Consider the following 126,175-nt stretch of genomic DNA (forward strand, 5'->3'; position numbering starts at 1 on the left):
AATTCAAGCATCTATTTAACACAGTTTTGCTTTTGTTAAATGTGGTCCCCGTTTATTTTTATTCATGACGAATGTTTCTCCGTTCACTGCAGAGGGCTGCAGGAAAGCCAAAGTTTTTCTTGAGAATTAAAGGTGACATGGTGTTTTGATCATTATATCGACTCTGTACCACCTTTTACTACAGTTTCAATGTCTTTATCCGTCACAGAGATCAGAAAATACAAATATCTCTGTTTAAATCAAACTTTTCTGTTTGTTTCAAAATAAAAGCCCTCTGACAACGTTTCTGTTGACAGAATCCCATCAGTTATTGACACAAGTCATTTCATCGTGAAATATTTTTACCACCATTGACCTTGACAATGCAGGAGCTTGCACAGCCTCATAAATGAGCGCAACGTGTGTTTAAAATTCTGGAAATACAGTAGACTCAACAGCAAGCGCCCCTGCAGAAGCATCGCAACAACAACTTCAGTGTGAACGCTGCAAGCGTGCAAGACGCAGCAGTTCAGCGAGGTTGCCGTCACGCTCTGCTCACACATGCAATGTGCTCCAGGTTTGAATGTCGCGTACGGCTCCTTTAAGAGAGTCCTTTAAAACATATGCCAAAAGTCCACAGTCCTCGTTCTGTGGAAAAATATATTCCAAAGTTTGCCTGAAGCTTATATGAAGCTGAAGTTAATTAGATCAACTGTTTTCCAAAGTTACGTTGTTTTTTTGTACCAAATTCCCTCTTTACGCTACGATTCCTGCAGTTTAGCATGAATTACTGTCTGTAGAAACATTAAGGGGTAGTTTTGTTTTAGATAGAGAGCAAATTTGGAAGATGAACCACTTGATTTGATTGCCTCAAATTGACTGCTGAAGCCTCATCAGCTTCAAATAAACTGGAAATGCAGTCGGGGGGACGACTCAACAGCCAGCAAAACCTGCGTCTATGTTCATACTGTGAGTTTTGTTTAATGACACATTTGAAAAAAGCTAATCATTTGTGATGATTTGCTGATAAAGAATGTGGCTGAGGGCTCTGAATGAACTTCTGTACTCGTGTCATTAATTTTTAGCGGGTGAAATAACGAGGGCGTGTTATAGCTGGAGAGCGTTACCTCGTCAGACTGTCGGATGGTGTCCAGGGGAATCAGCGCCGTGCCGATCATTGTGTCCCAGATCAAACCTTTGTTCCACAGCTCCACCACCAGCCCTGACTCCAGATGATTGATCTCACTGTGCAAAAAGACAAACACACACTACATTACACACACAGTTCAAAGTGCAAACATGCCATCAAAACTCAGTGTATGAATGGGATGTACATATACACTTTAAAAACAATGAAAATGATATAAGGAGAGAGCGATCTGGCTGTAAAATAACATCACCGTACTTCAGGGCAGAAAAAAAATGTTGTAGATAATAAATAAAATTGAAATGTATTCACTTCATGATGAATTGCAACCAATGAGTGTGTCTTTTTATACTGAATGGAGGCCACTGAAGTGAGTGATAAATTGTTCAGTGATGTGTGAGAACAAATCTACAGATATAACTGTACGCTGTTTTGAGGGCTAGAATTTTGATAAACATCAATAACAGAATAAAAAAAGGTAATATAAGTTGTAAAGCAAGTTTCTTTCAGACACTGAGTGTAAAACAACTTTTAGATCACTATAATGCTTTTTTTCCTAATTAAAGTTAGCAGAGACTGTAATCAGTGTGAGGTGTGACGGAAAGTTCAGGGTCAGGGCATAAATAAAAGTACTGGATACTATAATGAGGACGGTAACAACCATTTTTGAATGGGTAATAATGACAATGAGCTTCTTTTGTGCGAGTTTGTGCTGTTGTACCAAACTGTAGTGATGACACAAGAATACTTTTAATGACTTCAGAGTAGAAACAGAGCAGAAAGCTGTCTGTCTCACTTTGAATTTCTGAAGCTGTCAAATAAATAAAAGAGTTTCAAAGGCTTTTTTATTTTTTATGATGTGGTCTTTTTTGATATTTCATTTCAGCGTAAATATGTGTTCCAAGACATTTGAAGGAAGTGGTAACTGGATTTTGTGTGTTGGGGCAAAGTTTGCATCTGAATTCGGTATTGATAAAGTTGACCCGACATCAAAATGTCATGAGATTAATCGCTGTGCGTATCGTGCATAATAACCTGCCTTACATTAGGAAATTTTGCATCCCATTACCTCATTTTTTTGTTTTGTGTTTATGTTTGCTCTGCTCTTTATCTGGTTTTGTTTTCCTGCTTATTGATCCTATAATGTAAAAAAGTAAAAAGTTAAAGTATACTTTTACATAAACCTACAGTTTCCCAAATTTAGAGGACATAAAATAACATGGGCTTGTCTCGATGGTAACCCCAGATTTGCAAAAACTCCATGAATTTCAGGTTCCTGGTTTCAAGTGAAATGCCAAAACGTCACCAGACCTTAAACACGATGTTGTCACACCATAAAACAGTGAGACGAATATATTTGAAGAAGCCTGGAAGAGTTTCACAAATCTAGTTTAACATCTAGCCATAACGAGACAGATGGCTAGATGTTAAACAGATATTTGTTTTTTATTTTACCTTTTTTTAAGATATAATGTTTGCATTAAAGTGGCTATAATTTGATTTTAAAGATTTGTGAATTTATTAACTTGTGTTTTTGCTTCATCCAAACATTTTATTTGCCAACTTGTCAATAAAAAAACACCACAAAAACATTTGTTTATTGTCACTCACTGCTTATAAATGCTATTATCAGTCAACTTATTATGCTGCAGCTGATGCTGACAGTACTCAACAACAAAAAAACTACATTTGGTCCATATTTTACTTGTGTTTTAATAAACGTACTGCAGCGTTTCACCCCGACATTGTACCTCTCTCTTCCATCGGGTCAATAAGTGGGCCGGTCTTATCCTAAAGTAGTGAGGGATGACAGCCGTCATTTTCTGACAGATCCGTCTTAAAGAGAAGACAGCAGCCAAACTGTGTCCCCTCCTCATATGCATATTTATATTCACGCTGCCATTCATATTCATAGTGCTTCAGTTTGGCTGTCAGTCATCTCTGATGACACTTCACAGCTGGGATGATGGAGAGAGGAGGGTGGGCGGGAGAATCTGGGTGCTAACTGTGTGTGTGTGTGTGTGTGTGTGTGCATGTGCGTGTGTGTGTTCATGTAGCTACATGTCACACACTGAGGAAGTGCACCAGCTGAGCGACGAGTCGAGTCAAAACGATGATGTTCCTACATGTTATCACCATTAACTTTGCTTGTTTACATGTTTGTGTGACCGTGGAGACTTTGAGAGGATTTGGTCACACTGATTAACCAAAGTGAAAGAGATCATATTGTGCCGGTAAAGATGCTTGCATTTAGAAAAGTGTAAAGACAGCAGAGGCCAGAGACCAGTCCAGGTAGCCGAAGCATTCTGGTTAATAACAGCGAACTGTAACCAGTGTTTCACCTGGTAACACAACATGTGCAGCCGCCTGCATCTAAAATTCACTGTAAAATTCACAAAATATGTCTTTTCTTTTTTCTTTTTTCTTTTTTTTTTTACATACAGTGTCAGATCAAGTCTGTCTAGTTGGTGATCAGAGGTCCGTAAAAGGTTCCTTTGTTTTCTGAAATAAATCCAACTTATTTTTTAGGATATAATTGTGCTGTTCAAGTAAAGTTTCACTCATGAGTTCCTGAAACAAAAATAAACTTTTTTTTTAAAAAACGATGCTGTGCCACAGCATCGTGTTTTATCAGCTATCACATGGAGTGATGGCTCCCAAAAAAATGTATTCCAGCTCAAGATTTAGGTCATCAGGAGTTTCATCCACCTGAAAGTCCAACAGCAGCAACATGAACCCAAAGCTTCGGCATCAGATCGCACAGAGCCCCGAGCAAAAAGCTTCTGAAGTATCAGCCTGACTTTCTGAAATATAAATCCACACGCATATAGCCGAGGATCTATTTACATGATGAAAAGCAAAAACGCTAAGAAGAGAAACCGTGACATGTTCCGTCTGTCTGTCAATCTCCTCCGCTTCATTTCAGTAATACAGACAGTGGCGCACCTACACACGCACCCCCTAATTTAGCGATGCTCATTCCTCCGTTTCACAGCTCAAACACCCACTCGCCTGTCTGCGGGGCTTACAGTAATCATACGTCAGAAAATATTTAGACACCAAAAAGCATTAAACCACTTGCAGACAATGTGCATCTACAGAGATGACGAGGTTTTTCACATTTTTCTCTATAAGCTCTTTCAGGCTTCAAAATCCCATCTGTTTGTTTTAAATTCTTGTTTTATCGCATCAGATAGATGTGACAAATTTGTTCTCCTCTTAAAATTTTGGGAATTTTTTTCCTTTAAATTTTTGCATTTTTTTAAATTTATTTTTTCCTTTTTTTTAAAAAAAAAAATGTCAGTTTCTATTTTTAATCTTTTGTCAAAATGTCAAAATGTTTGGTAATTGTTTTCTTTGAAGCTGTGTGCAGATTTTTTTGATCTTTTAAAATTTTTGGTTATTTTGTTATTTGTCTTATTAAAAAAACTTCCTATGTGCTGCAAATTCACTGAACTTTAATATAAAGTGTGTTTTCACTAACATAACGTGGCTGCAGAATGGACCTGTGACCCACTTTTGGACCGCGACCCACCAGTTGTCTAAACCACTAGTTTAGACAACGTCTGTGCTTTGTGAGTGGACTTTCTTTGTGTCCCAATGAGCCATTTAAGACGCACAATTCCTAAAAACCCACAATGAAGTCAACCCATTGGAAGTAATGTATTGCATAACATGGCAGTCAGACCCGGATCAGCTGATGTGAAATAAATAAATGAATGAACAAACAAAAGGAGTGTTTTATAATCTACAAACTGATTTTAATACATGAGATTATTTCATTGAAACCATGAAACAATAACCCCCAAATAGGATTAGAAAAAGGTCTGATGTTGTCCATCCCTGCAGCCTGTCTCCAACCTGTCTCTGACTCATGGTGTGTGTGTGTGTGTGTGTGTGTGTGTGTGCGCGTGCGTGCGTGCGTGCGTGCGTGTGTGATCTCGAAGCTTTACATCCGACTCTGGCGTACGCCCTCCATCAAAGCCCATCCATTATTGAGGGGATGGTTTGTGTTGTTACTGGGAACAAAATGATGTATTTTTATCACTCAGAAACCACACACAGACAACAACATGTTAACACACACTCATGCACACCTACACACAGCCATTTTGTGTTTAAGAGCGGAGAAAGAAACTGCAAAAGAGAAAGGAGGGATAAGACGAGGGGGGAGAAAAGTGTGTGGTCATGCTGAGCTCGAGGCTTGATGGGAATTATGAACTGAGACGGAGGATTGGAGGCACTTTGGGGAACAACAGGTGAAGTCACTGGTGAAACGCGTCTTTTTACACGTTACTGAGGAACTGTTTACACGGGAACGCGGCTCTTCTGCTCCTGAATCAATGCATAAAATTAACACATTTTCACTAAGATGTTGTCATTAATAACATGTTTCTTTAATGTTTTCTACTTCTTTTTTCAGCATGTTGGACACTCAGTATTGTCACACAATGTATTTTTGTCTTACCACATTAATTATTGAATTGATACCATTAAAATTTTGTAATACAGTGCCATGAATCATGCTATGCTGGTGCATGTGATGTGTTTCTTTCCCCTATTTTTACTCAATTTATCCAGATTTTTGTAAAGGGAGCAAATTATTTTTTTTCTCTTGTCATTTATGTCCCTCCAAAATCAAACTCTCTGTTTCCTTCATATTTTTCCTTTGTTTTCTTCATATTAATTGTCAAATATATTTTTTGCATTTATTCTGTGTATGTTCTAATGTAAAGACACACTGTTATTTATCTACACACATACTTGTGTTATACAGAGACGAGTTGCTTTTTTGAAGATGCTTTTTCTTTTTACACACTATATATACCATCTATTCTCACTATGTTTGATGTGATTTGTAGATTTGTTTTTACTACCTCACCGAAGACTGAATGACCTCAGCTGTTTTTGACTCACTTGATTGTTGATGTATTTCAGATGGCGACTCACTAGAAAACATTTAAGTCTGAGGAAGAGCGTTTTGGCTCAAAACGCCAACGATCCAGCACCCACTACAGGATGTGCGTGTCTTATTTTTGAATCTCCTTCTGGGAGAAGACAAAACAACTTACAGTTAAGCATGTCATAAAATCAGTTTGGTGATAGAAAGTGAAAAAAAAAATGAGGTGATGTAAAATAAATGTTCTGCACTGCAGATGGTATTGTCAAAGATTTTATCTTTTTTTTTTCAGTGTTCGTCATATTTATAGTTGATGTTTTGCCCCAAACAACAAAGTGCACCCAACTGTTTGGTTTGTGTTCAGTTTAATTCATTTTTATTTATAAAGGTCATTATCACAAATCAACATTTGCCTCAGACGGCTTTACAGCACATTATATCCCTCTGTTCTTGCACATGTTCAGCGACTAAGGAAAAACGACCCAAAAAGCCTTTTAACAAGGAAAAAAAACTCAAGACAAGCGACTGAGGAGGGATCCCTCTTCCAGGATGGACAGACGTGCAATAAAGGTTGTAAAGAACATTAAATTACAGTAGAAATATCATATCAAAGTTATGGAGATATGTGTCTCGGTCTTCAGGTTAGTTTTTAAGCTACTTTTTAACGACGACTGAGGTCACTGAGATTTTTCTGAAAGCTTCTATGCGCCCAGCCGGAAGTACATTCCTGCAAACCACTAATATGTTACGTTTGTTTGTTATAATGTTGTAGATACACTGAAACTTTATGTTTCTGTACATTTCAGCATTAATTGTGGTCAATGTGGGGCTATGTTTTGGCAAAAAAAAAAAAAACATTTACGGTTAGAAAAAGAATTTTTTTTGGAGTAAAATACACACTTTTGGGGGTAAAATCCGATATGGAAATGCAGCAACGGCCCTGTAAAAAATAACAGCTTTTTATGGCACTATCCCGGCAGAAAATGCAGCATTGCCTGGATAAAACACATCCGCTTTCTGAGGCACTAACACTGCAAAACACCGCAGAGTGTTTGCTCTCTCGGTAGAAAATAAAGCCATGGCTTGGTTAAAAAGCGACCTGTTGCTGCTGTAAAAGCAGCAGTTACATTGTCAATGCACAGTATTTGAATCCACACATTAACAACTTTGTAATCATAAAATCCTCTTAATAATATGAAAGGTCATAGGTTGTTAAAATATGATTCCAGTCTTTACCATTCATATAAAATGAACGCAGCATTACCTTCTGCTCAGACTGTCAATGAAATGATCTCTGCTACGCTGCTAATGTGCGCTTGAGATTTGAAAAAAGTTATTCTTTCTTTAAAGCAGATGCAGCCAGAAAAGCCAGGAAACGATACTCTGTCTGATAATCAGCAGCACTGAGAGCGGTGCTAACAGCATAAATCAGAGCGAGGAGGGAAAAAGGCTGTGATCAGACAGCAGTAAATCATTCCTGTTATTATAACTTGATAAAGTCATTGGAAAAGAAAAAGGTCACCATTTTTTTTTAAACTGATACACGACTTAATTGACGGAGAACTGCAAGGAAAGAGCAGACTGTGACCTGAGTCACCGGAGAGGCGGTCAGACAGAAAGACAGAACCCAAACAGTGATAGAAGAGCAGTCTCAGGAGAAAGACTTCTACTGAATTCAGAAAAGGATCAAATAAATAGCTTGAAAAGAAACAGAAACATTAATTTATATTCTTGCAGTTATTTCCTAAGAGATTCGTAGTCATTCTCAAATTTTCCAGCGACAAGCTCGGCTTCAGAGAGGCAAGCCTTTTAAACCTCAGCAAACTGGCTCGATTTCTTTCAAAAGTGTATGAAGAAGGCAATAAGAAAATAAAAAAAGGAAGAAATGACCCCCAAATTGGCAAGAAACTAGTAAAAGTACAATAAAAAACCAACTAAAATTTAATATTTAAACAAAAAAAACTAAATACAAGAAAAAAGGACATGACCTGAAAAAGGTGTCTGAAAAGTTATAATTCTCTAAAAATATAATTGTTATTAGCTACAAATATAATTTTTCCCTAAGTTTTTCTCTTTTCCCAAGACAGTTTTTCCCCTTGCTTTTAAAAATAATTTTCTAAATCTACTAATTTCTTTCTGAATTTTTGCTTTGTGCCTTTCTCCCCGTCCTTTTAAAGAGATCACACCAATTTCAGGGTTCAAAGGTTCAAAGTGAAAGAAAAATATAACTTAAACTTAAAAATATAAAAATATATTTAAGTGTATAATTACTATTATACTACTAAATGTTTCTATGTACTTGAAATCCCCTTAAAATAAAAGAAATACAAGGAAACTATGAATTAAATATCAGTCTGAAGCATCAAGATAATAATTAGATTGGCATATAGGAGATCACTGCACACTGAGGAAATCACATCTGAAGATTATGAGTGACCTCTGACACGATACTGTAAATCAGGTCAAAAGATTAACACTTTCAGTAGCATGGGAGGACAGTAACTACTGCGACAGACAAACAGAGCCAGGGAGAGAAAGAGTGAGGAGTAGAGATTAAAAATACACAAGATCACTTATACTGTGAAAGAATATAAAGAGAGTCAACAAGACAGACAGTAAAAGAGAGACGTAATAAACGGACAGAAATTTAATCCAAAGATGCACGAGCAGAAACGGGCACGTGAGGCCTAGTGACCCTGAGTGTAGAAGGATCAACATTCAACTGCTTATCCCCTTATCCCACCAAACAACCAACCCAACAACCAGCCTTCACACACACACACACACACTCACACACACACACACACACACACACACACACACACACACACACACACACACACACAGAGCCAGCTGTCTCGTCAGTGCATGTATCAAATCATCAGATTTACGTAATATAGACTAGACAGGATGAACGGACAACATTTTTGGAGTGGCATGATTTCATTTATAAGAAGAGGTCTGTTTGAATTCAATGTTGAGCAACAGGAAACAACAGAATGGGACCCACGGTTCTTGTGTTATGGCTAAAAACATGTATCACCACGTCACCGTGACCTTTAAACCTTGTGCCAAATTTGAGGAAACCCCCTCAAAACCATCTTCAGATAATACATTCACAAAAATGAGACAGATGCAAGGTGATGTTGACCTTGACCTTTGAACACCAAATTCTAATCAGCTGATTGTTGAATCTAAATTAATGTCAAATTTAAAGAAATACTCTCAAGGTGTTCTTAAGATATGAGTTTGACAAGAATGCGACAAATTCAAGGTCACCAGGACCTTGACCTTTGACCACTAAAATCAAATCAACTCATACTTAGCCTACTCGAACGTTTGTGCAAAATTTGAAGAAACTCCCTCGAGGTGTTTTAGAGATATCCTGTTAACAAGAATGAGACTCACAACGTCACAGTGAACCTCACCTTTGACCTTCAACCACAAAAATCTAAGAAATACATCCTTGAGTCCAAGTGAACATTTGCCAAATGTAAAAAAGAATGTGCATGTCACAAGAATGTGCAAGCAGATCGGATGGATAACCACAGAAAAACCAAACATGGTAGCTCTATTTCTGCAGTTGTACATTAACAGTAGGCGATGACCGATGTTGGTTTTTTTAGGGCCGATACCAGTTATTAATAATAATGAGGCCAATGACCTATATTTGGAACTGCTATTCATTTACAATAAAAAATAAAATCTTTCTGGCATGTTCCCTGGTTTTTTTATTAAGTCACATAAATAATTTAAATAAAAACTGATTAAATAAAAATAGCTCCCCGAGGTTTTACAAAGTAAAAGTTACTCCCGTGTCGACACTTTCTTTGCACTTTTTAATTAATTTTATTCACGATCATTAAAATAAATACATGACTGAAAAAATGGATCAGAACTGGAAAATCCAGACACATGAAACTTGGAGAACACGTCTGGTCGACTGCAGGTGATCCAGCTTTAAGAAAACGAGCATTAGTTTGAGCCTCTGTCCATCCATTGTCATAGAAAATGTGGTAAAAGCTTATTTTTTGCCATTCTCTAAATTATATAAAATGCTATTAAACAAAAAGCATTTTCATTATAAAGAGGACATTTTTTCACCTTGGAGAGCTTCGAGAAAAGATTGGTAAAGTCTTCCTCACATGCAGCTCATGAGAAACAGCAGTAAACCAAAACTAAGAGTGTGTGTGCATGATTCTCGCTCACGTACTAAATGAGGATAATGAATTGGATTCTTGGAGTGTAATTTTTGGGCTGATTTCGGAGGCAGGTGCTCAGCAGGTGAGCCAAGGTTACAGGAAATCAAGAAAGGCAGATGTGTGTGTGCTCACACAATCCTCGAGTATTTTGGTGCTGAAAATTCAAAATTTGACCAAAAAAAAAAAGAATGCAAAAGAAAGTAAGAATTAAATTAAGAAGATTCAAAGGATCAGCTGAGTCTCAGTGTGTTAATGAATCTGTCACATCACGTGGGATACAACCTATTGATGGAAAAGACAGACACTAGTTCCAAATATTGTTCACCATCAGACATTGCATGGTGGTAATAATCAGCGTTACCAAATATCAGTGTAATTTACACACTCTTTAAGTCAGTATTGAGCTATGTTTGGCACCCAGGCTAGTAATTTAGGGCAAATGATTGCTTCTTCTTGCCACTTCGCAAATTAGCATTAAATTAGGGGTTTATTTTATAAACTTTAGTTGACATAGCATGTGAACTTCTTCCAGATAGTTGTTTTATCTGACATCAAGTTGGCTTTCACAAAATCTGAGATTCCCAAAAGACATTACCACTTGTTGATCTGAAATGTCTTTAAAAAGTGGAAACCAGGAAACAAAAGAAATTTCACATTCGGCATTTGGCTCATTCTCCTTTTCCACCAATATTAGCCCGTGTACGCTGCTGAAAGATAGGCTATAGACTGGTTTCCCATTGCCAGTACAGCAGAGCTGTGTACACAGCCCTGCAGCAGAGGAGCATGTGTGTGTGTTGGTGCATTGTTTTGGTGTGACCGTTTGAAAAGAACGAGTTAACAGTAGTGACCAGCACGAATGAAGGTCTGGAAAAACTCTGGTCAATTTCTCTTTCAAACTTGGTGCAGACTCAATGTTTTAACAGTGCTTTGGAGGAGATGAACAATATTTTAAGGCATTGCATCTCACTGCGTAAGGAGCTGAAATTATAGCGTTCACTCAGGTGTTTCCATCAATGCTGATTGTGATAAACAGCCATGACTACTGTAGTGTTGCTGTTAGCATGTTTTTGTGCAGTGGGAAAGAGGCTTCAGTGATGGTTTCAGCGTACTAACTGGGGTGCTCTGGTGGCCGAGATGTGCTGACCAAGAACCCAACAACAGTCCTTTTTATTGCATGTTGTTCCCACTTCACCTTTACACAATTTCACCAAAAAAGGGGATAGAACTACTAAAAATGTAGGATTGACATGCTTTTTTAATATTAACATCAGCATACAGATGATCCTCACAGGAATGTATGCATTAGTTTTATTTAGCCGTAACCTGTCATGAACCAAAGTGTCATAAAAATTGATTTTTTTGATCTGCAAGTTTCACTACAAGGTCATTAGGATTCATGACAAGTCAATTGCTTGAGATGGCAAGCAACCAGAACTCCTACTTTGCTAAATGTTTCCTTTTTTTTTTTTTTTTACCAATTTATACTTTGAAACAAATGCAAGCAGCTTGACAAGACAGTGAGCATCTATTCTGCACTGAGCTCTGCACATTTGCCATATTTCCTTGTCCCTGAGAGTTGAAAAATATTGAACTTTGTGTTTACTGCTGCAGAACAAACAGAGACTGGTGGATCCGTCGGCTCTTTCTACATGCTTAAGCCTTTCCTTCATCCAGGACAGGTACTCTACCTTGTGCCAATATTTTTACGTCTATGGGATTCTGTATCATAGCAACCACATGCAGCCAAAGCCTCTCAGTTAAGAATTAAAAAACATAAAAAAAACTGTACACCTTATTTTGCCTTACTGGCATTCTGTGTTTTACAATGAACACATTTAAAACTGTCATCTTTGTCCATTAAAAAGCAATAATATACATTATAATAGCCTAAGAATAAAGCCAGTTTACAAAGCACTAAAATCTGGATAAATGTAGCAGTTTGGAAAAATAAAAAATGGTAGAAATACTGTTTATCACACAGTTAAGCAACCCTTAATCAAAGATATTTTCATTCACAAGGACAGCCCTAAGTGTCCATACCAGGTTTCTTGGCATTGCATCCAATATTTGTCAAGACATTTAATTTCAGACTTCAGTGTTTGAATTACCAAAGTATATACCATCTCCTGAGCCACTCATGCCTTGAAGAGACACACTTTATAAAAATATGACTCGGAGTTTAGTGTTTCAAACCTAAAAATAGCTGGATAAATGTCAGTGGGGAGACTGAATGAGACGCTTTCCTCCGCCTTGACGAATACTGTCAGTTTGCTTTTAGGAAAGTCACATGAATTTTTCAGCGAGCTGGTCAGTGGCCAAGAAACTGTTGACGCACGAGTGGAGGTATGTGTAAATATCATCAGAGACAAGAAAACTTTCAGTAGCCGTGATCACTACAGTAGATGAACAAACATAAAATGCCTCATTAAGCATCACCTTCTCTTTAATTTCCCTAAAAATGTGTTCATGTGGAGAGGAGACATATCAAAGCTGTGTGTGTTAAGCCCTCCAGTATTAATAGATGGCTTGCAGCTTGAGCAATCAGGATTTTTGAAAGGTTACTGCCAGCTGCATACAGTCAGAGAGAAAGAAAGGAGTGCTATCAGCAGGGGAGAGATTAAGATTGAGAGGAGCTCTGGGTACAGCCGGGAATATTGTAACTACTATCCTCTGCTTTATTTACTTTTGGGCACGAGTTTGAGGGGCTGGCAAGATGGGTGAGCACAAGCCAGTCCAAACACATCTTTGAGTCAAACTGAAAATGAAAAGTCTCCATCCAGCTCTGTCTGTCTGCCGCTGCCTCACTAATCTGTAGTATATTGGCCCAGGCCAGAATGACAGCACGCCACCAGACTAATCCTACAACCAGGAAGCCTCTACCTGACTGACTGACACATATACAGAGTATGACGTATGCAAGCTGCAGGTGCCTTAACACACGCACACAGGACAGTAAATCTAGTGGCACTTAAGCTCAAAACACTGACACACTCCCCTGGTTCATGAACGCACCACTGGTCAGCGAGAAGAGGCGAGGTTTTTTGGTTTTTTTTCTAATTCTCTTTTTATCGGTTTATGTGAATGTAAAAAAACCAAAATACACAATCAAATGAACATGAAGAACTTTCTATTATGTAAAAAAGCAAAATAAATAGATCAATACATTTTAAAAGTGAAACAAAAATAATAAATAAATTAAAAATAAATAGAACAAATAGAATTTATAGGTGGGGAAAAAAGAAAAAAGAGCGGGTACTTATAAAAATTAATAAATAAAATCAATAAAATAACATAAGGATATAAAATAAGTAGAGACACAAACAAAACAAATACATTCTGCAGGTAAGAGTACATTATATATCCTGTGACGGAGGGTTTTCGGTGGCCTGATGTTTTAATTACAAAAATCCTTTGATGCAAATTATATGGACTTCCACCTTCTGGAAGTGGTGAACGCAGAAGGTCAATGAGCAGTGACCTCAGCGGCTGAACAGAGAGAAAAAAGAGCGCCCACCCAAAGAGACTCAAACTTCAGCAAGAAAAGACACGGCGAAATCACCACATACATGGCACCTAGCACTAAAGGATATCAAAAGGTACTTTATCTTGAAAAAATAAGCTTCTTAACCGTCTATAGCGTAACATTTACGTAATAACAGTTACCAGTATTAGATTTTTAGCTACAGTATGTCACTCTTTATAGAAGATCTTTGAACTGCACGAGTCAAGACACCTGAAGACTGTGAGCATGCTTCGTCTCAGCCTGTGCAATATGTAATACCTGTTCCAGCTAATGCACATGAAAAAAAAGCTATATATTTAATATTTAGAAAGTTAGTTTTAACACTCACCTTAACCTCCAGGTAAAGAGTATGATAGCTTTAGCTTCTCTTATAGCTAGGCGATTAATACTTTTTAAGTGGAAGGAGAAACTTCCCCCAACCTTTAAGATTTGGGTCAATGACCTTCACACCATTTGGTACTAGAGAAGATTCGTTACTCTACAAGAGGATGTATTCAAGGATTTCATGCTACACGGAGATCTTTTTTAAGTTATATAGAGAAATAAGATGTCATTAATATCAGTGTTCTATATGACTGATCCTGTATTATGTATATTTTGAAACCCATAAGGACTTTCAGTCACTTGCTGATTTTCTTTTATCTACTTGTTTACTACACTATTTTATTTTAATTAACCCCTTTACCCTTTTTTTATTATCTTTTTTTTTTTTTTTTTTTTTTTTTACTTTTTTATTATTATTTTTGTTATTATTCTAACTGTGTCACTTTTATTTATTTGTATAAAATATGCACAATTTGTACGTGATGCATATAATACAAGTGGCTGCATCCAAACTCAATCAATGCCAGGTTGTCGAATGGTACATGGCAGGGGGGGCTCTTGAATCCATGTACACTATTTTTCTATGTACAAATATAAATAAAAAGACTTGGAGCAAAAGAAAGTTAGTTTTAGGTGGACTTAAGTGAGAAGACAAGCTGAAACACTGTAAAATTACCTCAACTTTTCCTCTCAAATTCATTCAGATTTTAAGGGTCTGGACACTAACTTTTTTTTTTAAGTTTAAATATATTGTTTAATTTTACTGTAAAATATTAAATAAGTATTTCATCAATATAAAGAGGGTCTTCACATACCCTGGGTTGTCTCTGCAGTAGAGAGATGCGAATACTTGGTGAATACTTGAATTGGTGCGACATGACCAAAGAAAAAGGACTGTAGATTTCCCTTTTGCTAAAGAAGTAGAAAATCTAGACCAGACTGCACTGCACCGTACGAGACCAAAAAACGCTCCCACTGATGGATGACATAATGCCGAGTCATCCTCAAGTCAATGGCCGCCACCTGTTAACAACAATCTCATATTACAGTTAAACAGTAAACTTAATGGCATGATAATCCTGCCGTGAACTGACGGTGTAAATGCAGCTATGGATACAGCAAAGAAGTGAAAGTCACACGAGCGAGGGCCGCCGCTTTCAGAGGCGGATGGAGGTTAAATACTTTTTCTCTTAGTGATGAAATCGATGCATTTGTGTCATTTGTATACGATTTTGTTTTGTTTGTTGGTTTTGTTTAATAACCCATATAATGTGAGAAGCAGCGGGTCCGAGGAATTTTCACATTATCTAATTTGGTCCCCATTCAAAGAGGTGTGGGCACCTCTGATCTACACATACTACCCACATAGTTTTGATTCACAGCTGGCTGAAAACTCCCAAAGTATCCCTTCAATACTGCTAAAATAACGTTTTCATATATTTTTTGCCCACCGCGTCATATAACTTGACTTTTTCCACTTTCTCTTCTGTATGCTCTGATTCTATCATTTGTGAAACACACTAATAAACTTAAAAACTCACTTTAAAGCACAATCTGAGCAAACATGTCTGACTCACTGCTCTTACTGAGACCTTTCGTTCTGCAATTCAAATTTCTGCTCAAAACTTCCAACAGCGCTTCGACGCAGCACGCCGCTGCTGCCCCCCCATAGGGTCCGAGTGCTGCTAATGAGACTTTGCATCTAATAATCCATTTAGCATAAGAGGCCCCGGCGTTTCCTTTGTGGATAATCGTCAACATCGTTTCAATCACTATGTTTATGTTAAATGACATTTAATTTGAGCTGAACTCGCCTGAATCACATTCATACTGTAAAGGACCATACGTCTCTTTAGCAGTGCACAGATTGGACCGAACGCAGTGTGTTATTTATTCTTTGTAAGCAGCCGAGACATGATAAAAGCGGAAATAGAGTCTGAGTAGATCAGATAAAGGATAGCGTAATAGCAGAGATTATGAGCAGTATGGAGAGGAGAGGAGGGGAGAGGGGAGCAGAGTCTTATGTAATCGTGTGGATCCACAGGCAATCTATCCAATCCCTCTAATCAAGTCTCGGGGGATCAGTCTGCAGGGAAGATGTGTCTGTCCAATACATGACCCATGTGTGTCTGTGTGAGACAGACAGACAGTGAGGGAGAAAGAAAAGTCTAGAATATTTTATATGTGTTTTACAGGCTACTTAAATGCAATTTTGTTGTCGGCATAAGATTCCCAGTTATCATATCAGTCTAAGTGTTGTGGAGCTCCGGCAGGATGATAACCTTTCTGGAAACACCAAAAAAGAATGCACTGCAACTTAAACGTGATGAAAACTTAAGTCGACAAACATTTACTTACTAACCCACGGCACGCACTAATTTTGTTGGGAAAGTGGTATTAGTCAGACTGGTATTTTTTGACCTCATTGACCAATCACAATCACTGAGTTTGCAACACAAAGAAAGGTCAAACAAACTATGATGTGCATCCAGTCAGGGCTGCTTGACATTAGAATAAAGGCAGTTAAATGCTGCCGTATTTAAAGTTATCTGTTTAACCAAGATCAAATTCAACTCATATATAACACAGATGTCTGGACAACTGACGCACTGTTGTGTTAAAAATAACTCTAGACACCACTCTGAAAAATGTACCAGTCAATTTACCCGAGAAGAAAGCAAAGACTCATTTTTACAAACAATTTTGCTTTGATGGACAGAGAAAAAAAAAGCAGGAGCAATTCAAAAAAACATGTCATGATTTCTACAAGTGGCCCCATCTAAGCCAAGCCACATAACATCAGGCCGCTCTCTCACTCCGCTGGGCACGAATCTCTCCACCAATCACAGATCACACCATCCCTAAAAACATTTCCCCCCCAAAAAAAACCTTATGAATGTGGATACAAAGAGCAGCACTAGTTCCACCAGCATAAAAAGTGAAGTGGGATTTCTCCATCTGCACTTTTTCTCCCCCGTGGAATCAGACTGGACCGGACAATTCATTAGATTTATCACTGACTCATCCACTTATCTGAGCTCGGCATGTAATTTCACTTTCCATCCATCCTACCTGCTCCAACCACAAATTCCCATTTAGTAGCCAGTGTCAGCCGGCCAGACCGGAGTCCCACAGGCGGCTCACGCTCCCTTTCAATTTCAGTAAGGCCTATTAAAGCCAGCTAGCAAGTCAGCTAGCAGTGGATATCTGGCCTGTACTCATCTAAGGGCTGACACACACTCCGAAGCTTCAATTTCTCTCTGCATTTGTCTTAATATATCCCAAGAGGTCGGTGCCGAACAAGCTGTAGCTGCTAACATATAAGTGACACTGGGCCAAACAGTGAAAAGCCACTGGAAGAACCTGGAAACAACACAAACACAAACTTGGTGCCATGGAGCCGTACTGATAACAAATTTTTACATTGCCATCACGTAATAACTTTGCAACCTTTAAATCTGCAAAAAAACACAGCTGCAGAATATCCTGAGCACGCAAATGAACACAATCATTACGTCATTTAGCTACGAAAACACAGATGATTGGACAGATCTGATTTTTTTTGTCTACATGAGCATTATGTATGATGACGCAGCCTGTCAGTCATTTTAATCCTAACTTTATACTTTAAAAAAATACAAACCCAAAAAAAGAAAACAGAAAGGAAACTTGCTTTTGTGTTTTCTAAAAAAGCTGAAATTTAAACATAAATCACTTTAAATGATCTTTTTATCTTTGCACCTCTTCTCTGCACTTTTGCTATTTTTCAAAGTCATTTTTTTTTAATATTCAGTGACTGATTTTTCCATGTTTATCTTATCTCTTTTCTCTTTTATTGTAAATCTGTATTTTTTATGTCTTCATATTTTATTGCTCTGTAAAGCACTTTAAATTGTCCTGTTGTATGAAATGTTCTATAAAAATAAAGCTGCCTTGCCTTACGGTAGAAGATGTTATATTATCTTATTCCCTCTCTTGAATATTTAAACACTTCCGAATGTATGTTTATCATATCTTGCACATATTGTATATATTTAGTATTCTGATGTATATATAGTGTTGCACATTGTAGCATTACGCACATTATTACATTATTATTTATATATCTCTACCTTTACAAACTAGTTTTATACATTGTACTGCACATATTTTTATTTTTTTTACACAGATTACATACTCACATTACACACATTTTATGTATTTTAAATATTTTATTTGCTAGTGTTATTATTGTGGCATAATGCAGATACTGTATTTTTATATGTTTAATATACTTGTACTTCTTATACCTACCTCTGTAATTCTCTGGAATCAGAGCGACTGTAACAACCCTAACCGTAACAGCAGCAACAGAAAGTTTGCCGAATGTTTTGACGTTTGATGATGAAGGGTGAAACTCACAACATGAAGTCTTGCTCCCAACATGGCTGGTCCCCTCGGACTGTGATGGTGGTACTCTTCACATTTTGCACCTTTAAGGTGACATATGCATTGAACTTGTCTGGAAAAGATGAGAAAAATAAAACATATTTATAACTCTGTATTACAGATTTTCCATTTTGACTGAGTAGCTGTCTGGATTCATGCCTTATAAATAATAATGTGAGGAGGTCTTTTAGTTCATTTTACGTAAACAACACACTGCCATGCATATATTTACAACAAACAAACAAAGCTTTTCTTAAGGTCTGATCTGTTTGCATCCTCGTGACCTATCGTGCATACAGATTGAACTATAGGAAATATAAATTCCCTTTCTGCATAACAATACAGTTGACAGCCATTATTTTTGGAGCAGTGAAGCTCATAAAAAGATGACAGGGACATAAACAAAAGCTAAAAAAACTACCATGAGGGACTTATCAGACAGGAGAAATAATTAAAACTAAGCACATAGGACAAAAAATAACTGAAGAACACACACTACCTAAGAGACACACACCCAGCCAGACAGACAGAAGATTTCATGCAGAATTTAATATTATACTGGAGATAAAGACATTATCCTGGACACAGCTGCAGAGTATGAGCATAAAACACAGAGCTTATGCAAATTTGATCTGTGCAATACATTAAACTTTTCTCTTTAAATCCCAAAACTGTGTGAAGACTGTAAACCATTGTGGACAGCATATTTGTGAAGAACTGTCAGAGAGCACTGATGAAGTGCGATTCAGATTAAATGCAATCAATATCCCAGTCATAACTCATCAAACAGAGCCTAAAAAAAAGTAATGATGTCTTCACCAATATAAAACAGGGTCAATAAAAATGTAGATATATTTCTTCACAAGCATCACACTGTATTTGCCAACTTCAATGTCGTGTCAACACACTGCTAAACCCAAGAAAGTTAATTTAGCAATGTAAAATGTAAATACGTAACACAAATATGAAACGTATGAATCCTCCGTCTTCATCAGGCAGGACAAAAGTGGGAGGACAAAGACAGAAATGAACAGAAGTGAGCAATTGCACCTTAAATAACTGAGCCGCGTGCCTTTTAATGATGCGCATTTGCAAGACAATGTCACTATTAACTGTGGACGCGCTGAACGGAGAACATTTTGTACCAGCAAAGAGCCACTTCAGACTGAACCAGAGCCTCATCACATTTTCTCATCTCACACTGCTGGCTGTACTGAGCACTATATGACCCTTTCCCTTCTTTTCTGTGACACTGGTTCATTTTCAGCATTGATCCAGGCATAATACATTCATATTCATTCACGCTGAAGCTACATTTGGTTATTCTACAGAGGTCAGCTGGTGCAAAGATAATAACACTCATTTTCCTGGAAGTTCCTCCTTGTTCTCATTGAGGGTCTGAGATTATTATTTCATAATGTGGACGTTGTGGAGCACTCTGATGTTAATAGAGACGTCCTCTTAACGTTGTCCTCTTTTACTGTAACTACTGTATACTTGCAACCATTCTTTTATTTTTTATTCACAAATGCAAAAGATTTTTTAAATTGCGTCTCACATCTCAAGTCATTTTTAGTGATGCAAATACAAACGGTGTTCATTTGAAATCCATGGAAAAGAGCGACTGAAGTTTTGTCACAAAAATCAGATGGACGCAGCTGTACAGGTTTTTGTAAGTCAACTTGCAGAGCAAGACCAGCTAAGATCCTTCCTGACATTGTCATGCAGAAGATGACATACAAAAGTCCTGCAACAGTGCTTACAGGAACCAATGAGTGCAGCTTTAAGGCTTTCTGCAGAAGACGTTACATATATGGAGCTGCATACATAGGTTCGTTTGCAAAACTCTGTACAAACCTTAGATACAGACAATAAGAACAAGTTTACAACATATAGTTGTAAGTTTTGGTGACATTGGCCTCAGGAAGTACTGTGATGATGTTATAGCTCAAAAAATTATTGACTGGCATTTAAATTGACAGTCAACCTTGGTTAAACCACCATTGTTCACCAACCTTATATAAGTGTTTACCACCACACTGTTGTGCACTGTTGTGCACCACAACAGAGACCCCCTAACCTTAATTTAAGTAGATACTTTAACCCAAACCACAATCTTTTCCTCACAAATTCATTTTTGTGCCTAATCAATCCCATCCTTGTCTGCAAACTTTAAATTTGTAACAGTGATTTTCAATCATTTTGGAAGACACAGACAAATGATCAATCCTGCCAACAGGGACATCAGATCAGCAATCACTGACAGTATATGTGTCATTCTGGACGGCTTTTTTTTTTAACTGGAAACTGTGCTGAATTTTTTGCCTTTAAAGGAGGAACTAAACCAATGTCCTCCTAGAAGGAGAAAACAGGTTAGTGTGTGTGTGTGTGTGTGTGTGTGTGTGTGTGTGTGTGTCTGTCTGTCCTTCCACCTAACTCACACTGATCAGCATAATCAGCATAAACCGAGGAGATTTGAGCCCCCGACCACTTAATCCCTGCTTGATTATCTGCCTCGAGTAGCCCACTCTTCGCATGGACAGAGAGCCCGATGTACACGACATCAACATCGTGTATGCAATCTGCGTGTGCTTGTGTGTGTGTGTCTGAGTGAGTGTGAGTGTGTGTGTGTGTGTGTGTGTGTGTGTGTGTGTGTGTGTCTGAATGTGTGTCTGTCCTGGAACATCTTTGTGTCCTTAATCTTACAACCACTCTCTTTTGATGAGGGCCAGTGGAGCTGAGGGCTGCGTCAGTGGATGTGGGGTGAAGATGAGGTGAGAGACGTGATCATTCAATGAATACATGACGGCCAGGATTTGGTTCCAATACCAGTTTCCAATTTGATTATGGTTCCCAGTTGGTAAAAGACCTGGATTCATTAAGCTCTGAGATTTATTAATCTCGTACTAAATGTATTTCCTCTTCTTTGTCAGCGAAACACAGTCATGCGCTGTATTTGGTGAAACTTCATTCTAGCTCTTTAAATATTAACGGGACCTACGCCCATCTCCAAAATTGATACATGTTATTTCTGTGGTCTAGGACAGTCCAAAAGCATGAGGAAACTCGAACAACTGTCCCCCAGCTGAAATCTAGAGTGCTAAAGCTCAAGTCTGAACCCACTCCATATACAATGAATTAGGAAAGACTTTTTTACATGACACAGTGAGCACCCAGAGGGATTTTCTAACTAATTTAAAACTGAGAAATCTACAATAGGATGAAGCATTCAAAATAAACAGCTGGTCTTTGTCATTAAAAGCCAAACAGTCCAGTTAAACACAAGCAACATGAAAACAGGGACAAATAATGCAAGATGCACAACGTAAAATATCAATATAAAAAAACAACATAAGAGGCAACAAAAGCAATAAAACCACAAAACAGAAATAAAATAAAACATAAATAAAATAAATAAATAAAGAGAAATAAAACACCCATCCCTGTCAAACCACAACCAACAGAAGAAAATAAAATATTGCCAAACTCTACTAAATAACTGTAATCTCAGCGTTGGGAAAGTTTATTTGTCTCTCTCTCTTTCCATGTTGGCGTCATGTTGTCAGGTCGACAGGATGCACCCGTCCATACGAACTATTACCTCCTTATATGGTTGTCACTGGCTATTCATGAGCTGAAATTTACGCTAAGTGCTGACTTATCGGCATTCATGAATTTCAACACATGCCTACAGTTAAATCTGAGTTTTTTATGTGATTTATTCACAGATTTGCTCAGATTTTATCAACAAAACCCGATGCAGTAGTAGCAGTGGTAATAGTAGTAGTATCCCTTTTGTTAGCAGTAGTTTTCACTAGTAAAAAGGGATCCTTAGCATACATCAGATCTTGTGTTTTGGTAAACACATTGTTGTATACAAATGAGATCCAATTTCAGTCTCAAAATCCCCCTGGAGCTCATTGAGGATTACATCATCTTGCTTTAGCAAAGAGAGCAGGGCGGCAGGAAGCTAATGAAACATCACTGGGGAGAGGAAACACTCCAGCTGACAGGGCAGAGGATGACCCCTGCATTTCTTAATCCTTATTTATGCAGGGAGGGTTGACTAAGCACTTGACCTGCTTTATATTCATAAACACACACATCGGCACACCTGGGAGCTTCCTGGTGCAGTCCTGCGACTCAAACGGCTCGTCAGGATGGACCAACCAGCTGAAGAGTTATGTTGTTTATCTATTTGTTATTTGTTTAATTGAAGTTTCTGTCTCTACTGCGTCACTGTCACACACTCACACACACACACACACACACACACACACAGAAATGTAAACATAGATAATAATAATTAATTTAGCTGTTGATGTGTCAGTCAGGCTTATTTCTCTGTTCCTCTCTGACCTGAGGTGCTCATCAGGTAACTCATCCCCAACTTTAAACACACGGCGCCGTCAGTGCTCACGTGACACGTTACCCCGACGGTCACGGCCCAGTCAAATGATGAGAAGCAGCAGGGGCGCTGAGTTTATCATTATTTCTTTCATTATGATTTCATTTGGTGCTAACGAGTGCTGCAAATTATTTACTTTATATTTTCTTATTTTTTTAGCACGACCAGTGGCGCCCCTCCAGCATGCGGCACTCTGGGCGACCACTTATATGGCCTCACTAAGGCCCGTCCGTGGTTGCTTAGCAATGGATACCTCTGCAATACAAGACATAGGCATCTTGGACATAATGTCAAAGGCGTTACTTCTTCACATAGTTGTAAGGGTGAGTTCATTTTTTTAATGTTTTCCACTAAAAATATGTCCAGATCTTACATAATGCACCTTTAACCAATTAACAATTAATTGTAGATCTCTAATAAAAGCATTGTGGGTTTTAAAAGAGGGTTACACGCTGGTCTATTTTTTAATCGGGTGCATTAACATTTTACAGATCTGTCTTTTGTCGTCATCAGTCATGTTTTTAGATTGTTATCGAGAAATGTTAGGCAATTTATTTTTTCCTTTCTTTCTTTTTTTTCTTCTTTTCTTTTACTGCAAGTTCTGGTGGTGAACATACAGATTTAGCTTCACGTTCATTCACGGGTTAGGACTAGATTCACAAGGCAAATCCAAAATAGCTGCAGATTAATTTCCTAATACTGTACCCAGATTTCATCCGGATGTGAGACACATGAAATGTCGAGCGTGTGGCCTATCTGTCAGCCCCGCCAAGCAGAGCTCTGCAGTAATGACGGAGGCATTGAAAGGGGGGTGAAATGGTTAACAGGGAATAATCCATCATTCACTTAAGGGGGTTGCCAGGTCTGTGATTAAGGGGACGAGGGGACTGGCAGGGTGCAGACAGCCCCATTTACTGCCCGAGCTAACAGTGGTAAGGACAAATTGGGAAAATACTACAACTGGACAAGCAACGAAAGAAAGCAAAAGAGAGGAGGAAAATATATTTAAAAACTGAGCTGTCGCCTATATTTGGCATCTACAGTATTTCCTGTGACACCACCAGGGTTGTCATAAAAGATGACACTCAGCAGACCGCCATAAATGCGCGGTTGCATGCACACCACACACACATAAACAGACACACCTTCCTCCACTGAGCAGTAACTAAGTGTGGTGGGGAGGACGTATCCCAGCATGCAGCGGGACCCTCTTGGGGAGCAGCCGGCGTCATTTATAATTAAGTGGTGATGACTTATGAAAATAAATAAGTTATATTCAGTTACACATGGACGTGCGCTGCGCGGCCAGCCGGGATGACATTTACTAGGCTGTCTACAGTAATGAATACTCTATTAGAGGAGGGGATGGAGGAGGCTGAGAGTGAAGCAGAGTGAGCGAGCGGAGGGGAGCTTTTGGTGGATGAAGGAAGCTGCAGGAGATATTAAACTGAGCGTAAATGCTTTTGGTGTCACTAGAGCAAACAAACACACATGAAACCAGAAGTTAATGGTAAATTTTTCAGGTACTTGAAGATGTAGTCATCATTTCAAGAAGTATCCCACCGATATAAAGAAGGCACTCATAAAAATAGGCTGTCTGTGCAATTACTTTTAAAATTGGTGCTACATGAACAGGGAAAACAGAGAAAGAGGGTGCTAGAAAACCTACAACTACCAGAATGCAGCGTGTCTGATGTAATGTGGAACGATGCCTGTGAAGACAAGAAATGTACAGTTTCTGCCTGTTAAATGCACGCTCTCTTTTCAAAATAAACGTAAAAAGTAGTTAAAAAATGGCATTTTTAAAGCACATGGTTAGGTTGAGAAAAACCCCAAAAAACATCACAGTTTGGCTTAAAATAAGTTTGTTTTTTTAATGGCTGTACCCAATTTAGATTTGACTATCTGATACAAGCATTTGCCGATTCTTTTTCTTTTTCAATGTAACAGCAGCAATCATGTAAACAAGCACTAACAATGGATCAGAAATGTGCAACCATTTTTTGCAGACACTAAATGTCAAATAAAAGCCAGAGGCTATTTCATTAAGTTGCTTTGAGCTGTAAACTCACTTTTACTAAGCATAAGGCAGAAGGTAATGTTACAGACAATACCAAATGCATTTTTTCCTCAATCAAAGCTCACAGCAACATTTTGAATATACTTTGGTGGCACTGCAAAGCCTAATGATGAATCAATTACATTTCACATGTTCAATTAAACTCTTAACAACCCATTTATCAATAGTCGGTTAATTGTTATCCCTAGTCTGTACCGAAGAGTATTGTAAAAGTCGAGAGTGCTCACTCCACGGCAGTTCTGAGGACCAAAATGTCCCCAGAAGTACACTGCACAGTACACTGACTACCAAAAAAAAACCAAATAGCACTGCTTAACTTGAAGCAGTTTCAGTCAGCTGAGGGGTTTCTGACTGATGATTTAAATCTCAAACTTTCAAGGGTTAGCCATACGTTAGTTATTAATGTACTGTAATGTCACATGACATGCTTCACTGACATAGTACATTAGACTAGCCAGCACAGAATCTTATCATTAAAATAACTCCAATGACTTTTTGTTATTCACAGGATGTGGACAGCAGTCTCCTTGGTGGAAGTCCAGAGTTTGTTTGACCCATCCACCTCTCCACCCTACGCAGACTTTCTCGCTCTTTATACCACAGCATCTGCTTGGAGCCTCAAAAAATGCAGCCACAAATTGTGTCTCATACTGTTGCTAAAGGTTGCCTCCGTGTGTCAGGATATGATTCACGTCTGTATGTAACAAGATGGAAGTGCAACCGCATTTGAATATTCGACTTACAGTCATCACAAAACATGACTTTAATTAAATGTTAATGTCAATTTGAGACTACTTCTTAAGTAGGCAGCTATTTGAATGTTTCTGTGGGTCTGTCAGCTTATTTTGTGAAATATATGGCAGTTTTGTAGGCAGACAGTACAAGTGTACTTAGTTTATGAACAAACTGAGGTAACTGAGGAGGAATTGTTTCAGACTGCAGTGAGTAACTGACAGTATAGACAGCAGAGCAGGTCAGGCTGTGCAGACAGGACTACCTCATTACACCAACACCACTGCCTCATTATTGTCAGGGATTCCTCTGTATTCATGAGGCCAAAGTGGACCATCACAGCAAGATAGCCGCTGCTACTGATGAGCAATACTTCAGGTGTGAAAAAACGATGTGGTTTTGTGTAATTCTTTGCTCAAACACCCCTGTAGACAGGTGTGTTTTTCAAGATTAATGCTTTATTATAACAAGCACCCTCCAAAACAGGTATGACAATGATCCAAAATAAAAATAAATTCACACCAGTCTTCCACAGCAGCACCAATTGTCTACTGCTGAAAACTCTGAAAACTCAGCCGAAGCAATTTCAGTCCGCCTGCCTTGCTTAAGGACCCTTAATGTTTCTAATCCACATTTCCTGTCAGGACTGTCCAAAGCAGCCTGAGATTCAAACTGGCTTCCCTCTGATTAAAATCCCACTTCACAAACCTCTCAATCCACAGATCTGCAAGTAAGAGGTGTCATGACCCATAAGACGTTATCAGCTGATATCACTGAGTTGCATCCTTTAAACCAGAGAAACAGGAAGTTTTCAATTAAATGAGCTGCCAGCATTACTGCAGAATGGATCACCCTCCACATGCACATCCTAAGAGGCCTCTGACTTTATGACTGAGGGTGAATTACATTATGTGTGCTGCACAGATCTCCTCCCTTTGAGGTACAGTGGACTGTATATAACACAAACAATCATGTCTATTATTCAGATTGCTACAACTGAAATATGAGCAACAATTAGTCCCAAAAATAGGCTGGAAAAACTGTTATAAAAATCCAAACATGCTGTAATGCTGATTAACAATTTTAGGGTCATTTTGCGATCTTACTTGATGTCTGCTTACAGTGTTGGTTGACCAAAAGTACCAAAATACAAACACAAAATACGCATTGTGTCACTTAAGTCTAGTGATATAATGCCATGTATGGATACAAAGTTTTTAATTGGTGTTGTTGTCAATAAAATTCAGTTCATCTAAACTTTTTTAGGCAGAAATCTTGTGGCTGAGAATTTGACAGTAATTATAAATTCAGATATAATGAAAAATGCCCTTTTGAGGGAGGGCCACTATGAACTACAGAACCCCAAAGAGAGCAGCAGGGAAAGTTCGAGAAAATCTAGATTTTCATTTCAAAAACTGCCCATTCACATTAATCGATAAAAATGATTTATCGCCCAGGCCTACATTTCAGCAATCAAATCAAGTTCCTCCAAACAGTATGTGCCTACTGCCTATCCATTTTCACTCGGAAATTCATCACAACACTGAAACTAGATACTAAAAGTGCTCTTTCATCTGCTCTTAAAGGAGTTTGACCTGCTAAGTGAAAAATTTGGGACTCAACAAAGTCATTAGATACATTCTCTGAGGACGACGAATGTCGGTACCGAATGTCATGGCAATCCATCCAATACTGTGGGCTGGCTGACAGCTTTAGATGAACAGACCAGCAGACTATCTGACATCAATGTCTCCAGAGCCACAGTTATAGCATGCTAAAAACAGGATAATGTGCCTTAAATCTTTCAAACTAATAAAGTGACACATATACGAGCCCGCATCTCTCAGGGGTCGTCCCCCAGTGGGGCTTGAAGGGGGCTTTGGGACAGCAGCCAGCTCCCTGCAGGCAAAGAATCTATTGCTTTTAACTATTAAGATAAATCAGATCATGTTTCCCAAACTGGGGCATTAGAGTGGGACAAACTAGATGTGTCTGACCTGAGATTTATAATCATGTCACATGACAGAACTGTATTTCGGGTATCGTCTCCATCACCTACATGCTCAAAAATGGAGGTACGAGACAAGAAGAGTTCTGCACCTTCAGGTAAACTTTACAAGGATGATCCCTCTGAAGTACAATAATCCCTTTAAGAGGCCAGAAATGCACCTTTAAGTGACTTAAGACAAAAGAAAAAACACTTTTGTGCCAGTTTAGGGTACCTGCAGCATTGAAAAAGGAGTAGATAATCAGAATACTGTACTGTAGATAATAATAATAATAATAATAATAATAACAGTAATAATAATATCGCTATGTCATTTTACATTTTAATCTTTTAATGTAGTTATTATTTTCTCTGCACATTTTACTTTTTTTTAAGATTTTTGTGTGTGTGTGTGTGTGTGTGTGGTCGGAAAGCTCTTAGTGTGAAAGGGGGAGAGAGGGAGGGGGCAACGTGCAGCAAAGGGCCATACCACTGTAAATCCTGAAACTCAAGTGCTTTTATTAAACAGTTGCTACTAAAACTTCACAAAAAAAAAACACATATCTATATAAAATGCAACTGTTTACATAACATATCCTTCCGCCATACACTATAGTTCCAGAGAGAAAGAGCAATGTATTAAAGATGCAGCAGGATTTTAGAGGCAAATTTTAATTTCAGTTTCTTTAAACTACTATTTAAAATAATGACAAATAAATCGACCTTGTACCTTGTATTAATACCAAAGGCATTAAAGGAAAACAGTACCACTTCCCTCAAATATAGTCCCAAGTATGACATGAGACGTGGAGGAGGTACTTTTATCTCTTTTACTTAAACTGGTGCAGTTTCATATGGTACAAAACAGACTGGCTCTAACTGGTACATTTTTGTATCCCCCCAGCCACAAGCATTTATATCCTTTTAGGGTACACACGGGTAGTCTGAGTGTGTACTTGGCTGAGTGTTACAGTCGAGGGGAAGAGTAGGTGTGTTATTTAACCCTGCTGTTATGTTGCGGGTCAATTTGACCCATTTTGAATAATGAAAATCTCTTGAAAATATTTTAAAGTGGTTGTTTTTAGGTTCTGATTGGGTCATAAATGACACAGCAGTGAAACTGGGGTCAGACATGTCAAGTTCCTATCCTGAAGAAAGAAAAAGTGTCAATAAAAAAATTACAAAAAAATGTTATGTGAAACTGTATGTTATATCTAGGTAATTCAAAATTTCATTAAAAAAAAGTTTGAACATGAAGGCCTATGTTTTTATTTAAACTGCCATTATCTGTGAGAGGTGAGTAACACCATTGCTCTTAATATTGATTGAATTGTTTGTAATTGTGTTAGAAATGAGGTACAAACAAATATTTTGCAACTTTTGGATGATTAAACATGAACCCGGTCACTCAGGAATATATTCTTGTAATGACAAATGAATATAAGAGGAAGGTTACGGTCAAATTTACGGACAGAGACTCTATCACTTTTAATTACTAAACTTACTCAAAGCAAGAATTGCCAGTTGTAGTAATTCAGGAGAACTAAAGATTAAACTAATTAAAGGGCATTTCTACAGTAGCTCTGACTGCGCGGTAGCAACACCATCACTCATGTCCTCTTTTATACACCCTGGGGAGGCCAATCAAATCTGCTCTTCCGCTCTGAAAATCTGCTCTGCGATCAGAGGCCAGCGGCAGCCAATGACAAATCCTCTCCTGTATCTGGACTCTGTCTCTGTCTCCTAAAAGACAGTAAGGGATTTGTCTCCATCTTCTCCTTTATGCCAGGATGACACGTTGTCATTTCAGGCTAGCAGGTGGCCCTTTGTCTATGATGATCTATTGATTTTCTTCTCTCTCCTCCTCTGGCTCGACTTTTCACTCTCCCACTCGTCGCTGTTGTTCTCTCCTCATCATCGCCTGGAGAGAAGATGGGACCAACAGCTGCAGCCAGCAAAGAGGTTTAAAAAAAAAGAGCGGAAAGAAAGGTGGCGGGAAGACGGTGTTCCACTTTTGACATCCATACCTTTCTCAAAGCAAGGGCTGATATTTCCTCTCACAGCTGGAGGGACAATGAACATTAAAGAACATCTCAAGAGCAGCTCTTGAGGGGGAAATCAAAGGTGGCAACAGAAGTGCTTTCATTATTATTGCACTATTATTAGATGCTTGTGACGTGTACTCTGTCGAGCACAAGAACATTAAGGTGTTTTAGAGAAAATTTTTTCCAAGTGCCCAAAGGAATCAAGAAACATGAGTGTCATCACTGTCGCTTGTGCTGCCTTCACGTGCTCCTCGGAATATCGTATTTACAGCATTTTGCGAGTTACGAGCACATGAACAGCCCTCCATAGTCGTAATTACAAGTGAGAAATTGGAAAATTGCGATGATACCCAATTTGCTGAGTTGCTACGTTTGCGTGACATTTAAGGGCAGCAAATTTGGTCGAAAGCATAGAAACAGTGTCAACAATCGACGGTTAAAAATAATCAAATATTTCATTATATGTTCTCAGTAATTATCATTTACTTTTAGTAGTTGCACATTTTAGAGTATGCATCTATTAGCTGTAGCAAGCAAGCAAACTTTTAACTAAAGCATGCCAGGGGAGTATACTAAGATTGAAAAAAAAAAAAAAATTTTATAACAGGAGTTGCCGACTTGATGTCATAAAGTCAACATTTGGTCAATGGCAAGAAATTCACATATCAAATATAATTTTTTTTATCACGTTAAGTGTAATATGGTATTAATCTTAACTGCTGTCTTTGTAGGACCTGGATTAAATAAAAATATAATATATAAAATATTTAAAAAATAAATAATATATAAAAATATATAATAAACTGGAAACAGCTATCAACCTTTTGTTTAAACACTCTTAGCATTCAAATGCAACCCATCGTCTTTCTAACCTCCATGTTGTTCCCACTTTATGTCCTCAAAGCACGCACACGAACACAACTAAATCTGAACAACAACTTCCCAACTCGGAAACTACGACCCTCCGACGTCACATGAATGCAGCAATAGACCCCTTCGATCTTATCAGCCACTGTTTAAAGAAGGCCTACAGTTGGTAAGGTAACTGTGACTGCCGCTGATGTGCGGTGACACTGTGGACAATTTTTACAATACAGCGTGTTATTTTCATATCTCCTCACTATAAAATAGAGCTGGCAACTTAAGCAATTTGTATGTTTTAGCATTGATTCAATGAACTTGCTTAAAAATACAGGTAAAGTTTACAGATGTAAAAGCTAAATGTGTATGCGTAAAATTCTACAATTCTACAATTTCATTTAGCAGACACGCTTTTATCCAAAGCGACGTACAACACAAGCAAGAATTTATTTAGACCCTTTGTAAGTGCAAAAAGTGCTTCAGGTGTGGTTGGTCACAGGTATTGCCGTCTAGTGGCAGAAGAAGTCCCCCCCCCCCCTTTTTTTTTTTTGGAGACCAAAGTAATAACCAGTAGCGATCTCAGCATCTGAGATTCAACAATCTCAGTATTCACAACAAGACTAAGAAAGGTACGCATTTCTGTGTTTATATCTGGTGCATTTATTTAGTTTGGGAAACACCACAATCTCTAGAAAGCATAAGCACAAGTTAGCCAGCGGACTCAACAGGGACTCAGAAATGTGTCTGTTGTTAGGTCGTTACTAGGGCTCAACCTACTTTCTGGTGTAGTAAACTAGGTTTCAATACATGTATGATTATACTGATGTGACTGATTGTCTTCCAGTTATTAGTCAGGTACTCTGTATTTCTGAGAAAAACTTAGATAATAGTAACCAAAACCCTTTTTGTTAGCTAATTGCCTCAAAACATGAATACTTTTTTACTATAGTTACATTATCACAATATTATATTTTAATGTGTGTGCTTTAACGTCATTTGAAGACTTCAGTGATGCTCCTAAACGCATCTCCGTTGTGCTAAAATGATATTAAAAGCACATCCTCCTTCACATCATTTTGCTTAAATGTGACCAGTGAAGATATTCGTCTTTTTCGGGGAACTCGTTTTTAACGATTCAGAATCGATTCACACATCCTAAACATCGACTATGGACTATATTTACTAAATATCTACTATTGATAACCCTCCAAAATTTGTATCATTGAGAAAAATCGTAATAATTTTGATACCGTTCGTCGCTTTTTCCGCCGGTCAAAGCTGCCGTCTGCGCCGCTCAGAGGAAACTCCGGTGCGCCGTCGCTCTTTCAGAAGCCTCGGTATCCAGCCTGGGGGTTCGGGTGTTTTTACGAGATCTTGTTCAATAAAATACATTAAGATAGATCCGATATTAGGTGTCTCCGTCCATATTTTATCCATATTTCGGTGCTAAACTGCACATTAGCATCGATGCTAAACGCCATATTGGTTTCCCATAGTTCCTTTGGAGAGGTCAGAGGTTTGTTTCGGTCTTGTCGTCCAATCGGAAAGACGAGCTGACGCTTTGTATCCGCCTACGTAAGCTAGACGTCATCTGGAGCAAACTGCACTGTGATTGGCTGAATCCTGCTGTATCTATCGATCTGTGTTATTGGCAGCGCCTCCTGCATTAGAATAAACTCTGGCAGCTATTATATATATATACATATATATATACATATAATATACATATAAAATATACTATATATAAATATATATATATATATATATATATATATATATATATATATATATATATATACTATATATAATATATATATATAAGATATATATAAAATATATATATGTTCTCCCTATAATGATAATAATGATAATAATAATAATAATAATAATAATAATAATAATAATAATAATAATATATGAGACATGGGTAAACCAGGAGACTAACAAGCAGCAGGGCCTCATATGGGTAAAAACTCTGTTTGACTGCAGGCAGAGCAGGCAGGAGAATCAGGCCCCTCTCTGAAGTGTCAGTAGTGTGTGTGGCCCTCTGCAGATCACAGAGAGGAGCTGCTTTGCAGAAATGGCACAGATAATGGGATACACAAACAACTGCAAAAAAAAAAAAAAAATGATGGGACTTTTTTGGAAAAGTGTGTCCATTTTTTGAACAATTACAATGTTTATTTTTCCACTTTCTGATTCCCAACACTTGAGAGAAAGGTTTTCTACAGCAAAAAAGCTTGTACATAATAAAACCTCCATACACACTTTGCTTTCATAACATAATATGCCACTGGCAAAACAGACTGGAGTAGATCCTGAAATCGCATCTCCTATATTTTGAATCGGGAACTCGATTTTGAATTGAGAAAAGATTCTGAATCGAATCGTGACCCCAAGAATCGAAATTGAATCGAATGACCCTGAAACCTGGCACCTTTTAGCCTTTACACTAGTGCATTAATGTGCAAAGTTATAGTGGCCTAGATCGGACCCTTTGGCCGGCCAGCTCTGGACACTCATGGTTTAGGTATCGGACAAACAAAACAAGGTATATTTTGCTATTTTTCTTTAAAACAGATTTTGATTTAGCCATCTCTAAAAACAAACAAACCACACAATATATCCTGAATAAAGAAAATGTAAAATTTCTCCAGAAACTTCCGCAAATTAAAAAGTCAAGCAATCATGAGCAAGTCCACTAACCCTCTGGATTTAGAGTACATCCTCACTCCAGCCACAAACAAGTCAGATAGAGACAACAAATAAGAGAAAAATACACAGCTGTCCCTCTTATTACGATGTCCAAAACTGTTCAGAACATTAACAGATATTCAGTATGATGCATGAGCTCTTACCTGGAGGCCCGTGTAGTTTGGCTTTCTTCACTGGAAGAAAAAATGAGAAAACATAAATTAGTCACAATATTTGTTGTATTTCTCTTGCTTCTCTCTCTGCATTTTGTTGTTGCTCTGCTCCTTGATCAAATGAAAAGGAGCAAACAAATGTCATTTGTATTGTGTTTTTGTTCATTTTTGGGTGGGATGGTTTACGTGGTTAAAAGCAAAATAATAGAACAGCCAGCTGGTTGCAGCGTGTAAAACCAGTAAAAGACGACATTATAATATCTAAACTCTATTGCCCAGCCCCATGAAACTTTCTACTATCTGGTGATTGTGCATATTGTCAAACAATATAAAACAAATGAAAGTATACAATTAATTGACTTGAAATTAAACCATGGCTGGTTTAATGTTGCTTAATGAATGAAAATGTCAAAAGTTGCAATTTTAATAGACAAGTAAACAATCATCCGTAATGAAGCACTAGAAATTTGTAATTGTATGTAAACACAGTCCACAGCACACTTAGTTTGGAGAGAAATAAGATATTATCTAAGACACTGAGGTTTTTATATTTAATATGCATTATTATTTTTAGGCTGGTAGCACCATTTGGTAAGCGCAACAATAAAACCCAAAACCTTGTGCCTGCATTCGCAGTGGAAAGTAAAAATGTATTCTGTGTGAATCAACAAGCAACAAGGTAACGAGCTGTGAAAAGACAATGGATAGACTGCTAAAAACACATAAATATTAACTATAACTGTTAATATTTTATCCTGTGGGTGGACAGATGCATCGCTCATGATACACATAAATAAAGGGCTATTAAGTGTTTTGAAATAGGTCAGAAGTTAAAAAAAACATGGAGGCAATAAACACAGATTAACTGTATCAGGTAACACTACTGTTTTTATCATTTCAATCAATCAATGTGGGGGCGAAGGTTTCTGTCAGAGAAAAAACATTATAATAGCTAATATGAAAATACAGTCTCCTTAAAATTTGGCTGAAAATATTCCTTTAGCACCAACCACCAGCCTTCAAGACAAAAGTGAAAAGCAAAGGCCTTTTTCAAATCCAGGATTTTCAACTTTTAACATAAAACATCAAACGATCAGTTTTTAAAGTCTTTCTCCAAACTGCAATCAATTTAAAAAGTCTTGCACTTGCATAGCCCCTTTCTAGTTTCCCTAACACTGAGAACACTTTTTTAATCTTTCATTCAGCAACTCACACACACATTCACACACTGACGTCAGAGCCGCCCGTAGTTTACTTTGTTGTGTGAGTTGTGTAAATATTTCTGGCCTCCTGTCCAGGAACAAAAGCTTTAAAATTACTGCAATAAAGAGAACACATTATTTCTTTTTTCTGCAGAGTGGACAAAAAAAAATCCACAATACTGTGGTTAAAATTATGTAAAATGAAGGATATTTGAAAGAAAAACTACAGCATGAGATGTCAAACACAACAGAGCGCAAAAAGTTTGGAAATGCCAGTGTGTTGAAATGCCAGTGTGTGCTGTGCTTTAGGTTAAAAAGAGTCACTGATGTAATTAACAATTCAATTAGGCCTGCAGGCCATGTGTTATAGACATTTTACCATGCAGCAGAATAAACATTTAATGGCTTTATGAGGTAATTCAGTTATTTAAATTAGGTTTAAATGCACCTCGTCACTGAAGGAGATCAATACGTTTATTCAATCACAGCCCAAAAGTGTGACGCCAGAGAGAGAGAGACAGAAAGAGACAGACAGAGAGATCGTTAACAGGTCATTCGTCTCAGGCTGTCAGCACAGCTTGCCCTGTGTGTCACTCGTGCCAGCTTGGCACAGTCTCACAGGAAGCCCGGTGGCCTCGTTGGTCGAGTGCCAGTCGGGCTCCGACAATACCTGTGTGAATGGCCTGTGACACTGTGAGAGAGGCTCGCAGTGACGCCACAGAGAGTCACAGAGAGAAGAGTCTGCGGACGGTAAAAGGTTTTAAATGTTTAGGTTAAAAAATATACGTGAACACAGAGGCAGAGCTGGACAGTGTCTCAGCAAACATTACTGCTAAACACTGTTCCACCATCTTCTGTAACTCTCATTTCAAGCATTTCTTGCATTGTTATTTCTGAAAATAATCAGCGTGTTTCTGGTTTACTTTTCATATTCCAAGATAAATGAGCATCTACTGCGAAACCTCCTCTTAGAGCAGGAACCCTCAACTTGGGGGCCAGTTTTGCAAATCAGCAGGAAGCCAGGGGCTAGCCCAATACATGTTTCTAGGATTTTAGGACATTTCTAGGATTTAAGCACATTTCTAGATCTAGGTCACTGCTAGGATTTTAGCACAGTTCCTAGATTTTAGGACATTTCTAGAATTTTAGCACATTTTGAGGATTTTAGCATGTTTCTTAGATTTTAGGACATTTCTAGGAATTTAGGACGTTTATAGAATTTTAAAAGATTTCTAAGATTTTAGCAGGTTTCTAGGATTTTAACACATTTCTAGATTTAAGCACATTCCTAGGATTTGAGGACATTTCTAGGATTTTAGCATGTTTCCAGAAATTTAGGTAATTTCTGTGATTTTAGGATATTTCTAGGATATCAGGACATTTCTTGGATTTATGATGTTTCTAGGATTTTAAGACATTTCTAGGATTTAAGCACATTTCTATATCTGGACATTGCTGAGATTTTAGCACGTTTCTCAGATTTTAGGATGTTTCTAGGAGTTAAGGACATTTCTGGGATTTTAGGACATTTCTAGAATTTTAAAACATTTCTAGGATTTTAGCCAATTCTAGGATTTTCGGACATTTCTAGGATTTTAACATGTTTCTAGGATTTAAGCATGTTTCTAGGAATTTAGGACATTTCTGAGATTTCAGGATATTTCTAGGATATCAGGACATTTCTTGAATGTATGATGTTTCTAGGGTTTTAGGACATTTCTGGGATTTTAGGATATTTTTAGGATTTTAATACATTTCTATGATTTCAGGACATTTCTAGGATTTAAAAAAAACAACCCTCTTTCTTAAAGTGACAGTAACCTGTGTCACTGTTCTAACAGAAAGCTCCCATAATCTTTTACAGAATATTTCTCTTAAATCAACATGAATTACATCAAATGACTTTTAGCTGACTTTAAACACATTTTAATGAGTTAATTTATTTAATGAACTGATGTATTTCTATTAACATGAACTTTCAGACAAAAATACAGACTGTGTGTAGTTACTATGAACTTAACTTGGCTCCCAAGTTCATATTGAACATCTGATTTAACTGATATATTAAGTCTGAGTTGGGTACAGGCCTATAACAACAGAAAAAATGTAAATTAATTCCCAACATATTAATTTAAGAGATGACACAGTTGGTAAAAAAGCCAGATTAAACATTTAGATCTTCTGAAAGAAAGACAGTTTTAATAGTGTAGTATTTGAGTAAATGCACTTTGTTATTCCGACACTGGTATGCTCAGATATAAAAACAAACCCTGAAAAAATATAATATTAAATCCATTGCCAGTGTTTTTTAGACAATGAAACATAGTCCAGTCATTCCATTACAGAAAATAATACCAAGGTCAGTGTCACATCTCAACACTAGCAGAGGTCAGCGCCCCTGGGAGCCACGAGGAGGGCGAGCCTGATCAGAGGCAGTAAAGCAGGCCACATATCAGACACGTGTCCGCCGCAGTGATTGTATGAGCGGATGCGTGCTGCTGGTGAAGAGCGTTTGGCTGGTGGGATAATCTCTGCGAGCTAATGCCTTAAGCAGGGCTGAAATCTACCAGACCCCGCTGTATTGTGCTGAGGATAAAGGAGAATGGGCCGTGTGGGGAAGCAGAGACACTTTTTGACGAGCAAGAATTAACAGCAGCTGACTTTTGACCTCACGGAGCATCCAAAGCTTATTTTTGAGTGTTTTTATAAAGACATGGAGGGAAGCCATGTTTTGGGGAAACAACAGTCTGATGCTCACGTGATGAGTCATGGATTGGATTAAACCTGCTGCTGGAGAGCTGGACTAAAAGAGAATTATTATGTCATATATATTATTGTCCGCGTGCTCAGTGAACATTTTTAAAAAACAGCTGAAAACCTATTTATTTAGACTGGTTTTTAAATAATGTAAATCTTCCAATTTTTATTCCATATAATATATAATTTTTACCATTCCTATTTTTTTTTTTGATTGTTTAATCTTGTTTTGTTTTGATGCATTTTGATTTAAAGCACTTTGAGCTGTATCCCTTGTATGAAAAGAGAAAGAGCTCTATAAATAAAGTTCATTTTAATGATGATGATGATTATTATTATTATTAGTGAGGGTTTATTTTGCAAATTTACAGGTCTTTTTTTTCTTCTTTTTACTAATTTCTTGCTTATTTGGGGTAATTTGCATTATTATAATTATTGTATAATTGCACTTACAGCTGACGTTTACATTGCTGTTATATTTAATACATGGGACATGAGATGTAAATCAGCCCATTAGAGGAAAGAGGATTTAAAGAGTTTGAACAAGCGCGCTAACATTACAGCTCAGCCGAGGAGGATGCCATGAAAGTTTACATCTCACGTTGTCATGAGCATAAGCCTCCCGTCCATGAGCAGACACACATGCAAAATACACTGCTGTTAAATTTTTTCAACGCAGTTTTTGGCGCTTTAAGCACCACAAGCCGAGTCGTCTAGTTCCAGTAAATTGGAGAGAAGGCAGACATCACGCTCTAGAACTCTAAATCTGTTGTTAATATCTGGGTCATTTATCCGTCATTGTCTTCCCATGTTTTTGAAAGAAATTAAGCCAATTTGCCCAGGTTTCAAAGGGTTAACAACATTTTGTTCTTTTTATGTTTTGCATGGCTGGAGTGACCTGAATGATCCTTGATATTTTCAGTCACTTGGATCACTTTTTGGATCACTTCTCTGTCAGACTAATTTACTTCTGCATTTGAGCCCCAAAAGGACAAAATCAGAAAAATACATCAACGGTGAAGGAAACCCATGTCCAAATTCTACACAGGGCTAACAGCCATCAATAATGACTATAATTTAAGCCTGCCTTTGAAGAAATAATCAAAGTTGACTCGTATTACAAAGCCATAATGATTACATGTCTTTTCCACCGTACACCGATGACATTCTTCTCTTCATTTGACTGGAGCTCCGACTGCGACCACTTAATGGCGGCTCTGGTGGCTCTGGTTTGATCTTTTTGAAGTGACGTGTGAAAGTGTTGCTTTGAAGCTCTCAGTGGTGAATTCAAGTCAACGTTTCTGAGCCTCTGAAGCCTCAAGTCCACACACACAGATGACACTCGAGCTTGTTCAAAGGGTGACTTCCTTGCTGACACAAAGGCCACCTACAGTGAGAGCCCTGCGAGTGCATCTATGTCAGAAAATAATAAGACATTTCACTCAAAACCACAAATGTCAATCTCACGGAGTTGGTGGGATCCTTCATCTGGAAACCATCAATGGACCAAATCTATCAAATTTTATGCAAGTCCATCCAGTTTGTCAAAGACTGGCATGGCCATCCATGGAGCCCAGGCCATTCATAGGCATTGTACATTTCGGCAAACCACAAATACATTGCATTTGTGCAACTCATACGTGTCATATGACACCTAGGCGAGATGGCTGTCAAGCTGCAGACCACTGCTCAACACCAACAAATAAGACACCTGCTGATTTTTAGTTTTCCAGCAATGATTGTGCACCAAAATCTGTTGCTGCGACTCTCAAAACCAGGTGTATTTAGTGATACATTGGCTGTATTTCCAGCAGCTATTCTGCCATCAAAAGTTTAAGGAGACATCTGTGACATCCCAGGCTGTGATTATGCCACACAAGCCAGGTGCTTTTTAGTAAGACATCAGCAGCATGTCCAGCCAGCAAAATCAGGTGTTTCTTAGCCAGACAGCATCATTTCCAGCAGCTTTATGCAACCAAAACCAAGTATTTTTTAGCAAGACTTCAGCAGTATTTCCAGCAGCTTTCTGCCAACAAATCAGGGTGTTTTTTTAGCAAAACATCTGCAACGTATTCAGCAGCGAATGCCAGCAAAACCAGGTGTGTTTTAACAAGACATCTGTGCTATTTCCAGCAGCTTTAGGTCATTAAAATTAGGTGTTTTTTACAAGCAGCATTTCTAGCGGTAACTGTGCCACCAAAACTGGTTGATTTTTTAGCAAGACATCCACTGTGTTTTTAGCGCCCATTGTGCCATGAAAACTAAGTGCTTTTTAACATGACATTAGCTTCATTTTCAGTAGCTATATGCCACCAAAACCTTGTTTTGGGGGGGGTTGCATTTCTAGCCATGATTGTGCCACTAAAAATGGGCATTTTAACATGATCTTTTCCTAATCTCTACAAAGTGTTTTTTGTGCCTTGACTATACTACTAGAAATGTTTCAACATTTCTGCTACTAATAACCTTAAAATGTGACATATCCGTGGTGTGCCAACACAAACAATGCCAGTATTTATTTTGGCTTTTGGGTTGTGGATCCATGACACTAGCTTGGTAAGAAATACTAGATGATACTTGTTTTAATGTATTTTGTTTTGTCTTGTTTTAGGATGCTGAATTTCGCATCTGCACAACAAATTTACCGTTGAACATTAACCAAGAAACTTCAAACCATGAACCTTACTCCCAACGAGCAGGAGAGACGACTCTTTGAAGATTTCGGAGATGTCTCCATTAGAGTGATTTGTGTTGACAAACCAACTGTTGGGGTTTCGAGAAGTCATTGAATCTCCACCAGCTGTTCTGATGTTGACCCTTAATCTCTTGATCTCCACGTACAGTATGTGTGCGAGGGAAAAGAGAGCGTCCCTGCAGGTCTTCATAAAGAATTACATTTCTTACACATTCATTTTGAGTGTATAACTCATTCCTCTCTCTCAGGTTCACTAATACCTAAAAGAAGATGAGCTGAACGGAGGGCAGCAGATCTGACACTCGCAGCAGGCAGACAGGCGTGGACTTGAGCTTTGTCATTACAAGAGGCCAGGCGGCGGATCTATTTTTAGCTCCGGTCCTTCGACATGCGGTGGGTTTGAGAGTGTAGAGGTTGGTAACCTGGTGGCCGTGTCATTAACACCGTCTCACTTCCATTAGACGACGGCCCCCTGCAGACCTCAGCAAGCCAAACTAATAAATACAACTACTGTGAATCTATTGGTGTTTTACATGCACTTAAGTGTGTGTGTAGGTGTGTGTTGATCGATATATAATAACTGAGATGTGTTTTACATCTAACTCATGCATCCACTGTCCATCCTTTACACAAAATTATGACCTCTGTAGTTGATGCTTTTGTGGTTGATTCTGAACAACATTCAGTTTGTCATCAATTTAAGATTAGAAAACAATAAAAACTGAAACTAGCCATCAGACCTACTTTCCTGATGACTATCCTCCATCTCAGCGTCTCGAGGTGTTTATGATATACAGCAGCATGTATATCTCACATCGCTCTGCATAATCATAAATTAATTAATTATAAATTAACAGAGATTTCTCCCCCTGCTGTGTCCCAGCTTCACTGCAATAATAAGCCAATTAGAGACACCTGAAGAGTGAGCTCCAGGAGGGGAGGGGGTCCGAGGATGGGGCTTCATTGACGATCTCACACATACACACGTATATCATTATTCACTAAGTGGTCGTCACTGCGTTTCGGTTAACTCTGAAACAACAGTGACATTTTGCGTTACCACAGACACTTTGTTGCTGCCTACAAACATCTGCCTACTTCATCAGTACTTCACCTCTGGTTCACCAAAATACTTAAAAATTCTCCATTAAACATTTTCTGGTTCCAGTGTGTAAGTTGTTAAATATTTTTAAAAAGTTTATTTAAAACAAGCAATTTAAGGAAAGTCTTTGATTCTGTGAAAACTGAATCTTCGCTTTCTGTTATTTCCCAACACTTTATAGACACACCTGTCTGTTGAGTTGGACTCTCTCATTGTTCGTCATTTTGATAAACAGGGTCATAAAAAATTCAAATATAATCTATTATTACTTTTAATTTTCATTATTAATGATAATGAAGCATATTTAACCCTTTGAAACCTGGATCCTCATAACTTTTGTATGCTGCATTCACCTTTCATTTTTCAAATGTCAGTGAGCAACTTGGCAAGAAATTAGTAGATTTGAAGATTATTTTCACAATAGCTTTAGGAAAAAATCTCCAGTGGACTACATATTTATAATCATCATAGTTATAGTTTTAAAAATATTTTACAGAATTATTTTAACTTTAAGCGTGTTTTTTAGGTGATTTCCTTTATTTATTTTTATTTATTTTTTCTTGCCTTCCAAGTTTTTTGTTTGTTTTGATTTGTGTTTTTTTGGTTTAGGTTTTTTTTTTTTCAATTTTTCAGGTAATTTTATTGTACTTTTTACTAATTTCTAGTTATTTTCTGGGTCATATCTTCTTAAGTCGCTCATTGTCGCCCTTCTTCCTATGTTTTTTGTTAATAGCATTAAATATTCAATAATTATGTTGCATTTTTAACTTTTATACAGAATGATTTTATAGACTATGCATTTCAGAAGAACAGATAAAACGATCTTGCAAAGAAACATTGGGCACTCAGGTGCCATGACATTCTGCAATGAGCATGAAGTGATGTAGCCAAAAATGTGATGGCTAAATCCGGCTAGACAGCGAGGTCGTACATGTGAGAGCAAATACAAGACAACAGCTAATTGATATGCACACGATGCCAACCGGACAGGGCTGTGAATTACTAAAAGTTACAGTAGATCGCAAAATAATCTGTCAAAATTATGAACAGCCCTCTGATTTTTCCAACATTTCTTTTAAAAATCAGTCAGTTATGGAAAATATTTGGTTGACGGATTCAATTAATTGAGAAAATAATCATTCAATTAATCGTTCTAGCCATAACACAGGAAATCAAACCATAATCCTTATTGTCTACATTTTTTGCTCAGGGCTCGGCGTTATATAAACACCTTAATCATTGTTCCACAAAACACAGTGAAGCTTCAACGCCGAAGAAAAGAGATGACAATTATTTCTGTCCCCCAGATTTTAATATGAGTGTAATAACTGTACCCATGTCCTAATCCTGATTTATCCCCTCTGAAAGACGGACTGCATCGTCTTTAAGTTAAATTGCTTCTTCAAAAGACAAAACACAAACACACACACACTCAAACACACACCTGCCTCAGTAGAGCTGCAGAGAATAAGAAAACTCCCAGGACCGAATCAGTGTAACTGTGGTAATAAAAGCAAGATGCTGCAGTTAAACAGGAAACGCGCCCAGTGAGCTACAAGTAACACACACAGGTGATACACTGATGCTAGTTGTCAAGCTTCAAGAACATGTTAAATACTACATATATATATATATATATATATATATACATATATATATAACTTTAATGGTGGTTGATCAAAGAGGTATTTGAATATATGTTGGCAGAAAAATGTTAAACCTTCATTTAATATATATTTAATCCAAGCTCAATGGTTGAAACATTTTTGAAGTCATTATAACAGAGCTCCATTATCAAAATAAAAAATTAAAAAAATGTAAATGATCCATCTATTGTGACTGTGCCCACATTAAAAAGGCACCTTAAGAAAAGAATAAAATATCATATATAATGACACAAATGTGCACAAAATAGTATATATCCAACCATAAACAATGCAACATTATAACACAGAGAAGGTTGCAACAATCAATCTAATTAAAATGGAAGAAGTCTCTGTATGCATGTATGTCTGTTTTTCGATTTTCTCGCCAACAATTGATCCGATTGACTTCATTCTCAGCGTGTGATCTGCTGAGGACCCCAGAAAGTGCAGTGTCTGCTTCAAGCTGTTCAGATCTGCAGGAATAATTTGTTAGTGGCACATTGTGTCCACACTCTGCAGTGCATTGAGAGGGGATCCCTATTACTGTAACTCTTTCACTGCCAAACAGCATGTCTGGTACAGTAGATTTGAGAAAACACTAAGAAAGAGAGACCAGAGAGACCGCGGATGTTACACTGAGTACATTTACATGCACAGTTTAGTCGAGCTACTGTTATAGCTCGATTCGGTCATTTAATTAGACTACTGTCCTTGTCCCAGTATACAAGTCCCAGGGGGAATCGATTTATTGACAGAAGTATGTGCAATTCTGCTACAGCAAGTGGAGATATGCACCCTTTAAGCTATAAATCTATATTATTTATACAGTCTATGCTCGATGACAGTGTCAATCAGAGGCTCTTTGTGCTCTCAAATATCAAAAATGACCTCCTGTATTAGGTAGCAGGTGCTGGTAGAGCTCAGCACCACACAGAGGAGATTCAGACTAAAAGTCGACAGCCCTCAGCAGCTTTCAGCTAAATGCCATCAGCGTGTAAACAATGACAACACTAACAGGTGAATCTAATGTTCACCAAAAGTCACCAGCAACACACATTTTCTAATTAGCAATAATATTCTCTTAATTATCATCATGTCAAAGGATTTCAACAGGATCTCTTTGAAGAAAAAGTCAGGAAAGTGGCCAGCGAAAAGATTAAGAGTACGGAGAGTCTGTCAGAGGCCAAGCGGCTCTGATACCAGGAAGTAGCATTATCATAAAAAACGGGGCGGATGAGAAGAAGGAAGTGTCCCACGTGAGTCACAGCCCAACACACACACACACAAACATAGACACACACAGACAGCAACAGCAGCAGATGGCCAGGGGATTATTCCCCATCTATCCCCACCCCCCTCTCTCAGACGGGCCGCTGAAGCTTTACTTGTGTCCCTGTCATTCCAGCACAGCGTGCCGGCGGGTCCGCTGACCTCGTCTCTCCTTACCTGCAGCCCTTACCTGTGGCATCTGCTGGCCTACAAAATGCTCTCAGTTTTTACCTTATTGAAGCCTTTATCATGCAATACAAAACAAAAATCTCAAGTTCCACTTTTTTTGTGCTGACCTGCGCAAATTAAAGAGATTAAACCCCATTCGCGTGCATTTTTCTCCCATTATGGCTGTATAATTTGTCCTAATGCAATCTTCCTCACAGAACCCTGACTCAACACTGCAAATTATTCAATGGCATTACTGTATGCATTTATTCCACTGCTAATTGCCGTCTAGAAATAGCCGAGTGTGGGACTGACTGAGCTGTCAAGAGACTGTGTCCTCCCATCCTTTTCACTCTCTTCAGAGAACTGCCAGCCACCATGCAGGCTCCGAGGGCCCTCCACACAACCAGGAACAAGGAAAATGGCCTCTGAAAAAGTACCACGGCTCTTGAGAAATGAGGATGCCACTCATCTGGTTTGACTGCATTTCCCTCACTGAGATGGAAAGTCTGGCTTCCTTTAATCAGGAGACTACATCTGCGGCGGCAGGCTGAAATATAGGCTTTTCGCTGGTCAGGAGGACAAGGGGATGCAAGACTATTTCTCAAACTTTACAATAAACTTCATATCAGGTAGATTGGCAAGACAGAAAGCTGTCAAAGAACACCTGTGTACGTACAGGTAACCAGAGCCGCTTAACCCTTTGAAACCCTTAGAAAATTGATCTGATTTCTCTCAAAATATGCAAGAAATTAGTTAACAAAATGTGAAAAAAAAGTAAAAAAAATATATTTTCAAAAAGAAAAAAGGTTAAAATAAATAAATAAATAATAACATTAATAATAATAATTTTAAAAACATAGTATGAATTTTCCAAAATTTAGAAAGATTTTTCTAAATTTTAAAAAAATAATAATTCTCTCCCCAGTTTATGTATATTTCTTTTAACAAATTTTAAATTTATTTTTGTGTGATTTTCTGATCACATTCTAATAGACATGAAAATAAGGCAATGAGCCACCTAACCCAAAATAAGCAAGAAACTAGTAATAATTTCAAAATAAAAATGACCTGAAATTTTGTTATGTAAAAGAAGTTTAAATAAGAAGTAGAAGAAGAAGACAAAGAAAAACAATAACGAAATTTATTACATATCATTTATTATAACAATTATATATTGTAAATAATTATTTAGTTTTCTGGAGATTTTTCCCTATTTTTCTATGATTTACTAATAATAATCTCTTTTTACTAAGTTAAAAACTACATTGTTTTCTTATCACCAAGTTGCTGATTGCCTTTTTTCCCTCCAATTTTTGAAAGAAATTTAAAAAAGAAATTGCTGAGCTTTCAAAGGTTTAAATGTTTGTGGAAAATGTCTGAACGCAGCACAAATAAACTGATGTTTATCCAGGTTTCAAAGGGTTAAAAGCAATGTCCTCTCATGAAGAGCATCAGCATTAGTCATTTCAGAAAGCACCCAAAAATGACATTCATTTACGTCAGAGGTACAAAGCCCTCCAGCTGTCGTAGTAATTATGATGGAGGAATTCAGGTGACATTGTTATAGAGCAGCAGGCCGGATTGATCGGTCACCAAAACATCAGATTTTTAAATTGGAGACAGCTGTGTGTTTCTCGTTTCAAACCAACAGTTAATTATATATTTTTTGAAAGCATTACTGTAATCATTCCCAAATCCCAACTCGATCTATATTATTATAAGAATAAAGACAAAAGTCCCCCAACAATAACAAAGTAGTAATTTTAACCCAAACCATGATTTTTCCCGTTGTCTGATCACAAAACAGATTTGATCCTCTTCATCCCTTTTTTTAATTATTCATAAAGTTGCCCTTGGGAAGATGGTGAAGCAAAAACATACATACAAAAAGTCTCTCATACTAAATGCATTAACTATGCTGAAGTATTTATTGTATGTATTCTTATTTACTACAAAGTACCGCTAAATCCGAGGGTAAATTCCCACATTTGTGGACAGTAAAATTATTATTATTATTTTATTGGCAGTGATTTGAAACAGGTTCAGAAGGCACAGTCTGCTTGACACTTATCACAAATTTAATTAGTGTTATTAGTAGTTATCAGCCTCATAGATATGAGGTAGAGGTCAGACTAGTAAGTTCAAAGGCTTTCATGAGCCCATTAAATGGCCTATAAGCCATTGATAGCATCAACAGGGACCTCTCGTACCATTAAAGTGAAAGTTCACCAAAAAAAATTCAATTAAGTCATTATTTATTTTTTGTCACGCCAATGGAAAGTCGGATGAAGTTCACGGGGGAAAAGCATTGCACTCATCTCCCAAAAAAATTGTAAGCAAATGGTGACCAGGATTCAAATGTTAAAAAAAAATACACTATAAAACCACAAAATGTCTCCATACTGCCTGTCTCAAGTTATTAAAGTGTCCTGAAGCCCCTATGTGCCAAGTTGTTTTGAAAAACGCCTTGTTGTAGCATGTAGCTCCTAGTGTGGAGCCAGGTTCACGTATGTGTAAGACCAATCAGAGTTGGCATCTGCACACAGGAAGAGACTTCTGGAGACTTGGATTTAAAACTACGGCATGTGTGGAAGGCTTCCAGGTAGCGTGTAAGCACTGGTGTGCAGATGCCGAGAGCTTTGGTTGGTCGCGTTTAAGCCATACATAAACGTGGCTCCCACACCAGGTGCTAACCACCAATAACGACCATTCAATTGAGTGATATCATTAAAAAGGGATGAAAGCACAGAAAAATGTCCTTTTTGCTTTTATCTCATTCTTTGGGGCAGTTAAAAATATATTTTGTTGTTTGATTTGGAGGACTTTTTTTATTTGTCTGACTCACATGAGCATTTTTGCTAAACTTGCATCCCACCATGATTAAGACTGAGGACTCCCACTTCTACCCAGAAAGATGGGGATTATAGTAAAAGTTAGGGAAAGACCCTCTCCTTGGTATAAAAGTGACCAACTTTCACTGTTGCTAGGAGACGGGATGTGAGCTGTGGTTTCAGAGTCAGACACCCCGGATGACTATCCACTCTTCGGGTACAGCTGAACCAAAGTGGCACTCAAGACAAAGAATCAGTGTTGTTATATGCTCTTAAGTAACCAGGTTACAGACGGCTCTCTGCGGCCAGCTCATTTCTTTGTGGCGAGCGTCCGAATAGGGTTTTTCTCTGACACACAGCACTCATCAGCAATATTCATTGTCCGGCAGATCTGCTCCCACGAAATGTTTTTTTTGTAAAAGTTTCTGTCAGATATATCAAAAAGCTCAGAACGGGGGTCCTGCCCAATCTAATAAATGACTGGTTGCCTGAAACGGAGCTACAGTGATGCCACCAGCTCCTTTCTTAAATGTTCAACTAAAATTGGACAGCACAAAATAACTATAATTATTTACCTCTAAAAGCCGTGAAACACCGAGGTGACATCTGAAAACTAGCTGCAGCGAACGCACTCTGCTGTCGCCTCACATCTCAGCCAAGAAGTTGCACATGAACACACCAAACAGACGACCAACCAACATGTACGTTCTGTGATGGCGGTCGTCTTTATAGTCATTCAAAACGGGAAGCCAAAAGAACGCCAGTTAGCCAGCTAACGCTAGTTAGCTCGTTAGCATATTAGCAGCACAACACAATATTTAAAAGAACAAAGCATATTTACTGTGAACAAAAACAACCCATCAGGAAGGGTTTCTGTTAGGAGCTCAGTGGTTCAAGAAAAACAGTTTTACCTTTTATAACAAGTTTGTTTTGACCTCTCTTCCTCTTAACTTTAGCTGTTTGTTTACATTACTCCGCTCCGTTTCTTTTCTCTTGTGCCGCGCTAACTGTTGGTGCTTAAAAAAAAAAGCTAAATGGACACAGGCCCAACTGTCATGAAAACTGAATTAAAGGGATATTTCACTGATTTTCAACCACCTTTGAATCAAACAATTTGGGTAATACACGTAGAACGACTGTGGTATCAGGCGCCCAGTAGCTCACCTGGTAGAGCGGGCGCCCCATGTACAAAGGCTGTGTGTCCTCACTGCAGCGACCGCGGGTTTGATTCCAACCTTGGCCCCTTTGCTGCATGTCACCCCCACTATCTCCCCTTTTCACCCTACAGCTGTCCTATCAGAATAAAGGCATTAAAAGCCCAAAAATATTTTTTAAAACTGTAATGATGTAAAACTGTAAGAACTGTAATAAACTTTCGTCCGTCTAACCAAAGACTGGATCTTCCTTCTCCCCCCATGGCAAGTTTTTGAGCTACAATTGAAACAAACATAAAGTATCCACTAGAAGTTTGAATCAGAAACTCTACACTTTGTACTGTGTAAGTTTAGTGTTGCACAAACACACTGTTCCCAATTTGCATGATTCAGCATCTGAGTTTGCATAGTCAAGGTGGAGTTTGGCTTGAGTTTAAACTGAAACTGGAATTGTAGCTCTGACCTAAAATAGAAACTTTGCAAATATTCTCACTTGAAGCGCACTTTAAGACTTTTGGTGTCTTAAATTATATATTTTTTAACAGTTAAGTCTGTATGTAGAGAAATCTGCTGTGAAGTCCAATGTTTTTTAAAAATGTTGAAAGTCACTTTAACAACTATAATTTTTCGCCTCTACATACCCACACACTGTGAGATATTTGGAGTTCGGAGTCTTTCTCAAGGACGCCTCAACATGTGGACAGACAGAGCTGGAAATCGAATCATTAAACCTACAATTACTGAGCAGCCCACTCTGCCGACTGAGCTACAGCTGCTCTGCCTTTTTCTGTCCCTGGTATGAAAAATAAATAAATACAGAAAACACAAAATCATTCACTGTTTTTGAAAAGGCAACAAGGTATTCTTGAAATAGTAACTGTTATTTTATGATGTAAACCACATGAACACCAGCAACAATTTTAACTTAAGATGTACTTGTACAAGTATTTGTACAAGCTGTATAAATGTATGTTCAAAGTCGCCCTGGTGCTCCGTGGTCGCAAAATGTGACTAAATAGGCAGTAATACCAGATAATTTGTTACCTGCTGACAGTCATTGTGTTTAACGGATGCGTTCCAAACAACTCGGAAGTCGGATCTTTCCGAGTTGAAAACTCCGACCTCCGACCACCGTTTCGAAGTATCATAAAAGTATCATAAAAATGGTGGTCAATGACAAGATAATGTTCTTGTGGCAAGCGGCAAGAAAATTAAACAGTGATAACGTCAGCCTTCCGACATATTTAAATGAAGAAGATGAGAGGAAAGGACGTGTAAGGTAAAACGCCTTTATATATTTCATTTTACGTTGTATTTGTATTCTCAAAGAAATTGCCTTCTACTAGTACTATATATAGCTATATACTACAATATATACAGCTTACGATCGTTACTGTAGCATTGCTGTGGCTTTTCAGTGGATGCTGCCATTGTTGTGTGACGTCAGATGAGCGAATCTCAGTGTAGTCGGGCTACAATTTTTTCTCCGACTTTCTGAGTCGGAGCTCCGACTTCAGTGGCCATTCCAGTCCATTTTTTCAAGTCGGAAGTGGGAAAGATCCGACCTCCGAGTTGACTGGAATGCAGCATATGTCACCTACTACCAGTGGGAGTGTTTATTGGTTCGCACAGCGCAGTGCATGCTGGTAGTTGTAGGTTTTCTACCTCTGGAGCAAAGCCGATGCCAGAGTCCTCTTTTTTTTCTGTGGTCGTGTAACATCATTTTCAAAAGTATTGACATATTTCTCTTGTGACCCTCTTTTGTTCTGTAAAATACTACTTTACAATCATCAGGCTACTAGCTGAATGTCAGAAATACTGAAGGTTTTTTTAAGCTATTTGAGCCACAATGTGCATGTGCATAAGAGCAAAAAAAAAGTAAAAAAAACTCTACATGGTATCTTTAAGCTACAAGTAGGTCAGTCAAAGTGAAAAAGTACAAAATGTCCTGGAACAACATCAATCTCAGTGTAAAAGAGTCTGTGAACACCTAAACAGTTAAAGGTTTCTTTTAAAAGCAGCCCAGAGGAAGCAGCAGTAATTCCCACACAGTATTTGTTCTCAAGATAAGTTTGACAAATTGTATTTCTACAGATGCAGCAAGACTCAAAAACAGTGTGCGAAACACTCAAGTGTGAGTACAGGACCCACAGAAGGTTTTTACTGACACAGGTGAACACCAGCCGCACCCTCCATCAATCTCTGAGCAAGCCAGGGAACAAAATGATGGCCTTTTTTTGTAATTCCACTTGGCTGAGCCCACTGCGACCCAGCTGTGCCTCGCCCCCCTCACTCCCTCCGACCTCACCCCGATCTCATCATACTGTAATAGAGGAGTTTGGCGGCGGTGGCCCGCCAGCCTCGGGCATCACTCGCACCCGAGATGAGAAACAGTCAGAAGCGATCAGTGAGAAACAATGCGCCGGGGGGCTGAGAGTTCGAGATAGGCAGACAATATTTTGATGGTGTGAAAATCAATCAGCATGTCTGTGAAAGAGGAGCAATTTGTAATCTGGAAAGAAGCCAAAATGTTAAATAAACTGGTGGCAGCGTGGCTGTTTTTTTTAACCTTTCATTAAGTGAACTTTATCATCTGAATACACATGCTCCTTTTCAGCAACTTGTTTCTTATTCTCTCAGTTACACACCTGCTCAGTGCAACCTCGGCCTCCTGCGACCAACCAGCTTCACCTGAACGCCTGCAGATCAAGTGACGTGCTCAAGGGTACATCGGCAATCCAGTATCTCTCTTATACAACTAAAACAAGTGCATCGACTGATGTGTCATTTTCATTAATTCGCCGTAACCACTATTCCTCACAAGGGTCAAGGGGTGCTGGAGCCTATCCCAGCTATCATTGGACAAAAGGCGGGGGACACCCTGGACAGATCGCAAGACTATCACAGAGACCGACAAACACTCAACGCTCAAATTCACACCTACGGCCAATTTAGAGTCACCAACTAACCCACGTGTGTTTGGACTGTGGGAGAGAGCTGAAGAACCCGGAGAAAAAACCACGCTGACACGGGGAGAACATGCAAACTCCTTCTGTACAGAGTTTGCATGTTCTTTCATATTTCAGGAGAACCGAAGCACAATATTCAAATCACACTGTAAAAAAAATTAAGCAAATGTGTCGAGCAGAAACAGGGTCATCCCCTGGATGACGGGAACTGATGCTAAACGCGTCATCTGGTGGATTTTCATCAGCTCTTGGGCTGTTGCCTGAACTACAGGTTGCACTCCGGCATTTTTGTATTGCCCAATGTTTTTATAACTACGGACATTTCTAGGATTTTAGGATGTTTCAAGGATTTTAGGACTTTGTAGGACCGTAGAACATTTCCAGGATTTTAGGAGGTTTCCAGAACTTTAGGATGTTGCTAGAATTTTAGAACATTTCTAAAACTTTAGGACATTTCAAGGGTTTTTGGCTATTTCGGGTATTTTAGGAGGTTTCTATGATTTTAGGACATTTCTAGGACTTCAAGATGTTTCTTTTGGACATTTCAAGGAACATTTCAGAATTTTAGGACATTTCTAGGATTTTAGGATGCTTCTGTGACTGTAGAAAGTTTCTTAACTTTAAGATGCTTCTAGGATTTTAGGACATTAAGGGTTTAGCCAGGGGATCACTTTTTTTTTTTACAAACATGCTATATTTTGATGTTGTTTTAAGCACTCTTGTACCTTATGTATACTAAAAGTACAAAAACAATTACTTTATTGTGAATATGAGAATGGTTGAGGCTCCCCAAAAGAGGGCCATAAGTTGAGTATCACTGCTGTAAGGGTTACTGCCCTGATGAGGTTTAAATAAAACGTGGGTATTTTAAGGAAAAATGCTGAAAACCTTTTAAAGATAGTTGATTTTACACATCTTCACTAATTATCTCCTCTCTGTTGTTGGAATGATGCAGACATAACTCCATCAACACACAGATATTGTATATTATTCCTCGTTAGATATTCACCAAGTTTTATAGTCCTTATAATATTTATGCCTGTTAGGATGCTCGAATATTCCCTCAGGAAGCAGTGCAATGCTTTTGGCATTTTTCTCTCCAAAAATTTTGCACAGAATTAACTTCGCTTTTTCCCCAGCAAATTTTAAAATGCCAGCAGCTCATACTTTTAGTTAAAATATTTTTGTGTCTGTGCAAATTTCTTTTTTTTTTTTTAAAGAAATGAGCCAGCCTGCAGCTATGAAGTGAGACCTTACCTCTGACACACAGCAGGGACATCGCAGCGGGATTTTGTGCAACAGTTCCTCCAAAGCCGATGAGCCTTCAGTGAGTTTGCAGCCCAGTTGCCTGTTGCTCAGCAGTCACTCAGACTGCTCCTAAATGCCGCTTACTTTCCGCTTCATCGCACCGTGTCTGTGAAAAAAGCACAGCTGTGAGGACAAGGTGGACAATCCGGGGGGTCCTGAGGGTTTAACGAGTGGCTGTCACTGGCAAAGACCGACTAACAACCGGCTGAAATCCGGTAGAGCGGGGCGGCTCTTATGCTGCGTTCAAACACTACACAGAAAGTGGGAATTTGGAGAACACAGAGCAAGAATACAGCCTATGTAGTACAAAACACTTATTTACCGTGTTGTGTTGAACTTAGCTTAAACACAACTCCTAAAATTAAATTAAATATATATTTTTTAAAGAAAAACATGACAGGAGAATATGATGTTTTATAGGTGAATTCACACCTTAAATCATAAAAGGGATAGCTCACCCATAAGATTGATACTTTACTAATCTCTCAGAAAAATTGCAATTGATACGGCAGTTAATTCACAGCTAACCACACATAACATAAAAGCACATCTTAAGTTATCCACGGGAAAAAAAAGTAAATTTTAAAACTCTTGTAAATAAATATTTTTTCCCCTCTCTATTTTGTAATTGCTTTGTTTTCCTTGCTGGTTTAGTTTTTGTTTTACTTATGGTATTTAACCTTGGTTTATATTTATTATTACTACTGATTTGTCATACTTGTAAATTTTTCTGTGCTCTTTTTTGTGTTTTTTCTGTTTTCTGTGCTCTTTTTCTTTACTTAGTATGCTGAATATGAGCATGAAAGGTATGTGTGGGGTTCTTTCCTATAAATAAATAAAAAGTTTTTAAAAAAATAAATACATGTCAAATAAAGCATTTTTTAAAAATCACACTTCTAAAAAGTATACTAATAAAAAATGATAAAATAAATAAATTGATAATAATAATAATAATAATAATAATAATAATAATAATAATAATAATAATAATAATTAGAATCTCCTAAACAGATGCTTACACATTCAGCACATATTTTAAATGTTAAATGTTTGCCCTTATGATACGCTTTAACTTATGAAATCCAAGTTTAACTGAGTTAAACATAATTTTACAGCAGGTTTCAGTGAATTACTTCTGAGTTACTTCGTTATCATAGAAATAAGTTGAAGTTGATGCTTTATTCCCACCCTTTGTGCTTTTACCAAGGAGGAAAAACATGAACATCTGGACTAAACAGGTGTACAAGTATGCAACATGATTCCAAACATTAAAACACCATAAAATTGAAATGTTATGATACATTATCATTTTGTAAAAGTGATATTTAGCCTCAATAGTTGACTGATGCTCATGTGATGTCACAGTGGGATCTGAAGCTTTAATGGTTGGAGACACAGGAGACTGTACTGGGAAATACTGTACTGAGTTTTTATAAGACAAAGAATATTAAGAAAAACTTTTTAGATCTGTGGTCATCATCGAAAAAAATGCCTGTGAAATTGCAAATATAAAAAACACTGAATGGAAGCATGTCAATTTAAAAAAATAAAATAAAACAAAAATGTTTTTACGCTTGCATGAGGTGGTATTTCAGGCAATTCAAAAAAGTCATATTTTGCAAAACTGCAATTGAAACACATTTTGTGCTTTTATAGGTCACATGATGCTATCAATATGCATTGGTCAGCTCCCTTGGGCATGATGCAGCAGGCGCCACAAGAGGTGTTATTTCATCACATATATATTCAAAAGTTGGACAGATCATCTGGAAGTTTTGAATCCACAATCCCCCTTTGAAACTGGACTATGGTCTCCCAGAAATCCCTCATACGTGGTTGCTCCCACGTACAAGAGGCTTGTGTTTCCATTATTGCTCCCATAACACGCCTGCATCGCCTTCGATTGGAAATAATGACAGCTATTGCGGTGACTGCAATAGAAATAAACCTGCTAATGTTTTGAACATCCATCGCCATGCTTCTTGAAATGCTATCGTCAGAGCAGAAGTCACATGACATAAAGAAAAATATCGCTAAGTTTTGCACAAATCTGTAATGGAAACCTGCTTATAGATGGCCTAAGAATAAAGTAGCTGAAAGAAAAAGTTTGACGTTCTGCAAGGAAAGGTTCAGAGAGATGGAGTAAGTATCAGGTGGCTGACATGAATTAAATTTAGTGTGTGCCAACTTCAGGCGATTACGTGCTCTTGCCATGGGGCTCTTGCAAGCATTTTGGTCGAAGGCAGAAAGAGAATCTGAATATTCTACTTTGAGTCTGAACAGAAACCTCTCCTGGTGTATCACTTGTTCTGCATATTTTTTGGACCAGTGTTTCCCAGCTGGTGGGTTGTGGGTCTGTTCTGAATGAACTCATGACCTATGTCAAATTTGTGAAAAGGGCACTTTATTTTGAAATATTCTATTTGCCTATCATGTGCATATCATGTGAATATTTTTTAACTGCTGAGTTTTGCATCTTGTTTATATTTTTTGCTTTATATTGTAGATATATTGATTTGACATACCTTTGCTGTTGCAGTAATGCAAATTTCCCCATTGTGGGACTAATAAACGATAATCGTGTCTTATTTGAGCTTTCTTTTTGAAGTGGAGTTTCCTGCTTTAGAGTGATTTTTTTGTTGTTGTTGTTTTGTTTTGTTTTTTGAGAACACCAATAGGGTCCAAGCTACCAACATCAGCCTCAGGCTACCACCTACCCATCCAAGCATCTGACCATATGCCCCAAAAACCCTCCATACCAGCCCCAGGCATCCGCCTACACTGTAAAATCTGACAAACTGATCTCACTTAAAAAAAATCTGATTGCCTTGAAAAAGGAAAGTAAACATAACAATGAATGCTAACTTTATATCTAAGTGTTAAGTTTACTTAATTTTTAGCTGAATTTACTTAATTTTGTTGCAAAGGTTGTTGCAACTTAAAATGACAAGTGACATTACTTTGATCTTTCTAAGTGTCACAAGCTTCAGCAAACCAAGTAAGTCTGACTTAACTTGATCATGACGAAGAGGATTTTGTCAATGATGTAATTAGGAGATCTGCCAATTCTGTTTTGTTAACATTTTTAAGAAAATACAAATATCACTGAACCAGCAGAATACAGTACAATAAACTTGAATTACCAAAGTTGTTAAAGGATTAAAGATTGATTTAATGTGTGCAAGATTCAGTGTCATCTACCACAAGACCCATAAACCTTACTGGCTTTGTATGCCGGTTACATTGATTAATCACTCTACAAGTCTTCAAATTAAACCAACATCACCACTGTGTTAACTTCCAGCTGCTCGGCTGTGCAGCAGCGTTGTTTTTCATGTCAGTTGATGTCATCTAGTGGCAGAAAAAAGTACTTCATACCCTCCAAGTACCCACAGGTCTACCAACAGGTGACAAATTAATTAATGAGCCTTAACGCATGCAGTGTTTTTTTTTTTTTTCACCATCTATGTGCATTAAAAACATTAATTCACAGTGAGATGTAAACATATGATTAAATAAAACAGAAAAGGGGATTGTCTTGTCTGTTTGAGGACAGTGAGGTACAGATCTTAAAGCATGATCGTCTAAGCAAAAACCCTAAATTATCACCAGTTTTCTTGTGCTGCATTCAAATGCCTTTTACAAGCTCCTTGACCCTTTGACACCTGAACAAATTGGTTTGATATTTTTCAAAATACAAGAAAATAATAAAAAGTGACCAGTGACCTAAAAAATAGTTGAAAATGTTCAGAACGCTTTATTTATGTTTATGATGATTTCATGTTTTAGCTTTCCAAATAACAACCACAGGGGGCAATCCTTCAGTGAAGGGTAAAATAAAACACACACACACACACACACACACACACACACACACACACACACACACACACACACACACACACACACACACACACACACACACACACACACAAAAACAGCTCTTTGGTGAATGCGGTAATTTCACATAACCAGCAGATGGAGCTCAGCCTACATAAGGAACAAAAGGGACATAAATCTGCACATGTATGTCTGACTGACCCAGCACAGGTCTATCACTATAAGATTAATTGAATACTAATCTGAGATTCAAGAAAAAAGAGTAAAAGGGGGAATCTACATTTTGGAGGCATATGAGCATCCCTTAAATTTTTTATTCGTCCGTATCTCAGAAACATTAAATGTACTACAGTGGAGTTCAAAGTGACTGTGGTGATAATATCTGTGCAGAGCTGTTGGTAAGAGTCACACAAAAGATCTCTGCACTGCACTAAAAGCTCCTAATAAATTTAAATTTTTGCAACATTTTGGTCAAAGATCCTCATCAGGGCCCTTTTTTTAAATCAACACAGAGTAAGTAAAATAAAGGCACGAGCACATTCATCTCTCAGGTGATTTTGATCTGCTTGATTAGGAGACAATCTGCTCTCAGGCTGAGGCAATCAGAGCAGAGCTGACAGGAGCTGTCTGACACTGCTACATGGGGGACATGTGTCCATGAAAAGAAAGCAGTATTATGCAAAAATATAATAAATACAACACATAGTACAATATTGTAAATAAAACACGTCAAGTTTTTTCACTATTTTTTGTACTATGTTTCCAGTTATGTCTATGTACATTCTAGATTGTTAGTTTTGTAGTGTTTTTGGATCATATATACTTGTTACTTTTGATGTGTTTAGTATATTGCACTTTTGAACTTTGAATTTTTGCTTTTTTTTTTTTTTAGAAAAAAAATAGGAAAAGTATTCAAACTACATTTAAAATCAGCATATTTACACAGAATTATGTTTAATTTTAAGCACCTTTTCCCTGTGTCATTTCCTTGTTTGTTTTTGTTTTTTGTTTTTTTGTGGTTTCTTCTTAATTTGCTCATTGCCTTCTCTCCATGTTTTTAAAAAAAGCCAGTTTGCACAGGTATTGCAGTAATATTGTTGGTCCTCTGGTAATTCCCACCTGTACAGAAGCACGTTGTAATTTTAAGGGGAAAACAGTTATTTAACTTATTTTGGACCCAAGATTCTTGAAACAGTGTGCATGTGCATATCCGACACATATTTCCGTAAATACAGTGTGCACTTTTGTGTGCTTCCATCTGGTAATATAAGTCTGATCTGTGAATCTATCTTTAAAAAAATGTATTTCTTGTGTATTTATTTGTTTTTTTTATGTTCCTTACTGCTGTTGTAACAACTGGTGTTTAATGATCCTTCATAATCTGTTATACTGTGAGCTCTCCAAACCTTTCAATGCTGCAGCAATAACAGTCTTCCCACAGGGAACATAAAGGTTTCATAAAATGAGACACTGCGCTCTGTTAAACTGCTGACTCTCAGCAGGACTGAGAGGGAGCCGGGAGGGCGTCTGAGGGAGGTTCAGCTCAGATAAATGGAGTCAAATCAAGATAAAAATGTGATGAATGCAACATTAGATGGTTAGATTATAATTCTAGATTGCTGCTCTGGACAAAGGCTTAAAAACATAATTAAAATTAGCTGTACTCTCATCCAAGATAAGCCATTTTACCATATTTGTCTATGTCAGAACCGGGGACAGGCTCCAGTTTGTGCTTTTTTAAAATGCACTCTGGTGTATTATTTACCCTTACAATTTTTTTTAAGCTTTCAAGATAAAATATGAATTGTGGTAATAAAAAATATTAGTAGTTTTTAGTATTGAGTAGAAACAGAATATTTCCCAACTGCTATCATTAAATTTTTTAAGCTTTTGAGGTAACCTACTTGTACTTTTTTAAATTTTATACAACTTAATACCAATCATGGCAGAAGTATATGGATCCTTTATTTAAATAAAGCACTAATACCAGACTGTGATAATATTAATTTACACATAAAAGTCCTGCTTTGAAAATGTTATTTAAATAAAAGTAAGTATGATCAGGAACATCTACTTAAAGTATTAAAAATAATAGCACCCAATGCAGAAAAATGTCAAACAACAACAGCAACAAAAACAAAAACGGCCTTTAATTCAGAATTACTCAAAATAAATTACAAAACGAAAGCTGTGAAAAAAACTAAAACAAGCCTCCCACAAGAAAGATGATGAATTTTTGACTCACCCAGTCTTGACCTGCAGCATGCATGCACTCTGCATCGTACAAACAACAGGGTAAAAATATGTATTGTACAAATCCTTTTGAGAACGAGAATTCATTCACTGTTAAATCACTTTGCTAAAAAGCAAAGTGATTTAAAGTTTTTCTTATTTCAAAAATCAATTAATAAATCTCTCTAAATTGGGGCATTTCTCTGACTAAATGCACATGATCTTCCTTCAGTATATTTTATTTAATAATTTGGCGAAGAAACAAGGCTACATTTTGATTCTGCAAATCACATTGGTTTATATGCAGTAATGACTGAATTTTTTTTTTAAACCTGAATGAACAGAGTGTCAGGCTTTAAAACTTGAAAGATTCATTCTCACGAGAGTAAAGATTAGAGTAGATGATTCTAAATGAAGCACACCTGTTTCACACTAAACGCAGCCACATTGCTTTCACCTGTTCCCAATCAACCTTTTGGGACCAGAGAGCTGCCAGAACAGGGTACAAAAGTTGCCTTGCAGGTTACCAACCATTGTGCTGCTGAGGAGAGAACACAGACAGACTTTTGGTTGTCTTGGGTCAGCTGAAGTCAGATAGAGGCACTTTAGTTTGCATTTGATCGTGTATCTGGCTGAAGCCATGCGACTTGCTCCAAGGTAAGTTTGGATAGTTTGTTTTTTGCTGAACATTTCACATCTAGAACTTCTAAAATGACTGCTGACAAATTTGTCTTTTTTTTAGTGTGGTGCTGATATGGCTGGTGCTTATTGGAGAGCTTCAGGCGAGCATTAAATGTAAGACTGCAGGTCACATTACAATAAGGTGCAAAGATGACTGACTTGAGAAAAAAATCTTGTTGAATTTCAAAAATGTTTTTTGTAAGATGGTGAATTCAGTGATCTTTATTTATTTTTTAAATAAAGGGGAGGATACATGAATTGACCTAGTTGGGTGATCCTTTATCAACAGCTTCCAATCATGACTCTGCACCTGGCATTTTGGGACATGAGCTCCCAGTCCAAGGGTCCAAGATACCAGCCTGGGCCCCAGCAGCCTGCTTACCCGTACCCGTCCAAGCCGCAGCCTGGGCCCCAAGCCTGCTTACCCGTACCCGGCCAAGCCGCAGCCTGGGCCCCCAGTACCCGTCCGTCCAAGCCGCAGCAGCCTGCTTACCCTACCCGTCCAAGCCGCAGCCTGGGCCCCAGCAGCCTGCTTACCCGTACCCGTCCAAGCCGCAGCAGCTGGGCCCCAGCAGCCTGCATACCCTACCCGTCCAAGCCGCAGCCTGGGCCCCAGCAGCCTGCTTACCCGTACCCGTCCAAGCCGCAGCCTGGGCCCCAGCAGCCTGCATACCGCAAACCCCCCCCCGTCCAAGCCGCAGCCTGGGCCCCAGCAGCCTGCATACCCCCGCCCGTCCAAGCCGCAGCCTGGGCCCCAGCAGCCTGCATACCCCCGCCCGTCCAAGCCGCAGCCTGGGGCCCCAGCAGCCTGCATACCCCCCGCCCGTCCAAGCCGCAGCCTGGGCCCCAGCAGCCTGCATACCCCCGCCCGTCCAAGCCGCAGCCTGGGCCCCAGCAGCCTGCATACCCCGCCCGTCCAAGCCGCAGCCTGGGCCCCAGCAGCCTGCATACCCCCGCCCGTCCAAGCCATCGCAGCCTGGGCCCCAGCAGCCAGGACCACCCACCCATCCAAGCCCCAATTTAATTATCAACCAAGGTCTGGATCCCACCCAAGCAGCTGCCTGGCTACCCGTACCCATCCAAGCCGCAGCCCCAGGCCCCAGCCCCAGCAGCCTGGCTACCCGTACCCATCCAAGCCGCAGCCCCAGCCCCCCCAGCAGCCTGGCTACCCAACCCGTACCATCCAGCCCCAGCCCCAGCCCCCAGCAGCCTGGCTACCCGTACCCATCCAACCCAGCCCCAAGCCCCAGCAGCCTGCTACCCGTACCCATCCAAGCCCCAGCCCCAAGCCCCAGCAGCCTGGCTACCCGTACCCATCCAAGCCCCAGCCCCCCAAGCCCCAGCAGCCTGGCTACCCGTACCCATCCAAGTCTTGCAGCCGCCCAGCCCAAAGCCCCAACCCCAGCAGCCTGGCTACCCGTACCCATCCAAGCCTGCAGCCCAAGCCCCAGCCCAAGCCCCAGCAGCCTGGCTACCCGTACCCATCCAAAGGCCGCAGCCCCAACCCAGCCCCCAAGCTATCCCAAGCGGCGCCTGGCTACCCTTTACCGCATCCAAGGGGCCGCTAGCCCCACTCCCCCAAAGCCACCCCAGCAGCCTGGCTACCCGTACCATCCAAGCCAAGTTTTTTTTTTCCCAGCCCCGCACAGCGCCCGAAGCACAACCAATCCCCAGCCCGGCGACGCCCAGGCTCGGCACCCGTATACGGGGCAACAACCCCGGCACAGCCCATTTTAAGCCGCAGCCCATTGTCTGCCTCAACGCCCCTAAACCAAGCCTTTAATACCCAGTAGATTTAGTAATTGTAGGTAGGACGGCATAAGCCCCATTATTGCAGGCCTTGAATTATCGTGGACCCCGATTTAATTATCGGGCATCCCCAATCCCCGCAGCACATGGGCCTTTTCCAAACATAATTTAAAGCATTCATAATTTAGGCGCCTTTGAGTTTTCACCCCCCCAAACCCATCCAACCGCCCAACCCCATGGCGCGCAGCCGCCCGTGATACATGCCCCACCTTTTGTTTTCACCTTTACAAATTTTCAGCACAGCCGCCCCCCCACAGCCCCCAGCCAAACCAGCAGCCTTGGCTACCCAGTCACCTTGTCAACCCATAAGCCCCAGCCCACAATCTACCACCTGCCAGCGCAGCCAGACTCTGGCTAGTCCGACCCTTCACAAATGCCCATGCCCCAGGCCTGCAGCAGCACCTGATGCATGATATTGCCCGCTTTTCAAAGGGTTTAATAGCAAATTTTAGTGATATGTAGGGGGGTAGGAAGTATGTGTTTGGCTATCCCTTTGTTTTGCCGTTCTAATAAACGCCTGCCCCCAGCTGTTGGGCGTGTTTCATGGCTGACGCTACCCGTACGCCGAGGGCCACGTCTCCCTTGAAAAAGCTCTCCCGTTCTCCCCAGCCTGGCCACGCGAGACTCCCTGCCCCAAAGCAATCATTGCACGCCCTGGCATATACCATCTAACCCCAGCGCGCCAGCCACTTTGCCATTTTTTTTTCCATGGCCCCTTCCCGCACCGCAAGCCAGCGCTCCCCACCTGCCCGCTACTAGGCTGGGACCCGTAACACCTTTCCAAGCCCCAGCAATTTTTTGCATTGGACCTGGATGTGTGTTAACTAAAATTTTCCATTTTGGGCAGCCGTACTATCAGCTAGAACCCGTACCAGCAGCCTCGGCTACCATCTTAAAGTGGCATGCTAACCCTGACCGGGTCTACCCTTTCCATTGCACAATGAAAACAAGACTGAGACCTACGGTTCAGACAAGGGTTAAAAAAGCTCCCAGATTTTTCATAATCGAGCAGCCTAGTAGATCAGGCTGACTTTATCTCCCATCATGTGCGGATTTAAACAAACAGCTCAGCCTCCCACAGCTCTTAAACCCAACACACTGCAGCCTTGTAGGAGCAGTCAGGAAAAGCCCCCGGTTCCCCGGCTCCAGATACCACTGAGCCGCTGCTCAACACATCCGCAAATCATGTGTGTCCGGCATGCCTCATGTCGCCCTCAAGACGAGTTAGAAAGTGTCCGATGATCAGGCTGCTGCCGATGAGCAGTCTTCAGCGTGGAAATGCAGCCTGGCATACCCGTAAATTACCCGTGGCTACTTGCTCATGCCTGTCAGCAAATCTGGTCAAGTTCTTCTACGAAGATATGGGCATTTTGAGTGGTTTGGCTAAACTGTTGCGTTTTTTTGGGGACAAGAAAATTCATGGTACTTTGAGTGAATATTTTGGGGGCCCATTTTCATTTTTGCTCCAAATTCGTCTTTGGTTTGTGCTGGGTAAATCAGCGCCAGCATTCCTGTGGAATGGTTACCCGTCCAAGCCAACCCGTCCTCCTTATCCTCTTTGGAAAACCAGTCAGCCGGCTGTATTAATAATTCCAACCAGGGGTTTTTAAGTGGCTTTTTTGGCCATGCAACACACCTGAAGCCAGACCCAATGCTAGTGGTCCAAGCCCCTAGCGCAAAATGCTGTTCAAAAAATGGGCGGGAAAGTGTCACCGGGGCAGCACTTTGCTTATTTTTTAGGTGGGCTGTGCCTCACGGGTTGTGAAGCTTCAGCTGCAGCAGTTTTGGATACCCGAGTACAAGGAGAAATAACATACAGTGCCCAGCAAGCTCAGGCAATTGGGGGGGGGGGACATATAATTCAAGCTTCAAAACAAATCCAATAGATTTTCCTATGCGCTATGGACTCAAGCCATTCGCATAACATTCACATTTACGAAGTTTCTTTAACAGCCTGGCTACCCATCAGCCCCAGCTCTGCTAAAAATGGGGCAGCAATTTTTTTTATTTTTTTGGCAAGTACCTGAGCGGTTACCATCAAAAGTGGGTTTTTTTCAGCAAACACAGGAGTACCATAATGGTAGCAATTCACTAAGTCGAGCAAAGTTAACATTAAATACGAGTACAATGTTTTTTACTCGCTTGGCTAAATATGGGGGCATATGTTGAATACAGTACGACTTGCTACGATAAAACTGCTAAAAGAAAAACAAATCGACTGAGAGGCAAAGGGTGGGGGTTTGTAAACTCTAGTCAACAGGTAGTGTAAATCTGTATTGGGTTCCTGCTTGATTGGGGGGAAGCACATAGTTAGGGTTTGTTTGCTGTAAAAATTGGGTGAGCAGTGATTATGACCTTGCATTTGGGGAGCACTGTATTGTTTGGGCAAAGTTCTTATAAGACCTTTCGCTTGAAATTGGGGCTATTGTGGTTCCAACAAGACCATGGTCTTGAGGGGATCAGTTATGTGTACGATACATTTGGGTTTTTTGGTATTTGGGAACAGATCCCTTATTCCTAGAATTGGAGGCCTGGTCTATGAGGCCATCCTAACAATTAGGGTTAAATATATCTTACAGTGCTGGTGTGGAAAAATAAAAGTTTATTGCAGTTCTATTTGACAGTCGAGTAGTAAACCTGACGGGTAGCATCTTCACAGGCATTTAAATGTGCCAATGTTTTGGGGAAAAATTCTGTACTTTGCTGAGAAATGAATTAGAAATAAATCAGGGCTGGGGGGTTGAAGACGATACTGTTTTTAATATCGTTTATAAAAATGCAATTGTTGCCATGTTTAGAATTGCCAAACAGTGTTGCGTTGGCCAATATAGGCAGTTAAGGTGGGAGTGGTTAGGAATTAAATTTAGTTCTGGGACTTCAAACGTAGTTTTTTATTTTTGGCCAACAGTGGATCGCAAACATTATTACACATGGTTGTAGTTGGGGCAGCGAACTTGGCACATAACAGAATAACTTCATTGGCATGCATTAATTATTCCAGAGCAAATTTTTTGCATTAATTTTCTGAGGATCACATGGGTGTCTCCTGGGCAAGCACACAGCTAGTTTCTATGTAGGCTTTGCAGTATATTGAGGGGAAAGCTGACGTATAGAGGTGTTTAAATTATTAGGACACTTGTATGGCAACTTTTTTATTTCATGTGGAAAAGACAAATTAATCAGATGTGGTTTAAACAGTTTAGAAAGTTTCTCACATTAATAAATTGAGTAAAGTAATGATGGAATCATTTAAATGGGGAAGTAATGAATTAAAAAAATGGTTTTGGGGGGGGGTAAAAAAAATTTGATTTTTGGATTTTTATTTTGGGTATTGGTTTTTGGGGGTTTGTGGTGATGTTGGTTTTATGTTTGGTTGTTGGGTGGTTGTTAGGAGGGCAATTGTTTGTGGGGTGGGGGGGTGGGGGTTGGGGGGTTGGTTAGGTTGTATGAATAGGGGTTTGGAAGGATGGGTTTTTTTTGTTGGGGGGGGGGGGGGGGGGATTTGGGGGGGTTGATTGGGGGTTAGTGTGGGGTTGGTGTGTGGTTTTATGGTTTTATTTTTGGGGTTTTGGGTTGGGTTTTTTTGGGGGGGGGTGGGGGGGGTTTTGTGGGTTTGGTTTTTTTGTGTTTGGTTTTTTGTTGGGGGGGGGGGTTTGGGGGTTATGGGTTGGGGGGGTGGGGGGTTGGTTGGTGGGGGTGGGGTGGTTTTTTTTTTTGTTTTTTGGGGTTTTTTTGGTTTTTTTGTTTTGGGGGTTGGGGGTTTTGTTTTGGGGTTTTTTTTTTTGTGGGGTTTTTTTTTGGGGGTTTTTTTATGTGTTGGTTGGGGGGTTGGGTTTTGTTTTGGGTTTTTGGGGGGGGGTTTGGGGTTGTTGGTTTTTTTTGGTGGGGGGGGGGTTTTTTTGGGGGGGTTTTTTTGGGGGGTTTTGGGGGGGGGGGGGGGGTTTGTTGGGGGGAGTTGTTTTGGGGGGGATTATTGGGGTTTTTTGGGGATTTTTTTGGGTGGGGGGGGGGTTTTTTTGGGTGGTATGGTGGGGTTGGGGGGGGGGGGTGGGGGGGGGGGGGGGGTGGGGGGGTTTGGGGGGGGTAATTTTTTTTGGGGGATTTGTTGGTTTTTTTTTTTTTGGGTTTTTTTGTGGGGGGTTTTTTTTTTTTTTTGTTATTTGGGGGGGGGGGGGGTGGGGGGGGGGGGGCTTTGTGGGTGTGGGGGGGGGGTGGGGGGGGTTGGGATGGGGGGGGTTTTTTGTTTGGGGGGGGGGTATTGGGGGGGGGGGGGGGATGGTTGGTTTTTTTTGGTTTTGGGTTGGGGTTTTTTTTTTTATATGGGGGGATATGGGGTGGGTTTTTTTTTTTGTGATTTTGGTTTGGGTTTGGGGGGGGTTTGGGGGTTTTTTTATTTTGGGGGGGGGGTTGGTTGGTGTTATTTTGGGGTTGGGGTGGGGTGTGGGGGGGGTTTTATTTTGGTGTGGTTTTTTGGTGTTGGGGGTTGGATGGGGGGTTTTTTTTGTATTGGGGGTTGGTTTTTTTTTTTGTGGGGATGATGGGGGGGGTGGTGGTGGGGTTTTTTTTATTATTATTGTTTTGTCTTTTTTTAGTCATTGTTATTATTATTATTATTATTATTAGGCCATTTTTGTTAAGTTCTCCCCATGTTTTTGAAATAGATCAAACCAATTTCAAATTGTGAAATGAAATGGTGTACAAATTGGGATCAGTTGAATCCATAGAAAAGCATTTGAGGTTTATGTATTTATTTATAATACTACTACTACTACTACTACTACTACTACTACTACTACTACTAATAATAATAATAATAATTCTTTTCTTTTAGGCCATTTTTGTTAAGTTCTCCCCATGTTTTTGAAATAGATCAACCCAATTTCAAATTGTGAAATGAAATGGTGTACAAACTGGGTTCAATTGAATCCATAGAATAACATTTGAGGTTTATTTATTTATTTATTATCATTATTGATGTTTCTTTTCTCTTTTTTTTCTTTCTTTTTTAATTAATCAAAGCTAAAGCAGATCCCTGGATGAGTTTGGCAGGCCCGACGAGAGCCAGCCGTCCCACCCAGGGTTAGATAATCCAGTCTGGGACCAGCGTGTGACCTCAGGATGACGTGCCGCTCCGGCCCTGCCCATCCTGCGATGCACCGCCGCTGTCTGCCCCGCAGTCACACAGAGACAACAATATTCCCACACGTCAAGGACTACCACAACCACCAGCTCGGTTTACCGACAGCTCCTGGTGCTTTTTACCGAAAACACAGCCACTGTGGACCACCTGCGGCAAGGTGAGCGTGTTTAATTCTGATTTTTGTGGTGTTATTTGCTCGAAGATGGATGTGAACAGATGGAGAAAAGAGGCTGGAAAAAAAGATGCCTCGGTCGGTCGTAACGGGAAAGACGCAGCTTTCAACCGCTATTTTCCGTTAATGTTGTCGTTTTTTTAACATATTGTGTTAAAACAAAGATGGTGCTAGTTTGGTTTATGGCGTTATTTTTTTAACGCAGTGGCACAAAGGCAGCGACACGTTTAACACAGCAGCCGTGTTTCATCGTTGATATGCGGGTTAAAACGTCGTGGGTTTTGGATGAAAAACACGCTTAGACAACGACACACGGTCTTTATTTTGTTCATGGTATTGTCATGTGGTTGAACGCGGCCACACCAGCGGCCTGCACCCCGACGTTATCACCATATCGACCCGATATCAGTGGAAACAACAGCGGCTCCAAACCAACGAGTCAGTCAGCTGAAGAAAGCGACACGTTTCCGCCTACAGCTCACAAAATAAAAGGCTTTTTTGTTGATAAAGAAGTAAATAATAGTTTTTTCTAGATTTTACTTTTATTTTTTTACCAAAAAAAAAAATATATATATAGCCCAAATTTATTAAAAAAAAATGTTATTTTTAAATTTTTTTTATAAAATATATTTTTTTGTATATTGATATTGCTTTAAGCTCAAATTTAGTGTTGAAAAAGATGTTTATGACAACAGTGCGACAAGAAATAGTATAATTTATGTGCCAGGAACTCAAAAGTATTTTTTAAAATATAGCCTTATAACTGTAGCAGCTGTCAGCTTCAGTATTTTTATGACCTTCTCTACTTTTATTATTGAATGAAGGTAATTGTATAATTTTGAAATCATCTCTTTGCTGTGTTTGTTTCTGTTGCGCAACTGTTAAGTGCTTTGGGCTTCACTTTGTGCATGAAAGGTATGACATAAAGCTAAGTCATACATTGATTTGATCAAAACTGACTAATCAGATTACATGTGTCATTTTATATTATTTATAAAAGAAGAATAACAGGATCAACCAGTTTAGAAAAACACTGGCATCATAAAAAGCAGGGTCTTTCTATGTTGCACATAAAACTACTTGCATTTCCAAATAGTGAGATCTAAAAAACAAAATAAAATAAAAGGTCTTCAATTACAATTTAAAAAGCATCAACATCAATGTAAGGGAATTACATTAATAAAATAAAATATATATAGATATATTTAAACTAATTGTCAAGATTCTCTGGGATACTTTATAGTTCACTGTATAATAATAATAATACTAACTCGTAATACTAAATAAAAAGACAATAGTGTATGTACAAAAATACATCAGTAACAATAAATTAAAAGAGAAAAAAACAGGAAATACACAACAATACATTAATCAAATTCAAATAAAAAGAGAGAAATCAAGAAACTGCATCTATCTGCGGTATCTGTTTGTAGCCATAGATTAAATGTTGTTGGCCTTACCTTCATGACAGCATTTTTCCCTAATGCACACTCCCAGGCTTTTATTTTGAAGGCAGACTGAGTGTACTTCCTGGTGTTTTGTGGTTGATGTTTGGGAGTTGGTGTTTAGAGGTGCATTGTTTGCAATATGGTAGAGATGCAGATTGGCCTTTTACAATAAATAGGAATAATAACGTCGTGTCATCACATATACAGCATTTTTCTTTTGAATTTTGCTACTTAGATGAATTAATATGAAATGCATCCTTTTTGTAAATCATCACAGGATCTATGCAATGCTTATTTAGTACATAAAGTACCCAGTAGTGATTCTTCAGGGGCATATTTTGTTTATAGAGACTTGGTTGTTTCCTGGTATTTAAATTTTCACCTAACTATTAATTATTAGGTAACTACAGGAGGTATTTCTATCCATATTTATTAGTTTGTGTGGTATTTGACATAACAATCCATGCTGGTAGGACATGTAGGTTAATATAGTAGCCTGGTGGTCTACTTACCTAACACCCTGACAGATTATCCCAGCAGGGCTTAGATGCACTGTTATTCTCCTGTTATGTAAGATCTTTGTTTCCACCTTGCTCTCCGGTCTCCAGAACTTGTGTCAGATTTGTTAGCAGACCGAATAAGCTTGTCAACATTTTGGCAACCTGCCTAACTTCTGCAGTATAATTATCACCCAGGTTTCACTTTCCCACAAGTCACTGCAGGAAGTGTGGTAGCTGTTGTTATGGGGAAATCATAGTACCGTAAAACTTCAATTAATATCCAAGGCTATTATTTGCTTAAATCATTGAACTTAACAGGCTTATATTTCAGTCTATATGGCACAGGATTTTAATCCCTTTAAAACTGTTTCTCAGTAAAGATGGAAAATACAGTATTTATTAAACCCTTAAAACCCTGGGCATATTGGCTTTCAAAAACAGGAGAAGAAGGTAATGAGCAACAAAAGAACAAATGACCTAGATGAAAAGTACAAAATTTGCCCAAAAACCTAAAAAAGAAAAACTAAAAAGAGAGAACGTGAAACAAAAAAATTACAAAGCGAGAAAAGACTCGCTTGAAAAATTGAAATAATTCTGTAAAATGATTTTAAATATAAAATTATGAATAGTTCAATGAAAATATGCTTCTACATCCACTCATCTCTTTTATTGAGTTTCTCATGTTTACTGCGTTGGTAACGATTTCCAGCTGTAGCCAACAACCCGGTTTTATACATCCAAACTTCTATAGAAATGAGCTGTATGGCAGCCAGGCCGAGCCTCTAAATGAGACAGGCCTTTATTTGTCAAAATGTGTCGGCCCGCTGGGCTACTAAAAGGGACAGGGCGTTAATTAGGTCAGGCTTATATTTAAGTTTACGGTAAATGGGCATTTTGTTATTAGTTTTGCTATTAATCCAGCAAATAAAAGTTGTTTGTAATCTGTTAGGCGTAATTATTTCCAGGATTTCACAGGACGTAACGATAGTATTTCATTATAATTCTGTGCAAAAATGATACAGCAGCTTAATGCAAAAGTAATACAACTAGTAGCCAGCAATTGTCTATTAATTGTCAAGCATTTTACTACGTAGTACTTGTAGCAGTAACCTAAGTTGCACCAACACTAGCAGTAGTAGTATGTGTAGTCATTTTTTTGGAGAAAGCATGGGGTCTGTGAGGTTTAAACAGCTGACAATAGTTTTATAAATTCTTTTTTTTCTCTGTTTATCCTCCTGTATTGGTTTAGCTAAGCAGCATGTTGACTGACAAATACTGTTATGATTCTACTGACAACATGATGTTGCACATTTCTTAAAGAGATAAACTCTGAAATGAGACGAATATTGCAATGGCAGCTGCTCTTTTATATTGACAAAAAAACTTTTGTGGAAAACTGTCCCTACATTTAATCTAGAAGAAGTTCACTGAACTGACAGATTAAAGACAGAAAGAGATCAAGGGAGAGATTTAGGGATCAGAGTGACGTTTAAAGTCGCAATATTACCCCAAAAACAACACCAGCAGGGCCCAACCTGTGTCACTGTGAGAGTAAAAGTGGCACAGATTTAAGTCTATAACGTAATGACGAGGATGTGTCAGCAGGACTGCAGTTATAAGGTCAGGATAGCTTTCAGAAGCAATCCAGATATGTTTGTTTGGATTCCTCATCCTTAGCTAACACCTAACTCTTAAAGGTCAGTCTCGCCAAAGTAAATGTCAGAAACTGTCTGGTTTTCGAACCATTGAGCTGGTCATGTAAAACGCAATATAGTTTGACCAGTCTGATGGTCAGTGATAGAAATAAAAAACAGTATAGGGAAATCTTTTCTGCTTTTATACTTCCCTTTAAGTGCTGCAAGATATGCAAAAAAATATCATATTGCAGTTATTTTGACAGATTTTGCAATTGTCATATAAGCCATGATTTTCGTGGAAACGCTCCTTTTTGCACTTCATATCCACTGATTTTGCTGGGGTCTTTACCAAACAAGCACTTTATGTCTGGAATAAAAATTGTAGGTCGGTGCATCTCTGTGGAACCACAATGCTTCATTGTTAGTGTTATGTCGAGACACATTTGACCTTTTTAGTATTTCAGCTCCTGCGATTTAGATAACGCACTTGTCTGGAAGCAGCATCTTAGCACAGTTTGAAGCAGTTTTTTGTTTTTTTTAATGCTGGATCTGTGCGTCACCAGCTGGTGTGAGAAGGGACCTGTGGGTAACATGATGGCATTACTAAAGCCTGAACATCGTGGTCATGCACATGTTTTTACACCACAGAAGATGCAGTGTGTCAGGCGGCATGGTTGCTCTCAGCTGCTCTTCCCGATCTTGGAATGCGTCTCTAAATTTGTTATGTAACCGAGGGCCTGCAGAGGCCGGATGTGCATAGTTTCTCTTTGTGTGTTTTCATGTGTGTGCTGTGATTTTAAACTACGGTGTGAGTTTCTCAGATTTGTTAAAGCACTGTATGCAGATAATATTATGCAGGTCCTATTGTGTGCTATCCAGTTTCCCTGAATAGACTTTTTCAACACTGTTATCTGCAGCTGCACTCAGAGGAAAAAGCGTCACCTCAAAGCTTTGCTCGGCTTGTTTTGAAGGTTGTCCAATGTTGAAAGATTAGGTTTCATTATTATTTTGAGAACCACTCAAGGCGTGCCAGCATCCTGAAAGTGTTTTTTGTGTAAAATCTCTATTATTGAGGCACTTCAAATTAATCTGAAAAAACAGGCACGGCACATAACTTGTGCTTGTGTAATCCAGAGTTTGGACCTCCCTATTCTTACTGTTGCTGTTAAAGGAACAGTTCATCCCAAAATTTAAATTAAATCAGCTGCATTAAGAAAACTCAACAGCAGTGTCTCTTTCCAGAAATCAAGTCCAGTTACTCAAGATAATCAACAGACCTGGTTGTGTTTCATGTTGGAACTGTTTACTTTCTCCTGAACTACGCCCATAAATTGTGTTGAAGGAAGTGTGCGTCTACTCGTGGATGAGAGGCTCGTGCTTGTGACAGCGCAGCATTTATGACATCCTTCATAGCTGGTTGGGTTGAAATTTCCCTTTAAAATGCTGTAAATATATTCATCCGTGACATTTAAAAGTGCTTTTCTAAATAATCCGATAGAGATGGGCATTGAAACCCGGTTCTATTGAGGACCCGGTTCCGTTTTTCTCGAAACCTGAAAATTAATAACCTAACATTACATCCGGCACAGTCTTCATTATCCATTGTTGAAGTCAGAGTTGTATAAGAGCTAGTTAGCTAAATAAATGAGACTGCATGAAGGTTCATTGTGATGTGTCAGTTCGGTAAAGTGACTATCAGGTGAGGGTAAATATGTTCAAAAAGATCATTTAGTTTTTGACAAGACACTCTTATGATACAGTTTGTGAGAAATTTATTTTCCCAGCAATATAAAAGGAAATCACTTGATATGCAATAAAAGCAAAAGCAGTTCTGTTAAAAACGTATTGTGGCCTCGTCCTTCCATCAAATAAAAAAGAATTGCTAGTGGCACCAATAAAGACTTGAAGACACGAAGACTGGGAAAATGTGGGAATTGCACATTTTATGTAATGTAGATCTCTGATAATTGAACATGTCAACATTAATCTCCAGCGGCTCCTGTATTGACAGACCTCTCTATTGCAAATGTCTCTTTACAAAAAGAGAAATGTACTGTTAGAAACAAGCTTCATTGCAGATCTTGAAAAGACTTTTGAATAAAATAGGCTCTTTATTTGTGCAGTGGAATCAAAAGAACTGCAAGTCAGACTGACCTTGCAAACTCTAAAACCTTTTGTTGGCTTTCCCAGTCAAAGAAACCACTGGTATAAGTCATACAACAGTGTGCATTCAGAGCTAGATGAGCCCACGTTTAGTGTCTGCAGGGGTTTGGTGGTTTGGCCAGGCCATGAACCTCCTTGTGGTGTTGATCCAACATTTTTGTCACAGGTTTGAAAGTATTGCCAAGGATCATGGTGTTCCTCTGGGAACTGATAAGAGTCCCCTGATACATGGACACCAAGTTGTTTTTTTTAAAGAAATAATTAATATAACAAATACAAGTTAAAGTTTTGGTGCCGAAAATAATAACATTTCTTTTACATTCCACTAGATACAGTTTGCTGCAATAAAAGTGACTGAAGTGAGATGAATACACAATTTTATCTTAATGTCAAAGTTTTCCTTTGGGGACACAATAAGCAGGTTTTGGCAGGTTGAATGTAGCACAGGTGAGTATAATCAGGTTGCAGGTAAGTAGGGACAGTTATCAGTCGTGGGGTGGAGCAGAGTTCGTAGAGAGACTGGGGTGAGCTCACGTTCACAGGTGATAGTTCAGAGTTTGAGTGGGGAAATTGTGAACGTGGAGCGGACTGGCAGGTGAATGTATCAGGTAAGTTGCAGAAACACTTACAGCAGGGAGCTTGTGGGAAAATTGGGGACTCCAAAGAGGGGCAGGCAGGGCTCGTGGTCAAGGGGGAAGCAGAGTTGGCGCCAGGCAGGCAGGCAGCAGAGCAGACAAGTCCAGTAGGAGCAGGCAGCAGGATCAATGAGGACAGGCGGGGAATCGATGTACCATCAGAACAATAAACACCAGAAGCACTCACACGAGGGAGATGTTTTGCTCAGTAGGAGGCTCTGAAGACTTCAGGAAGAATGATGATCTCTCTCGACGGAGCCGAAGCAGTAGAACACCGCAAAACCACAGACAGACTCGAACCAAGAAGTACACAAGCAAAACTCGTGTTTGGAGACAGAAGTTTGTTAGGTTTACTGGGGCAGAGACTAGGAGAGGTGGTCAGAGGCGAGCCAAGTCGAAACCAGGAAAACAGTCCGAGTGAGTGCTGGAAGTTCTGGCATGGAAGTGAAGACAATCTGGAAAAGAGTGATGGAGTGAGGCTGCTGCTGAAATACTGGCTTGACTGTAGATGATGAGCAGTTAGGAGCACCAGGTGGAGGTGATGAGGCTGATGAGGAGTGGCCGGGTGGAGAGAGAGGTGGGGGTGGAGTAAGTGTAAAAAAAAAAAACCAAAACAGCAGGAGTGAAACAGAGCAGACTGTGACAGTGACTTAAAGATTGTGATAATATCATAACGTGGGGCCTCTGGTGATTTCCACCCCTACTGTTCTACTACTTTTGATATGTGAGTACATTTTGCTGCTGATACTTTTACATGTACTAACAGTGGAGTATTTTTGTTTTTTCTATTTTTATCATATGTAAAAAGTCTGAATATTTCTTCCCCTCTGACTTTGTGATTTTGAATCAAAGTCCAGGGACATGACCATAATTTGTGTGTCTGAAAGGAAAATGAATATGTGCAGGGTGGACATACAGCTGTGCGCACACACGCACACACACACACACACACACACACACACACACACACACACACACACACACACAAACACACACACACAAACAGTTTTTGCCCTCTAGCTTGTTGTGGTAGTTCTGTTTCTTTCATGGCTCTCGGCCTGCAATGCTTCACTGATTTAAAGGCACCCAGAGAGAGCTGTGAGTCTGTGTGTGTGCATTTTGTATATGTGTCTATTGCTGCAGTGGATGAGTGTCGCCCAGGCCTGCTCTGTATTTTCTGCTCATTTGTCTGTCTGTGAAAGAGCAGGGAGAGCTGCCGGGACACTATCAATATACTGTGGACATTTTCACTGTGCTGTTGGCTGGAATTGAACAACAGTCTGGTAATTGCATGATGACTGGGTGGTTCAGTCACCGAATCAGGGGAGAAATATGGAAGGAGACGGAGTGGCAATAACTTTCTCCAGCAATACAAAAACTGCACGAAAGTTCAGAACAAATTTCAATATTTTGATTATAGTTGAAAGTCATAGAAAATATAAATCCTTCAAGCCTCAAGCTGAAGTGAATGCATCACTGGTTCCTCATTATTTGGCTTCACAGACTCTCTGCTGTACTTGCAGTTCCAGAGTTACTGGCAGAAACATTCAGCTTGATGAAGTGATTAATGCTTGGAGGATAGCCTTTATACTGCAGGAATTCAAACTTGAAGTTCATTCATTTTTTAAATTATTTTCACTTCTATTTGTTTTTCATATAATATGTTTGATTTTGTGATTTAAATGATATCTGTTTATTGGAAAAATAGTCAATAGATTAATCAGTAATGAGCCTTTTCATTAGCTGCAGCTCTAATAACATTAAATTTAGATATGCTGATTGGAGGGCCTGCGTAATGTGCATTTTGGCTAAATCAAAAAGGAGACATTATAACTAGTTAGACCTGTTCTTTTCCATAATAGACAAGTCATAAAGCCAAATTACACATTAATGATTAAAGTATTTGTTGATTGTGGCCGTTATGCACACAGTGTAAAAGGTTTTTGGCTCATGTAACAGTGAGCAGGGTCTGAAATTAAAAAATTCATTAAAATTATCAAGCCATCAGCCACTTTGACAGACAGGGTTAGCGGATGATTGGATTTAGCTACACATTTGAAAGACGCTCGCAGTTTCTACAAAAAAACACCACTGTAAGCTATAGAGCCATTATCATTTAGATTTTTTTAGGGGCAGACAAAAAATAACAGTATTTAAATTGAATATAAGGTTGAGATAAATTTCACTTGTTAAAATTAACAAATTATGACAAACTTACTACAGACATAACCATATAAAAGAACTCTTAACAAAGCATCTGACAAAAACTTTATTAAATGGCATATTTTGCACATTACACATAAGACACAGAAAATTTGTCATTATTTCACTGTAAGCTGGTAAACATGCATAATGTCCACCTGATAGCATCTGTGGCTCAAGCTAAGCCTGTGACCAGAAGGTTACTGGGTCATCACTCTCCTCCGCTTCCTGTGTAAACAGCATGTAGTTGCCTTTGAGAAAGGCGTTTCACCCTGTAAATGCTCATGTGCTTCTAAGTACACTAGAGCTGCTACAATAGTGGTTAGTAGGGTATTTCCAACACGCTAAATCTCAAAGTGACTGTGCTGTGAAATCTGCTGTGGCCACCTACACTGAAAGTGCCGTGGGGCTGTGAGGTGATCAGGCTGTGACCATCTGCAGACCGTCTTGGTTGAATATTTGTGTGTGCAGCAGCAGCATGTGAGGAGAAAGAGGAGAGAAGTGGAAGGAGGGAGGATTAGAGAGGCAGAAGTGGGCTGAGGAAAGACGTATTACTGCAGTGCACACAGTGGATGGAGGAAAAGCAGTGAGAGAAGGGGAGCGGGGATTTAGTCAAAGCTAAGGGGGGGGGTGGGGGGTGCGGAGGAGGAAGCATGATGGATCAAGAAAGGGCTGAAGAGAGTGAGAGGTGCTTGGAAATGGACCAGAGAAAGAAGAGAAGAGTGAGAAGGACAGAGTCAGCAGAGATAGAGAGAAAGCGAGAGAGATGTGATGGCTGGAGGAAGATATCTGCAGCTTTAGAAATGAGATACTGTCCTCATGATGTTTTGCATTTACACAGATTAAGTATTTGTGAAAAGTTAAATCTACTTGTGCAGCATTGTGAAGTTATTCCTGATTAATCATTGATTCATTATTCAGATAAAGATAAAACCAAAATTAGCTGCCATAGGAGTAGAGGCACGCATTAATCCCCTACACTCAATAAAGTTCAATTTAGCATGCAAATATTATGCAACTCACAAAGTTTAACAAAAAAAAAGTCAAGTAGAGCTGTAACTTGTGTTGGGTAGATTTTTAGTTTTGCATGTGCGTCCGGTTTATGAACTTTAACCAGTTTTATTTCATGCAAACTGGCTGAACCGCTTTTGTCATCATGACATGTTCTGGTAAATTAAAAAGTGACCCACATCAGCAGCCTTTGCTGACAGTGTCACGACACTTAATCCAAAACATATTGCATCAGTAATAAGCAAGATGACAACATGATTAATATAATATTATGTTTATTAAGGACTAACAGAGTCACAAGTGTCTGACAGGTCATATAAAATTTACTGCGGAAACCAGGCCGTTGTTTGCAACATGAAAGAAATCAAATTTCAGTTGAACTGGGAAGGGCAGAGTTTCATGTATTTTTTTGGGAAGTCAAGACAAGACATGGCAGAGTTAGTCCCTTAAGAAAACTTAAACAGTGCCAATATGACAACATTTTAAATTTGAAATCAACAAAATGAGCGCCAATGAGCAGCTGCAAGCACATTTTTTGAGCTGAACTTTTGTTGGATACTGTGCTTTTAATTCTTCCTGTTGCTCGCTTTGAAAGTGCCATTCATGATTTATGAAGTCCAGTTTAGGAATTATCTATATTAAAATGGTTGTTTTTTGTAGATACATGGTGTCATTTTGTTTCACTCCAGAATGCTGTTATTCGGTTTACTGGTCTGGTGTGATGTTTTGCTCAGTATCTGATATTTTGCTCAATATCAAAATGAAGCTGAATTTGTTTAAGGTAGAAACTCAAGTGTTTTTGGTTCTTAAAATAACATTTGGTTGCAGCAGGGCTTACAGAAAATAGATTGAAGTCATATATGTAGCATGAAAATGGTCAAGGCCATAATTAATAATTAGTTTCTTATTACTGCACAATACAAAAGCTATCATAAATGCATCGTTTCTTGAACTGTTTTACCTCATTTGCATTTTAAGCAGACAGTGCCTGCCACATCCCTCCAGCTAAGGCTAACACTAATACCTGTTAGCTGTGGCAGCACGCCGCTCCACTGTTACGCAAGAGTCTCTAAGCTCTTCAAGTTCGACGTGCGAGGAGGGAAACTGTCACTGAGCCTTTAAAGGAATCTGGGATCAAGGTCGTGTGTTCATCTTTGGCCCTGCTGAGAACACGCAGATAGTTCAAGTGACTGAGTTGTGTGTTCACAGTTTGTGACTTTGCAAGAGAATGGACTTCGCTTAAGCTCAGTGTGCACAAGAGGAAAATGATCTCCTTCTGTGCCATTAAGCAGCATCGTACACTTCAAAGCAAACCCACAATCTCATGATGTAAAATGCAGCATGGAGGTCAGTGGAGGATAGCGATCGATGGTGTAATTCCACTAATGACTCAACATCAGTGTGGTCATTTACTGATGTTGATGTTGCACTTCTAAAGAAACAGTTTTACTAAGATGAACCAGCTTCCAGAACGATGTTTGACGTATGCTGGCCCAGACTTTTGACCTGAGAAGGAGGCAAAAGGATGGGAGAGTTAAAAGGATCAATACGGCTTCAGATTTCGCTGTATCAACTAGTACGTGGACACCAGTTCACACCAGCATATTCAGTTCCACCTGTGTTGCTTGGAGGCTTTTAGGTGAACACATAATAATCAAAATAAAGTAGTAGAGAGAGCCATAAAAACCACTACTGATGCTACTGATCTCTTTTTGGGCATGCTAGCTTCAGAGGTGGCGAGTTAGTCCGTCTGCAGTTCAGATCTGAGTGAAAAAACTGAAGAGCTATTCAGTGGATTGACATGAAATTTGGTGCAGACATGCATTGTCCTTAGACAATATATGTTAATGACTTTGTTGATCTCCTGACTTACCTGTACTGCCACCAGCTGGTCAAAAATGTCCTGTTAAAATGTCAGTTAATAAAAATGCCCTGATAGTGATTTGCCAAAGTCTCCTATCAGGCTAAAGTCATAGCCAAGCGGAGGTGCAGAAGTTTAGTTTTCTCTTAGCCCACTATAATGACAGTATGCTGAAAGGTTGTAAAATTTGTCTAATGACTCCCACAAAAACCTGCATACCCCGGCGTTAAAATGGATGCAAACATAACATGCTGATATGCTAATAATATGCATTTTAACACCAGCATGTTGTCATTCAGCCCACAGCTGAGCCTAAGTTTAGCTGAGGGTGACAGATAGACTGATGAAAACTAAAGCAAGTCTGATAATTTTGAGCTGAGCCTGACAAGCTGTGTCTGAGATATCCTAAAATGGCCATAGTACAGAAGACAAGTCTTCTTGATTTACTAAACATCCTTTCCTTTTTCTCCAGTGCCGTTATCAGTCAAAACATCTTTACGTTTTTTTGTAATTTCTCATCCATCTGCAGTTTTGTTTCGCTGCCTCACAGGACTCCTGCTGTAGCTCAAAGCCAGATATTTGCACCACACAAAAAACATTGTGCTTTTACCCTTTTATTTCATAAAAAGACAATGTAATGTGCTAGAAGATATGCTACAGAAGCCTTTAAACTGTGTATTTAACTTATGTATTTTTGCAGTTATGTCTGGTATGACAAACATGGCTGGTGTTGGTGAGAAATTTCCGACATAAATCTGTGAGTCAGTGAGCCGTGACATTGGGTTATTTCCTGGTTGTTTCCTATTTTTCTCCCCTACTTATCTATCGACATTTTTTGTCACACTGTGTCTTCCTTGTTAGATAAAGACTAAATGCTTAACAAATTGTGATATATTGAGCTGTGGGCAGTGATGTGAGACGAGCCCAAGGTCCCAAAGAAACCTTCAAGGTTGTTTGGTTTCAGCATTCTTCCTTTTTAGCGCTCCCACTCTTTTTGTCAGGCTTCATTTGACACTGCTGTGAGATGCTGAATGTGTGCAACAAACAAAAGCTCTTTTCATTTAGTTAGCAGCATGCGCACGCGCGCGCACACACACACACACACACACACACAGAGTACAGAGCCTGTAACTCAAAAACCAGACAGCTACAGACAGTACCACTGGTGCAGGAAATGAGAGAGAAACAGAGACTCTCTGAACAGAGGATAAATGAAAAATGAATTTTCAGTGACAGTGCTTTTTGTTTTGCTGTAAGTGACTGAGAATCATCATCATGAAAGCAGGATTGGTAACTAAAACCAACAGGAAGCCGGTAGTAATAACATTTTAAACCTACCTTATCAATGGTTATAGCATTAAATTGATTAAAAAAAAAACACAATTGCAACTCAAAAGACATCTTATAATGGCCATTTCAATATAGCTCCTTTGCCACGTTGTCTGCAAGGTGTCTCGGTTTTGAATCGTGTTCCAAGTCCTTATTTTTAAAGATCCAAAGTACTGAGGCAAGAAAAAAAACAACTTGAAAAATAAAATAATAAAGGAAAAAATTACATCTTGTCCGGTCCACCCGACTTAATATGTTATTGCTATTTTCTCACATTATTTCTCATTATTAAAAAAAAACAGTATCACTGCATAACACTTTCAAAAACTCATAATGATCCAAATTCATGCAGACTTCACTTTGTCTTCAAGCACTACGCTATGACAGTCTCCAGAAATTATAGTTAATATAACATAAAATACACACTGTTGTGTGAACTTAAATATAACAACGTACATCATACATCAATGGAGACATTTTTTGCCAAATTTAAATGCTTCATGATTTCCAAGTACACTAGTAAACTGTGATACTTCAGCACCACCCAAGCCTAGTTTTTAACCTAGGTGCGAGGTACCCTTTGACAAATGACCAAAACATGTCAGGTAATATGCATAAATATGCATGCATCCAATTTTTTAAGTCAATTTTGGTAGAAAGTAAAAAGTTGATATCATAGCATTATTAAAATTATGGTCTACTTCCATTGCAGCGCCAAGGTTTGCAGCTTAGCGTGTTGCTCTTGGGAGACATAAACTTTTCATTTTGCATTTTACTTATATACTTGAAGATTATCTTCATCATGTGGGTATTGAAAACAGTTTAAAAATATGTAACAGATGGTATAAACACGAGGTAATTTATGGCCTCCTGCATCACTCCTCCCGTCCCCCTGAGTTACACCGAAACAAACACTCAGATCACACATTTAACGTGGCTGCTTACTCACTGAATTATGATGTGTGAATAAACACGAATGTCACGTAGAGATTTAATGCTGTATTAATATGTAAAGTGTTGGTATAATTCTAATAATTAGTCTTAAACATTCATACCTGAAATGTTTGTGAATGGAGATCCGATTAATGGGGATAAATGGGAAGAGAGTCTGAATGTGAGCTATGATGGTAGAAATCTCAGCGCAAACAACGACCTTATCCCCCATCCGCAGATAAATTGCAGCCGTTTCCAGCTACGAGGCAATAATAAATTGACTTACTGGCCCTTTGTATTTTCAGATTTATCAGCTATCTCAGCGTCGCCCGAAAAAGGTTGTCTCCTTCCCTTTTGTATTGTACAGTCAAGAGATAGCATTCAGTAAACGTGAGTCCCACTGTGAATGTGGACTACATCCATCATCGTAATTGCCATCGCCCCAGCTGTGTTCTGTGTCTGCACGGCGAGGGTGTGCCTCCACTCGGACGCCCTTCACCCTCCCAGGCTCAGACTTATTCCTGGAAGTTCAGCCCTGATGATATAAGAGGGAGGATATCCTTTGTTACAGCTTCGCTTTCCTTTTCCCCTCAGTGTGTGTGTGTGTGTGTTTCATAAATAGGTCAATTTCCCACCCTGCTCTCCAAAATGATGACACACAATAATGTGGGTTTTTCCAAAGAACCCATTAAGGATGTGTTTGTGGAGAAAAAATCAAAGCTAATTGGCTCTTACAACAGCCCGCAGTGAATCCCTGGTTATTACAGTATTGACATGGATATAAAACCCTGGTGGTGCTTTTCTCTTTTCTTATTTTCTTGGACTGTTTTCTGTTTGAATGGAGAGCGGCAGGCAAACCCAATCTGAAGTGGAACAGGACCAAAGGAGAGAAATAGGCTTAAGATATTTGCTTCTGTTCATATCTGCATTTACATTTTTATATTTTGCAATTACTGGCTGACAACATATTACAACTCCCCGCCAAAAAGGCTGCTAAACCTCAAATCTAACTTTTTACCACCGGTGCGAGGAGAACATGTCCTTTAGTTAGTGGTCAGTTAAGACAGCTGGTTGTTTCTTCAAGCTAAAGGCTTCAAAGACAACGTTTCCCAACAATGTTACTAAATCTGAGTAATATATGGTTTGGTCAGGAATTTATAGCTTTCCATGTTGAATTACTGGCTGTCCCAAAAGAACATTAGGGATGCTTGAGGAGCGGCAGCATTGCTTTTTGCCCTCTCTCGGGAAGCAGAATGATTTAATTCAATGTTTAAAAAAACAAAAATCCTCTTTATAGTGCAGTATTAGGGAGGGGCATTTTAACTAACTTTCATGTTCGAGTGGCTAACAATGGAAAACAAGTGCGGTTTGAAACTCATGTAATAAACAACAATGCTTCAGTTAGCCTGTTAACCCATAAACTGAAAGTAAACATTACCTTTTACCTCTTGTTTGCTCCCCACCAACTCCTTAAGGTTGTGTGCAGTGTGTTTATCAGAGCATATTCAGCAAATACAGATGCCTTTTGCAGCTGTAAACAGTGCTGATGAGAGTAGTGAGGCTGAATAAATACCGCAAAGTTGCAAGCAATTAAACTAAAACATAAAGTGAACAATGCTGTAAAAAATATGAAAAAAACAAACTTGTAGATCTAAAGACCGCAAAGTTTTATGAAAATTATCTGTTTGTCACTACAAATAACTGCTTCCACATTACATGTATAATAGTCATGTAATTGGTTGTTAATATTTAAGTATTATTAAGTGCAGCTTTAAAGGGAAACTTTGCTGATTTCCAACCAGCTCTGTGTCATCGCATAGTGGGAGGATGAACCGTGGGTTTGGCTTCTCCCTGCGCGGCCAGTGCCCAGAGCTCCACACTTATTTGCTAGCGGAGGTCCGCTGGGTGACACAAAACACGCCATTGATGACGCGTTCATTCATGCGGCGGACTCTTGCTGGCAGATGGGCAGGGAGTTTCAGGCGCTCACAACACGAGGAGAAAGCAAACAACAGTTTCCCCTTTAACTACTTGTTGATGCATGTAGGCTGATACTGAAGTGAAACTGTTGATTTCGTCTTTTGAGAACAAACTGATAATGCTATAACACAAAAAATTCCAGTACCAATCTGATACTTGTATTTATCTAGATATTAGATCTGCACAATGCACACTTTAGGTACTTTAAAGTTAATAAAATCAATCCAGTGTATGTGCTCGACAGTTCAATAGCTCTGCAATGCAAAACAAGGAAAAAATTCTGCATCCAAACAGTTCTTTTAAGGGTTTTTTATTTAATTTAATCTAATTTTTTTTTTTTTTTTACAAAATAACACATTAAACAAACTAAATATTTTCATATAGCTTTTATCACAATTCCACATAGTGAAGCTTTGTAACAAAAAATAAATAAAAAAATAAATAAAGAAAACTATGTCTTTAGAAATAGTTCTGAAATCCACTTAGTGTAGCATAATAATCAAAGAACAGATTACTATAGTAGTAATGTAACCACAAGTCCACTGCAGAGTAGTGTTAAAGCTTTAGCATTCCCAGTCACAGTAAAAAGTCTGCTTATTACATCGTTAAAGTAAATCTAGTTCACTAAAAATTGACAACAAAAATTTCACTTCCTCTTAAAGTGGTGTAGCAGCTCAGGTTGAACATAAAATATTTAAAATATTTATTGGAGTTGCAGCATTACAATAAAACCTGAATATCTGCCGCAAATCATGCTCTCAGTTTACAACACCTGTGTGACAGCGGATGTAAACAAAGGATCAGGTGGGGCGCGGGCTCAAAATAACCGATCCAAATGAATTAAAATTTCATCCCTATTTCACACTCAAAGAGTTTGCCTTGGTGATGCACAACAATAAAAATAATAAAGAAATAAAATCAGAAGCAAACCTGAAAAATGTCAACACCATTAATAATCATTTGCAAAGTGTATCACACCCAGAAATAGTATTAAAAAAAACAGCATGAGTAGGCAAACAGCGAGCAAGTGTAAAAGGAGGAGGAGGTATTATAAAGACTAACGTTAATGCACAACCTCAGTCTAAAGACACTGATGTGTCTCCTTTTCCTCTTACTTTTGTTGTTTTTGATACATGCATCCAGTGTTTCCCCTACCATTACATTGCACCCACCCCACCGTAGGGCTATTTTATTTTCATTTCAATTCAATTCAATTCAATTCAATTCAATTCAATTCATTTCATTTCATTTCATTTTATTTCATTTTATTTCATTTTATTTCATTTTATATATAGCGCCAAATAACTCCAGTAGTCAATTAAGGTCACTGATCATATAGAACAAATAAAATAGATTAAATAAAACTAAATATGTTAATTATTTATCTAATCTCTACTGCGATGCTGTCGACTCCTCTACCCCCAAACCAGTGACACCTTTCATCGGCTGTCCTCCCTGGAGTCTTTCTGTGGTTGTTTTCTCCCACAGCATGCCCCCCCCCCTCTTTCTTTGGCTCGCTGTAGCTGGGGTTTCTAATGTTGCGTGGGAAATAAACTCTGATTGGCCAGCCTCAGCTCCTTTGTTCTTGTTCACCAGTTATCTGATCTGATCTGCAGTAATCTGGTGATACCACAGATCTCAGAGCTGTTATTGTTGGGACAGGCTCTGTATTTTAGGAGCTTGACCAGCTCTGTGAAGAGCTCTCTGTTGAGTGGTATGAGACAGCTGCTGAGGAGGTCAACAAAATTAAGTTTACACTCCTGAGCGTAATTGTTTTTTAAAAATATACTAAATATTGAGGAATTTGCTGTATTTTTGTCATATTTTCAGATATTTGTGATATACTCCAGCCCCTTTATGTGCACATTAAGCATTAAAAAGCCTCAGTATCGAGCCGTGTGTCGCCGGGTGACGGACGGTTCCTCTGGCTGTGCTGCTCAAAACAAAGCAGCATAATAGGCGAGTCTATTCAATGGTCCCATTCACAAGTTTCTCAGTTTCTGTGCATGTACTTGAATACGTAAGTGGTCTTGTAGCCCATGTGCATCCGTGCAACTCTTGTAAGGGGCAGCATTGAGTCCAAAATCACACCGCAGCAGCTGATTAATGTATGACCTCATGTATTAGGATCATGTTTCCTGCAGGGAAGTACGTGACACATTTCTGAGGTCATCTTTTTGCTCAGATTTGCGGTTACTTGACTTTTAGGAATGCCTAACCATAAAAAAGCAGTTCATTAAAACCTCATCAGTGACTACAGCTCAGAATAAGTGAATCAATCAGAGTGAATTAACACTCGTGACAACACGAAGCATGCTGAAAAAGGGTCATAAAAACGATAAATCTTATCAGGTTAGCACGTCACAGGGTCGTCTCTTTTTAAATTAAAAGGTGTAATTTTATAACCCTATTAACACTGTTACTGCCTTCTGAAAATAATTTTCCCCAAAAACAAGTCTGTTTACCAGAACAAAATCTGAGCGCAGTTTCACCTACATTGTTTTTTTTTGTAGGCAACTGAAGACTTTTGGACAATTAATCCAGTTAAGACATCATCAGACCTCACTGATTATAGTGTAATGTAAGGACTTCTGGTACCAGCAAAAACTGGAAGACATTGCAAATTATGTGTTGAAAGAGTACGAGAATTTGTTAATCTAAATCTTTAAAAGTACTTTTTCACTTATGATAAATTAAGGATCATAAGTTCCTGAACATATCAGTTTGACATTAATGTGTGATGTGCAGTAGAAACCCCACATGGCATTGCAATTTTATGTAATGCAATATGATGTGATTAAATACCTTTTTTTAGCATGTGTTTTATAGAATAAAATAAAGTTTTCAGACTGTTCATCTTGCAGAAAAACGTTTCTATTGCAGAAGAGTGTTTCTAGTAGACTGAAAAAGCTATTGATTTCATTATTCTGGTAGGCCACCAAGAGTTTAATTTGTATTCCTAATACTAGTAATACATTTTTAAAAAAAAAAAAATGTACTTAATGTATTGGCACAATATTGCCTCACAAAAATATTGCAATATTATGCTGCATCACAATCCAGACTAGCACTACAAGAAAAAGTAAAAAACATGTAATTTTGATTTTGTGGTGAGCTTTCCTTTTAAAATAAAGGAGGCCATGGTATCAGTATTGTGTTAAAAGTGAAATTTCCTTGCAGCTGTTTTTATGGAGAGTCGGACCGGTTTGAGCTGCCTCTTCACAAAAGCATGAAAGATAAGATGGGACTGCTGCTTTGTGCTGACAGAGAATGGATGCAGCGTCTCTCTGCATGTGTGCGTGCCCGTGTGGTCTGGCGCTTGGTGTGTTTCTCTTCGTATTTTGACTGCAGCAGTCTGGCTTACAAAACTCTGCACCAGCAAATAAAAGAGCAGACAGTTTGATCCTCTGTGGAGAAAACACACAAACATTCACCTCAAAATCCCGTGTGTCAAAACTCATATGAGTCAGTTACTAACAGCACACTCTCCTTACAAAGATATCCACGAAAACAGTAGATAAAACGGCCGTAAAGCAAAAGACGGCGAGACAAAAGAAACCTCTGACAGTCTCGCTTGCAGCCTACAGTATTTAAATGTCCTCCCAACGCCAACGGTCTTGTCTAAACTCACATTACACAACGTGGCCTTGCTGACCCTGCAGCTAATCTCTTAAACCAATTTTAGTTTCCCCTGTCTGGTGTTAACATGCCTGCACTCTTCATCTGAACCATTAAGCTAATCTTATTAATGCCACTTTCCACTGACAGGATCCACCAGACTGCAGAGAAAAGTTATCTTGGTACAAGATTAAAGCAAATGCACGACTGAAATTATTATTAATTACTACTGGCTGCGGCTGGTAATTGCAGTTTGGTTGATGTTATGTAACAAGGGCGGTTACCAAGGCAGGAACAGTAGAATATAAATCTTTTTCTGTCTGTTGCTAGATAACCAATACAAAGAACCTCATCTTTAGTAGTTTTCTAAAGTGATTAATAAGAACGTCAAACTTTATTTATTCAGCACCTTTCAAAACAAAGTTACAAGGTGCTCTTTAAGGGTTAACTGCAGCTACAGCATTCAAGAAGAGTAAAAAAATCAAATAAATACATGACATTTAGTTCAACAAACATAAAACAAAACAATTAAAATATATCAGAAGATTGGATGGAATGCTTTGTTAAATCAGTTTAGGGCTGCTACTAATCATTGTTTTTATTATCGATTAATCTGTCTTTTTTTTTTAATACAAGTTGAAGATATGTTTGATTTATGATGATCTAAAACAGAAAAAGGCTTGAAATTCTCACATTTGTGAATCTGAAACCAGGCGATGTTTAACATTGTCTTGTAAAGTGCCAAAGTTACTGAAGTTTATGCACTCAGCCTGAAAACAAGAGCTTTATGGTGTCTGCATATGTGAATGTAGGTTTTGCATCAGATTTAACAGAGTGACATGAACTTCACAATCTCTGAACATTTCACTCAGTCCAATCTTACCAAAACCAATCATTTTTAGTCTAACAGGCGCTTTCATAACCAACTGTGTCACTGACGAGTGTATGTGTCATCTCCTCATAAGGTTTTACAATTTCTACGTTTAAGTCTCTAACAGCGTTGCATGCTGACATATTCACAGCCATCATTTAATGCCATTGGTGCCATCTCGTCATCATCTTGTGTTGTTGATGGGCAAAAAATAAAAAGTTCATTGACGAACATATTTAGTCATAGTCTGTGTGTCAGAGAGGGAAAGTTATGTTTCACGCTCGTTTGTCATTCAGATCTATTTCGCGACACAGACAGTAGTCGTCATTCCCCAAAGTCATTGTGGTCTTATGTGGCTGTGATGTTTTTATGCACAGTGTAGGTATGATACTGTATTTGAGCAGCAGAAGATAAAGGCTTTGAAGAGTGGGCTTGTGCCTGAAGTATGCAGTCTCGGAGTTAAAAACCGAGAGGGAAAAATCTGAATATGAATATAAAAAAGCTCCCAGCTATCATGAGGTGCCCCTGAACGAGGCAGGTGATTCCCAGCTGCTCGGCTGACGCATGAAGTATGTTTATTCATTAGAGGGTTGTTGTGATAGATCTAGAAGTAGCAAAAAATCGGCCTCATGCAAGAAACGATGTATGAAAAAAATATCTTATTTTTGCCTGTATCCACATTTTCTTATTTTGTTAGTACCCATTGATTATTGGGATTCACCATTGTTTTCGTACAGAGAAAAAGAAATAAGAGAAAACATCTCGTTCTCATAGTCCACACATTGTTGCCCGGTGCAAGGAAAAAAAAGTTTCATATTTGATGAACATTTAATAATCCAATTTAGATGGTGTTTTAGAGTAATTATAATGACTGGACTAAATTTCAGGGCTAAAGAAATGCTTATAGATTGGTGCGTTGATCCCTTCGTAATTTTAGTTGCTGTGCGTCGCTCTGCTGACCAGTGCGAGAATGTAAATAAGTACATAAGTACTTAAATACTGTACCTATGTACAAATCTGAGGACTTTTAACGTTATTTGAGTATTTTTATCTCATGCCATTTTCCACTTCTACTCCACTACACTTTAGAGGGAAATATTGTACTTTTTACTCCACCATTATTAGATAGCTACTTTACAAATTAAGAGTTTTGAGCACAAACAACATGAAAAAATATGCAGGTAAAACAATTAGCTAATTAATTAGAAAAATAATTTATATATATATATTTCATGGTTCCAGCTTGTACTAAGAACTTGCTGCTTTCCCCAGTAATTAAAATAATTATTTTGATTTTTTAAAAACTTTTTTGCATGCATACTTTCTTTTAATACTTCAGTTAATTTCCCTGAAATCTCATTTGCTTTGTTTAAGAGTATTTTAATGTAGGCCGAAATCAGTTTTACTGCTGCAGAAGTTTTTCTTACAACCTTTTTTGGCGTCATGTCTCCAGTTTTGGCCATGTCCCCGAGTCTTTACACACGGCACAAAACCTTCCCTTACATAGTGTTAAGGGGGCATAACCTTTACTAATAGGTGATTTATGATCAAGTGGTTTCAGCATTAAGCACACCTGGATAAGAGCAGATTTACATGGTTATAAGAACTGTCGCTGCATCTGGAGTTGACTTATTATATTTTCTATTTCCAGAAAAATGAGAGAAAATATAAAATCAATTTAAGAGAATATTGCTGCATGAGGCCTGATGTCTGCCTTCCTTCAATATTTTTTAAAATCAAAATACCAAGTCAATATCTCTCAACTTTCATATATTTCTGGCTGCAGCAGGAAGTCATGGCGTTCAGCTCCTTTGTTCGTGGGCCGTGAGATAAAAAGGTTGAGCTCCACTTGTGTGTGGGTGAAGCTGAAGCCTCCCTGACAGCAAATACCATTTCAGTCGTCCATTTAAAAAGGTCATTTGTCAAGAGTGACATCTTAGTTATTACGGAGCTCCTGAATGTCCCACCACGCTAACATTTAGACCTGCAGTCTGTGGCCTCAGCTGGCCTTTCGTTTCTCTTTACTTAGTGAAATTGATGAAGCCGTGCTCACTGTACACCAGCTGCTTTATCGAGCTCGTAAAGGTCTCATCAGCGTTTACATTTACATATTATTATCCATTTAAATCAGTTTATATAGATCTCTATGGTCTCTGAGGTCCAGTAATGTTATGCCTCTGTGCCGACGATAGCTGAAGTCAGAGGCATTATGTTTTTGGTTGTGAGCACGATATCTCAAGAACGCCTAAAGGGAATTTCTTAAAATTTGTCAGAAATGTTTATTTGGATTTAACTAGGGACGCGTGATATTGGGTATTTTTGTTGATATCCTGTGTGTCGATTTAAAAACAACCAATTCAACTGATAACAGACGCTGATATCGATATATCCACTTTTTTTCCCCACCTGATTTTAGCGATTAGTAAGTCTCTTATTAACATCACGTATTAAATTCATTCATTGTACAAAATAAGAAAAATACCTCCACTTAGGGTTAATGTTTTGAACATGTTCACTTTGTCAATAAAAAAAAACAAAACAAAACAAAAAATGGCCCACATTTTCACAGACATGCATGTAAACTGTAGCTGCGATCAGACGTGTTGCAGAGACGTGCAGCCATGAGGCGGTAATTCTCGTTTACTCCATGAAACAGGTTTCTTTTTTACCTTCTTTCAATCTATAGCCTTAGTCTCACATTTCCTTCTCCCCAGTTTCAACAAAAAAGATGGAACAATCGCATTTTCATTTTAAAATTGGCTTTCGATCAGCCTGCTGTATCTGGGATTATGTTTTACTAAGAAGGTATAATAGAGGGATTACTCTAAGTCTTAGTTAGCACTTGTCTGGTCCGGGTCATCATCCGGTGAGCAGATGATTTAAAACAAATCTTCATTGCTAATCCAGCTCATGTTGAACCTTTTGATACTACCGAAAAAATTAAAGGAAGATATACCTGAGACAGCAAAATTTGATAAATCTGAGCCTGGCAGGGTGGCCAATACACACGGAGGCTGCCCAGTAACTTTTATGACAAAACATCCATCCAAAACACTGCCAAGAGATATTGTTCCCAGTCATTTTAGATAAGGGAGCAAGTGACAGGCTGAAGGGGAAAACATGACTTTCAAGGTGTTTATCTTCAGCTAGCCGAATAAGAAAACTGTTGACAGAAAAAATGACATCCCGCAACAGCAGAGAGCATCTTGAAAAATTTGGTCTGCGACGAAAGAAAGACGAGTACTAAATAATACCACCAGCCGGAGATGGAAGCTGTTTGTTTGCTGCCATTGCAACTCGTTACTCAACTGAATTTGGAAGTTATATACTGACGTCTAAAATCACTACATGTCACGACTTCGACTTTGCAGAAAAACAGTTTCGTCAGCATTAGCAGCCAGTGCCTGATTATCTGAAGCCAAGTGTCTCTGAATCAGGTCACAGAGCGCTAAAATCTTCCGTCATTTAAGATCAGCTTTTTGAAATATACCAATAATGAGCTAAATATATTGAAAAAATGAAGAATTGTTATGGTTGTGTTTCCATTAAAGGTGTGACAAACAATGGTGTGTCGGTATGTGTGTGCCATTTAGGATGTGATGTGCAAATGGGAATGAGATCATAGCCTTCTTTAAGAGTCAGCTGCTTTGTGTGTGCGTGTGTGTGTGTGTGTGTGTGTGTGTGTGTGTCAGTGTGTGTATCTCACTGTTTCCACCTCACATGGTGCTGACTCACCCTGCACACTGCACAGACGAGACTGGAAGGATATAGTTCTCTGTTGTCACTCTGTTTTAGATAAGCTGATTTTATGGTGGATTGGGTGAAGAAATAAGATTTATTCAAAGGAGGAAAAGAAAAGAAATAACATGGAATGAAAGAATTAAATTGTTATTGATGTAGGAGTGCTCAACAAGGCCAAAATCTTCCATATGTAATGTCATATCCCAGTAAAGTTATATATCATAAGAAATTAAATATTGTTTAAATTCAAGAAAGGAGCTATTATTTTCTTCTACTTTTTTGGGAACCAAAGAAAAATCGCCGCATCACTCTATTAGCATCTAAGATGCAGACTCATCGTTCCCACTAATGTAGGTGAGTGAGCAAAAAAGGAGGCAAAAATTTCAAACAGCTTATTGCAGAGAGATTTATGCACAATACTGAGACAGTGATATAAAAAGCAGTGCTTTGCATGGTGCGCAGTGGGCGGGTGTCCGTACAGATTTGCGTAAAACTTTAGCGATATTTTCGAAATGTTGCGAACAACAAAAATAATGAGATGAATGCATTTCCATTGAGTGATGTTATGCCACTTCTCCTCTCGTGATAACATTTCAAGTGTCCGAGTGTGATTTCGTTATTGAAAACTTCACCTACTTCCCCCATCTCTGTGAAAATCAAGTTACCTTGTGAGGCAGCTGGATTTTTACATGAAATACAAAAACGTGTCGCCTCAAGTCTGTATGTGGAATGTGTGTGCTGTGTTGCCTGGACCTGCCTGCTCCTATAACGTCTTTCCTCTCTCTGTCTCTTCGTATTTTCCAGATGTATCACTCTGACCACGGCGTTGACTTCCCGGACCTCTCCTTCCAAATCCCTGGCAGCCCTGCAGAGCTGGGCCCAGAGAAGAGAGCGTGAACACAACCCTCAAAAAACCACACATCCACCTTCCCCTTCACCCAGACAGGGCATCCTCTGCTCCAGTCCCTCCCTCCCTCCTCCTCCTCCTCCTCCTGGACCATGGACAGCCCTCCGAAGCTGTCAGGTGAGACCCTGATCGTGCATCACATCCCCCTGGTGCACTGCCAGGTGTCGGGCGGGCGGCAGGGTGGCTGCGGGATGTCGCTGAAGAGGAGCAACCCGTTTAGCCCTCCGGAGAACCTGGGCTTGAGTCGCACCACTTCGCTTCCCGAGAGGGACGTCCTTCAGAGAGAGGCTCTGCTCTACAGCAGTCTGATCCAGACCTCCAGCGGCTCCTGGGCCTCCCACAACGGGGGGAGAGAGAGGAAGGTTGGTGTGCGAGGAGGCAGCACAGCGAGTGATGATTCATCGTTTACCTCGAGCAATTCAGAGGACCAGCTGATTACAGCTCACACATTACCCCGAGCCAAGCCGAGAAACAGGAATCCGTTGCGTCATAATCCATTCCTGTTGAATACCGAAGATGAGGATGATGAAGAAGATGAGGAGGATGGGGACAACCTCAGTGGTTACCTGGAAGACTCCTCTTTTCACCTCCACAGCGACACCAACTCCGCCCTCGATGACGGGATGGCTCCTTTCCACTTACACAATCTCGGCTTTACTTCGGAGCCCTTTCTCTTGCACAGGTCAGTGGGTGGAAGCAGTCGGGAGTCCCTGAGGGCCGTAGCCTCGGATCTGTCCACCCACCTGGAGGACCTGGACATCCTCGGACTGGACAGCCAGCTGCGCCACGGCAGCAGCGGCTCCAACATGTCCATGGATTGTGGAGAGCAAGACTGGGTAGATGACGAGGGAGACGACGAAGATCATCCCATGAGGTGTGGGCGAAGCTCCTCCAGCTCCTCCATGCAGCACTGCTCCTGCTGTGCGCTCTCGCAGAACTTCCCTCAGCACTTCCCTGAAGCCTTCTCGGAGCCGTTCTCTGAGTGCCAGCAAGGCTACGGCAGCGACTCCTCCTGCAACAGCTCGGACGGCGTGCTCGTCAACTTCAGTGCCATTTACAACAAGATGAACAACAGTATCCCGGAGAAGCCGCCGGTCTCTGGGCACACCAACCTCAACAGCTCCACCGACCACTCCTGCACCTCGTCTGTTTCTGATCCACCAGGAAACCAGCACGACTCGACCGGAGGGGCGTTTTATTTGGACCTGCACACCTCCCCGACTGAACCTCCCCTCTCACAGCATCAACCCCCCTGCATTGGCGGCACCTTCCCTCTAATCCGTGAACCGCACCTGTCCACCTCCTCCACCTGCTCCTGCGCTGTGGAGCACCTGGGGGCTCTCGACCTCGACGCCAACTGCAACTCCTACCACCCTCCACATTCAGGGTCGTCCGGAGACATCGCTTCCTGTCTGCAGAGTCAGGCGCGCCTGGTTGTCGCCACCCAGAACTACTACAAGCTGGTCACCTGTGATCTTTCCTCTCAGTCGTCCCCGAGCCCCGCAGGCTCCTCGGTCAACAGCTGCTCCGATGAGCACAGCAAAGGCAGCCCCACCCCGACACAGCCCAATGAGTACTTCCTGTTCAGGCAGCGAGGTGATGAGGGGGGCATGGAAGAGGAAGACGAAGAGGGGGAGTCGTCTAGGGTGAGTTGAGATTCCTACTTCATTTGTTTCAACAGTCTGTGATCCATCTAACTAAATCTAAATATCTAAATCTAATCTAAATATCAGTTCCAGTAATCAGCCAGGCCGATAATCTGTCGCCCCCTCATATGGCGGCAGGTTAGGATGGTGGATGGGTCAAACAAATACATGACTTTCTGCCAGGAGAGTGGTGTTTGTATCCTGGGTGCAACCAAGTTGAGTTATTTTAGGGTACGTCGTCACGCCATGACCATTTATATAACCTGCCAACGCCCAACCTTTCTCTTTTATTCTACTACATAAGTAACTTTACCATCAGTATGCAACATGATGACCTCCAACCTTAAATCTTCATTTAAAGGTAACCTGACCAATTCATTAGATATCATATGAACCATTGTATGAGGATTCGCTGCAGGATTACACGAAAAAATGTTTTCATAATTTCTCTCTTATATGACATATTACAAAAAACTCATCACACTTAAAAAATGTGAGTTTTAAATGAAAAATTTGCTTGGAAATGTGTAATGTGTAATCTGCACACAGCCTTGCTTCACTAGTTTCCATATTGTTGGAATAAATGCCTCTAAATAATAATAAAGTAAATAATAATTTTCAGCTTAAGTTATCTTAAATTTAGTACTACCCCAATGCTCTGTTGCTGCCATATATATATGTTCTTGGTCTTATTTAACCACCTCTGTAGTGTGGTCTGTGCTTGTCAGTTTGCCTGTAATGTTACACACATACGTCTTTTGTTTTTCTGTGTGTAAAATAGTGTAATTTTCCTTAGTACGGGACATGGAGCACAAGAGTCCTTGGAAAAAAAACAGATTTTCTTTTTAAATGCAGCATTTGTTAAAAGGTTAAACTAAAGATTACTCAGTGAAAGAATTCAGTTGATGATTACATAACCCAAAGAAAAAACAAACATTTTCCCTCACACTTTATTTTTGTATCTTTTGTATCTTAAAAAACACAGCTTGCCGCGGGCACTGTGCATAATTGATCAAGTCTAAGCAGTACATCTAGTTAATTTACACGCAGGGTTCCCGCCGATCCTTAAAAAGTCATAAAAAGCATTATATTCATTTATCTAAAAAGAAGTCCTTTATTGGTATTATAATGGCTTAAATCAATCTTTCAAAAGTCTTGAAAAATGCAAAGATATTGGGAGGATGATGTTATCAATCTTTTTTTCTGACATCGCACTGTAAATTCTGAAAATAATTATTAATATCTGTTTTTTAAGTAATTTGCTGAATTTAACGGTGCACAGAGGAGGATAGAAAACCAATAACACTCATAGATTTACTTCAAATGAAATGAAAAATGAACAAGCTTTTTTTCAAGGCTAAGCAAATGTATGCTGTACTTTAATAAAATGTTTATTGTTTCTATTTGTTCCACACTAGATTAAGTTATGTTTTTGTCAGCATTTGAAGCAGATTAACTTTTTAACCTGACAAAAAAAAAAAAGTTTTATGTTGAAGTAAATAAATGATGTCTGTTCATGTTTTTCTTCTACAATTTTGGGGTATTGTAAAATTGTTCTTAAATTTTACTTGGAGATGCATTTAAAAGTCTTAAAAAGTCTGATCTCTAACTCGTCTTAAGCTTTAGGAACCCTGTTTACACCAGCGAATTATCGTCACAAAATACAGTCACATTAGGTAAGGCGAGGAAAATTTTAAATAATCAAAGTAGCGAGTAGGGTTAAAAATGATTTGGTCAAAGTGTATTAGATTCAACGTGGTGAGGAATAATGCAAAAACAACAGATGGCATAAATAGACAGTTAACAGTGGTATGAATCAAACTGAAGGCCCATTGGCAGCAACCCTGACCTTAGAATAGCTGTGACACTGATATTAGTCTGGCACTTGCTCACTTTAGGTCACAGCCACTGTCTGGTGTTATGTGATATCATGTCTGAGGATTATTTTAGTTGGAGGATATTAATGTCAGTGAGTAACAGTGCCACTGTGTCAAAGCAAATGTGGCTTAAATGCAGTTTAGGACTGTCGGTTGCTTGTTGTGTTGAAGTTCTTTAAAGGATTTTTTTTCTTTCTTTCAACGTGGACGTTAGTCTGGTATTGAGTGAGAGCGCTGCAGATTGTAGTGGCGAAACAGGCTGCAATGTAACCCCTCAGGGCAGTTTCTTGCCACTGACAGGCTCCGATTGGTATTATAGTCGTCTTACAACATTTTGGAAAGGATCCTTACAGTGATAGACCTTTTCTTAAGAGTAAAATCCTTTTTGTTTTACCAGAAACAACCCCTTAAATCACCATCAGCAAATCCACTATGACTCCACTCAAATAATTATTAATTTTATCATAGCAAAACACACTATTAAAAATTGACATAAGCAAAGTAAAACTTAAAAAAAGGAGTTTAGTTCATCTTTCCGCTTTTCCAACCATCACGACTCTGGTTTGGCTGAAATAAACTCTTAATTCACCCAGTTTGACATGAAAATGTGCTGCCTCTATACACGCTAAAATTACAGTTTATTTAAACAGAGTCTGGTGGAATCATTTTCTCATTGAACAAAAAAGATCTTACTCCTAAACTAAAATGTAACTCTCTTTAGTGATGCTTAGTCTGAGCCTGTCGGGGGAAAAACCAAGCTGTTATCGTGGACGTGCTAACATGCCCTGAGTGGTTACATTGCAGCCTTTGTTGCTGCTGCTGCGCTCTCACTCAACACTGGACCAGTTTAAAAAATTGTTGTTGCCATCGGTCACTCAGTATGTTTACCCGCAAAAAAAAGTCAATTTTTTGCCTTTATTTCGTAAAAGATAATATTCCTACCAAGGCGTTTACGTGTCTAATGAAAACGGATATTCCATTAACACTGCTGTTTACTTTTATTATGTCAAAATATCGAGAAGTAAACAGCTGGAGTGACTCATTATTTTGCTTCTTTGCATCAAAATAGAATTTTTCTAACATTTCCTCACCGATGGTGGACTTGTTAGACTCCCTCTTTCCTTACTTTGTCTTCTTGAAAAGGTCGGTGCTGCAATATTTGCGCATATCCAAAAATCTTTCTCTCTTTATTCCTCTTCATTCAGCGAGATGATGATGACGATGATAAAGAGGAGGACGAGGAGGAGAAGAAGAATCAGCAGGCAGCCGTCGGGGCTGAAGCTGCTCCTCCCGTGATCGAAGGTCAGGTGTACGTCAACGTCTCCCCTCCTCTGGCTGGCCGCGGTGTTATTGGAGCGCCCTCAGGAAGCCGTCCCCGCTCTCGCAGCTACGACCGCAGCCTGGACAAGTCTTCGTCTCCTCGCCTCGGCTCTCTGGAGCGCATGTTGAGCTGCCCCATGCGGCTCAGCGAGGGCGCCGCCGCCACGCCGACCCCGCCGCCTCCTCCACGAGTCACGTCCTTTGCAGAGATCGCGAGAAGCAAACGGAGAAACGGAGGCTCGGGGGGTTCGCCGTCGATGAAGGCAGCTGCAGACCCTTTCTCCTCAACGTACTCCACCCACTCCCACTCCTCTGTGGATTTCTCTCCGATCCTGGAGCAGCGTGCGGAGGTGGACAGTCAGAGTCTGTCGCCTGTACCCTTTACCAGGTGTTACAGTCAAGGCAGCATTGAGCGACACCTGGAGGGGGCGAGGGAGACCAGGGCCAAGGCTGAAGGTACGTCCCGTCTTACTACATTTATTTCATTCATCCATGAACTGGCTTATTAACTGAGACAGTGCACATCATTAAACACGGCTGTATAAATGCACCAGAGTTAGCTGTGACCTCAGCTTGGTATCATTTGAAAAAGTTATGATAAAAGCACCAAAAACAGTAAAAGTGATACAAATAATGAGAGTGCTTTCACACTTGGATCATTTGGAGCAGCTGTTCCAAAACAGGGAGCGTTTCCCCGCTTGGCCTGGTTTGTTTGGGCATATGTGAACACAGAAATCGCTCTCTGATGCGGAACGAAACAAACGAGTCGAGATCGCCTGGAAGAGGCGGTCCAGTCGAACTCTGAAGCGGTTTGTTTGTGGCATGAAAGAAAACGACCAGAGCACATGATTTTACGATAGGAGAAATGCGATGTTAAAGTAATTTCAACAGCTGAACCTTTTAATAAATCCATCTGCTGATCTTTCTGCATGATGGTATGATTGGTGACTTTAGTTCGGTAGAAAGAAAATAGTTTCGACAAGAAACAGCTCACAACAAGGTGCGTGGATTATCTTGAGTAACTGGGTCATGAAATCAGGAAAGAAACACTGCTTTTGCTTTTTTCACATTTTGAAATTAGGGTGAGCCTTTTAAGATAAAAAAAACAAATAAAAAACTGATCAGTTGTGCTTCAAACTTCCATTAAAAGAAAAGCTGTACATGCTGTTAGAAACCGTAAATATTTGTCGATCAGTTCATTCGCTGCAGTCTGCTTTATCTACTTCACCTTCTGCATCTAATTAGTACTTGACTTAAATTGACCTGCTTCCCTTATTTAACATATAACCCGCCTTGTGGCTGCACTGGTGATTGTTCATGGGAAAATTGGTCTCTCCGCCTCTTCTTAACCAAAGTTCTCCTCGTATGACTGTCGAATTTTGTTAATTTTGCTATTTGTTGAATGAAAGTGGCAAAGAGCAGATGTATTCATTCTGAGGAGCACTGAGCAGAGTGTGTTTGCCCACAAGAATTTAAACTTAATGTATAGAAATGCTGTAATTCCCTTTCCAAAGTTATCAAAAACCTCCAAAAATTTACGATTTTTTAATACAGGGCAGGCTATATAGACTGCAAATTATATTGCAACGTTTTTAGGCTATGTCTTTAAACACTATTTATATCTTGATATTATTAAATCTTCTCAAAAGAACTTCTTTACATTGACATTTTTATATATTTATATATTTATTTATCTTTACCAAATTCTCCCTTTAATGTGACAATATTGTAGGAATGACTATTGGTACTTTGAAAAATATTAACACAATTCCATTTTTTATCAATGATCATTAATAATGTAGATATATTGACTAAGTGGATAAAGACAAATATTAAAACAAGTAGAACTGTCTGATAAGTTGAGAAAAGTATATCAATTTACTGTAATACAACCTTTAAAATCAGGAAAAGCACCATTTATTTCATATCACCATATAACAAATCCAGTATCTAAGACGATTAATAGTCTCATATCTTGATACAATATTATATCTTCATATTGCCCAGCCCTGTTTACGTATAGACGTTATTATTCTAACATACTGCAAAGACTTTATGCATACAGCCGATCATAGTGTTTTAAACAAAAGAAAATAAATGTAATTCTTGATTGGGTTAATCAGACTGACACAAACATTTTCTTTTTTTTTATTATTTCTTATGTCTTAACATTTATTTGCATTTTTTATGCTGCGCCTGTGGTTGTATGACGCGTGTGATTTTGTTTGATCCTGTATGTTGAGATTTTCTTGGTGCGTGATAGAAAATCCCCGTGTGGCAGCATGTATAGCTGTGCTGAGAGCAGAGTGAAGCAGAGTGTGTATCCTCAGCGTCAGAGTGAAGGGTTGAAGTGGGCCAAACGTGCTCTGAATAACAATCAGGTGAGAGAGGCGATGAAGGTGCAGAGAAACCCCCCCGCTGAGCTCTACATCAGCTGCGTGTGTGTTTGCATATGTGTGTGTCATTCTGATCCTGAGAGCCCGTAGGCCCGACTCGTCCCCAAAAAACACGGGAAGGTCAGGGAAACTTACAGAAGCTTCTTTATGCTGACGGGAAAAACGGTGTCACCTCTCTTTGCTGTTGTGTCACTTGGTGGGTTTCCATTACAGATTTGCGCAAAAATTAAGAGATATTTTCAAAACGTCGATAAAACACAATTGTGAGTTGACTGCGTTTCCGTTGAGTGATGTTATGTAATTTCTCCTCTCGTGATAACATACCAAGAAGCATGATGACGGATCTTCAAAACATTAGCAGGTTTATTTCTGTTGCAGCCATTATTTCCAATCCAAGGCGACGTTGGCGTGTTATGGAGCGATACTGGAAAGGCGAGCCACTTATTCGTTAGAGAAGCCACATATGAGGGATTTCTGGGAGGTGATAGTCCACAATTTCACAGAGGAATTGTGGATTCAAAATTTCTGGATGATCCGCTCATAACTTATGAATAGTTATGGGATGCAATAACAGCTCTTGCAGCTCCTGCTGCCTCATGAGTTCCTGCACAGCTGTGGCATCATGTGACCTATAAAAGTGAAAAAAGATGCTTGGATTGCAGTTTTGAGAAATCTGGCTTTTTCTAACCGCCTGAAATACCACCTTATGTGAGCATAGAAACTTTTTTGTGATACATGTGAGTTTTTTTTTTAAATTGACTCTATATGAGTATTTTATATCCCCAATTTCAATTTGTGCAATTTAGGATTACTGGAAACCAGCCTAATGACAGGTCATTTGATTTTCATCATGTTTATTTATTCAGTCAAATGGTGGCGAGAAGCGAGGCGCTGAAATCCTACTTGACAAGCATCCATTTGTAGCATTTTTATTGTTTCCCAAAATTAAGAAATCTGTGAAACATGACTCAGCAGCTCGCAGTGTGAAATGCAGCACAGAGTTCAAGTTTAGCAGCAGCTGTCGGTGTTTGTATTTAGTCCTTTTATTAATCCAAATTTATTGAGGCAGTAATTAATTGATGTTGCCACACATAACACCAGAAGTTTAAATCCCAAGTTGCAGCACGATACGACATTATTTTGACATCACTGCAGTATTTGCTGTCACATTTGGATTTATTCAATTCAGGCGCCTGCCGTCGATATGAGACGATATCAGTAAATAAAGGTAAAATGTGTCACAACTTGGCATAATCAATGAAGAATTTTGGGACCACAGAGATGCTCCAGCCTACAAATTATATTCCAGAGAAAAGTGTTTGGCACAGACGCCCCTAAAAATCACATCATATTCATTTACTGTGAAAATGAACTGCAAAAAAAAACAAAAAACTATTCCCACTAAAATCATGACACATGTCATACAAAATCTGTCAGAAAAGTCATTGTATATACTGTGTATATTTTCAAATAGCTTATATTGCAGCCCTGTTTGATTGTTTATTTGGGAAACTATATGGCTGCCTGAAATAATGACCAAGATAAAAATCAATGGAAAAAGGCATCTCAGTGCGGCCCAGTATTTTCTTCCAGTGATCTGTGGGAAATTGCAGCACTGAAACACAACAAATTATTTAGTGTCGAAGATGTCAGCAACTTAAAAATACAGAACATGCATCCCGAGGGGGAACACTGTAATCCTGAGATTACAACCACATGCGAGCGTGCGGGCGAGTGCATGAGGCCGTGGGAATATCAGAGCAGACTGTAAGTGTGAACGAGCCCCGAGGCAGCATGTGAGGACGACTGAACAACCGAGCGCACAAAGAGGCAGGGTCACTGCGACTAACACAATATCTCTGAAAGCCTAATTTAATGAGATGACACAACGTTTTCGGCCCGTATGTTTCCCTCTGACGCTTCATCAAGGTTACAGACAGCGAGGAAGTCTGGAAGGCCCTCGAACTGTCCGTCATACAATTTAATTAAACTGTGGTTCCTTTCTGTTGAGTGTGAAATTTTCTATATGGAAAGACTTTTTTTTGTATGAATGATAATAATGATAATAAAGTTTATTTATATAGCACTTTTCAAAACCAACATTACAAAGTCCTTTACACTTAAAATCACAAAAACACAAAGGAAATGTTTTTAAAACACAACAAAAAAGAAAAATATATGAACAAAACACCGAAAAAAATGTAAAAAGCAAAATATACAATACAAAAGAAAATTTAAAATCAAAATATTGAAATGCAAGACTTCCTGCAATTTCAGGAGTAAGGTACAAAAAGATAATCCTTTAAACAAAAAATAAAGGAATGCCTTTCGATAAAAATACGTTTTTAAAAGTGACTTGAAGGCACTAACGTGAGCAGTTTATGATGAAAACAGACATCACCATCACCTTTTGAGGCTCAATCTCAGTGTGTGTGTCCATGTCGTGTGTGTGTGTGTGTGTGTGTGTGTGTGTGTGTGTGTGTGTGTGTGTGTGTGTGGTGTGTGTGTGTGTGTGTGTGTGTGTGTGTGTGTGTGTGTGTGTGTGTGTGATTAGAAAAACACACACACAAACAGCGAGTGCCTGGAATTCCAGGCACAGTTAAGACAGAGTGCAGCAGGAGAGGAATGTCCCAGGAAGCTCCAGCTGTCCTCTTTAACACTTTATAAACAGACTGAAGCTCTCGTTTTAGGAACATTTCCAGTAAAAATGTCTTTTGTACAAACAGAGACAAAGTCCCTCCCCCTCTAGCGTCCCCCCATGGGACCTGTTTTCAGTAAAAATATGTGCAGTAGTAATTTTTGTATCCAGTTTTGAATTATACGTTTGATGAAAAGACAGAAGTCATAGCAAGGACCCGTAAAACATATTATAAACAAACAAACAAAACAAAAATACAGTGTCCAAAAAGAAAGTTGGTAGAAGTAAAACTTATAAATTCCTACCCCTTTCTCACTTTACACATGTCAACAAATTCCCAAATTTATTAACAGAGTACACACGACAATTCCTAGTTTTCCTACCACAAAATTAAATAAATAAATAATTATCCCAGGTTTATTTACAATCAAAAATAGTGTCACAAAATAAATATAAAAACACCCCTAACACAATGTTTTCTCATCCATATAGCTGCCAGAAATCTATTTGTTGCGTAGTTTAGATTTTCAGAATAAGTGAATATGAGTGAAATTCATGAAAACCTCTGAGTGATGAATTCTCCTTTTAAAATGCAGCACGACAGCTTCACGCAGAATGAACCATCCTGCCCTCAGGTCACCATTAAAAGCCCCCACAAGTGTAAACAAATCATTTTCTGCTTCATTTACACTGTTTTTTGTTGATGTTCTCCTCCGAGTTCACATTATGAAAGTTAGTTTTATAAGTCGAGCGTTGAATGAGCATGTTGTATACACAATATGGACTAAATGTAGTTTGGTATGCAGGAATGTAGGTATGCATTCCTCAGTCGCCTCCTCCCAAAACATTTCTCTGTAAGAAACTGTAAACAAAATTCACGTCTTTACTGGCCATTTCAAAAAGATGGACAAAAAGTACAGTAAACCCACGCACTACATTTAAAGTAGGATTACAAATTCACAGAACAGACATGTTTTTAATTTATATGTGTTTAAAAATATTTCTATATGTGAAATCCAAAGTAGGGGAAGGGGATATGGTTTTAAAGTGATGTACTGATATTTCAGGGTTTTTTTTGCAATAACATTCCTCGGTTGCCTCCTCACAAATTTATAGTTTAAACTACGTCTAAAAAATGACTAATAAATCCACCTTGTACCTTCAATAATACTGACAATATTTTATTATAAACTTCAAGAACATACACCTGCAACAAAATAAGAATATAGTTGTTTATGTTTCCATAATTGTAGTTTATAATCAAATATTCAGTACAAAACTGAACAAAAATGAGCCCTCAGTTCTTAAATTTGTTAACAGTAACTCAGCGTGAGATTTAGATTCTGTATAAAATATAATTATTACAACAAAATAAATTTTATAAAAAATTACAAAATCTAAACATTTGACGAATACAAAAAACATTGTTTTCAAACTATGTAAATGGCTTAGTTGTTTTGTCCAATTTTGGGGGGATTTAAAGACATCTTAGAAATTACGATGGATTTTTTCTTTTTTTTTTTTTTTTTTTACTATTTTCTTACAATTTGAACCAAGACAAAACAATTAATCGTTAACCCTTTGAAACCTGGAGCGACATCACTTTCCTTTTGCTGCTCTCTGACACCTTTGACAATAATTTAACCTTTAAACTTTGAGTATATTTGTGTAGTTTCTTTGAAAAACATGGGAAAATGGGCAATGAGCAACTTTTTAAAAATGTTCCAGAAATTGCAAGAAATTAGTATATTTAGAAAATTATTTCAAAAAAGTCAAAGAAAAAATATTCCAGGGGAAATAGAAAAAAAACTATCATAATATAACTAATAATATATAACTAAAAAACTATATTTATAATTATTCTAATTAAATATTTAAAATGATGTTATAAGAATTGTTACATTTCTTCAAGCACTGATTGTTTCTTTCTGTTTTATTAGTTTTGTTTTTTGTTGTTGCTGCTATTTTTCAGGTAAATTTCTGAACTTTCTATTAATTTCTTGCAAATTTTTGTATTATTTTTCTTTCATTGCCTTCTTCCTGTGTTTTTGAAAGAAATCAAGCCGATTTTATCAGGTTTCAAAGAGTTGATTGAATAAACAATTTACACATTTACAAAATAATCTTCAGTTTAGTTCCTAATCTTTGTATTTTCTCTCCAGATTTTTTTTTTTTTAATTTAATGTGGTAAGAAATACGGACACACAGTAAAAACAGCTGCCTTCTGCTGCTTGGTGAACATGATCGTCTTTCCACAGTGCACCAGCTGACGTGCTGGAACAAAAGTGCACTTCCACATATTTAACTGTGGCTTGTCAGCTGACTTGAGCTGTGAGGAAACAATCATATTATGGACGGCAGAGAGAAGATTGATGAAGACGTTTTAGGAAATAGGTCATTCCTAAGAACAAGGTGTGTGCCTCAGAAACATCCTCTTCAGTGTCTCGCGCTGTATTCTTACAGACTTATGATTTAAGAGTATAATGAGACGCTGTGCAGCATCTCAGTGCATATATATTATTCATCAGACCTCACTCGAGTCAGCTGCGTCGTTCCTGCGCAGGCCTCTTTAAAAGCCTTTGGGAGGCAGCTCACTAATGATGCTAACATGAAGCTGCGAAGGAAAAGCCTCGGCCGTCTAATGGATTCATGTGTACAGGAGGAGAGAGAGGAGGCAGATGGAGAAGGGAGAGAGGAGAGGTGGGTGTGGAGAGGGAAAGAGGAAGAAATGGCAATTAGAGGGATGACGGCGCAGATGTAAGAGACACAGAGAGGGAGTGTTTCTCTCCTCCATCCCTCAGTGGGAGCTCAGGCCTGCTGGGTGTGTAGTTTTCCTCCCTCCTCCTTCATATTTCCACACTAGCTCGACGTCGCCCTCTGCGGCTGAGAGACGTCACGGCACCCAGCTCAGGTGGCATCGGTGGGCCGGCCTTCAGGCTGACAAACAGCTTGCGCAACATGGTCGACGTCACACGCTGCTGTCTGTCCTACACTGCACTGGATCTGGAAACACAGTAAAACACACTGACTCAGTGGCAGAGAAGAAGTGCAGGAAAAAAAAGGCTTCTCCTCGCTGGTGTCTCTCCTGACGCAGCGCCTTCAGGTTTAGTCGATTTGTGTGTGTTTCCCTGAATGTGTGTGTGTTTGATTGCGTGCACGTGGGCCTGTCAGGGCAGTTGTTGGACTGCATGGCCGTCTGTGATAAGAGCTGTTGTCTGTGTAGCTTTGTGACTCATGACTGGGCACTTTTCTGTCTGTATTTATTGTTTTCAGTTTTAGCCTTCATGTTTACACATTTAAAACTACAGTTGGTGACTTTTATAAAAATTACTTGTCATATTTGCTGAAACTGTCAATATATTCTTAAAGAAGCACACAAGGCGGATAATATGTGAGAAAATATATTCTCCCTCCTCCTCTTCCTAATTAATTGCTTTTAATCGCAATTTTTGAACTCAACGCACTGAAAACAACCAGTCAGAGCCGAGGAGTCTCTAAACACAGCTGTCAATTGAGTCAATATTTGCTTGTGAGCTATGAATCAATATTCTGTTTCTGCATTGTCTATTTCTCACCTCAAACCTTCTCAGAAATATATATTTTAGTGCACTGTTTAGCTGTAAAATGTAGAAAATTGGTACTGCTCATGTGCGGTGCGTGGTACATCTTGGTCAACGGTATCCAACATGGTGGCTTGCTCACAAACGTTCTCATTTTACATCTCAACAGTACACTAAAGTACTCTGATGCACAGCATGAAGAATTATGGACAGTAGACCGAAGAAAGTAAGAAGCTAAAAATGTGTGCAGTTTGCTTGAATTTTCACGCCAGTATGTAAAGTATTTTAAAAAATCTAAAATGTGTGTAATATGCTGAGTATTTAAAGTGTGTGAAAATGTAAATAACAGGACCCCTGTGCTACATTACAACTATAAAACTAATATGTGAAGTTTTAAAAATATGTGCATTTAGCTGCGATGTACAACACCATATTTATATAAATGGATGTAAGAACGAGAACAATCATCATGTGTTCCTAAAGGTCTAAGAGTGAATTATTGATAATTAAATAATTGTTTGTCCACTGGCTTCAGTTTATGAAATGTGAGCATCCGCTCAGTTATATTATCAGGAAATATCTTTTGATTTTGGATAGTTGGTGGGAAGTAAGACATTTGTAGATGTCAGATTGGATTTGGGGAAATTGTGACAGAATTTTTTGACTTAATATACACTAAATGATTAATTGATTAATGAAAAATGTATGAGCAAATTCAGAAAAACTGAAAGTTCTTAGTTGTGTCTGAACTAAAGTAATACATTATTTACAATCCTCTACTGTGTGAAAATGCACTTCTAAACTCAGATGCCACTAAAGCTTTTTAAGTAATACAGCAGTCCTGCAATAAATCTGACTGTCATGAAGGTTATTATGTTCGATTTTAATATAAAAAGGTTTTGATTCCACTTTAGGATCATTTTCAAGGTTGCAGTTTGTGCTTTTTTATACCGAGAAGTATTTCTAATATTTTATGACCATTCGTTCATTTTTTAAAAATTTTAGTGCCATCCCGCATGGGATCATAAGACACCATCTTTTTGTCAACCATCTTTCGGTTATTGCGTTTAAAAAAAACGTGGAGAAGGAAAAGGACACGATCATTAGTTGCAGGCTCGTAGAGTTTATTCTACACATTTCTTGGTTAAAGATAATTTAAAATGCAACTGTGCTGTTCAAAATCTCACAAGTTTGCTTTTTCTCCCCCTTCTCTCCTCCGTCTTTCTCCATCCCTGCTGTCCGTCTTGTTTTCGTCCAGGTGGCCTCTCGACTTCCTCAGACAGCCGCCCCGCTGTGGTGCGCTACAGTAAAGACCAGCGACCCACCACGCTCCCCATCCAGCCCTTCACCTTCCACCACCAGTTTGCCTCCAAACCCCCGCAGCCGAAGCCTCTGCTGCCCCTGCTCACAGGCTACGTCTCTGGGATGCAGGCCCGCTCCAGCTCTGGCTCCGGTTCTGGTTCTGGCTCTGGGGGTCCGGTGGGGGAGGACAGCGAAGAAGCGGCTGAAAATGTGCACAGGTACCAGGGGGCTCTGGCTGCAGCAGCCCCTCCACCTGGATCAGTGCGACCTTCGCCTCTCGGGAGCTACTCCCCGGTGCGGCTCCAGGGGGCGCCCAGCTCTGGGACCTGCTCCACCTGCACGCCGAGCCCTCAGCCGCCGCACAGCCTCTCCTGCCCGCTGTCAGCAGGCCTCGGCCCCCTGCACACCCCGCCGACAGGGAAACAGGGAGCAGGCTCAGTGCCGTTACCGCCCACCCCTCCGCCTCCGTCCCTGGGGGCGAAGAGAGGGACAGTGCCACCGATGCTGCCAGCGGTGCAGGGACACTGTTTCCATCGTGGAGCTCTGCCCAGTTTACCGGCTCTCCACAGTGACACGCTGAGCCCACTGGGCTGTCTGGACTCACACGTGGAGGGAAACAAAGCACCCGGAGCCAGGACACATAACGGTAGGTTCAAACATGTCTGAGTATGTCCTTAAAGAATTATCTATAGATCTCACAGGAAAATGCTGCTCTGAGGGAAAAGATAGATAAAAAACATGAAGAAGCAGCAATAATAAAGAGATTTACATTTATTTTCCCACAAGAGGAAATTCACACGAGGACAAAAACACACGAGAACTTGGCACATTGATCATATGAATACAAAAACTTTATTGTCCACAAATGTTTCACCACAAAGCACATAAAACTCAGACCCTAAGAACATTAAAACATAAAATAAAACAACCAAATGAAATATAAATATTTGCTCATTAAAAGTATCAAACCGTTGCAGGGTAGTCAGAGTTTAGTGCCGCTTCACTGTATTTTTTGCACTTGTGACAGATACCATTTTAAACCTTTTGGTTTTTAACATGGGGGACAGACCTGGTTCTGGTCCTGCTTTATTTTACATACTGTACACACGACTGTTTCTCTCAGCTCTTTCCTGTTTCGTTCCTCTTTATCTCTGTGCTTCACATTTGCTTTCCTGCAACAGTTTTGATGACAGAATCAGTCAACATTCATATTAAAAGGAACTAAAATGTAATTTTGCCATTTGCAGCTCCCAGACTATGATTATTTTCACATGGGCTATTAAAAACTCAGAAAAATTAAAACGTTTGAGTCCACAGAGAGCAGTTTAGTTTTTACATCAGCGCTCATTATCAAAGATTATTAATTCTGTGATTCGGTTTTAATGTACTTTTTAGGAGACGCTAAGCTCTTCTACATTCTTACTGTTGTCTTTTTCTCTTTCTTCCCTCCCTTCATGCATGAACTTCAATCTTCTCCTTCACCTAAAACTTTCTCACTTTCTTCGTCTTCTGCTTCTCTCCCACATATTTCTTTAATCCATCTTCTCAATAATCCATCATTTTAACCCGACCACCGACCCCTCAGCACACCACCTCTCCCCCCAGGCGCTCAAGTGGAGGGAGTACCGTCGTCGAAACCCTCTGGGACTGGAGAGGGCCTCAGGGGGCCACTCTTCTGCAGGATCGGGGCCCCTCTCCGGTAACCTGGAACCCAGACGGGTCGGACCGCGACCTGCCAGACGGAACGTGTTTGATTTCCCTTCAGTGCCCTCGGGCAACGCTCTGGGACGCCTCAACGGTGCTCATGATTTTGAAGGATTATGAAGATACTTTAGAAGTAGACAAAGTATTTTAGGTGTTTTTTTTTAAAGCAGTTCAAGATGCAAAGAATCTGAGGGAAGAGTCCCTGAAAAATACTGCTGCAAAGTTCCTTAGAAAACAAATGCTCCTCAAAGTCTGCAGCTGCAATCAGAAAGATCCTTCTCGTGCTTTTGAAAGCAGTGTGTGTGTGTGTGTGTGTGTGTGTGTGTGTGTGTTTATATGTGTGTCTGATCATCGTGTGTGTGTGTGTCTCAGCAGTAGGCCAATCAGCAAAGCTGCAGCAGATCTACAGCGACTTCCTGCCGGACTACTTCTCCCTGACCGAGAAGCCTCCAGAGGAGTTCTGCCTCTCCCCCGACGCGTCGACCTCCTCCTCCTCCTGCTCCTCCTCGCAGTCACACATCTCTGTGGACCTGACGCAGAAGAGAGGTGAGGCTCTGTGTGTGTGTGTGAGATTGACAGTGACCACTGGAATCGGTGTGAAGTCTCTAAATATTTAATTGCAAAACGACTAAAAGGCTAATGAGGATTTTTCTCAGAGCTCGTTGCTTTGGTTCCCGACTGTCTGCGAGCACTGATGCAGTTTCTTGGTCTCTTTTTGGCCAAATGAACCTTTTTAGGAACTCAGGAACTTAAAGGGATTGTTTAGATTTTTTTTAAAGTAGGGTTGTATGAGGTAGCTTAGATCAGGCCCAAAAAATCAGGCCCGACCGCAATAAAACCAGCACAGTTTCTGTCCAAGCTCAACCCACGGCTACAGTTTTGGGCCTGATTCGGATTAAAACTTGTAATGTAAAAATAGGTCTATAGTAAATTACTTTTATATATTATAAAATAAATGTTTTTAATATTAAAACATGTATCAAAAGCTAAGGGCTGGAGTGTTTCTCGCACCATTTCTCCTTCTTCTCTTCCTTGTATTAGTTTGTCATCTCGTACATGACAGGTTCAACAAAGCACGCTGTGCACCTCGATGCGTCCAGTACGCACGGCGATGGCGATGCAGCACCAACATCCACTGCTTTTTATTTACATTTCTTTCACTGCTGGGGGTAGAGAAGCAGAAACCTCTTTTTCTTTCTCTCATTTTCCATCCCTTTTTCACTTGCGCTCTCTCACGGTTCTCCACGTGTTCCCTTCCTTTCCCTTTCTCTGCATCCTCTTTCTCTTGATTCAGCCCATTCAAACTCATGCAAAGTGTCATTTAAGTAAAAGACTGTTTTACAATCCTCAACTTAACATCAGTTTCATAAAAACTAAATAAATACTTGAATGGTAATTTGGGGAGAACCTGACGCGATTCAAGCCCGAGGGAAAAGTTAGAAATTACAGCCCAGCCTGACCCGACTGACCCGGTCCAGAGAATCACAGCTGACGTGTGAAGTATTTACCGACAGTTCGACAGTAGATTTCGATCTGCACATTCCCAGTTTGAAGAAGCAGGCTGGAGTCGCGCACAGAAGCTAAACAGTAATTTTAAGTACAGAAAAGTTTAAGTTTCTGTGTCAAGAAAACGTTGTGCTCCTGTGGTTGTACGTTTTCCTGACTGGAATGAGTTAAACAACACTGGACTTCACCGACTGGTCAAACACAAGCGTTTAGATTAGAGCGATGTAAGTGCAGTGACGGCTCTACTTTCCTTACATTTTACCGGGTGTTTAATTATGAAGGTGTTTGTTTAAAATTTAAAAAAAAAAAAATAAAAGCTGAGCTACTGGATAAAGAGAGTTTTAAGTGAGAGTTTTTCAGCCGCATCTCGTGGCCTCACTGGGTGGAAGAAGTTGCTCGGTTGTCATGGAGATGATAACAGATGATTGCATGGTAACAGGTTACAAAGAGAGATTGTTTCAGTGCAGCTACTATTTATAGTAACTTATGATTAAAACTGTTTTCTGTCTCTCTCTTCACCTCTGAATGTCTCATCTCAGACCTTATATTATAATCAATGATCTGCCGCTCTGTCCTCTGCAGAGGTTGCGTCTCAAACAAACAAATCCATCAGAGGATGTTGTTAGTCATGATTCAGTTCCAGACGTCCCGTCTGTCCTCGTCCTTTATTTCCATCTCTCCGAATCTCTTTAGGTATGTTTACTCTAAACTGTCTTAAACTCTTTGAAACTGTAGCAAACTGGCTGAATTTAATTTAAAAAATAGAAAGAGGACAATGAGCAACTTCAGAAATGACCCAAAAATAAGTTAAAAATGTATAAAAATTTAGGAAATTACCTGGAAATAAGCACAAAAAAATCGACGCAAACCAAACAAACAAACAAGCATCAAAATGTGTTTGATTATGATTACATTGATACATATAAATATATATATATTTTGTGTAGCACAATTTTAATTATATTTTTTTAATAATTATGAAAAGAGTTTTTTATTTTTACCGTTGTTTTTTTTTTTCCACTGATTTTCTCTCACTCTCACTTTCTCAGCTATTTTTTTCAGGTCATTTTCTCGTCACCATTTACTAATTCTTGCCGAGCTGCTTATTGCCTTTAATCCCATGTTTGTGAAAAAAATCAAACCAGTTTGCTCACATTTCAGAGGTTTAAAATACTTGTGAAGATTTCAAACTGTTAATTTCTTGATCATCAACCTCAACAGAATAAGTCAAGTAAAGTCAAGTCAATTTTATTTATAAAGTCCATTATCACAAATCACAGTTTGCGTCAGAGGGCTTTACAGCAGACGACATCCCTCTGTCCTTAGACCCTCACATGGACTGAGGAAAAACTCCCCATAAACAGGGAAATAACACTTCTGTTGTTAATACTGTACCTCTTTTTCCATATGTTATCATAAATATAGGTCATGATTTGCACTGTAAGCCACAAAAGATCAAAGAAATCATAGAAAAGTGCTGCACTGCTGACAGAATCAGATAAAAATCTGACACTACAAACTGGAAAATCACATTTTCAGAGCGTGCAGCGTTGTTGTGGAGCAGAACGGAGTGAAATGATGGCGCTGAAAGGTGCTTAAATCAAGTGCCTCTCACTGCAGAACGGCTACTTGACAGCGAGGAGGGTAATTTAAGGCCTCTTGAGGCAGCAGGTTATCGTATAATGAGCAGGCAAATCATCCCTCAGCTGGATCGTCAGCAGGTTCCTGCACGCACCGACATTCACACTGCTGAAGTGTTTTTGAGCAGGACCTCGAGAGACACATTTAACAGAGCTTTTTACACCTTTGTTTTACATGCATTGTGTCCCGGAGATGTAGAAGCCCCGGCCGTCTTTCATTTATATTATTGTGATTTTTTAGTAAAGCTAAAACACGATTTGCTCAGTAGGATTTTTTTTTATTGAGATCTTTATTGGAATTAAAATTGGTGCAAATTATAAAGTACACCATACCTTCATCATTCTCTTTTTCTGTTTTTAGCACCAAAGAGGGAAAGAAAAAATAAATAAACTAAAAATAAATTAAATCAAATATAAATGAGCAGACAAAAAAAATAGATAAAAGCAGATGCTGACAAAGTTTTCCCTTAATTTGCAGTTGAAAAAAGAAAATAAATTAGCACGATACTCAGCTTATTACAAAACATTTAAAATTGCAATAACATTGTATTATGACTTAAGTTTCATGATAATATTGTATCAGCCGATCTTTGGTGATTTCCACCCCTAAATATTCCTTGTATGTTTTTTTTCTCTCGTTCTTTTAATTTGATTTGATTTGATTTATTTCGAACATGTAAAAAAGAAAATAGAGAAATAATTTTACAAGCAAGCAAACAAAAAATAAATATTTACAGAGAATAAAAAACATAAAGCAAAACAAATGGTGAAACACATGAGGACTTGTTTTTTTTATTTTAAAAAGTTCATTGAATGCATGATGAGTCCAAAGTCAGTGAGTCATCATGTTAAATCATCGTGATCAAAATATTCACCAAAATAATTGTGAATATGATTTTTGCCATAATCGAGCAGCCCTACATGGAAGGCAAACCCAGCTGATCACTGCACATCTAGTCGTTACCTTAATAAATAAAACTATACAGAATGCGAGCACAAAGGCACTGAAGGACACAGCACAAGGACCTTAATGCCTCTCACGTCCCTGCAGAGGAGGACAAAACACCATGGAAACCAAACCATGGATTTAGGACAGTATTACAGAGAAAAAAAGACATTTGCATCAAGTGACTTTCACGGCAAAGACACTGTATCTTGTGCATTAAAGGATAATTGACTCTTTCCTTTTTCTTTCCTCTTGACTCTGTCAGGTTTGGTGAAAGCCGTGAACACTGCAGTGGATCTGATTGTGGCACATTTCGGCACCAGTCGAGACCCAGACGTCAAGGTAGGAGTTTTCGATGGATCAGATGACTACTAATAACTGATTTACTTTGAAATAAATGGGCCTCTTCTACTGGCTGATTAAAGCTCACACAGAGAGATTTAGACCAAAGTGTTGCAAAATACAGAAGAAAATTAAAACCTTCAGATGGTAAATTACATTAGTTTCACACTCAGGTGGTGCCATCTGTTTTCTCTCATCGCAATTTGATCAAGTTAGTTTATTAAATGTTTATTCAGTCTTCATTCTTAAAAGTATTTTTGCCTTTCCCAGGTGTATACTTTTTTTAGCCTCATTTTTTAATCAATAACATCGGTGGGTTTTATTTAGTTTTTTTATTTTCCATCTTATTGTTATGCATTACAGTGTTACTAGTTTTATCAAGCAGGTTTTATCCATGTGAAGAACTCGTGCTTGTAATTTCTTTCTTCTTGTATGAAAAGGTGCTATACAAATAAATATTATCCTTATTATTATTATTATTATTGTTATTAGTGCATTCAGGCTCAGTCCCATCATGTTTCTAAGTTTATTTGTGGTATTTGTCTTCACAGTTATTTAATTAATTATACAGCAGCACCACCACAAACATTTTCAGAATATTAATTGGTCCCTCGTGACTCTTCCCTCCGTCAGCGGCTTCAGTCAGGAATCTGAATTTCTGGCACGTAATGTGTTTTTTCACACAGAGCTGATAAGACAGTTAATAAATTAGGCTGCAGATCAGTCTGAACAGGAGAACAAAGGGGAAGTCAGCCTCATTGGTCCTTGATTGAAAACAGATAATATATTTACTTTTAGTTGTTTTTTTTTTATCATGACTACAAAAAGTGTACTTATCTACTGAGACAAATTTGGCACAAACAGATGAGAAGTTTTGCATCATCCTGTGCTTATGATTTGTCATCCTGATGATGCTCTGTAACCCTGCAGGCCAAGCTGGGGAACAGCTGGGTGAGTCCCAACGTGGGTCACCTCATCCTGAAGTACCTGTGCCCGGCCCTGCACGAGGTGCTGCAGGACGGACTGAAGGCCTACGTGCTGGACCTGATCATCGGACAGCGGCGCTGTCAGCCCTGGAGCCTGGTGGAGGCCTCCACACAGCTGGGTGAGGACAGAACTGCTGCAAATTCATCACATCAAACTGATAATAAGAGTGACCAGTTTCATGTTCAGTGCATGTTTAATGAACATCAGACCTGCAAAATCCGCTTTTAACTATTCATGTATTCTTTAATACCGTGTTGTTAAAAGTGACCTAAATGACATAAAAAATGCTAGCTGTATCACGTTGGAGGAAAACTGTTCAAATTAAGTTTTAAGCGTACGCTGTATGGAAATATCGATATCGACTGATATGAAAAAAATGATCATGATAAGACTTTTTTTTTTCTGTCATGTCGTCCATCTTTATATACACTCTGTGGCTTTGACAGACTGACTTTTGGTAAAATTATACTGAAAGGACCGTAACAGCAGCCATAAGTGAACTGATTATGGGTAACATGTGACATAGTAAAGACGTAATTTTATTGTCTGTCTCCGTCAGGCCCGTCCACACGTGTCCTCCACAGCCTGTTCTCAAAGGTGAGCCAGTACTCTGAGCTCACCAGCCACAGCATGAGACTCAACGCCTTCATCTTCGGCCTGCTGAAGTGAGTTATTTTTCACCATTTTCTCTTCTATATTGTCTCATTCTTTGCACCAGTTGCTCTGATCCTAAGGGTCAGGATTAAAGCTCTAATTTGGTCCAAAAAAATCAGCCCGACCCTACATGAAGAGCTCAGTTTTTGTTCAAGCCTGAACCACAGCAGCAGTTTTGGGCCTGAGCCTGATAAAAAACCTTAAATTTATGCTGTAAAAAATATCATATTATAGGTCTATTTTGTATATAATAATATAGATTTTAAATATTAACACAATTGTTACAATCGGACATGTTTCCTAGCACCACTTCTTCTTCTTCTCCAATATTCAGTCGTCTGTTGTCGTATGCACGACAGTTTCGGCAGAATGGGTTACAACATGTCGGGCAGATGATGGTCACTGCTCTCTGCTGCATGTCACATCTCGCCCGCTACTGGGGACGCAGAAACGAACACTGCCAACCAAGTGGCTTTTTTAGGAAAATCATACATTGTATATCTTAAATATATCCTATCGCTTTTGCTAAAATTAAGCTTAAAGCTTCGTTTCATACTGTAACCTTCAAATAAGTGTTGGAAACACATCTTGGTTTAGTCAGGTTAGATTATTAGTTAACTTTCAGCTCGATGCTGAATGTTTGATAATTTCTAAAATCCCCCAAAACGAGAGCGATGGTGCACTCACGTTGCTGCAAATTTTATACTTGATTCTCTTTTTATTTCAGCCTGAAATCTTTGGAGTTCTGGTTCAATCACCTCTACACACACGAAGGTAAGACCCAGTAACTTCAGACTGATGTTAAATTTTGCTTTTCTGGATCTTGTTCTGATGAGCTTCCTGTTTCGCTTTCATCAGATATTATCGCAGCACACTACAGCCCGTGGGGTTTCCTCCCCCTGTCGCAGGGGGCGTGTCAGCCGCTCTTTGAGGAGCTCCTCCTCCTGCTGCAGCCGCTGTCGCTCCTCCCGTTTGACCTGGACCTGCTGTTTGAGCCGCACCTCCTCCAAAAGGGCCAGGAGCACCTCCGTCGGAAGGAGCAGCTGTGCTCCGCCGGCCAGAGTGTCGACCAGTCGACCCGCTCCACCTTCCAGCTCATGAGGGGGTGGAGCACCACCGTGAGCGAGATGGTGAGAGACTCAAGCGGAGAGGTGAAGAAAGAGAGGGCGGCGCTGAGACGAGAGGGGACGTGGCCGAGGATGGAAGGGGTCGGGTCGAGGAGAGAGGGAGTGAAGCCGAGGTTGAGGAGTGAGGGGGAGGACACGGAAAGCGTGACAGCCGGGCCTGCGAGCAGAGCGGCGATGATGGAAGTAGGGTTTGCCAATCTCTGGAAGGAGAGAGGGATGAGTGGACAGAGGATGAAAGGCGTAGGACAAGAGAGTCAAGGAGAAGGTGAGGACGGACAGGAGAAGGACAGGAGGAAGGAGAAAGAGAAGGATATGACGGACGAGGGGCGGCAGCGGCAAGACAGACAGGCGGGCTGGTGGTACCAGCTCATGCAGTCCTCCCAGGTCTACATCGACCAATCAGCAGAGGGGTCAAAGTTTGTAAAGACGGAGAAGAGGAAGAAGTCGGCAGAGAGACGACAGAACCAGCTTCCGCCCACCAGAGAGGGAGTGGTGGAGGGGGCCGAGTCGAGCCAGGAGGGGGAGGGATACAGAAGCAGGAAGAGCAGCAGCAGCTCCAGCGGGGAGTCAGCTGGGTCCAGAGGGAGGCCTTCGTGGATGGGCAGCCCGCCAGAGTCTGTCCTCAACCAGGAGAAAGACACAAAACCTCTGGAGCTCACAGGGACTGGAGCTCAAGCTGCTGCCCAGGAGGAGAGCCCCCAACAGGGACAGAGTCTGCGCTGGAGCAGGCTCTTCGGATCCAGTGTTGGGTCTCCTTCCAAGGTGGAGGCAGCTGATCAGAAGGCAAAAACTCAAAAAACCAGGTCAGTTAGAAGGAAAAGTCTGGTGATACTTAATGTCTGTCTTATCCTGTCAAAAGTAAAAACAAACACAAAAACAAAAATCTCAAAATGTAGACATAAAGGGCTGCAGGAATGAGTCCTTAAAGCTGGAAATTAGTTAACATTGTTGTACTTCCAGCGCCCTCGTCTCAAAAACCACATTGAAGTCTTTCATTTGCATTTCTTAAAAATCTGCATTCATAAGATGACATTGTGAAAATGGTCCATGTGTCCACAGATCCACAAAAATAACCCAAAACACTGTAGTATGCAGATCAAGCCAGTAGTTGGCAGTATAACTTGGTAAATACACACTATAGAAGAACACCATGCACATGTGCATACTGGCGTTCTTTAAGAAGACGATGGCGAATGCACGCACAAGAACCGACAGCGTTAATAAACTCAGTAGATTCAGCAGCACAAATGCAGCTCGGTAGTCCGCCATTGTTGTTATTATTCTCCTCCTGCTTGCACATGGCTGTTTGTCTGAAACGTAATGCGCATGTGCCAAGTGCGGCTGTGATGTCACCATTCTCACAGGACCTGCACAGTGATGGTTACCATGGCAACAGAAGGGATTGCGTTTTTTAAAAAATGACACTTTGGAACCCAGTTTCAAAAGTTTTGTGTTTTCAGGCCCGAAAACGCCGTCGTCATGTGAATGAAAGACCAAACCACAACAAACGTTTTACGTTTTAAAAACTGCTGGCATATAAACGGCCTCAAAATCTACTGCTCTGTTGAATGGGTTTTTGGTCTAAAATGAGGTCTATAATTAGCACAAGCTTAATGCTTAATTCATGCATGATTCATGCACGAAGGTCGCCAGCGTCCACCCGGACAAAGTGATGTCACAACATCAGATCATGTGTGGCTGGTTTTTCCTTTGTCTGTGCACATGTAACGGTTTTTAACGACACTGACACACACATGCATACACTAGCCCTGTAGTTTGGAAGAATATTGGTTTGCTGCAAGGAGAAACTTGCACACAGTAAAACAAAAACAAACATTTCTTTGTCGTGATTCTGCGTCAGCTCATGTCTCTGTGACAGTCAGTGCAGATGAACATGTCTTTTAAAAAAGGCGACTGCTTCAGAGCCTGGATGCCGTGGTGAGGAAGTCATAGGACTAGTTTGTGTATCGACTCACGTTACACTATTGAGCAAAGCTTACCTTGCTGAACAAAATGTGTAAGTATCATAAACATTGTTTTTGCTGCAGACATTACATTTCTCATTTTTCCACACTGTGTTTTCTCTCTCAGGCCTCCATCAGGGTGGCTTTCTCTGGATCGGTCTGTTCTCGACCTCGTGGCTCAGACTATCGGAGGAGGGAGTGGGAAGAAGGCAGAGCTTCCAGCTACGCCCACTCACGCCCAAACCTCACCTCCACCAACGTCAAACCAACCAATCGAAGCCAGACAACAGTCTCCATGGTGAGCAAATGCTACACGCTGCACACTGAGATTATACTCAACAATTCACCCAACTGTCATACCTCAGAAGAGAGCTGTAAGAACTGATATTTCTGCTTCATTAATGACCAAAACTTAAGAGTTTCTAAGTGATAATAACCCTGTCAGACTCTGCTGACACTTTCTTTATGTCGTCTGTCTCTCCTCAGTGAAGTACGAGCTTTGTGCCACCACATAGCCACCGAGCCTGGACAGCTGAGCTTCAACAAGGGCGACATCCTGCAGGTGCTGAGCAAGGCTGATCCAGACTGGCTGCTGTGCTCCCTGGGTGGAGCCAAGGGTTTGGTTCCCATCATCTACGTCACCCTCAGCAGCATGGAGGACAGCCACGATGCCTCTGGACTCGGACAGTGCTGAGTTAAAGCTGCCCAGAGACGAATTAACGCAAGATGAAGGCAAACCGCTTCGGAGTCAAAGGGTATTGCTGCCACACACCTACTGAGAACAAAACCTGTACATTGGGGATCATCCCGAAAACGAGAAAACAAAAAAAACACTGTAGAAAATATGAAGACGATGTACAGACACATGCAACGCAAGCATGCGGGCTCAAACACTAACTCACTTTCAAGGGTACATCCACGCAGAGTATGCATGCATACATCCGAAAAAACCAAAAGACCAGACAGGAAACCCAAAGACACTCCAAAAAACACGCTTCTCTCTCCGCGTGGAGCTGCGCTACGAGCTTAACTACGTGACTGTCCAAGTCTCCGTGTCATCCATCTCGCAACAAAACAAGGAGGGCCTTCTCACAGATGGAAAACTTCACAAATATGATATACGCCATGCCTAGCTGCACTTTGCTGTACTGTACGCGTTCACCTCGCTGTGCCACACTCTGAACACACTTATTCTCCTCAGTGGAACGCCGAGGTCTGTGATGTCCTGTTGCTTATTTGGTGCCGATTGATCTTTTAAATTCATGTAGAAGCTTTTTTTTTTTTTTTAAGGTAAGATTTAAGATGGTTGATGTAAAAGCAAAAAAAAACCTTTCGATCCGTGTCTGCTCCGGGTGCAGAGATTCAGCATATTATTATTAGGAGATTAGAAACCCGTGACCTTACACCGTGACCTCCAGAACGCAGCGGGGCGGTTTGCAGCCGATGATGAGGGCTCTCTGCTGAAAAACGGTGGATTGCTCCTTCTGGGTTGTGAGAAAGTTGCTGTTTCAAGCGAATCGAGTTTTGTTCATGAGTGAGGGGGGAATGGAGCGTGAGATGGAGCGGCGGCTCAGCGGTGATACAGGCGCTAAACCGGACCGTCACGGTGAAGAGAGAGCTGAGCTGAAAGGCATCGATTTACCGCTCCATCTGCGCCTGAGCTTTGGGTAGTGACCAAAAGAACGAGATCCGCAGCACGTTCTCATCCAAACTCGTCACCTGTTGCAGCTTTGTCAGTGGACTTCCGCATCGACAAATCATGAGTTAAGTATCCTTCTGCCTCTGATGTTTACGCTCCATGATGTCAACAGATGATCATGGTGGGCTGATGTGGCCCGTGGTTGTGCTTAGTAGGGCTGGACCAGAATATTTTGCTATTCAGGTATTTGGTTTTCAATTTAGGCATTCAGATATTTTTTTTTTTTTGCAGAGGATGAATTTTACTTCGGTGTTTGCGATCCTGCTGCTGCGCCTGTAACACACACACACAAACACACACACACACACACAGTGACAGGAATGATCATTTGATATTTTGTCATTTTTAACAGTTATTAACGACTTGATTGACTGAGTCAAACCAATTCTGTGTCGGTGTGTCCGGTCCCGAAACGCAAACACGTGACCCCCCGCAGCTCCACTGGAGCTCTGTCCGGCAGCACAGAGCAGGTGAATTCCAGTATCTTCCATAATGAGGACATTTATCATTTCAGACACACAACAAAATCTAACCGTTATTTGGAACACAAGAAGACACAAGAACTGTCAACTGTCTTACTGCTCGGTCTCTCCCTCACTTGACGGTGAAGCATCAATCCGCCTTAACTGCTCCCGCCTTCTGAAACTCTGATTATTCACTGTTAATTAGAGCCCAGAAAATTGTATTCAGGCCAGTCCTTGTGTTTCGGTGACAAAAGTCACGGATGGTTAGGATGAGGTGAAGGGGGCACAAAATAAGATGTAGAAACAGCATCACATTCAAACAAGAAGCATACGCGTGACTCCTGCATCAAAGTCCGTGTTGGTGGGACCCCTCCACCTCCCCTCCTGCCCGCCCTGCAGGCGCCCTCACGCTCATTATTATTATATCGTTACCCGCAGCATTACAACCACGCTCGCTACATTGCACACGCAGCCAACTTATAATAACAACGCGAGTATTTCTTTTCGTCTGCGTTCCATATGCACGCAAAAGGCGCCTTTTGGCAACGCGAAAGCACTGACAGAGCAAAACTGTATGACAAGTTTGGGATGAGAACTGGCTGGATACAAGCTGCCGAAATGAGCGTCCTCTGTTGGGCGTCTGGGCTCAGCTGCAGAGAAACGTGAGGAGCTCAGACATGCGGAGGGAGCTCAGAGTAGAGCTGCTGCTCCTTCGCGTCTGAAGGGGCCAGCTGAGGTGGTTCAGGCTCCTGATCAGGATGGGACGCCTCCTGTTAGACGTTTTTCGGGCATGTCCAACTTGGATGAGGCCGGGGGCAGAGCCAGGACACACTGGATGAAATATATATCTCATCTGGTCCGGGAACGCCTCAGGGTCCCCAGGAGGAGCTGGAAAGCGTTGCCGTGGGAGCGGGATGTCTGGAGTACCTTGCTCAGCCTGCCGAGTCCCAGACGAGAGCATGATATTAAACGGATGATGGAGAAAACCACCCAGTCTGCCCAACCTGCAAGAGAAGAAGGAAAAAGCACAAGTTCATTCTGACCACCGCTCATCAACGCCTGCTTTTACGAAGACCAAGAGAGGGATGAACTCACAAGAAAATTGTGGATTTTTTTTCTTCTCCTTTTTCTCAAAATGTCCACCACAGCTGGGACGAATCAGTGACATTTAACTCTTTGAAACCTGGGCAAATTGATTTCTAAATTTCTTTCCAAAAACATGGAAAAAAAAAGGTAACGGGCAACTAAAACATTAGGCAAAAAAGTGCAGAAAATGTTTGGGGAAATTAGCAACAAAAAAATAAATAAAAAAAATAAGAAATGACTTGGAAAAGGGCCTAAAGTAATAAGAATTCTGTAAAATTATTTTCAATGTATAGTTATGATAATTAGAAATTTCTGGAAATTTTCCCTTTTTTTAAATCCTTTAAATTGAAGACTTTTTTTTTGCAGAGTTTCTCATTACCATTTTTCCCATGTTTTTTTTTTTTTAAAGAAAAGAAATTCAAACCATTTTCCCCATGGTTCAAAGGTTTGAATAGCTGTGAAAGCCACCGTAGCTCAGTAAACAAAAGTCATATCACTCTGGGTTTCTTTAAGTGCATGTAAGCTTTCAAAAAAACCTGCAATCCTGTTTCACCTGCAGCATCCTGCACCTCGGTCCCACCTCTCATCAGCGGACACTTTGAAGAGGACACAGTCAGGCTGCAGCCTGAGCTTTTGATCTGACGGTACATAATGTAAATGCATATATGACTTACACATGTGGTGAGTTCTATTTATTTATTGACCTGTTTGATTAGCGGAGGGACGCATCCAAATGCAGAAAAAAACGGGGAAGGATGTCCAATGAAAGCAAAGCAAAGCTGTGGAGATGTGCGGAGGCCTTTTATGAATGTGTTGGGGATCCAGCCTGGAAAACGATTGCTAATATGCATTTAGAGAAGATTAAATGATCTAATTTTTGCCTTAAAGCGCTCGAGGAAAAAAGGGAGAATTGCCCTGTTGGACACTTAAAAGGCGAGACATTATATTTTGTATATGCTGTCTTAAAGTGACATTTTACCCATATTTATGTCTACAAAGATTCTTGACTTCAAAGGAAAGTATAGAGATGATATAGAGGTGATATTTTTAGGATGTTTAAAGGGAAAACCCCAACACATTTTGTGATGGCGGCTCCTAGCTGCTGCCTGTAGATGCCGAGGTGTAAAAATGAAAAATGTGGCCTTAGGTTCAAAATAAGTAAAATTATGCCTACGTACACACAGATCTAAATATTTCACATTATATAATGGTAAAAATCAGTGTAAATTTATTAAATAAATGAATGCTTGTGTAGTTTTTGAAAAACTTACATAGGATATAATTTAACCGTTTTCTTTTTGTTGCATTGTACAGTTTTTTTTTAAATATATACAATTCATTTCAGCAAAAAAAACATTTTCATTGAACTGTAAATATATTTAAATTATTAATTTGAGCTACATGTATGAATGTTATTAATGATTTGATGATGCATTTATGTGAAACACAGGAAGCAAGTATAAGCTTTAGTTTCAGTGCTGACAGGCGAAGGCGTGACGGTCGGTCGGTATCATTTCGGGTCCTCCAGGCGGTTTGCTTTTCATTGACATCCTGTTCAGAGTTCACATGGGACAGACAGAAACAAACACATAGTAGAGATAAAAGCAGAGAGACGCGGAGGCTCAGGGGCAAGAGACAAAGACAGATTCACTTTTTTTTTGGCGTTTGAGTAGCTGGAACGTTGCGCTTTAAAAATGCTACAGAGAGAGAAATAAAGAGCGAAGCCTCGTGACGTCTTTCTTTCTCTCTCGTGGGTTTTTATCTGCTTTCTCTCTCCCCGGCTGCCTCCTCCTGCCTGTAAATACCTTCAGCATCAGTGACACTGCTCTTCTCTCTGTGTCCAGGCTATATGACGTGTACGTATGACATTATCAAACTACTATGGATGTTAAATAACAAAGTGCTCATGTGATCACAGATTGAAACGGCTCCTGTGTCTTTTGTCCTGTTTGCTGTTGATGCGTTCATCACGTTCATATTGGGATTTAGGGATTTTTATAGGGATTTTAATTTACTTATATTTTATATACACTTGTAACCCCCAAAAATGTAATACAAATCTGCAGTTTTTAATGTAAAAATCCCACAAACATAATAAATTTCCCCACAAAAGTAAACACAGTTACCTACTACAAACGTAATATGATTTTTTTTGCAAAATTCCTGCAAATTTCCAGAAAAGACGTCTTTACTACGTCCAGAAAAAACATTGTATAGATGTCTTTTCTGGAGGTAGATGTCTTTCCTGTACAATATAAGATGTATTTTTTGGAAGTCATTTAGATGTCTTTTCTAGACGTAGTATAGATATCTTTTCTGTCCAAGATAAAGATGTCTTTCGTGGACATTTGCAGGAAATTTGATATCACGTCTGTAGTTGGCAGCTGCTATTACGTTTGTGGGATTGTTACATTAAAAGCTGCAGATTTGTATTACATTGTGGTTTGTTGAGTTTGTTACATTCACTAACCTGCCGCTTTATTAGGCACACCTGTTCGACTGCCCGATCTGGCAGATGAGCCAATCACATGGCAGCAACGAGGTGCATGTAGACATGCTCAAGACGATCTGCTGAAGGTCAAACTGAGCAGCAGGATGGTAACGAAAGGTGATTTTAGTGACTTTAAATGTGGTTGTTGGTGCCAGACAGGCAGGTCGGATTTTCACGCACAACCATCTCTAGAGTTTACAGAGAATGGTCAGAAAAAGCCCGAAAATATGAGCATTTTTAACACGGTAAGCACATGAATTAATATTAGAAAAGTCATTTATGTTTCAAGGATGTTTGTTAGACAGAAAGTTGCTCATTATCTTCCCTGAAAGATCATTTTCTTATCAAATCTAGGATGTCAGGACTATCTAAGTTGTTGAAAGTTACACAAAAGAAAATATTAATTACTATTATATATTAACTACTATTTAATACTACTTTATTAACACTTAATATACAAATATTTACTATCTATAGACTATGTCTAGTGTGTCTACAGGTGATGAGGATGCACTTCAGCCACCAGATGGTGCTGATGTCATAAAACACAGATTTGCTCTGAATTCACTTGATTGCAACATTCAGGCTCTTTTGCTTTTGAGTCAGTTCACATCAGTGTAGCAACACAATATTAATAATAATACATTTCCTTTTTCCTGTAGGTATTGTATTTCAGTCCAGCTATCGAGTTCAACAAACTGCATCCTTGCGATGTTCCTGAGGTCAGTCTGAACCACCGCAAAACATCATCTTTCAGCTTTACAGAATCATTTTGACGTAAAACTGAACTCGATATTGCAGGTTTTGGAAACTGTTATTTCAAATCCATACTGCATTGTGTCTTTGAACATTATTTTAAGACTAATAATTATTTCAAACTTCCCAAACATATAAAGCAGAATTTCTGAGTTTGACTAATTTTGTATAAAGTGATGCACAAACGTGCAGAATATGTGTCACTGGAGTTATTCTGCTGCCATGAGCAGGTTTAAGCATTTTGGGCTCAAATATTTCTCTAAATGCTGAATGTCAAACTTCCTCAATCAGCTGGAACATCAATTACGCCACATTTTGTGTTATTTATTATATTTGATATGGAGTGAACTTTCTTTCCAACTTCAAAGAGACATTTTTTAGGAAAAATCGGGGTTCAAGAGGTCAAGCTTGAGGTGTCATCTGTCCATCAACAAATGGCTTTTACAGAAGCCAAGATTTGTAATTTAACGCCAGCTCAGGCCGTTGGAGTGTTAAGCATTTTGCTGCCGTGTTGGCAGGTAAGCAAAACATTTTTCCCTCTTTCAAACCTTCAACAAACCCTCTCATTTTCATCTCGGTAAAAATACAAAGCAATTTTTTAAAGTAATCCAGTTGGTTTTGTGAGATTTTATGAGCCTGATATGCAAAACATTCTCAAAAACAGAGCATGCAATCCTTCAACATACACTATATGGCCATTAATATATGGACGCAGTTTGAGGAAGATACGACTATTTCGACATGACGGCCTCGCACACAAATCCAGGTCCAAAAAGAAACATTTTCCCAGCTGAATGCAGAAAAGCTTGACTAGTCTACAAAGCACCATCCAGCACCTTTGGGATGAACTGAAACACCAACTGTGAGCCACACTGGTCACCTCACATCATCAGAGTTGGACCTCACTAACACTATTGTGGCCGAATTGGAGAAAATCGCTGCAGAAGCTGTAAGAGTGGAGGTTTTTATAACAGCAGAAAGTTTTTAAAAGACTGTCATTTTTGGTTGCAATTTTCAAGCGTCTACATACTTTTGGCCATGTAGTACATGTGATAATATATTGTTGCATTTGTTTACTTTCCAAAAACATGCATCACACTGCTAATACTCTTTCGAAGAATCCGTCTTGCAGCGACCTGCCTTATCAAACACGATATTTTGCCAGTTGTAGATGTGTCACAGTTCATCATATTTCATGCAGTCCTAACAAGGAACAAGGAAGAACATGACATTCTCCTTAAATGTGAAGACATATCTTCCAGGGAAATCTATAAGGCGGGTTGCATAATTCAGCGGGGTCAACTGTAAGTGAGACGAGGGATTTAGCAACATGGGGAAGTCACAGCAATATCTGAAATAACGCTGCTTATTGAAATCAAAGAGGATTTATTCCACTGCGTTCACACAGAACCTCACCTTTGTTATATATGTTTTCAGGTGATTTCCATCTAATTTCCCGACACCGTCTTGGATTCTTCTTGTGCACCTGACATTTGAACAAACAAAGCTTTTAGATATTAAATTTGGCACTTTTACTGAAGACAAGTGGCTCTACCAAGCACTTAAATGTGAGATTTAATACTTTATTTATTCAGGAAATTTATAGGAGGATTAAAAAGTGAATGGGTCTTTTAACGTCTGAGATTAAAGATTACCTGGATGAATGAGGCTGTTGTTCAGCAGTGGCAAACTCGAGGTCAGGGACATTAGTTTCGTTTTATTTGCAAATACATGTAAGAAAAGACAGAAAGAGAAAATTAAAAAGTTTAAACAGGAGATTTTAGAAGAAAACACTTTCTTGCAGAGATACCTCATCTATTCATAACAAGGTAAAACAAATCATTGATTAAAAAAAAGTAAGACTAAGCTGTAATGAAAAGTTGATAAAAGAAAGTTTGTTTTTACAAAGTAAAATGCACTATAACGTAAACAATAAGGTGCTACGAGTTTATTAGAGTCAAATCAGTCTGTTCATCATAATTCCTGAGCAAAATCTTTAAAAAAAAGTCATTTTTTTGTTTTACCGTCACTGTTGACTTGAATGACGCATTGAATACTTTTGAATATTTGAATATTGAGTTAAAGAAGAATTTAACTGCTGGTAAGACTGACTTTTCATAAAACTTTGGTTATTTTTGCAGTACAAAGATACAAATACTTTGGAAACTGGTGCTAAGTGACCAGAAAAAAACAGAAAAACTGACTTCACTTTTGCTCAAGAGGCAAAAAACCTACAACTACCAGAATGCACTGCACTGTGGCAGGTGACATAATGAGAGTTTGGGAACAAAATGTCAGTCGGCTGGGAACAAACACTCTTGAATTAAAGCTAAAAGGTAAGCCTAAAACATTTCTGTAAACACTCTATACAGTTAAACTGCGTATTATCTGGGCGAAAGGTAAAGTTCAAGAGGCTGAGCGGCTGTAATGAGTCACTTAATTAATTTAAGTATTTTCCTCAATAATAATGTAATATTTCAGCCTCCTGCAGCACATCAGTGTGTGATCGACGCATGTTGTGAACTCACCTGTGCAGGAACATCTTATTATTTAAAAGATGTGTCCTTTATGAAGAAGACAGAAGAAGAGGAAAATGAATGAAATATAAAATAAAAATTAACATTATCTTGCATACTCATCACTTTCAGCTTGTAAACCTCATCTGTCTGTTTGGGTAGGTTTACATGTGTATAGGTTCACTCTCAGGCTCTTTTTTTGTGATAAAAGTTTTTATTTAGTTACTTTGCACAGTATAATAATAATAATAATAATA

At 39.4% G+C, this 126,175-nt stretch overlaps 2 protein-coding genes across 5 annotated transcripts in view; one reads left to right on the forward strand and one right to left on the reverse strand.

The window, feature by feature from the left end:
* Window positions 1–52,682, reverse strand: part of LOC121944715 (protein unc-13 homolog B-like) — a 190,629-nt gene extending 137,947 nt beyond the window's left edge. Inside the window, 4 exon segments of the mRNA XM_042488604.1 lie at window positions 1,107–1,224; window positions 18,477–18,576; window positions 33,475–33,504; window positions 52,537–52,682. Of these exon segments, the coding sequence (XP_042344538.1) occupies window positions 1,107–1,224; window positions 18,477–18,576; window positions 33,475–33,504; window positions 52,537–52,558 (270 nt within the window). The 5' untranslated portion in view covers window positions 52,559–52,682.
* Window positions 52,683–66,299: 13,617 nt separating this feature from the next.
* Window positions 66,300–119,121, forward strand: rusc2 (RUN and SH3 domain containing 2). 4 transcript variants are annotated; one of them, XM_042487833.1, is made up of 13 exons: window positions 66,300–66,446; window positions 91,195–92,943; window positions 96,026–96,596; window positions 105,993–106,682; window positions 107,622–107,834; window positions 108,113–108,286; window positions 112,098–112,174; window positions 113,105–113,279; window positions 113,721–113,826; window positions 114,543–114,589; window positions 114,674–115,745; window positions 117,034–117,204; window positions 117,393–119,121. In XM_042487833.1, exons 2-13 carry the CDS (start codon window positions 91,390–91,392, stop codon window positions 117,598–117,600), a joined length of 5,058 nt encoding a protein of 1,685 aa, XP_042343767.1. In that variant the 5' UTR covers window positions 66,300–66,446; window positions 91,195–91,389; the 3' UTR covers window positions 117,601–119,121. The 4 variants fall into 4 exon arrangements, with proteins under 4 accessions (XP_042343767.1, XP_042343768.1, XP_042343769.1 ...); XM_042487834.1 differs by having other exon boundaries at window positions 108,116–108,286; XM_042487835.1 differs by lacking the exon at window positions 107,622–107,834.
* Window positions 119,122–126,175: the final 7,054 nt, after the last annotated feature.

The sequence above is a fragment of the Plectropomus leopardus genome, chromosome 6, assembly GCF_008729295.1.
Source record: "Plectropomus leopardus isolate mb chromosome 6, YSFRI_Pleo_2.0, whole genome shotgun sequence".
NCBI classification, from domain to species: Eukaryota; Metazoa; Chordata; class Actinopteri; order Perciformes; family Serranidae; genus Plectropomus; species Plectropomus leopardus.

Excerpts from the sequence above, each read along its gene's own strand:
- rusc2 (XM_042487833.1), top strand. The coding sequence starts at position 91,390 with ATGGACAGCCCTCCGAAGCTGTCAGGTGAGACCCTGATCGTGCATCAC. Across the intron at positions 113,280-113,720 it reads GGAGGCCTCCACACAGCTGG|GCCCGTCCACACGTGTCCTC; the intron begins GTGAGGACAGAA and ends TGTCTCCGTCAG. Across the intron at positions 115,746-117,033 it reads GCAAAAACTCAAAAAACCAG|GCCTCCATCAGGGTGGCTTT; the intron begins GTCAGTTAGAAG and ends TTTCTCTCTCAG.